General features: G+C 43.0%; 2 protein-coding genes across 2 annotated transcripts; both read right to left on the reverse strand.

Moving 5' to 3' along the window:
• Nucleotides 1–6,547: 6,547 nt before the first annotated feature.
• LOC114641688 (zinc finger protein 501-like) lies at nucleotides 6,548–33,059 on the reverse strand. Its single transcript, XM_028790713.2, has 3 exons — nucleotides 32,958–33,059; nucleotides 15,389–15,932; nucleotides 6,548–11,283 (listed from the first exon to the last, which is right to left on the reverse strand). The coding sequence occupies exons 2-3, from the start codon at nucleotides 15,804–15,806 to the stop codon at nucleotides 10,193–10,195; spliced, it is 1,509 nt and encodes a 502-aa protein (XP_028646546.2). The 5' UTR covers nucleotides 15,807–15,932; nucleotides 32,958–33,059; the 3' UTR covers nucleotides 6,548–10,192.
• A 21,419-nt stretch (nucleotides 33,060–54,478) lies between these two features.
• Nucleotides 54,479–114,199, reverse strand: LOC114641650 (zinc finger protein 420-like). The gene is made up of 5 exons (XM_028790675.2): nucleotides 114,102–114,199; nucleotides 105,835–106,283; nucleotides 87,110–88,416; nucleotides 72,131–72,659; nucleotides 54,479–57,513 (listed from the first exon to the last, which is right to left on the reverse strand). Exons 2-5 carry the CDS (start codon nucleotides 106,184–106,186, stop codon nucleotides 56,720–56,722), a joined length of 2,982 nt encoding a protein of 993 aa, XP_028646508.1. The 5' UTR covers nucleotides 106,187–106,283; nucleotides 114,102–114,199; the 3' UTR covers nucleotides 54,479–56,719.
• Nucleotides 114,200–121,896: the final 7,697 nt, after the last annotated feature.

Genomic DNA, 121,896 nt, shown 5'->3' on the forward strand with positions numbered 1-121,896 from the left:
ACAACCGGCTTGGGTTTTTCTACTTAGAAATCGTTTTTACCATTAAAATAATATGAATTGTAATAATGATTATAACATTTTTCAATATAACAAAAATATAAAGTGATCTAAATATTACAGAAAAAGCTGCCATTAAAGTTTTCATAGATAGATAGATAGATAGATAGATAGATGTGGAAGGCACTATATCACAGATAGATAGATAGATAGATAGATAGATAGATAGATAGATAGATAGATAGATAGATAGATAGATAGATATGAAAGGCACTATATAAGATAGATAGATAGATAGATAGATAGATAGATAGATAGATAGATAGATAGATAGATAGATAGATAGATATGAAAGGCACTATATTAGATAGATAGATAGATAGATAGATAGATAGATAGATAGATAGATAGATAGATAGATAGATAGATAGATAGATAGATAGATAGATAGATCCTTTATTAATCCCAAGGGGAAATTCACAATAAAGTCATACACGGAGCTGCTGGAAAGGCTGCCACTTGCAGCGGCGCCTGAGTCATCTTAGATATTTATGAAGATCATGTCTCTTATTATATGTTTTCAAAACTGTACTTGCTGTATTTTCATATTACTTCATATTATATAAATATATTTGTAACATTTTCTTAGTGATTTCTTTGTCAGTATTCTTTCCCTTATTTGTTTCCATGTTCTTTGGAAGCTTGTTTAGACCAAATTAATGACATTATGGGCTTCCTCCACGCGAGTAGGAGTTCACTTTTTGAATAGGTAATAATAAGCATAAGGTATATGTTACAGTGGGGACATCATGATTTTAGAGAGGCTTAGGTGGGTCCTGGCCAAAAAAAAGGTTGGGAACCATTGGTTTAAACCCCCTCTACCCCTCAAGGTCGAGTTTAGTTCACGTCTGCCCTCAAACCCTTGTGTCGACAAAAGTCATCCAGACTAAAAGAGTTAATTGTTGGTTTTGTTAAAGATTTTACATTATTGTGTGATTTGTTAAAATGTATGAAAAAATGTTTTTTTTTATGATTTTAAATTATATGAAGAAACCTCGTAGCACCCCTCTCCCACCTCTTTTAATTGTTTACTCAGTTTTATTATGATTGTTTTTTTTAACAGTCAATTTAAATATCTTGTCATATTGTTGTATATTTCTTTTGTTTAATTGTTGTATTTTTATGTACATATTGTACTTTTGCATTCCATAAATAGAATTTGGATAGTCATGCTGGTCTCTAATATGGGTGGACATGTGATTAGGTGGCCCTCAGGGCTGTCTGTTTTATTCCTCCTTCTTCGCTGTTAATCCTCTTTAAATAAATTAGCTTGACTTGTCAAATACTACACACTTGCACCACAGATGAAGGATGTTATCTTCATCTCAGAAAGCGCAGAGTGAATCCTCCATCTCCATGTCGATAGTATTTAACGCAGGAGTATCGGATGCCCTCTTCAAACACATAAAGTCCTTCATGACCAAGCAGCTCCCTGTAATGTGGGACTCGAGTCAATGGAATTTTAAGGAGGACTTGGCACTTCTCAGTAGCGCTTCCCAGAGGCCAGAAGTGAAAACATAATGAGCAGGATGGCTGCCATCAGAGATGATGGATTCACTGAGATCACCATCAATGTCCAAGGGTTTTGTTTTGTAATTTTGTTTCCCTTATAAAAAATCATAATGCTGTGCAACGAAGGGCCCAGTTCACGACTGGCAGCTGCGTTTAAACAGGGAGCCCTTCACAGACAACTTTAACACATGCAACGTAGTTGGGCGCACACGGCTAGTTACCAATAATACATTGTTGAAATTGTAACTCAACTCCTGCTTGTCTTTTACTACACCTAATTGCCTGAGGTTATAGATGTAGAAGGGAAGGTGGGAAGGAGTTATATGGGACAATACCTTATAAACAGTGGTACGTCTGGGAGATTTGAGGCATTCTGACAGAGGCTACATATTAATAATACAAAAGGGGAAAGTAGAGCAATATAATACTCTACCAAGACAAAACAAACACGTAGCAGAAAAATGTGACAGACTGAAAATGATCCTCTTTAGGCTTCAAATCATTTGGATGATATCCTTGGAAAGGAACGAGCCTACGATATAAGAACCTTAAATTGCGGACTAACAAGCCATAATGTTAAATAAGAGTTTGTGATTGGCAGTCATTGGTTACTAATGAAACAATTGGGTTGGATGGAAAACCTGCAGCCACTGTGGCCCTCCAGGACCAACATTGCCCACCCCTTGACCTTGATCAGCGTTTCTCAACCTTTTATGTATTTGTGACCCGAGTTTTCATAACAGTTTTAATCACACCCCCACCTTAGGTTTTATTGAAAGGAGCCCACTAATACCAATTTGTTCTTTTTTAATTAATGATATAGCATAGATGCATATTTTATTGTACCTACTTAACATTTATCGACATTTATCTAACTCTATATTTATTGTTCTAGTATCAGAATGTAGTTTAAGTTAATTTGTTTTGGTTTCAATAGAATTGTATTTTTCATATTTTTGATTCTTGTTTTCTATTTTTCACATCTTCACACCCCTCTAGGGAGCCCGCCCACTGACCTAGGTTATGTCCTTTGTGTTTTGTGGGTGGTTCCCCAAGGGGGCGGGGCCACCTGCCAATCACCACCAGCCACAGTCCTTCACCCTACTCCTGGGAGGGCCTCCCATAGTCCCTGGTGGTTCGTTTCAAACACGCGAGGCAGCAGAGGGTTTGCTTTGCGATTTCCCGAATTTTCGGACCTGTGCTGTTTCTCGACGACATCTTTGGGTTCTGTGTTACCAGGGCTGTCTTAACAGGATTATAGGCCCCCTGGCAAAGCAGTGCATTGGGGCCTCTACCTATGCAACCACTCAGCAAACCACAACATACATAGATTAGCAAGTGCCCGGCGTGCCCATGCGTTAAGACGGCCCTGACTGTGTTTAATGATTTTTTCGAGCCTCTGCTCTGTTTTTGACTACGCCTCTGGATTCTGTACTGGTGCTTTGTGCTTTACCTTTGCAGGCAAGTCCTTGATGCTCTTTGGAGCTACAGTGGTGTGAAAAACTATTTGCCCCCTTCCTGATTTCTTATTCTTTTGCATGTTTGTCACACAAAATGTTTCTGATCATCAAACACATTTAACCATTAGTCAAATATAACACAAGTAAACACAAAATGCAGTTTTTAAATGATGGTTTTTATTATTTAGGGAGAAAAAAAATCCAAACCTACATGGCCCTGTGTGAGAAAGTAATTGCCCCCTGAACCTAATAACTGGTTGGGACACCCTTAGCAGCAATAACTGCAATCAAGCGTTTGCGATAACTTGCAATGAGTCTTTTACAGCGCTCTGGAGGAATTTTGGCCCACTCATCTTTGCAAAATTGTTGTAATTCAGCTTTATTTGAGGGTTTTCTAGCATGAACCGCCTTTTTAAGGTCATGCCATAGCATCTCAATTGGATTCAGGTCAGGACTTTGACTAGGCCACTCCAAAGTCTTCATTTTGTTTTTCTTCAGCCATTCAGAGGTGGATTTGCTGGTGGGTTTTGGGTCATTGTCCTGTTGCAGCACCCAAGATCGCTTCAGCTTGAGTTGACGAACAGATGGCCGGACATTCTCCTTCAGGATTTTTTGGTAGACAGTAGAATTCATGGTTCCATCTATCACAGCAAGCCTTCCAGGTCCTGAAGCAGCAAAACAACCCCAGACCATCACACTACCACCACCATATTTTACTGTTGGTATGATGTTCTTTTTCTGAAATGCTGTGTTCCTTTTACGCCAGATGTAACGGGACATTTGCCTTCCAAAAAGTTCAACTTTTGACTCATCAGTCCACAAGGTATTTTCCCAAAAGTCTTGGCAATCATTGAGATGTTTCTTAGCAAAATTGAGACGAGCCCTAATGTTCTTTTTGCTTAACAGTGGTTTGCGTCTTGGAAATCTGCCATGCAGGCCGTTTTTGCCCAGTCTCTTTCTTATGGTGGAGTCGTGAACATTGACCTTAATTGAGGCAAGTGAGGCCTGCAGTTCTTTAGACGTTGTCCTGGGGTCTTTTGTGACCTCTCGGATGAGTCGTCTCTGCGCTCTTGGGGTAATTTTGGTCGGCCGGCCACTCCTGGGAAGGTTCACCACTGTTCCATGTTTTTGCCATTTGTGGATAATGGCTCTCACTGTGGTTCGCTGGAGTCCCAAAGCTTTAGAAATGGCTTTATAACCTTTACCAGACTGATAGATCTCAATTACTTCTGTTCTCATTTGTTCCTGAATTTCTTTGGATCTTGGCATGATGTCTAGCTTTTGAGGTGCTTTTGGTCTACTTCTCTGTGTCAGGCAGCTCCTATTTAAGTGATTTCTTGATTGAAACAGGTGTGGCAGTAATCAGGCCTGGGGGTGGCTATGGAAATTGAACTCAGGTGTGATACACCACAGTTAGGTTATTTTTTAACAAGGGGGCAATTACTTTTTTACACAGGGCCATGTAGGTTTGGATTTTTTTTCTCCCTAAATAATAAACACCACCATTTAAAAACTGCATTTTGTGTTTACTTGTGTTATATTTGACTAATGGTTAAATGTGTTTGATGATCAGAAACATTTTGTGTGACAAACATGCAAAAGAATAAGAAATCAGGAAGGGGGCAAATAGTTTTTCACACCACTGTATGTGTAGTGCAAAGCCTTTTTATAAAATAAAGCCTTTACTTTTAAAGATTTTGCAAGGCTCTTTCTTGTCAGGGTTCAATGGTATCCCACCCAAGCCCCCCAACGCTCCCAGAAAGCTATTCTTTGAAAGTGCTTTGGAGCTTTTTAGGACTCCCCAGTCATGGCAGACTGCTTCAAAGCTCCTCACATGCTATAAAAGGAGGTCTGAAACCACCACCAAGATATCCAATTAACATTATAATAATAATAAAAATTGGAGTCCAGGAGTGTGGAAGCTCTTAGCTGACATTAATATTAAGCCCACGTTATGCTAGTCTTCAGTGTGCCAGAACTTCTAATATTCTAGCCTACTGCAGGCCCAACCTTTTTAAGTTTTCATGATTCTCTCTGGCCCCTTAGTGCGACTATTCTCCAAATACTGAGGAAGGGAAAAATATTCACGTCACATGAGTCACAGCAAAAATCCCCCTGACGTGAACAAGTTGCCCCTCAACTTTGAATCTGTGGTGGCTTCTAATATGTTGTAGTGACACGCCATCGCTCGCCAGCTCCGAGTGCCAATGGATTCTTGCTGTTCATGTTGGTTACTGTAATAACTTGCAAATAGAATGAATACATAGCTTCAGTGCCAGCTGCAGGGGAGCCATGGAAAACGAGAAGCCTGCCAAAGCTGTGTGATTTCCAGCTATGAGTCAACACCGAACGGCTCTTCTAAGGACACCAATTCAGCTATAAGAGTGACATGAAGAGCGAGAGGCCTTTGGTGTGATGCTACGATGTTTCTAATGGGAGCAAATCACATTTTTAGGACAACATGTTTAAACATTATTTTAATGTCCAAAATAGTCACCTATACTAACATGTACATAAGTTTTATTATACATCGAATTAAAAATTTGATATATTGCCCTACCCTAGTTGCTCCACTACCATCTCTACATATAATCTTCATTTGGATCTTGATCTTTGTTTATCCGCAAATGAATTAGAAGAAGCAGCACTAGATGGCAGTAGAGAGACAGCTAAAACATAGGCATTGCATTAAGAATCTCCTCCAGGCTTATACTACTGAAGACTGTAGTACTCCAGTCACACCTCAAAACACAGACATTCAAACTAAACTAATTGTTGTGCTTTAAATTAACTAATCTTTATATATAATCTTCATTTGGATCTTGATCTTTGTTTGTCCGCGAATTATACACATGCGTAGACCACCTTCCAGTTTAGTACGTTGTTGTTACTCATGGATGTCAACAATGTGCCAGAATAACGAAAGGGGTGGTGGACAGTGTTATGCTGGTTAGCTCCTGAGGCCTGGTTAGAGAATGAGATTGCCGAAGATAAAAGGTACGTGCCTACGTAACATATGAATGAAAGAAAGACAGTGGGTAAAATGAATGACAACGTAACAGCACGTTCCGGAAATTATTATTGTTACATTGTAGCCGGCGAGTGCTGCGCGTCTCACAGTTGTACCGTGGCTTGCTCACATGTCAGTGAAGTGAACCCTATTTATGCTTTAAAGAGTCTGGATACCTATGTGTCCCCCTTTTATAACCATTGCTCCGTGTATATTGCCTTACTCTTTGGATTGCCACAAAGCAACCTGCGAGATTGGAGAAAGGTTGAGAAGAGATCGTGAGAGGAAACGACAGCGTCGTGAAAAGGAGACGGACTGTGAACGGAGAGAAGCAGAAATGCTCCTCCACCACCACATAATTACTATTCGGACAGTGATTCCGAGTAGGCCGTTCCTATCGAATCAAATGTCCAAGGGTTTTGTTTTGTAATTTTGTTTCCCTTATAAAAAATCATAATGCTGTGCAACGAAGGGCCCAGTTCATGACTGGCAGCCGCATTTAAACAGGGAGCCCTTCACAGACAACATTAACACACGCAACGTAGTTGGGCACACATGGCTAGTATTTTAAACATATCCTAGTTCAGGGTGTTGTGATTCATCTCACAAATTGCCCAAAGTTGTGTAAGGCCTTCAAAAACATGCAGAACGTGAGACTAGAAATCTCACCAGCCTGCCCAGAGGAATTGCACCAAAATGCAGCCAAGCATCCCAGTAGGGGGTTGACTTCAGTTTACACCAGGAGCTTCTCTTTCAAAATTAAAAAAAAAAGTTCTGTAATGTCCTCAAACACATTCAAACTAGCCAGCAAGTGAAAGAATAACCATAAACCCCTGGCATAAAGAGAGCAAGGCCACAAGGCATCTTTATAAAGGATGGTTTATTAAGAGTAAAGGATAAAATACAACTTATCTTCATCGCTTCCTACTTTTGTGTGTGTGTGTTTGGGAGGAGGGTATCAAAGGTTTTATAGGTTTCAGTGTGATTTTTATGGGTGGGTACCATAAAGAACAAAATACAACAAAACACCCAAAAAAAAAAAAAAAAGGAGTTGCCAAAAGTAATCCTAGCTGTCAAAGTCAGAAAAACACGACATGGAAGAACGTCTATACACCAGGGCAGAAAGTCCTCTCTGTGTATCAGAAATCACAAAAGAATTAAGACTAACAAGCTAACAATGGAAATGAACTGCAGAGGACTTCAATTCCAAGGCTGCCTTCATAGAGCTGGGGGTGGTTCCTTAAAAGTGATGGACAGGTGCCCCCGCCTCTTTGGAATCCACCCACAAAATGCATTGAACATCAGAGAACAGGATAACTAACATACATGGAAACTGAAGAATTACGACGTAGAATAAAAATAAAAAGAAAAACTAAACAAAATAATGAGTGGCACAGTGGCGCAGTGGGTAGCGCTGCTGCCTTGCAGTTAGGAGATCTGGGTTCGTTTCCCGGGTCCTCCCTGCGTGGAGTTTGCATGTTCTCCCGCGGTTTCCTCCCACAGTCCAAAGACATGCAGGTTAGGTGCATTGGCGATCCTAAATTGTCACTAATGTGTGTGCCCTGCGGTGGGCTGGTGTCCTGCCCGGGGTTTGTTTCCTGCCTTGTGCCCTGTGTTGGCTGGGATTGGCTCCAGCAGACCCCTGTGACCCTGTAGTTAGGATATAGCAGGTTAGATAATGAATGGATGGGATAAACAAAATAATTCAATAATGCACAACTAGAACAGCATTACAAAAACAATGGAAAGCAATGAATGATAATGAAAAAGAACAAAGATGATAAAAAAAAGAAGCACTTTAAACAGGAGCCAAGGAGGAAGTGTTTTGGGGTTTTCCTTAAATAGTCTGTTCTGTCCCCTTTCTTTCTGTTCCTTCTTACCTTTTGTGATTCTTCCAGAGTTTCAAGTTTTGTTTTTTTTTTTTTTTTTTGCTACTATGAAGGCCAAGTCCTCATATGTTAATATCCAGAACTAGAATTTCAGATGTTGTACGTTTGTGAGACCCTTCTGTGACCTCGCTCTTTCCATGGAGGCTTTTACTTGTGCATTCATGTCTTCTTCAGTCATTTCCTCTGGGGATAAAGTTCAATCGATCTATCTATCAGTTTCTTACAATTCTATTATATAGTGCCATTCATATTTATTATATAGTGCCTTTCATATCTATTATATAGTGCCTTTCATATCTATTATATAGTGCCTTTCACATGTATCTATCTATCTATCAGTTCCTTACAATTCTATTAAATAGTGTCATTCATATTTATCATAGTGCCTTTCACATCTATCTATCTATCTATCTATCTATCTATCTATCAGTTCCTTACAATTCTATTATATAGTGCCATTCATATTTATCATATAGTGCCTTTCAGATCTACCTATGTTTCTATCCATCTGTCAATTCATCCATCATAGGAGGAGTTCAGCTTTGTTGTCTTCTTTCTCTTAGGTGCCGATACTTTAGAGGTGATGAGTTTAGTTGGCACCGTACTGGATGATCCTCTCCACTGTTGTGAAGTCCATTTTATATTCCTTGTTGTGCTTTATCTCTATTACAGTGTAGACTCTTTTAGGGGTTAATTAAATGAAAAATAAATCACAGACCCATGAAATGAATAATCAGCTCTGGGCTTGGTTTGCTGTGCCCCCCTACCCAAACCCCAACCCAATACCCCACCAATGCTTCAGGCCAGTCTCCGTTTATAAACTTTCACCTTTACTCTTTGCCCATTTATCAGAATCTCAGCTGTAGAGGGCTCTTTGGACTTTACAGACAGGATAAAGAGAAGCAAGGCAGGCTGTTCATCCGAGTCACACATTGTATATGATCTTTGCATGATGTTAATTTGTGAACTTTCAGCCACAAGTATAGAAGAGGCAAACATCGCCTGCTTTAAGTCCAGAACTTCCCATCACAGACAAGCAAACACCACCTGCCATAACCCCACATGGCTGTGAACACCTCACCTTTAGGAGTTTATATGGCTCGGTTTCATGTTATTCTTGGTAACTTCTCTCTTTTGCAGATGCTGGTGTTCACGTCAGGTCCAGGAGCTGCTCCTTCACTTCTTGAATTTCCTTGTCCTCTACTGATGGAGTCACTTCTGCTCTTTCTGGGTCATCCACTTTAGCTGTTTTCCTCTTTTTTTTTCAGTTCCAGTAACTTTGCTGATATTTCTTTTGTTGTTTCCTCACCCTTGACCACAGGGATGGGATCCACTTGTGATTTTTGGAGTTGAGCTTTCACTGTCACCTTCAGTCTGATGTACATCCATTTTTTGCTTTTCCAGAACCTCTTGCTTTTCTGTTAGTGTGTTACTATTTCAGCATCAGATGCTCTTGGGGACTTTCCACCTCTAGATGACAATCATTTATTGGGTATCTCTATTCATATTTGGGTTTTCAGGATGGGGTAAATGCCAACTCTGCTCCCTTTCTGTTCTAATACCTGCTGGATCTCCACTTGTTACACTTATTACTTCCTCTTTTGTAATTCCTTGGAGATGTATTCTACTTTTTTTCCTGACACATTTGCTTTTTTTTAATTAATTAGGATTACAGATCTTACGTTTGCACTTGTTAGGTCACTTGAGATTTCATTTCTGGATTGAAGTTTTCCCCGAGCTCTCCAGGCTTATCCCTTTATTGGAAATTGAGAATCGCTACATGACCTCCTCTTTATCCTCAGTTGACCACTAGCCTGTGGTCAGTCCTCTCAATTTCTTGCACCAAATATGTTTATGTGGTCTTCTCCATTTCCTTTGTGGTGGGACCAGCAACACTCTTCATCAGAACTGGCACTACATTGGAGGTCTTTTTCTCTTTATCAGTAGTTGTTGCACTAACACTACCATCATCACCTATAATAATGCTGAGGAAGGCAGTGGGCACTCAATCCTGGAAAACATGTGGCCAGTAATGAGATATTACTTTTGGTCATTTTATGCCAAGAAAATTGATTCACCATGACGTGATTTGGTAGCAATCCTATAGAATGAAATCCACCATGTGAAAAGGGCTTGAGTAGTTAGGTGGGTGACTTTTTGACTCCCTCCTTCTTCCCCCTCACTTACACCTCAGGGCTTTGTTTCTCTTGAGTGTGAATTGTTTAGTGTCTATGACAAAATGGCAGTCCTACAGTATATCCCATTTAGAACAACAACAAAAGTTTTCCTCCAGTGTGCATTTTCGCATGCTTACGAAAACTGGAATTACTTGCATATCTTTTGCCACATTCAGAGCAGCAGTATGGCTTCTCTCCGGTGTGAATTTGTACGTGCTGGCGAAGACTGTTGCTGGTGAAAAATTGTTTGCCACATTCAGAACAACAGTATGGCTTCTCTCCGGTGTGTATGCGTATGTGGTTCCGAAAACCTCTACTGTCAGAGAATCGTTTGCCACATTCAGAACAGCAATAGGGTTTCTCTCCAGTGTGGATTCTTGTGTGAATGTGAAGACGGCTAGGTAGTAAGAAGCGTTTTCCACATTCTAGACAGCAATGAGGTTTCTCTCCAGTGTGGATTCTTGTGTGGCTGTGTAGATGGCTTACTTGTGAGAACTGTTTGCCACATTCAGGACAGCAATAAGGTTTCTCTCCAGTGTGGGTTCTCGAGTGGTTCTGAAGATGTATTACTTGTGAGAATCGTTTTCCACAATCAGAACAGCCATATGGCTTCTCTCCAGTATGAATTCGCGAGTGCTTCTGAAGAGCACTGCTGTCACAAAATCGCTTGCCACATTCCGGACAGCAATAAGGCTTTTCTCCAGTGTGGATTCTTGTGTGTGTTTGAAGATGGCTTAATTGTGAGAATCGTTTACAACATTCTAGACAGCAATGGGGTTTTTCTCCAGTGTGAAGTATTGTGTGTTCCTGAAGACTACTGCTGTGTGAGAATCGTTTGCCACATTCTGGACAGCAAAAAGGTTTTTCTCCAGTGTGGATTCTTGTGTGCCTCTGCAGATAGCTTATTTGAGAGAATCTTTTACCACATTCTGCACAACAGTGTGGTTTCTCTTCAGTGTGAGTTCTGACATGTTTATCCACGTGTTTATTAGTTTTGATGGCTTCTCTCCTTCTTCTTTTGACATTAGGAAGAGAACTACTTTGCAAAGAGGCTGCTGTTGAATTGTGTGATCCATTTGTAGATATCTTCATCTTCTTGTTCTGTTTGTGTTGTGGTCTGCACTGAAGAGAAGTCTCACAACATGATGTTGGAGATACGCTGCCATTTTCGTGTGAATCTGCAATAAGATAAACAGGTTAGTCACGGTTTTAAAAAATACATTTTTGTAAAAAGAAAGGCGGCACACTGAAGTTTGACATTCTGGTGCGTGAATGGACTTTGCGTGTTCTCCTAATGTCTATTCAGTTTCTTCATTTTCCTTCCTAAATATGCGTCTGCTGTGTTAATCACTGTCTGGTGTGACCGAGTATGGATGTGTGTGCCAGAATGCCCTGCAGTGGACTGGCATCTGTTTTTGGGTTGACATCTGCCTTATTTCATAAGCTGCCCAAGATCCCAGTATGGATAGATGGGATCTGACATGTGAAGCAGATCAAGTGTCTCTCTCATGAGGATTCAGCCAAATTCATGTTTAGGCCCTTAAATGTCCAGTGGTCGCTGTTTCCCCATTTCTTAATATTCTTTTCACTGCTCTTACTAATCCTTATCTTCTTGTCGTTCTAATAATTTCTGTCCACTCATCTTTAATGGGACCCTGCAGTGTATGTGTCATCTTTAATGATGGACCCCAACCCCAGAGCTTTGTCTTATTCTACCATAACTGCTGACATTCACCCCCACCGCAATGACTTGTACAGAACATAGAGGGGCTGGGTGGCCAGCTGCCCTACAGAAAGTGGAATATGGGAAGTCAATAGGGTATTTATTTTGATTTATTTGATGATAAGTAGATCATTTCAGGCCCTTATGGTTATATATAAAAAAAAAAAAAAGATATAGCCATGCATGGGCTGGTATTAGGGTATCACAGTGGTGCTGTGGTTAGCACAACTGCCTCATGGGTGTTAAATCTTGCCCTCATGTGGACTTTGCATGTTCTCATGACATCCACATTGGTTGAACTTATTAGACTGCAGTTCACTCACATCCCCAAAAACTGCCAGAAGCGATTCAACTCCATTGGGCCCCTTGAACAACGCCTTTAATCTGCACTCTGACCCCCCCAAAGATCACGCAAAAAGACAATTTCCCCTCAGGGATTAACAAAGTGTATTGAATCAAAAAAAAAAAAAAATAAGAGCAGATAAGGTGACTAAACTGGCATTTTTGTGTGAATGTGGCGTGCATAGAGGACTGGTGTCTGCTGCTGCCTGGATAGGCTCTGGCCTCCTGCACACGACCATGGATTGGATGAAATTAAGGGTTAAATCACAAAACAGCCTGTGTCCGTTTTAATATTATTTATATTTAGTATGTTTCACTGTTCGAACACTGAATTACTGAACATTCTCCACACATACTGTAGGTGTATATCACATTATAATTAGTGTATGGTTGGGGCAAAATGATGACACGGATTTACAAGTCTAGGAATCAACTTTCAGAGTGAATGCTTACCTGTGTGTGTGTGTGTGCGTGTGTGTGTGTGTGTCACAATGTAAATCTGTGGACACAATCACCAAAAACTAAATTACTGAAAAGAGTAAAATGTAGCACAATTATGAGCACTGGAAAATTCCAAATGTCTATTGGAATAAAAATGCGCTAGTAGATTTTTCCATACATGTGCAGGTATACAAACATTAGGTTTACACATATGCATAAATATACTACATACTACAAATAAGCATTGAACGTGTCAACGTTTTTCTCAGTAAATATATTTCTAATGGGGCTATTGACTTGAAATTTTCAGCAGATGTCGGGAACAACCCAAGTAATCCACACATGCAAAGAAATCAAAAACAAATAATTCCATAAATTAAGTGATGTGTAATAAAGTGGAATGACAACACGGGATAAGTATTGAAAACGCTTACTGAAAAGTTTTTAAACACTTAGTTGGGGATGACAGCTTCAAGATGCCTCCTGCATGGAGGAACTTGTCGCATGCATTGCTCAGGTGGGATTTTGGACCCATTCTTCCACACCAACTGTCTTCAAATCTTGAAGGTTCCAGGGGTCTCTTCTATGAACTCTGATCTTGATTTCTTTCCATTGATTTTTAATGTGATTCAAGTTGGGTGATTGACTGACTGGGTCATTCTAGCAGCTTGACTTTCTTTATTTCTCCGACACCAATTGAGAGTTTCTTTGGCTGTGTGTTTGGGGTCCTCGTCTTGCTGAAATACCCCCCCCCCCCCCCCCCGTTTCATCTTCAGCAGATTCTTCTCAAGAATGTCCCGCTACATTTCTCCATTCGTCCTTCCTTTAGTTCTATGAAGTCTGCCAACTTGTGATGTTCACACACCCACCCCGTTCCAGACTGAAATGTCCACCATCTTGTAATAAAGTGGAATGACACAGGAGATAAGTATTGAACATAAGGAGGTGCAGAAAGGCCGGGAAAGCCAAGAAAGCAGCTGACGTCTGTCAATCCTGATAGCCCCCCAATGGTGCAAATGAATATCCGCTGGTTGAGTCCTAATTGATGGCCTATAAAGAAGCAGAGAGCTCTCTCCAGACCTTCACACCCTAATCGTTGATGCCATTGGTGACAGACAGATCTCTAAACTTGTGAAAGTTCCAGTGACCACTGCTGGGGGCCATAATCCACAAGCGGAAAGAACATCATTTCACCATCAACCGGTCACGACCAGCTGCTCCTCGCAAGATTTCTGTCACAAGAATAATCAGGAGAGTCATCCAAGAGCCAAGGACTACTCACTTGTGGAGGGCTTCAGAAAGACCTGGAAGGAGCAGGTCCAGCTGTGTCAAAGAAAACAAGGAGTCATGCACTCCACTGCCGTGGCCTCTATGCTCAAGAAAAAGCACATTGAAGCTCATGGAAAGTTTACCGCACACCATGTGGACAAGCCAGTGAAATGACTGGGAGAATAGAGTCTGGTCAGAGAAGAGCAAAATGGAACTCTTTGGATGTCATTTGATGAGAAATAAATGACACTGCACATCACCCCAAAAACACCACAGCAACAGTGAAGTCTGGAGGGGGGAACATCACGTTGTGTGGGGGGGCTGGCAGACTTCATAGAATTGAAGGAGGGACGAATGGACAAATGTAGCGGGACATTCTAAATAAGAATCTGCTGAAGATGAAACGAGGGGGGACATTTTAGCAAGATGAGGATCCCAAACACACAGCCAAGGAAACTCTCGATTGGTGTCAGAGAATAAAGAAAATCAAGCTGCTAGAATGGCTGAGTCAGTCAATTGCCCGACTTGAATCACATTGAAAAATCTACAGAAAGAACTGAAGGTCAGAGTTCATAGAAGAGACCCCCCAGAACCTTCAAGATTTGAAGACACTTGGTGTGGAAGAATGGGCCCAAATCCCACCTGAGCAATGGACGCGACTTGTGTCTCCATACAGGGGGCATCTTGAAGCTGTCATCACCAACAAAGGCTTTCCTAGTAAGTGTTACACACATTTCAGTAAGCGTTTTCAATACTTATTCATTTCATTTATGGACTTATTTATTTTGATTTCTTTGGATGTGTGGATTACTTGGGTTCTTACTGACATCTGCTGAAAATTTCATGTTGATAGTCCATTAGAAATATATTTATTGAGAAGAACATTGATGAATTCAATACTTATTTTCCCCCACCTTATATGTGTATCTTGATGCAATCCAAATGTTAACCTTTCAGTTTTCAACAGATTTGTACATTCAGACTGATGTCCTCCTGGACCACCAGCGAGACTGTCTGGGGGTCAGGATGCGAGTCTGTGACATAACACCCTTAAAGTCAATCACACCATCCAAAGACATTTTGGCACAGCATAGAAAATGCTAGAAGCTGGCTAATTTGGAAAGAAAACACTACCACACATCGTTTATGTTTTTGTGCACGTTTCGGACTTAATTGCTGCGATGTTTATCAAAAAATCCGATTCTACCTTTCCATTAAACATGATACAGCCCTAACCTACCAGATTTCATTGCTGTACTAACAACTTGGTATAGTGAAAGTCATGTGTTGGATACTTATTTATTGCAATCGCCGAATTATTATTATTTCTTTTTTCAATTTAGGTCAGATAGTGATAGTCTTCGTGCTCACAGACACGTGATCTCTACTCAGTTTCAACCAAAAGCGTATCCGGCTTTCATTCTTACTTGTTAAAAATACTGACTCAACCACTATTAGAATTTGTATACGTACTCAGTTTCATTATTATATCTAACAATGCAACTTACTTATTCTAATATTCATAGATGATGGCTGCTTATCTGCGTCTGTCCCGTATCCTTCAGTTATTTTCACTTCAACCTCAGATAACTCAGATTTCAGTTCTATAGACTTTTGCCGGGTAGGCAGTTGTTCCATAATAGTGAAACAGGGCTGCAAACTGGAATGACACAATTCACCAACATCTTGCTTGAAAATATTCTCAGTTTCTGGCATTTGCGCACCAAGAGTAACCGGGAAATCCTCTGAATCCTCAACTTTAATGTCACGAGTCTCCTCCTTGGGCTCATCCTCTTTAAAATCTGACACGTGTCCTCTAAAATCCTCCAGCTTCACACACGGACTCTCGGGTGCACCCCACTCATAGTCCTCTTGTTTAATGCGTGTCAGTCTCTCATCCAAGCCATCATCTTTGGTGGAGGCCATGCTCCGTGGAAAACTCTCCCTTCTTGTAAACTGTCTGCTTTTCTCTTCTCAGATTCCCTTCTCACACGGACCACCCTGGCCGGAAGGGCATGGCCATTATGAACTGGTAAGGAGGCTTCTTTTTATCTGTCAAAATAAAAGGGATAGACTCACTTCATAAAGATGTCAAAAATAAGTTGACTACATTTCTGGGTTAATTTAACACTAAAAAAAACCCACCAAGTTTTAATGAGAGACTGACATGCTGTCAACCCTCCATGTTAGGCTAGGAAGTTCTCAGCAGATTTGGAGTGAAAATCTACTTGGTGCAGAGACAAAGTCCAGCTGAGTAAGGCAAAGTCAAGAACAGAGAAAGGGAGCAAATTTAAAAATAGTTTTCTTTTATCATCACTTTGAACTGTTTGACATTGCTAATTTAAGGCAAAGCCGGCCCAAACACCACAGTGAGAGAGAGCTAAGATAAGGCCACCAGTTTAAAGAGACTCTGCCTGTGATGTATTGATACTGCAAACCTCAATTACAGGCAAATCAACAGAAATACACATTCTAGATAGATAGATAGATAGATAGATAGATAGATAGATAGATAGATAGATAGATAGATAGATAGATAGATAGATAGATAGATAGATAGATAGATAGATAGAAAAGGCACTATATGATAGATTGATAGATAGAGTGAGATGTGGCCGGCTAAACATTCCGGCTCTCACCCCCAGGCCGCCAGATGGAGCCCTCATGACAACATGGACGTTCCCAGAATTCCAGCAGGGCATTATGGACTGTGTAGTTTATATGCGCAGCCCTGCTGGATACCCTGGAGACCACAAGGAGTCGCTGTAAGGGGGCTATTGGACTCTTACATGCCCTATAACCCGGAGATGCGTCATGATCTCATGACAGGAAGAAACGACATGCCTCCGGGGTGAAGAAGAAGAGTTTTTATATGACCCGGAAGTGTTCCTAGTCACATGGACAGAGAGGGCGAAATGCTTCCGGGTCAGGGACTATATAAAGGACTCTGGGAAAGCAGTAAATTCGGCTGAGCTGGGAGGAAGGATGGCAAAGTGTCTGGGAGTGTGGAAGATTGATTATTGTATTGAATAGTGTGTTTATTGATTTATGAATATTGTGCACAAAGCACCCTCCACTCCACGTTATTGTTCAGATAAATATAGTATTTGGACTTTTACCTGGTGTCAAGTCAGAGGGTTCAAGAGGACAACAAGGGCTTCAAACTGTCACAATAGATAGATATAAAAGGCACCGACCCCCGCCTGCCTGTTAAACTATTAAATTAGAGGATCCTCATGTTAGTAAACATGGAGTTTCGCCCTGAAAAACGCATCTTCACACTCTGCAGTGTTTGGGCTGATGGTAAAGTTTTGTATTCACAACCTCCAGAACACCAAAGCGGAAGGAGTTCTATTATATTAGGAGCCCAGAATGCATAATGGTTAATGGTGAGTGTCTGTCTATCTTATATAGTGCCTTTCTCTATCTATCTTATCTATCATGGACCACCAGGCTGGCACCACTGCCTCAACCCGACTCAGACAAGTGTGGGATACAATTTCTAGTCACACACGTTTTTTTGTTTTCTTTTTTCTCGTGGGAAACGCCTTCCTCCGTTTCTCACATGGACAACACAGTTCTCAGCACAAGCACAACTCAACACAATACGCTTCTTCTTTTCTTTTTCTCCTCCACTCCTGCCGGCAAGCTTTGTCTTCCTCCTCCTGACTTTGGCCCACCCGAGAAGTGGCTGTTGGTTCTTTTTATAGCCCACCCGGAAGTGCTCCAGGTGCTTGATGAACTATTTCTGGCAGCACTTCCAGGTGTGGTGGAAGAACTGCCCATAAGGATTCAGCAGAGGGTGCTGCAGCACCCCCTGGTGGCACACACAGATCCCTACAGGGCTGCACCAAACTCTCAACTCCCATGAAGGTCTGCAGAAGTCCAAGGCACTCTTTCAACCCAGGGGTTCTGCCACCTAGTGCTCCGTGGGAGGTAATATTCTGGACATGCTTGCTCCCCTGGTCCTTGCAGCATGTCACACACGTTTTTTTATTTTCTTTTTTGTCGTGGGAAACGCCTTCCTCCGTTTCTCACATGGACAACACAGTTCCCAGCACTCACTGAAAACTAGAGAGTGGGGTGAGCAGTGAGGTGTCCTCCCGAGGGATCTGAGAAGCGACTGCGGGTGCGCAAAAGATCGAGGGAGGAGAGCTGACCTCGATGGTCATGGCAGTGACATCCGGCAGACGGGGCCAAGACAGAGGTTAGTTGAAGGAGCTCGTGGTTGTTGGTTCTCCGCCGGCTGAAGGAGCAATGGGTGAGCCGGGGAGAAAGAGACGGAGGTGGGCTGGAGAGTAAAGAGAGACTGTGTTTTAACTGCTGCACAGGGCAACCTTGGATTTTAAAGGATTTATTTATTGATGGTTTTCATCCCCACTAGACACTTGATTTTATGGATTTATTGAACGTTGGACACTGCACTTTTGTTTTGATTATGGTTTTAATAAAAGCCCTTTGTCACTTTTGGAAATATTTCCTGGCTTCATGAGAGATTTGTCCCCATTTGTCAGCTCATCTCGGTGACATTACTGACGGTGTTGGGGTTCAGGGCTCCCAGACGGATGAGGGGAGCATGGAGAGAACCCGCATCGTCACAATCTCTTCCATTATTTTTTCTGTGATTAACATTAAGCTTACTGACCTATAGCTGCTTGGATCTGCCCGGTCACCCTTTATACATAATGGAGACAATATTTGCTTGCCTTTTAAGTCTTTAAGAATTTCCACAATGTGCAGAGCTTTGTGAAAAATATGCATCAATGCCTTATAAATGTACAAACTAAACTCCTTAAGAACTCGAGGATAAATATTATTTTGCCCTGGTGATTTGTTTGATTTCAGCCTATTTAATCTGAGCAGCTCTTCTCTCTCTACAATTTCCAAATCTCTCAGTACCTCCTTAGTAGTCCCTGTTACCGCTGGTTGGTTATCCACTTCCTCACATGTGAAGACCTCGGGAAAAAAATGCCAGTTAAGAGCATCTGCCATCTCACCGACTGTATATTTTAATTCCTGATGCACTTCACCTCCTCCTTGACTGTTCTTTTACTACTAAAATATTGAAAGAATCTCTGAGTAGTCTTTCACCAGTTTCACAATATTTCTCTTCAACTGCCTTTTAGTCTTCCTAATGTCTTTCTTCACCATTGCTCTCATATGCCCCACAGCTCACTAATCATATAAACCATATGCACTTCTTGTTTTTTTAGGTACATTTGCAAATAATGCACAAAGCACCCGTTGTAAAATTCCATGCCTGTATGTCCGCATGAGACAACTGGGTCCTCTGTGGACCAATTTTGTTGAAAGGTGGCACACATATTCTTTAAGGAAATTTGTCAAAGCAGTTCAGTTTTCGTTGACATATATCAAACCGATCACACTGCACCATGTTTTGAAATTTTAAAAGTTTCCCGCTGAAAACTGCTATGGATGGTGACTCCATCAATCTGGAGGAGTACACAGACTCTGTGACTGGCTACATCTCCAAATGCATGAAGGATGTTACTGTTACCAAGGATGTTACCACAAGAGCCAACCAAATAGCCCTGGATGACGAGAGAAGTGCACAAGCTGCTCAAGATCAGAAATGCAGGCTTTGGATCTGGAGACAAGGCCACCCTCAGGGTGACAAGAGCCCACCTGTCTCACGCTATAAGGAGAGCTAAGTGGGCAACAAACAATTCAGCAGCACCAGAGACACACGTCGTATGTGGCAGGGCGTTCAGACAATTACAAACTACAAGCTCAACCCACACAGCAGCGATGGTGATGCCTCCCTTCCGGATGAGCTGATCAACTTCTTCGCACAGTTTGAGGCGCAGAACAAAGAGCCTGTGAGAAAAGCAACACCTCCCTCCACTGACCAGGCACTATGTCTCTCCATAAATGACATGAAGAGGACTCTATCCAGAGTCAATCCACGCAAGGCTGCAGGACCTGACAACATACCTGGTCGTGTGCTCAAAGAATGTGCCAGTCAACTGGCTGGTGTCCTCACAGACATCTTCAACACATCTCTGGGCCAGTCGTCAGTCCCAGCATGCTTCAAGTCGACCACCATCAATACCAGTGCCAAAGAAGTCATCAGCGACATGCTTGAATGACTACCGACCAGTTGCATTCATGCCAATCATCATGAAGTGCTTTCTAAAGGTTAGTCGTGTCACACATAAAGACTCCCTTGACCCTCTTCAGTTTGCGTACCCGCTCAAACAGGGCAACTGAGGATGCCATATGCCCTGCCCTTCAGCTCTCCCTGACACATCTGGATAAAAAAGACACATATGTCAGGATGCTATTCATAGACTTTAGCTCTGCCTTCAACACAGTCATCCCTCCAAAGCTGGTTGGGCCTGAACACCACCCTCTGCGAATGGATCCTGGACTTCTTGAAAGAAAGGCCCCAGTCAGTTCTGATGGGCTGCAGCACTTCCAGCTTTCATCACACTGAGCACTGGAGCACCTCAGGGCTGCGTGTTTAGTCCACTGCTCTTGGACTCACGACTGCACAGCCACGCACAACACCAACCACATTATCAAGTTTGTGGATGATATGACGGTGCTGGGACTGATAAGCAGGGATGATGAAACAGCATACAGAGATGAGGTGGAACGGCTGTCTGCATGGTGTGAAGACAACAACCTATCTCTCAATGTCGACAAGACAAAAGAAATAATTGTGGACTTCAGAAAATCACATCCTGCCCACATCCCACTGAGCATCAATGGTTTAGATGTGGAGACTGTTAGGAGTACCAAGTTCCTCGGTATATACAGTGGTGTGAAAAACTATTTGCCCCCTTCCTGATTTCTTATTCTTTTGCATGTTTGTCACACAAAATGTTTCTGATCATCAAACACATTTAACCATTAGTCAAATATAACACAAGTAAACACAAAATGCAGTTTGTAAATGGTGGTTTTTATTATTTAGGGAGAAAAAAAATCCAAACCTACATGGCCCTGTGTGAAAAAGTAATTGCCCCCTTGTCAAAAAATAACCTAACTGTGGTGTATCACACCTGAGTTCAATTTCCGTAGCCACCCCCAGGCCTGATTACTGCCACACCTGTTTCAATCAAGAAATCACTTAAATAGGAGCTGCCTGACACAGAGAAGTAGACCAAAAGCACCTCAAAAGCTAGACATCATGCCAAGATCCAAAGAAATTCAGGAACAAATGAGAACAGAAGTAATTGAGATCTATCAGTCTGGTAAAGGTTATAAAGCCATTTCTAAAGCTTTGGGACTCCAGCGAACCACAGTGAGAGCCATTATCCACAAATGGCAAAAATATGGAACAGTGGTGAACCTTCCCAGGAGTGGCCGGCCGACCAAAATTACCCCAAGAGCGCAGAGACGACTCATCCGAGAGATCACAAAAGACCCCAGGACAACGTCTAAAGAACTGCAGGCCTCACTTGCCTCAATTAAGGTCAGTGTTCACGACTCCACCATAAGAAAGAGACTGGGCAAAAACGGCCTGCATGGCAGATTTCCAAGACGCAAATCACTGTTAAGCAAAAAGAACATTAGGGCTCGTCTCAATTTTGCTAAGAAACATCTCAATGATTGCCAAGACTTTTGGGAAAATACCTTGTGGACTGATGAGTCAAAAGTTGAACTTTTTGGAAGGCAAATGTCCCGTCACATCTGGCGTAAAAGGAACACAGCATTTCAGAAAAAGAACATCATACCAACAGTAAAATATGGTGGTGGTAGTGTGATGGTCTGGGGTTGTTTTGCTGCTTCAGGACCTGGAAGGCTTGCTGTGATAGATGGAACCATGAATTCTACTGTCTACCAAAAAATCCTGAAGGAGAATGTCCGGCCATCTGTTCGTCAACTCAAGCGGAAGCGATCTTGGGTGCTGCAACAGGACAATGACCCAAAACACACCAGCAAATCCACCTCTGAATGGCTGCAGAAAAACAAAATGAAGACTTTGGAGTGGCCTAGTCAAAGTCCTGACCTGAATCCAATTGAGATGCTATGGCATGACCTTAAAAAGGCGGTTCATGCTAGAAAACCCTCAAATTAAGCTGAATTACAACAATTTTGCAAAGATGAGTGGGCCAAAATTCCTCCAGAGCGCTGTAAAAGACTCATTGCAAGTTATCGCAAACGCTTGATTGCAGTTATTGCTGCTAAGGGTGGCCCAACCAGTTATTAGGTTCAGGGGGCAATTACTTTTTCACACAGGGCCATGTAGGTTTGGATTTTTTTTTCTCCCTAAATAATAAAAACCACCATTTACAAACTGCATTTTGTGTTTACTTGTGTTATATTTGACTAATGGTTAAATGTGTTTGATGATCAGAAACATTTTGTGTGACAAACATGCAAAAGAATAAGAAATCAGGAAGGGGGCAAATAGTTTTTCACACCACTGTACTTAACTGAGGAACTTACATGGACGCATAACACCTCATCACTAATCAAGAAAGCCCAGCAGAGACTACACTTCCTGAGGCGGCTGAAGCGAGCAAGTCTTCCCCCTTCCATCCTCACCATGTTCTACAGAGACACCATTGAGAGTGTTCCGACCAGCTGCATCACTGTCTGATATGGCAACTACGACATATCCGACCGCAAGCACCTGCAAAGGATAGTGAAGACAGCAGAGAACATTATTGGGGTGCCTCTCCCTTCACTACAGGACATATTTTACAAACACAGTGTCCGCAAGGCCTGCAGCATTGAGCAGGACCCTTACACCCCTCACATGGACTTTTCACACTTCTGCCATCCAAGAGAAGATACTGCAGCATCAGCGCCAGATCTGCCAGGCTGCAGGAGATTTTTTACCCCCAAGCTGTCAGACTCTTTAACACCAGGCTGCCCCCTGGGATCTTCCACAAGGCCTCAACCACCTCTAAAAACAGAACTTTTATACATGTGAGCCACTGACCTGTAAAGACGAGTGTGCAGGTAGAGAAGAACTGACAATCTCATACTGACCTTTAAGGATTTTGATGTTCTTGATATCCTTCTGCTGTGAAACATTCTAACCTGTCATTGTTTACATGTCTTCAACAACTATTACCATACACTGATCATTTCTGTATTATCTATATCTATTATTTATTTATTTATTATATTACATATCTATTGACTATATTTATGTATCTACATTGCAAATACAATACATTGCATCAATATTCATATTGCTAACTACACGTCAATATTGCTGCTACTACTTTGTCTTGTCTTTGCTCAATGTCTTTTCTAATTTTAAATTTTCATTTTAATTCTATTTTTAATTTATTATTTGCACTTCATGTTGTTACACTGTGGACCCTGAGCTTCACAATTTCGTCTATCTGTATACTTATATATGGTTGAGATGACAATAAACTTCACTTTGACTTTTTGACTTTGAAAAGCCTTGGCGAATTGGCAAACTCGTCTGTTTTAAAACAGAGAAACATTCTGTCTGACTTCAGCTATGAATTATTTGGTACACTACAGTATATTTGTACACTGTATTAGGACTCCATTGACCAAGCTGCCCTGTGGGACATCCTGAGACTTTACGAGATCCCCTTAAGTTTGCTGGATATCATGGCCGGCCTGTCCACTGGTACTGTGCAGAGTGGAGGCAGACCCTCTGTGTTTTTCCCAATTGATTTTGGAGTTCATCAGCGGTGTGTTTTTGCTCCTATTCTGTTCAATGCTTGCATGGACTGGGTGTTGGGCGAGGTTATGGGGTCCAGCAGCTGTGGGGTATCTGTTGGTGAAAAGAGGTTCACTGATCTTGACTTTGCTGACAATGCTGTGGTCTTCAATGGTGGCTCTGATCGGGGCTCTCGAGAGTCTGAGTGAGGAGTCTGAGGGTCTGGGCTTGTGATAAAAATCAACATCCAGGCCTTTAATGACCTCTTGGACACGGCCATCAGCAGTGTGACTGTCCACGGAGAGAGTGTCAACCTCGTTGAGAGGTTTACTTACCTCGGCAGTGACATTCATGACTCTGGTGACTCTTCCTATGAAGTCAGTAGACAGGTTGGGAGAGAACGGGGGTGTCATGAGGTCGTTGGAAATAGGTGTGCGGCACGCCCGATATCTCTGTAAAAGGACAAAGGTCCAAATCTTTAGAGTCCAGGGGCCTCATGTATAAACGGTGCGTACGCACAAAAATGTTGCGTAAGAACGTTTCCACGTTCAAATTGCGATGTATAAAACCTAAACTTGGCGTAAAGCCACGCACATTTCCACGGTAGCTCATACCCTGGAGTACACATGTTCTACGCTCAGTTTTGCAGACTGGCAGCACCCAGCGTCAAAGCAGTGCTGCTGTTCCTGTGTGGTTACCCTTTACTTTTTAGATCCACATCCCTGATGCGGCTTTATAAATTCACTGAAATTAACCACATATTGTTTATTAGTGTAATGCATCTGATTGTAATTAACCTGTAACAAAATAATGGTCCACAGAATGGTCAAACTATTCTAAATACCATAACTGCTTTAGCGTTGTTAATCTCACTTCACATTCTTCTTCTCCTTTCAGCTGCTCCCGTTAGGTGTTGCCACAGCGGATCATCTTTTTCCATATTACTCTCACTGCACCACTCGGAGTATTTATATCACTGTATCTGAGTGGGGAATCACAGCAGCAGCTGATCCGAAAGAGAATTATCGGCATACAGCATCAAGCACACGCTGCCTCAGCCATGCTGTCTATTTGAACTGCTCTGACATGGCAAACACTTCAGAGCCTTCCCTGTACGGACCTCGCGGTTCAGAAACAGTTTCATCCCAAGAACTCTAAACGCACTCCATCAGTCCATCAAGTGCTCCTTGTAGAACTGTTTGTACTTATAAGTACAATCACCTCACTGTAAACTTGAGATACAGTTATAATATTGCACAACTTTATAAAGTGCATATTTACATATGATGATGATATCATTTTTAAGATGAAATGCAGCAAAATATGTTTATTATATTATACAGTTAAAACTTTAACTTTAACTACACAGTGCTGCAGTGCCAGCAAGGAGCTGGAGCTTCGTTCACAGTTTATTCCTGCCTCGCGTTGTATTCTTGCTGACGCGACACTGGAAGGATAGATGGATAGAATAATTAAACATTACGAAGATATTTCAATGTTCCTTAAAAGTTTTGAAGAATCGGCGTTCTAAGCTTACAGATGGCTTAACGTCTATTACAGAGCTGATTGTGTGGCGATTGGGTATTTGGAGAAAGAAAAGTCAGGACAGGAATTGGAGGTTAGTACGTGTGAAAGAGACAGTACTGCTGCAATAAAGTATCTCATCGAAGGTCGCGCACGGCGCAGCAAGCATCCTGTGTGAGACATGAACAAGCACTGCGCCACCGTGTTCCCATGTTTAATAACATGCTTTAACTCCTATCATCACGAAAATTATATCACGTATACATCTGAGTATTTTAATTATTCAGACAACTGTAATATTTTGAATGTAATGGATTCTGTGTCCTGTCGGAGGAAGAGAAAGCCCGGAAGCACGTAGTGATTCACACACACAGAGCACATAGAAGATCAAATACAAAACAAAGCATTTGACGTGCTACTTTAGTTACGATGGGATTTGAGAAGCTAGTAAATTAAATGATTTTAAGATGAAGTTTATGATGTTCTACTTTAATGACAAAATAAACTACGTGATTAAAGTGGAAATTTCGAGATTAAAGTTGACATTTCGTGCTTTTTTCCCCACTGTGTGCCTATTTTTTTTTTCTCTTTGTGCCCTAATAAGCTTTCATATGACACTCAGACGGTGGGCTACGACTCGCCTTTTCATGCCTTATCTGACAGCTCCTTTTTTATTTCGGGCACTGTGTGACTTTGTGAACTTGAGCTTTCGAGTTTCTCTGACATGCTATGTCACTCGATCAACTTCCTTTTTGTTGTTAATTCCACGGTTTAAACCAACAAATAGTACGTTTTTCTTTGCCTCCACTTGGTATTCGCTGAAATTCTTCTGCTTTCCCCTGTGCTTTTGCCATTGTCTTTTCACAGAAGGCTGAGCTTAAGGGCTATTTATATTGCTTTGCATATTCAAAGAGGTGTAATTCTGGGAGAAGTTGGGGTGGGACAGCAGGCGAGTGTACGTGCGTTACTTTTCACACTGACCAGGATTTATGTAGCGGAAGAACATGGAAGCTGGCGGTCGCACAGATTTATGCATCTGGATTTTTTGTGCGTACGCACAGTTCCGCTTTTGTTCCGCTTTTTGTCCGTACGCCATGTTATATGTGTCCTCACAGGTGGCGCAGTGGTAGTGCTGCTGCTTTGCAGTAAGGAGACTGTGGAAGATTGTGGGTTCGCTTCCCGGTTCCTCCCTGTGTGGATAGCGCTTTGAGTACGGAGAAAAGCGCTATATAAATGTAATGAATTATTATTATTTATTATTATTAGTGTGAGTTCTATGCACAGCGTTATGCATGAAGCCCCTGGTGCTTCCTGCCTTGCTATATGGTTGTGAGACATGGATGCTATCCAGTGACCTGAGATGAAGACTGGACTCCTCCGGTACTGTGTCTTTTCGCGGGATCCTAGGATACCTCTGTTTTGACATTGTGCTGAATGAGAGGTTGCTCATGGACTCCCGAATGAGGCACATTACCTGCATTGTAAGGAAGCGTCAGTTACGGCACTACGGCCATTACCCGAGGGTGATCCGGCTCGCAGGACCCTCACTGTCAAGGACCAGACCAGGGGGACACCCACATAACACCTGGCTGTGGTAGATAGAGGGTCATTTCTGGAGGGTGAGATTGGGCAGCTTGTCTGCCTGGGGGGGTTGCCAATCAGGATCCCGAGCTGTTGTTGTGTGGTGGGTGCAGCAACATGCTGTACCAGTGCATGCTCCCCAACCTGACCCGACCTGTATTAATCCTTGAGGGGAGATTCTCTTTTCACATAAAACTTTGGAGGTCAGAGTGCATTGTCAGCCATTGTACAGAGCCCCCCGGAGTAATTTTCATCGCAAGGGCCCAGTGGAGTAGGATCCCATCTGGCAGTAATCAGATACCAGCACCAATCCTTAGCCTCAGAGCCACCACTGGTTGACTGTTTCAATTTCCCCCTGGCTCCTATCACACCAATTTTGGATTTTTGTTTTTTTTCATCTCTCACAGCCATGACTGACAGCAAACAGATCCCCAGTACAAGTTAATGAAACACCAGCAGACTGCGTTGTGCGGGTGGGAAGTTGCTGTCTGTGGCTTCTTGAGAGCAAGCACAGGAGAACTAGTGCATGAGCACCTCAGTCCTCCTGATGCTTTATGTTGTAGCAGGTAAGCTAAACGATCTTCCAAACTGTACAAGTATAAAATGTAAGCAAGAGGAACAAAACGTTATCTATATACGTAACATTAAAGGACCCTGTGGTGTGTAAGCCTTTATGCACAAAGCTTACTCAACATTAACTTTACACTAAACTAACCTCGCAGCTCCATTATCTGCTGATTATAATGATTAACTCTTTCACCGACACTGTAAGTTACTAAGGTGACCAGACGCCCCGGCGACAGCACGGACAATCCTGGTTTCATCCTATGTGTCCCAATAAATAACTGAAGAATATCAAAATGTCCCGATTTTAACAGACTACCTGTTTTCAAATTGTGCGCACAAAACTCAGAGGGGTAAACCCCTGCTTGATTAGAAACGTGTGTGTGTGTTGAACATGAACAGCATTGCACAGGAGGAACAAAAAAATTCCAGCACTGTGCACAATCAGACGGGTTTACTTGTGAAAGTGTATTGTTTTTTAGGGAGGGGGGCACTGATCCCTCCCGGATGATGATGATGAGATGAAGTAGGCGTTTTGAGGATGGGCTTTATATGTGGGCATACTTGCAACACAAGTGCCCCAGTTCGGGACGTTAAAAATCTGGTCCCCCTAAAAAAGTTACCATCCGAGTGCCACCTTCACCGGATATCCATGATGGCCGCTTCGCTGTAATAAACTTTGACATTACATCTGTTTATCCCTTAACATTTCTCATAACTGAATAGCTTTGTGGGTCCCATTTCATAAATGCTACAGCGGCCAGACACTCAAGCAAAGAAAGATTTTTGTTTGTTTGTTTAATGTAGATTACGTTGATTGGCAATTGCAAATTGTTCAGTGTGTGTGTGTGATAATGGTGTGTTTAAGCGAGTGTGTGACTGACAGCGGTAGCTGGGATGGATCAGAGTCCTCTCCAGGCCTGTCTCCAGCCTTTTGGCCCCACATCTCTGAAATGGACTGAGAAGTAGTGATGGGAAGTTCAGATCATTTTACCGACTCGGACCTTTGAGTCTCGTTCAGCAAAATGAACGAATCCTTTTTCGAGTCATTTCGTTCATTTTAGCAAAATATAATTAAAATGTTACCTGTTACCTCCCTAACACATCTACTGCTTACACAAATGTTGATCACACTACAAACAAGACAAAACTATAATGCTATAAGAAACAGAAAATATTAATTCATTGTTTACCTGGGTCTTTAGTCTATGATTCGCTCACCTCGCCTCTTATCTGACAAGTTTTCGGGTTTGAGTCATTCGTTCATCACGTGACAGCCCAATTAGCTAACCAAGGCAGTCTGAGCCGGAAAAAGAATTGATTAGTTCATCTCTCGAGTCTTCGGGTTTGAGTCGTTCGCCCATAAGCTTAACCTATGCAGTCTAAGCCGGAAAGAGAATTGATTAGTTCATTCCTCGAGTCTTTCGAGTCGTTCGTTCTTTTGTCATGTGACCACTTACCGGCTCACTACCTCAGTCAAATACTAACGTAAAATTCCATTTGTTGTATGTTGGATCATATTTAGAAATTATCATAAAATTATCAAAAATATCTAAAACGCATTTTCTTATAAATAAAAAAGGTCTGTCAATTTCTGTCACTATGATTTTGTTACTGTTTCTTGAGGATCACTCCCACAAGACGACTCGTTCTTCCTGAGTCACATTAAAGATTCGTTCAAAATGAACGAATCGTTCAAGAACGACCCATCACTGCTGAGAAGGTTCTAGAACCTGCCTACTGAACTCAGTCCAGTCCACTGAGGACCACAGAGCCTGTGAATGCACCTGAATGTTACACCATTGCTCACACTTTCTAACTCAACTCCTTATCTAACCAACCCCGAGTTGTCTTTAATTTCTTACGGCTTTTAACTTTTGGGATAAGCTTGCCTTGCACTGCATGAAAAACATTTTCTTTAACCTGACAGACATCTCCTTGACTGTCTCCACACTTAAAAGCTGCAATTGAAAAGGGTGAAGACATTCTCAAGTACTTCACATGTTGGTGGCCTTGTCTCTCCTAGTGACACCAAATACACCGGAATATGCTGAACAATTTGCAAACTCATTGAAAAGAAAGTATTGCTATTTAAAATCATTATTTAAAAAGTGATGGTATTTGAAACAGGGTAAATAAGCAGTTAATAATAATAAAAATAAACAGGTCCCCTTATTTTTGGACTACTTCATTCCTTAGAGTCAAGTGACTAAGAGACCATCTGTACTAACCGTTTAAAAATAATCAAATCCTCATTTTGCATTTGTTATAAAGATATATGTATTTCTCTAATAATAATAACAATAAAACATTTTATTTAGTACCTTGCCCATGCTCAAGGTTTTCTCTTCTTAACTTGCACTAAGCATTTACATCATCTACAGTATTAACAAAATGTTTGCTTTCATCTGCGGTGGGCTGGCACCCTGCCCGGGCATTTGTTCCTGCCTTGTGCCCTGTGCTGGCTGGGATTGGCTCCAGCAGACCCCCGTGCCCCTGTGTTAGGATATAGCGGGTTGGATAATGACTGACTGACTGACTGACTGTTTGCTTTCATTTTTGTCTTTTAAGTAACTAGGGGGCTGCGTCCTCTGCTCGCTTTGCTCGCCCACCCCCGGGTTTGGTTAACCGGATGCACAATTTAAAGAGATTATTATTTTCATGGGAATTGTTACATATGCATTATTTTCACTTTTACTTTAAAACCAATATTGGGAATTAACTTTTCATCAATATCGCAGAGATTTTTGATTCCATGTCTGGACTTACATCGTGACAACGCAACGTATAACTTGCCTGTGAGTGAATATCGTTTCTTTCTCTCTAATAGATAAAATGACTTTCTCGAATGTTTGTCCCTGCTCTTTCTTCTTCGTTTAGTCGTTAACCGTCATCTAGAACAGGGGTGCCCAACTCCGGTCCTGGAGGGCTGCAGTGGCTGCAGGTTTTCATTCTCACCCTTTTCTTAATTAGTGACCTGTTTTTGCTGCTAATTAACTTCTTTGGAATTCATTTTAACTGATTTGGTTTTTAAGAAATGTTTCCCTGAATTTCTTCATCGTTTCTCTGAATTGCTGCATTTCTTTCCTTAAATGGCACCCAAACAGAAGTGAAATGTGAAGTGAATGAGCCAAGTGAGGGCCTCAATCTCCCAACTAATTTCACTCCAACCAGTTGGTTAATTAGGTGCCGATTCTTGTTGTTAATTACACCCATTCTTTAATTCCATGGCTTGTTGCTGCTCTCATTGTGCAAAAGCAGACATTTCCGAAATTGTGGATTTTCTGTTTTCTAAGAGCAGATCGGCATTCCTGAGACCTTCACTTTCCTTATTAACTTCTTTTGAATTCATTTTAATTGACTTGCTCTTGAAGACTCAGACCCCTCAACTGCTTCTTTCACCTTAATTAGCAGCCAAACAATAATGAGACACAAAATGAGCCAAAACGGTACCAGCAAACTGTGACCATCATACAATATCTGAAAATAAAGAAAGGTGAAGGTCTCAGGAATGCTCACTCACCTCACATTTCATTTCTGTTTGGGTGCCATTTAAAGAAAGAAATGTTGCAATTCAGGGAAACATTTCTTAAAAACCAAGTCAGTTAAAATTAATTCCAAAGAAGTTAATTAGCAGCAAAAACAGGTCACTAATTAAGAAAAGGGTTAGAATGAAAACCTGCAGCCACTGCGGCCCTCTGGGACTGGAGTTGGGCTCCCCTGATCTAGAACGTATAAAATGATTGTCCTGAAAAAATTTATAAGAGCTGAGAGCGCAGGAAGTGTGTCTGACAAAGGCATTCACAAGACTGAGAGGTGAGATGACCGCGGTCTTGTTTGAAAATAGTTGTAAGTAGGGCGTGACTTGAAAGAATCTCATGTTAAAAGAGTGATGTTAAACGTCTCCGTCTCACGGGACTTCATACCGAGCCAACGTTTTAGAAATGTTTTAATTCTCACTGGCAACACGAATTAGACGATCTACAAGTCTCCGACTTAAAGATTAAATCCGAACAATCTATTTGATCTCTTTTTTCCCTGCTCCATTATTTCACCAAGTAATAATTTCCGTTTGTTTGCGCTAATGCGATCTTTCCTATCCTTTTGTTGAGACTTTCAAATTTGCGTACTTCCAGTATCTCTAACCTGCTGTGCATGTTTATCACGCCAACATTTTTTAATTCTTCACGACTTTCTACTTTGCCATCTACTCTTTGTCCTTTATTTCCGTCTCGCGAGACGTATAAGTGTCTCTCCGAGAAAATCACGTCTTGTCTACTTCCAAGATTATTATAATAGAGATATTATTTATGTGAGAAATATGCCTGAAAAGAAATAAAAAAAATAAATAAATCAAAACTGTTACTGGTTTTTAATATATGGCCATTGTTATCTGTCCATGTATGGCACTGCTGCCCTTATGGTAATAATCCTCTTCTTGCGTCTCAGTATCTGCCGTTAGCGTATCTGAAGCTGATTTCCCCAGTTTGCACATGAACTTCATTTTAGCACGTTGTTCGAACTGTGATATTGCGCACGTCTATCCATCATCCACCCATTTTCCAACCTGCTGAATCCGAACACAGGGTCACGGGGGTCTGCTGGAGCCAATCCCAGCCAACACAGGGCACAAGGCAGGAACCAATCCTGGGCAGGGAGCCAACCCACTGCAGGACACACACACACACACACCAAGCAAACACTAGGGCCAATTTAGAATCGCCAATCCACCTAACCTGCATGTCTTTGGACTGTGGGAGGAAACCCACGCAGTGCAACATGCAAACTCCACGCAGGGAGGACCCGGGAAGCAAACCCAGGTCCCCCAACTGCGAGGCAGCAGCGCTACCCACTGTGCCACCGTGCCGCCCGCGCACGTCTATCTCAAACAGTAATTCAAACAATGCTACACGCTGAAATCAATCCAGACCTGCTGTAACCGGTCTACAGACGTGCTGCGTTCCCCTCCACAACAATTTGTGCGTAATCACATCGCAATGCCAGGAACTTCTTGACTGCTCCTTGTAAATACATATATATAGATTTTTTTTTTAGCTTAATATACTTTATTAATCCCTGAGTGGAAACTGTTTTGTCCTTATACTTTCCAAAGCACAGCGTAAATATTTGTAGATATTGACTTAATTTCTTTTTTTCTAAAGTGGCTAAACTCTACTTTTACCCGAGTTATTTTTTTTTCGAGCCCACTCTTCTACTTTTACTCGAGTAGTTTCCACTTTTCTTTCCACTTTAGTAAATATTTGTCTACATTTTTTTTAGTTATTAATTCCACTTAAGGACTAAACCCCGCGTCACTGTGTGCCCTGTGATAGACTGGCACCCTGTCTTGTACCGGATCTCTGTCTCTCACGACCCACCCCGCTATTTGGGGGGGAAGTTCTTACTAATTTTTACGAATTCCAACGACGAGACGAGCGAGCGGTTTTTCACGGCAGCCAGTGTAAACGTAACGGGAAAGTAGAAATAAACGGCGCACAAGCGGAGTGGCGTCACCATCCACAATGAAGCCCCTCTGCAGATCGCCGCGACTCTCATTTCTGTTTCTCCATTTTATTTTCAAAGACATTCTCATTCTTACCATTCTGTCTGTCTGTCTCTCTTTCTTTCTTTCTTCCTTCCCATTTTCGTCTCTCCTGATTCATAGCCTACACGCTGTCTTTCTTATTCCGCTCCCATCCCGACATTCCTGCCCACGTACTGCTGCACTTTCTTTTTCCTCTGGTTTCCCAAACCGGTATTCCCGCCCCGATGCTCCCGTTACTCACCGACACTTATCGTCGTCTCCCTTTTTCTTTTTTTTGTCTCTGAAAAATGCAGACCCACACCTCGTATATCAGTCCGAGACGTTCGCTGCAGGAATTAAACAAACAAAATGAAACAAAACGAATCGTCAACGAGCGACTCGACAGAAAGAAGGCGTTCCTATGCCGATCTGCTGGTAAACACTGCCATCTGTTGGACGGAGGGAGTGTTGCAGCTACGCCGCTCATAAGACCCGTGTAGGACTCGCAAAGGACTGCCATTCTGCCCAGTGCTGATTCCAGCCTTGTGCTTAATGCTGCCAGGATGAGCTCAGGTCTCCTTTGATCTTGAATTGGATTAAGCAGGTTTGAGAATGATGATGAAGAACTTAATAGTGAACGTCTGCCTGTGCTACGCCAAATCACAGAGCTAATCTGTATTAGAAAGCGTTTGATGGTGTCAGGTTCAAGAGTTATAAATCTGTAAAAAACCCGGGCTCCTAGAAACTATGGACATCGTCAGAAAAGAATTTGTACTGCAGAATCGGCGGTTTCGTTTTGCGGACGAGCGCACCCCCCTCGTCTATCAACGGCTAAGCGAGTTTGTCTCCCACTCGTTAACTTGAGGCCACCTTTGAGCTTCATTGCTGTAGCCTCTCACTGCCCGGCTGAACAAACAGACAGACACACACACTTCCACGCGTAGACGATACAATAAAACAGAAGGTGTAGGCACGAAAAATAAAGAAAGAAATATACTTTAAAATATAGGATTGACTTCCGGTAATATTTATGTGTTAACAAAATATTAATACATATATGTGCAGTTTTGTTTGAACATATGTCATTGAAATGTATTATTATTATTATCAGGCATTTTTTAGGCACCTATGTCATAAGGAAAGCACCAGAAAAAGGGACCTCGATGGTTTTTGTTTTAGAGTTAATATAGAGCACAGATGCCGTGGATGTAAGAGCTGTGATAAGTAAAATTCCCCTGCATATTTAAAAAAAAAACGTCACGCCATCATTTCATTTTGCACAATTTGTGAAAACGAGACACTTTCTACATGTGAAAAAAGAGCAGTAAACAATAAAAAAATCAATCCAGTCTATGTCTGCTGTGCCCGGCTCCTCTCTCTCTCTCTCTGTCTGTCGTGCAGCTGGCTCTTTGTCACAAGCCTCTTGTTTCCAGTTATCTTTGGCTGTTGTCTCACTTTCTTCTCTTTTTCTGGCAGAGCCATCTTAATGTAAGGGCACAATGGGTGATGGCCTGGGGCCCTTGGAGCATACAGTAGGTGCCCACAATGTTTCTGATGCCTATGTGTGTTTCTGTTCAGCTATCTGCTATCAAAACAGGGGTCCCAGGGCACCACTTTACCTGGGAACCTGTGATGCTGTTAAAATGGCCCTGCTCTCTGGTCCATCAAAAACAGCATCCAAGATGTTCTGATCAAGGCTCTGAGGAGATTGTAATACCAGTCAGTCAGTCATTGTCCAACCTGCAATATCCTAACACAGGGTCACTGGGGGTCTGCCGGAGCCAATCCCAGCCAGCACAGGGCGCAAAGCAGGAACAAACCCCGGGCAGGGCACACACACACCCACACACCAAGCACACACCAGGGACAATTTAGGATTGCCAATGCACCTAACCTGTATGTCTTTGGACTGTGGGAGGAATGTATTGGCATCAGTTGGGAGGCAGCGGGCAACACTTTAAAGGAGGCAGAGGGTGAGAAGCTGGTGTTTGTATAAGAAAGGTGTTGCAATCTTTAGTTTGAACCTAGAATTGTGCTTGGGCATTACTGTGTTTGGCACCAACTTGTTGTTATAACACCTTCAAGATCAGGAAGAAGACTATAATCAGGATTCTAGAATATTCCTTCTTCTCATGTACAGATCAATTTCACCAGCTATGGAAAGGAGAATTGTGTTAGTGGAGCTGTGGTGCCTAATGCACTTTAGAAAAGCCAGCTACAATACCAACAACAACAACATTTATTTATATTGCCCATTTTCCTACAAATAATGTAGCTCAAAGTGCTTTACATGATGAAGAAAGAGGAAAAAAGACAAAGTAAATAAAAATTAGAATAAGAGAACACTAATTAACATAGAAAAAAAAAGTAAGGTCCGATATCCAGGGATGACAGAAAAAATAAAATAAAATAAAAACTCCAGATGGCTGGAGAAAAAAATTAAATCTGCAGGGGTTCAGGCCACGAGACCACCCAGCCCCATCTAGGAATTCTACCTAACATAAATGACCTCAATCAGTCCTCATTGTATTCAGGGTTCACATGGAAGAACTTGATGATGATGGTCATGTGGACTTCTGGCCTTTAATCCATCAATGTAAGGACATCACGGTGCATTGATCAGGTAGTGGTGGCGCAGGTCAGCATCACAGAAAACTGGAAAAAGAACAGAAGAGAAAGTTGGAGTTAGTACGGGTTAAGGAGCCACCTGAATGATAATGATAATTAATTGAATATACAGAGCATCAGGATTAAACTAAAACGACACTCTGAGAAAGCCATGTTACAGTAATGAGTTATTTAAAGTGCTCCAGCGTGTTAGCCTATCGGTCAGCTATTCCAGATTTTAGGTGCCTAATAGCAGAAGGCCGCCCGCCTCACCACTTCTTTAAAGTTTAGCTCTTGGAATTCTAAGCAGACACTCATTTGAAGATCTAAGGTTATGATTTGGAGTGTCAGGTGTCAGACATTCCAAAATATACGATGGAGCGAGATTATTGAAAGCTTTATAAACTATAAGCAGCATTTTATAGTCAATTCTAAATGGCACCGGTAACCAGTGTAGTGACACGAAGACTGGGGTGATGTGCTCGGATTTTCTTTTCCTAGTTAAGATTCTAGCAGCTGCATTCTGCACTCGTTGTAATCGATTGATGTCTTTTTTGGGTGATCCTGAGAGGAGTGTATTACAATAATCTAGTCAACTGAAAACAAAAGCGTGAACTAATTTCTCAGCATCTTGTAATGTTATAAGAGGTGTAACTTTTGCTATATTTCTTAAGTGAAAAAATGCTGTCCTAGTGATCTGATTAATATGTGATTTAAAATTCAGGTCAGAGTCAATAGTTACCCCTAAATTCCTTACCTCCGTTTTGACTTTTAATCTTAATGCATTAAGCTTATTTCTAATAACCTAATTATATCTATTATTGCCAATCACTAAAATTTCTGTTTTCTCTTTATTTAGTTTGAGAAAATTACTACTCATCCATTCAGAAACACAAGTAAGACATTGTGTCAGTGAATCAAGAGAGTCGGGGTCATCAGGCGCTATTGATAAATACAGCTGTGTGTCATCAGCATAGCTGTGGTAGCTCACGTTATGCCTTTAGATTATTTGACCTAACGGAAGCATGTAAATCGAAAAGAGCAGCGGACCCAGGATTGAACACCATATAAGAATGTCATGTGTCTTTGAGTTGTAATTACCACAACTTACAAAGAATTATCTCCCTGCCAGGTAGGACTCAAACCAATTTAAGACCCTGCCAGAGCAGCCCACCCATTGACTAAGGCGATTTCTAAGAATATTGTGATCAATGGTATCAAATGTGGCCCTTGGATCTAAGAGGATGAAAACAGATAAACGGCTTCTGTCTGCATTTACCTGCAAGTCATTGACTACTTTAACGAGTGTAGTTCCTGTACTGTGATTTGTTGTAAAACCCGACTGAAACTTATCAAGAATAGCAGGTTTATTGAGGTGGTCATTAAGCTACATAATGACTGCCTTCTCTAGAATTTTACTTAAGAAAAGCAGGTTAGAAATAGGTCTAAAATTTTCAAAAGCAGAGGAGTCGAGATTATTTTTCTTGAGCAGGGGTTTAACTACAGCAGTCTTAAGACAGTCTGGGAAGACCCCCGTATCTAATGACGAGTTTACTATGTCAAGAATACTATCAATTAGCACGCCTGATACTTCTTTGGAAAAACTTGTTGGTATTGGGTCAAAGACGCAGGTGGAGGGTCTCAGTTGAGAAATTATTTTATGTAAATCAGGTAAATCTATCCTGGTGAAAGAATTTAATTTGTTTAAAATGGAGTACCAAGGTTTAAGTGGTTCAGTATTGGGGAGATGTACTATATTATTTGTAATATCATTAATTTTTTGATTAAAAAATACAGCAAAAGCCTCACAAGTTTCATTGGAAGTATTTTGGAGGCATTCCATTGAGTGACCTGTGTTTAGCAGACGATCAATCGTAGAGAATAAGACTCCGGGATTACTAGCATTGTTATTTATAATTCTATAGAAATAGCAGCGCCTCTCAAGACGGACTGTGTTATTGTATTCTGTTGTTTTAACCTTCAATATCTCATAATGGACAGTCAGTTTAGTCTTCCTCCATTTACGCTCAGCTCTCTGGCATGTTCTCTTAAGATCAGACACTCCTTGGGTCTTCCACTGTATAACAGTACTAGAAGATTTTTTAACTATCTTTTCAGGTGCAACTATGTCAGCAGCAGCTCTCACCTCAATATTAAAATTTTCCACCTTACTACAAATGGACTGATTGCTTTAAATGTTTGTAAATTTTGAAGCTGCAGATGAATCAAAGAAGCGTTTTTTAACAATATGCTTCTTGTGAATATTTTCCATCATTATTTCTATATTAAATAATAAAAGAAAATGGTCTGATAGACCAATATCAATGATCTGCTTCACATCAACTTTTAGTCCTTTGCTAATTACTAAGTCTAACGTATGACCTGCTTTATGTGTAAGCTGACTAATGTGCTGGGTCAAATCAAAGGAGTCCAGGAGGTTCATGAATTCTTTTACTTTCAGGTCACACTGATTATTGATATGAAAGTTAAAGTCACCGACTATTAGGAGTGTGTCATAGTTCGGAATTACAATTGACACCAAGTCTGAGAATTCCTCAAAGAAACACGCATTGTATTTAGGAGGTCTATACACAGATAATAATAGAAACTGAGCAACTCCATGAATAACAATGGCAAGATAATCAAAGGACTTGAATTCGACAAAGCCGACATCTTTACACTTTAATCGGCTCGACTAAATGTTTGCTAAACTGCGCCTTTCTTACCTTGGCGATCCACATGAGCAAAGCTGTAATTTGGAGGCGCAGATTCGATTAAAACAGCCGCACCATCTGAGCTAAGCCACATTTCACTTAGTGCAATAAAATCAATTTTCCTATAACTAATAAGATTGTTGATGGAAAACGTCTTGTTGGTTAATGCTCTAACATTTAATAAAGCCATATTTAATGTTTTGGAAGAGCAGAACTGAATTAGATAGATAGATAGATAAAGGCACTCTGTAAGATAGATAGATAGATAGATAGATAGATAGATAGATAGATAGATAGATAGATAGATAGATAGATAGATAGATAGATAGATAGATAGATAGATAGATAGATAGATAGATACTTTATTAATCCTAAGGGGATTGTATTGAATTGTATGTGCGTTATGGGTATTTGAGATAGAAATTAAGTTAGGAACGAGGAAGTTCTACTCAGATCTGGTGATGGAAAAAAAGGTTGCTGCTAACAATCAGAAATAGTTTTCTTCCACATAATGAGAAAAGAAGAAATGGAAAAGCTGGCAGATAGAGAAAAAATTGAAAGAAGAGAGCCTGGAAAACAGAGACTGGCTGTGGTGATTGGATGAGAATGGCCATTTTGAAGATTATTTGTACCTTACAGAATAGATACTTAGAGGAGGCCATGGTCACCAATGTCTTGTTTGGATATGCTACCTCAAATAGATCGTCCAACGCTGCTTGAACATAATCAGTTGTGATGGGCTGCCACGGCCATTATGCCAGCTGGATGGTAGGACTGGGGGAGAGAGCATTTGCTTGGTCATTACCTAGAGGGTGCCCCTGCTGGTCGGCTGTGACACCATGGATTTCCACAGGGCATGCTGGGAGCTGGAGTCTGGCACAGCCTGCCAGGGGGAGCTGCAGAGCCCTACTTTGGGCTTTCACCACACCTGGAAGTGACTCCAGATCTGATTAATGAGCCATCGGGAACACTCCCAGGCCCCCTTAAAAAAAGCTCCCTCACTCCATTCAAGGACTCAGAGTCGGTGAGGTCTGAGGGACGAAGTTTGATGGTGGAGGCAGAATAACAAAGTAGAGAAGAAGAAGAAGACAGAAAAGGATTTTGTTGTTAGTACATTGTTGTGCTGTTCAGGGGAGCGAGGGAAACACGCTTCTCTTTTGTAAATAAACGGGTGCTATGCTGGAACTCGTGACTCTGTCCGTCTGTGTCAGGCTTGGGACAGCTGGAGCCCCCCTGGTTATGTGACTTCAGTTGAACTAAGTCAGGTAAATTATACTGCTCAAAAAATGAAAGGCCCACTTTTGAATGAGAGTACAGCATCAAGTCAATGAAACTTGTGGGCTGTTGATCTGCTCAGTGAAGTAGCAGAGGGGCTCATTCATCAGTTTCAGCTGCTTTGGTGCACTAGAGGGGCAACAATGAGACGACCCCAAAAACAGGAATGAATGGTTTAACAAGTGGAGGGAGGCCACTGACATTTTCCCCTCCTCATCTGTTTTGCATTTGTCTACAGTCAGTGTCACTACTGGTAGCATGAGGCCATACCTGGACCCTACAGAGTTGGGTGGCACAGATAGTCTAACCTCTCCAGGATGGCAGGCACATCGATACATGCCTCCCATTGCCAGAAGGTTTGCTGTGTCTCCCAGCACAGTCTCAAGGGCATGGAGGACATTCCAGGAGACAGACAGACAGTTAGTCGAGGAGAGCTGGACAGGGCCCCTCGTAGAAGGTCCTTAACCCATCAACAGGACCCACCACTATCTGCTCCTTTGGGCAAAGAGGGACAGGATGAGCACTGCCAGAGCCTACAAAATGACCTCCAGCAGGCAGGCAGAACACTGAGGTGAATGTCTCTGACCAAACAATTAGAAACAGACTTCAAGAGGGTAGTCTGAGGGCCCGACATCCTCTAGTGGGCACCGTGGAGCGAGATTGGCATTTGCCACAAAATACCAGAATTGGCAGGTCCACCACTGGTGGGTGCACTGTGCTTTTCACAGATGAGAGCAGGTTCACCCTGAGCACATGTATTCCACCTGTCTATGGATTAAAGACTTGCTGACAGACCGCACACAAAGGGTTAGGGTGGGCCCTCACATCTCCTCGGCCATCAGCATCAGCACCGGCTCTCCTCAGGGCTGTGTGCTGAGCCCCCTGCTCTTCACGCTGTACACACATGACTGCACCCCCGCCCACCACAGCAACACCATCGTCAAATTTGCAGATGACACCACTGTAGTGGGGCTCATCTCTGGGGAGGATGAGTCCGCCTATAGTGACCAAGTGGAGCGGCTGACAGCGTGGTGCACTGACAATAACCTGCTCCTGACCAAGGAGCTCATTGTGGACTTCAGGAAAAAGAAAACGGACATCAAACCACTCTACATCGGAGGGGACTGTGTGGAGAGGGTGTCAGACTTTCGCTTCCTGGGAGTCCACATCATGTAAGACCTGTCCTGGGGAGGAAACACAGCTGAGCTGGCGAAGAAGGCTCAGCAGACACTTCATTTCCTGAACATCCACCAAAATCTGCTGGTGTCCTTCTATCACTGCTCTATCGAGAGTATCCTGTGCTAACTGCCTCTGCGTGGGGCTTTCCAGCTGTACAACAGCGCAGAGGAAGACACTTCAGCGGATCGTAAAGACTGGCCAGCAGATTATCGGCTGCTCTTTGCTCTCTCTTGATGAACTGCACAGCTCTCGCTGCGTCAGGAATGTGGAAAACATCTTGAAAGACCCCTTGCACCCCACTCATGACATGTTCCAAAGATAGAGGAGCATCAAAACAAAGACTAAGAGACTGAATGACAGTTACTACCCTGCTGCTATTAGAGCACTGAATGCCACCTCATCACCGCCAATGCAGCAGTGCAATAGATGCCATCTTGGGCAATAGGGTTCATGTTCAATAAGGTCTTATGTTGAATGTTTGTGTTCTACCTTATTTCTTCTTATCCTTTTGTAATTATATTTATTTATATTTTGACACTGCAGGGACTGCACCTAATTTCATTGTATTTGTTACAATGACAATAAAGATATTCTGATTCTGATTCTGATGTGACAGACGTGAAAGGGTCTAGAGAAGCCATAGAGAAAGTTATGTTGCCTGTGACATTGACACCACTTTGGTGGTGGGTCAGTGATGGTATATCTGAGGAGGGACACACAGAACTCTACAGGCTAGACAACGGCACCTTGACTGCCATTAGTTATCAGGAGGAAATCCTTGGACCCCTTGTCAGACCCTATGCTGGTGCAGTGGCTCCTGGGGTCCTCATGTGGTTAAAGTATGCCGGCAGTTACTGGAGGATGAAGGAATTGATACCATTGACTGCCTCCCACATCCCCCCAATCACTCGCCTGACTTCAATCCAACCGAACACCTCTGGGTGGGACATCATGTTTCAGTCCATCCGATGCTTCAGACTGTCCAGGAGCTCAGTGATGCCCTGGTCCAGATCTGGGAGGAGATACCCCAGGACACCACCCATCATCTCATTAGGAGCATGCCCTGACGTTGTGGGCCATACAAACTACTGAGTATGATTTGGAGTTGCTGCAATGACATTTCGTCAAATGGACTCACCTGGCCTGTCGCCTCATTTTTTCCCTTTGATTTTTGGGGGGTGTCTTTGAATTCAGCCCTCTCTCTGTATGTTGATCATTTTCATTTCCATCCTTTCGTTCCTAAAACATCAACATATCAGTCCATAGCAGTAGAGAGAGCCAGCAGGATTTTTTCCCATTGAGATCTGATGGGTTTTCAAAGTGTCCCTTTAATTTTTTTGATCAGTGTACATCCATCTTGATAACTTACGTCTATTTGAACTTATTATGATGGTGGCATTATGGGATTGCTTTCAGCTATTTGATCAGATTTTATTAATGTTGCACAATTTCCTTTTGATGTTACCTAACTCAGTTATAACGTTTCATAGAAATGGTGAATGGTTCTGATACTCACAACTTTAAAACATTAGATCGGCAAAGATCCAGACATTACATGATACATAACTCAGCAGTTAAGATGCGACAGCCATGTCATCTTGCGGGGAATGAAGGGCTGCTTCTCTGATGTCGGGTGTGAGAGACCTTTACAGTTCTTTGAACACAAACCAGAATAAATGAGCCTGTGCCACCTTACAAATCCTGAGGCAGTCACTGAAACGCTATGTTTGCCAACTGCCTTTCTATCTATCCATTATACAAAGGTATGGAGATCACCAGGACATTGACCACACCCAGGAGTGCATTCTCTTTTGCAGATCTTCTAAATTTATGCAAATATACTTCATTCAAGTATCTTCTTTTTTTCGTTTTATATATATATGTGGGCGCTATATTGCACCCGACCCGACACAGATTGGACATGGAAGGCACGTATAAAAATAAATCTAGTTTTATTTTCTTCAGCTGGAGGGCATGTCTTCCCCATGTACAAACTACAACACCAAACCACTCCTCTCTCTCTCTCTTCCACCACCACTCCTCCACAAGCTTTGTCTTCCTCCTCCCTGGCCATTGAGTGGTGGTTGCTGGCTCCTTTAATGGCCCACCCAGAAGTGCTCCAGATGCTTGATCACACTGTTTCCAGTTGCACTCCTGGGTGGGGCTGAAGATTTGTCTAGATGGACTCAGGAGCCCATGCAGCACCTCCTGGCGGCCACCCCAGAACCCAACAGGGCTGTGGAGAACTCCTTCTCCCATGGAGCCCTGCGGGAGGCCGAGGCACTGCTCCAACCCAATATATCCATCCATCCATTATCCAACCCACTATATCCTAACAACAAGGTCATGGGGGTTTGCTGGAGCCAATCCCAGCCAACACAGGGCGCAAGGCAGGAAACAAACCCCGGGCAGGGTGCCATCCTGGACAGACAAATGAACAGCCACGGTAGCGTATTACATAAGAAGATAATCTGGTGTTCTAATGAAACAATGAAGCTTGAAAACAAAAATACTGAATGAGATTAAATGTGATAAGATGGTTTAAATGACTTTGAGAATGTTACACAGTATGCGAGTGGGATCTCAGCGACTGTAGTGCATCTAGAGAAGTTTAAGCGAGTCTGAGATAACAAGTGAAAGAAAATAGGTGGCGCCATTTGAATGGATAAAGCAATTGCTGAAAGTGTGTTAAAATGCTAAAGCCTATAGTTGAAATGTATGTCATCATTTAGTCTAACACAGGGTCACGGGGGGTCTGCTGGAGCCAATCCCAGCCAATACAGGGTGCAAGGCAGGAAACAAACCCTGGGCAGGGTGCCAGCCACCGCAGGGCACACACACACCAAGCACAATTTAGAATCGCCAATGCACCTAACCTGCATGTCTTTGGACTGTGGGAGGAAACCCACGCAGACACGGGGAGAACATGCAAACTCCACGCAGGGAGGACCCGGGAAGCGAACCCGAGTCTCCTAACTGCAAGGCAGCATACCCACTGCACCACTGTGCCACCCTATCTACACTGTTGCCAAACTTAATCTGTACACTGTTGTTTAGACACAACTTAAACTTTAACTATTGACGACACACTTAGAAATAAAATTTAATGAAAAATAAAAATTTAGTAAGACGGCTTACATGTTATTAGAGTACATGTCAAATGTCATATCCAAGTGCCAGTACACTAGTAGGCTAGTAGCTTACAAAGTTTGCTGCTTTTAGCAGCCACATCATCAACAACACTGTTAGTGTCACGTTTGGCTAGGATACTTTTCTCCAGCAACATCAACATGAATGCCTCAAGATATTCTTGCATCATTGTGCTTCTCAGGCGGCATTTGATTCTCTTCAACGCAGACAATGATCTTTCACACTGCACTTGCAACCCAGGCAGCGTTAGCAGGAGCTTGTAGGCAAGACCAATGCTCTTGTAAGCATCAGTTAAGGGGTCCAACTGGAGCAGCACTTTGTAGCAGCACAGAGGACAGCCTTTACAAGACTTGCAAGTTGACACCATTGTCCCATCTTGTTGACGGTCACTGTCATTGTCATCCTCCACAGTGTAAGCGTCTGCTACTGATTGTTTAAGTGATGACCACTGCTGTCCAAAGCTTTGCAGTTCTGTTCGTAGTTGTTCAGCAGTGACGCCCTCATCAACTCTGAGCAAATGTCTCTGCAGCTCTTCCATAGCTCCCAATTGAACGTCACCAAAGTGAAGTAGCGACAGATCGGCATTGAAAGCAGATGTTGTTGATGTGTCCAATCGTCACTCAATACTGCTCACAATAGTGTCCGCTATCTGGTAGTACACTTGAATTCGATATTTGTTCAGTGGATCAGCTGATGTTACCTCATCTTTGCATTGTTCACAATCCAGGCGTTATTGCCATATGAAACAATTCTTTTCAACTCGATAATCTAAATGCTCAATTACAATTGAATAAATGATAACCGAGGTTAGAATGAAAATCTCACATGACTGAAATATTCCATAAACTATAAATGTTCCATCCTAATATGAAAAATTCCTATCCTGTGCTTTATAACTTCATTTCATCATACTAATAATTGCAGCTGAAAACCACTAATTATCACTCACGCCAATGACCTGAGAACAATAAAATGCATAATACATAATCTAAACTAATTATTAGTACTGAAGAATTTAAATACTAGATATGAGATCAAATTAATTACACAGTTTGTAACTGACCACAACTTATCAGACCCCTGGAGGTTTCTAAACCCAAACTCAAGAACATATTCTTTCTACACACCAGTACATCATTGCTACTCAAGAATTGACTATTTCTTTATAGATAATAATTTCTTGCCTACGATTAAATCTTGCAAGTACGACGCTATTGTTATTTCTGACCATGCACCTCTGATCTTGGAGCTAAAGTAACTATGCCCCACACACTCACCTCGCAGGTGGCATCTTAACCCGCTCCTATTAGCAGACGAGAACTGTACAGAATTTATATCCAAACAAATCAGTTTCTTCCTAGAGACAAATACATCCTCAGAGGTTTCTGCAGGAATACTTTGGGAAACTCTAAAGGCCTTCTTAAGAGGACAGATTATTTCTTATCTTTCCCACGGGAATAAATTAGAAACCAAGAAAGTATCAGAGCTAAAAAACGAAATTGCTAGAATAGATGAAGAACATGCCAGGTGTCCAAGCGAGGCACTGCGTAGGAAAAGGCAGGCTCTACATTCAGAACTCAACCTCTTGACAAATAAAGAAACTGAACAACTAATTTATAAATCAAGACATCATTACTATGAACATGGAGACAAAGCTAATAAGCTTTTAGCTCAACAAATCCACAAGCAAGAAGTTCGCAATGCAATCCCAGTAATCACCAACACAAACGGAGATGAAATCATTGACCATAAAAATATAATGCACACATTTAGAGACTACTATAAATCCTTATATTCTACTGAGTTCAAAGAAGATAACACACAATCTAATGCATTTCTGGATACATTACAGATGCCACAAAGAAATACTTTTAGTGCTGAGGAAGTGGATAAACCTCTGGCGCTATCAGAATTACTAGATGCTATAAAGTCACTTCCAGGCGGGAAAGTAGCAGGCCCTGATGGCTACCCTGCAGAATTTTATAAGAAATTCTCTGTTCAGCTAGCTCCCCTCCTATTAGCAACATTTACAGAAGCTAGAGACAATAAAATTCTACTTCAAACTTTTTGCCAAGCATTAATCACCGTCTCTCCCAATCAAAATAAGGACTGTATGTGCATCATATAGACCAATTTCACTCCTGAATAATGATGTTAAGATACTCTCAAAAATCATAGCTAGAAGGATGGAGAAAGTGCTGCCTTCTGTAATATCACAGGATCAAACTGGGTTTATCAAAGGCCGACACTTATCTTCCAATCTCCGACGCTTGTTTAATGTTATATACTCACCAGCAAAGTCAAACACCCCAGAAATATTATTATCATTGGATGCAGAAAAAGCATTTGACATGATTGAATGGAAATACCTTTTCACTATATTAGAGAAATTTGGGTTTGGCCCGAACATTTGTGCATGGATCAAACTACTGTATACCAATCCAGAAGCTTCAGTTTGTATTAACAACATTTGTTCAGACTACTTTAAACTAGAACGTGGTACCAGACAAGGATGCCCCTTGTCACCACTGCTATTTCCAATTGCCATTGAACCACTTACGGTCCACTGTCGAAATGCTGATCAGATAAATGGGATTATCAGTGAAGGACTGGAGCAGAAAATTTCTCTATATGCAGATGATATGGTACTGTATTTATCAGACCCACAAAATTCTGTGCCTGCAGTCTTAACAGTACTTACAGAATTTCAAAAGATCTCTGGTCTCAGAATTAATCTGAATAAAAGTATACTCTTTCCAGTGAATTCTCAAGCATATAATATTAGATTGGACACCCTACCTTTTACCATAGCAGATCAGTTTAAATACCTACGGGTAAATATCACAAGTAAACACAAAGCTCTTTATCAACAAAATTTTGCTGTCTGTATGGAAAAAATTAAGCAAGACTTGCATAGATGGTCAACCCTTCATCTCACTCTAGAATTAACATTGTTAAGATGAATATTCTTCCTAAGCTTCTTTTTTTATTTCAAAACATTACAATATACAGTGCATCCGGAAAGTATTCACAGCACATCACTTTTTTCACATTTTGTTATGTTACAGCCTTATTCCAAAATGGATTAAATTCATTTTTTTCCTCAGAACTCTACACACAACACCCCATAATGACAACGTGAAAAAAGTTTACCTGAGATTTTTGCAAATTTATTAAAAATAAAAAAACTGAGAAATCCCATGTCCATAAGTATTCCCAGCCTTTGCTCAATACTTTGTCGATGCCCCTTTGGCAGCAATTCCAGCCTCAAGTCTTGTTGAATACGATGCCACAAGCTTGGCACACCTATCCTTGGCCAGTTTGGCCCATTCCTCTTTGCAGCACCTCTCAAGCTCCATCAGGTTGGATGGGAAGCGTCGGTGCACAGCCATTTTGAGATCTCTCCAGAGATGTTCAATCAGATTCAAGTCTGGGCTCTGGCTGGTCCACTCAAGGACATTCACAGAGTTGTCCTGAAGCCACTCCTTTGATATCTTGGCTGTGTGCTTAGGGTCGTTGTCCTGCTGAAAGATGAACCGTCGCCCCAGTCTGAGGTCAAGAGCGCTCTGGAGCAGGATTTCATCCAGGATGTTTCTGTACATTGCTGCAGTCATCTTTTCCTTTATCCTGACTAGTCTCCCAGTCCCTGCCACTGAAAAACATCCCCACAGCATGATGCTGCCACCACCATGCTTCACTGTAGGGATGGTATTGGCCTGGTGATGAGCGGTGCCTGGTTTCCTCCAAACGTGACGCCTGGCATTCACACCAAAGAGTTCAATCTTTGTCTCATCAGACCAGAGAATTTTCTTTCTCATGGTCTGAGAGTCCTTCAGGTGCCTTTTAGCAAACTCCAGGCGGGCTGCAATGTGCCTTTAACTAAGGAGTGGCTTCCGTCTGGCCACTCTACCATACAGGCCTGATTGGTGGATTGCTGCAGAGATGGTTGTCATTCTGGAAGGTTCTCCTCTCTCCACAGAGGACCTCTGGAGCTCTGACAGAGTGACCATCAGGTTCTTGGTCACCTCCCTGACTAAGGCCCTTCTCTCCCGATCGCTCAGTTTAGATGGCCGGCCAGCTCTAGGAAGAGTCCTGGTGGTTTTGAACTTCTTCCACTTACGGATGATGGAGGCCACTGTGCTCATTGGGACCTTCAAAGCAGCAGAAATTTTTCTGTAACCTTCCCCAGATTTGTGCCTCGAGACAATCCTGTCTTGGAGGTCTACAGACAATTCCTTTGACTTCATGCTTGGTTTGTGCTCTGACATGAACTGTCAACTGTGGGACCTTATATAGACAGGTGTGTGCCTTTCCAAATCAAGTCCAGTCAACTGAATTTACCACAGGTGGACTCCAGTGAAGCTGCAGAAACATCTCAAGGATGATCAGGGGAAACAGGAGGCACCTGAGCTCAATTTTAAGCTTCATGGCAAAGGCTGTGGATACTTATATACATGTGCTTTTTCAATTTAATGAATTTGCAAAAATCTCAAGTAAACTTTTTTCACATTGTCATTATGGGGTGTTGTGTGTAGAATTCTGAGGAAAAAAATGAATTTAATCCATTTTGGAATAAGGCTGTAACATAACAAAATGTGGAAAAAGTAATGCGCTGTGAATACTTTCCGGATGCACTGTACATCAATAAATCGTTCTTTAAGACATTAGATTCAACCATAACCACATTTATTTGGAACTCAAAACATCCACGTGTCCAAAGAACGACCCTACAAAGGCCTAAGGCAGAAGGTGGCATGGCTCTACCCAACTTTCAGTTTTATTACTGGGCAGCAAACATACAAGCTATAAAAACCTGGACACAAATAGATGAACAGACATAGGCTTGGTCCGCAATAGAAGTAAAATCCTGCAGTACTTCTTTATATTCCCTGCTTTGTGTCCCAATAAATGCAAATTATCGCCAACATACTAATAACCCAATTGTTCTTCACTCACTCAGAATATGGAACTAATGTAGGAAACATTTTAAGAAGGGGAATCTTTTATATGTGGCACCTCTGCAAGAGAGCCACCTCTTTCAACCCTCGCAAACATATCCAGTTTTTAATATCTGGAAAAGATTTGGGATTAAATTGCTTAGAGATCTTTATATAGACAACATCTTTGCATCCTATGAACAACTACATTCCAAATTTAACTTTCCAGCTACACATTTCTTTCACTATCTTCAAATTAGGAACTTTGTTAAACAGAACCTGCCCGATTTTCCTCATCTTGCACCCTCCTCCATGCCGGAAAAACTATTGCTTAATTTCAAGGACTTAGACACCATCTCTGCAATATATAAAATTATTTTACAGTCCCTCCATTTCAAAGATCCAAGAAGACAATGGGAAAAAGATCTCTTAATCAATATATCAGAAAAGGAGTGGAAAGTAGCAATGCAGAGAATTCACTCGAGCTCCATATGCACAAAGCATGCAATTATTCAATTCAAAATTATATACCGAGCTCATCTGTCTAGCGTAAAACTGTCCAAAATGTTTCCAGGGCGAGATCCAACCTGCGAATGCACCAATCAAGCCCCTGCCTCACTGGGTCACATGTTTTGGGCCTGCACCAAATTAACATCATTTTGAACCAAAATTTTTAAGTGCCTTTCAGACAGCCTTGGTGTCACAATCCCTCCTAACCCACTAACAGCTGTGTTTGGTGGGCTCACAGAGGGGCTTAAAGTGGAGAAGGACAAACAAACTGTGATTGCATTCACTACACTTTTGTCACGCAGACTTATTTTGCTAAACTGGAAGAATCCTAACTCTCCTCTTTTAAGTCAGTGAGAAACCGATGTTTTATACTATTTGAAATTGGAAAAAATCTAATTCTCAGTTAGAGGATCTGTATAGAAATTTTTAAAAACCTGGCAGGATCTAATCAATAACATTTTAGAATAAGCTCTTAAAGCACCGAGGAAGCAATTCTCTCCGCATTTTTTTATCTTCTCCAATCATCTCTGTTGCCCTATTAAACTCATCAGTTTAGGTATGTTTACAAGCTTTAAGGTTTACCCCATAGGCCATGCTCTCTTTCTCAGGGGTGAGGGTCGATCTGTTTTCAATCCTACTTTTTGTAAAAACTGATCGTATGGAATGATTAAAATTAATAAAATATTAAAAAAAAAAATATATGAGATCAAATAAATTACAATACGGCGGGCACGGTGGTGCAGTGGGTAGTGCTGCTGCCTCGCAGTTGGGAGACCTGGGGACCTGGGTTCGTTTTCCGGGTCTTCCCTGCGTGGAGTTTGCATGTTCTCCCCGTGTCTGCGTGGGTTTCCTCCGGGCGCTCCGGTTTCCTCCCACAGTCCAAAGACATGCAGGTTAGGTGGATTGGTGATTCTAAATTGGCCCTAGTGTGTGCTTGGTGTGTGGGTGTGTTTGTGTGTGTCCTGTGGTGGGTTGGCACCCTGCCCAGGATTGGTTCCTGCCTTGTGCCCTGTGTTGGCTGGGATTGGCTCCAGCAGTCCCCTGTGACCCTGTATTCGGACTCAATGGGTTGGAAAATGGATGGATGGATAAATTGCAATAATGTATATGCTAACCGAAATGTAGTGGTATTGAAACAGAAATCGGCAAAAGGCAGTTTTCACTGCAACGTTGTGTACTGACAACTAAAACAACTTGATGACGTAATATGGTATATTATATAGGTCTATATAAATTGCAGTAGCAGACCGATAAGGTTTAGTAGTTTAGAAAATAAATTTTAATTTTAAACAGTAACCAGTACATAAAATTTATTTCATGAAATGGCCAGCTTATGACCAGACCAGAGTCTGTGGCCCACCGGGCATTGCCCAAATGCCCTAATGGCCAGTCCGCCCCTGAGAAAAAGGGTCAGAGAGTGTGAAAATAGAGAACTGTGACAACAGCATTACGTGCCCAAGGAAGGATCGGCCCCATTTGTAGAGGAGTGCGTGCGATCGTGCTAGAGTCCTCTCCTGGCAATAATGTCCAGTTACAGAACTACAGCACCATACATCAGCACAGGTAGTTGAAGGATGGAAGTTCAGGTTGGGGGTTAGTATGATTAGCGAGTAGACTCAATGGTTATGGGTTAGATAATGTTCCGGGTTTGTTTAAAGGTTAGGGCTTGGTGTGGTTAGCGTGTCAATCAATTTGATTTGTGACGTCCTATAAACGTTCATTACCAACTGCTGGTCTAGACATGCAGTGATGTCACTGCTGGCGTATGGTGCTGTAGCTCTGCAGGTCGCACGCCAGAAGAGCCAGAAGGATGATGGGAGGACAGCCGACATCGACTGATCTGGCTGACACTGCTCAAGGCAGCTAAGACAGAGTTGGGTGGTGAGGACAACAGGTGGCTGGTGTCTCCCCTGGGATATGGGGAGATGGAGATGGAATTGTGTTGGGCTTGTCTGGCAGAACTTTACAGATCTGGTGCCTGTGTTGGTTTAATTCTCGTTTTAATTCTGGATTTTAAACTCCTGGACCGTTGCTGTTTTAATGAAAGCACTGGTGGTGTGGTGGGTGCGACAACAGGCTATCAGCACAAGCTCCCAACTGCACTATTCAAACACTGTTTGCTTTAGTTTGTTTTCAATAAAAGTACTGAGCAGTGTTACACGGTCCTACCCCTTGCTATGTGAGTGTCCTTATCTGCCTGGCTCATCCTTGGTTACGTTATAGACGGTGGTGGTCCTAGAGGCGCCCTAACAGAAGTGGGAGCAGGGAGCTAACCTGCACCGGCACAGTCTGTCTGTATGTCTGAGCGTCACTTGAGAACCGCTCATCCAATTTACATGATGTTTGATTTGAGTCTTCATCAAAGCGTAGACCTTGTGCCTATCCTAGTAAACTGGCGGGGGCTTTTGTGAGAAATCTTGCTGTGTCATATATTATTGTCTGACATTGTGAGACCCAAATCAAGGATGCATATAAATAGATTGCCATCAAATATGACATATAAACTCAAGGCTGACCTTCTTACAAAGCAGTGTGCACATCACCTCACTACTGCCACCTAGGGACTGATTTCGCGGACTTATACAGTTAAATATTATCATTGAGGATACACTTCATCAAATCAAGCCATTCATGCTAATATTGGGGGCAAAGTGAACATGTTTTGCTTTTTTTATTTCACGTATATCTTCTAGAAGGAGAACCAATCTGTCGATGAAGAAAGCATCTGATGTGGGATTCTGAAAGCCAACAACAGAGAAAGAAACCATTTGAAAGTGTCGATGGAAAGTTCCGGCTCCGTAGAATCTGAAATGCTGACAGGTGACAGAATGAGTCAAGTCATTTTTGTTCCAAGAATACCCGCAAATGCCAAAAAATTCTTCTTGTATTTTGTGGAGTGTATCTAAGCACAGGCCTGCAGGCCAATGTCACTCGTGACCAAGCATTATAAAGCTGGCCGTAAGAGAAGCCGTCTGTTCTTAACTCAATTCCTAAAGTTTATAGCTTCTGCCCTTGTGATTTATATTTAGTGGTAGTAAAGCAGATATCAATGGAAAGTTACAGACATTGAAAAAAAGGGAATTGTGGGTATACTTGGAATGAAAATGACTTGACCTGTTCTGTCACCTGTCAATTTTTCAAGCTTTATAATGCTTGATCACAAGTGACATCGGCCTGCAGGTCTGCGTTTATATACGCTCCACGAAACAGAGGAAGAATGTTATGGAATTTGCAGGTATCCTTGGAATGAAAATGACTTGACTCATTCTGCCACCTGTCAATATTTCAGATTCTACAGAGCTGGAACATTCAGTCGACAGTTTCAAATGGTTTCTTTCTCTGTTGTCGGCTTTCAGAATCCCACATCAGATGCTTTCTTCATCGACAGATCTTGGATATAAATTGGTTCTCGTTCTAGAAGGCATACATGAAATAAAAAAAAAGCAAAACATACTCACTTTGTTCCCCCCGAGCTCTGTAGAATCTGAAATATTGACAGGTGACAGAGCAGTTCAAGTCATCTTCATTCCAAGAATACCCACAATTCCCTTTTTTTCAATGTCTGTAACTTTCCATTGATATCTGGATGTTCAAACTGTTCTTTATACAGCCTCCAGTTAATCCAAAATGCGGCTGTGAGAATTATTACAAGAACAAGAAAATACGAACACATAACTCCAGTTCTTAAATCCTTACACTGGCTCCCGGTTAAGTTTAGGGCAGATTTCAAAATCCTTCTTTTAACATATAAAGCATTAAATGCTCGAGGTCTGGCTTACTTGTCTGAACTTATCATGACTTACAAACCAGAGAGCACATTAAGATCCCAAGATGCCGGTCTGCTTATGATTCCAAGGATTAATAAAATAACAGTGGGCGGTCGAGCTTTTAGTTACAGGGCCCCTAAACTGTGGAGTGGTCTGCCTGCTACTATAAGAGATGCCCCTTCGGTCTCAGCTTTTAAATCCCGGCTGAAGACTCACTACTTCAGTTTAGCATATCCTGACTAGAACTGCTGATTAGCTGTACAGACTGCATCTCTGTTGTTAGTCATTAGCACTTAAACATAAGTAACATGACAGTTAGAATTGGATACTAACCCTCACTTATTCTGTTTTCTTCTCGGTACTCAAATGTGGCACTTGGTGCCCACGGCCCACCTGCCAAGTTGTTTTGCCTGCCTAAGGAAAAGTCATCCCAGATGGAGGATCGCAGGAATCGTGGGAAAGAGGGGTCGTTTCATCGGATTGGCTGGCCCAGCACTGTTTCAGCCATGGAATGGCCAAATGGGGGAGGCAGCTTGAAGGATGAGGTCTTCAGGACTCTATACAAATCCAAATCTTATTATGGGATATATCATCTACTGTTAAATTCTGCTCTGTACTTCTAAAATTTATATTTTTTATTTCTTACTATATTGAGAAATTGTTCTGTTCTGTGTACTGCATTGTATTGTATTGACCCCCTTCTTTTGACACCCACTGCACGCCCAGCCTACCTGGAAAGGGGTCTCTCTTTGAACTGCCTTTCCCAAGGTTTCTTCCATTTTTCCCTACAAGGTTTTTTTTGGGAGTTTTTCCTTGTCTTCTTAGAGAGTCAAGGCTGGGGGGCTGTCAAGAGGCAGGGCCTGTTAAAGCCCATTGCGGCACTTCCTGTGTGATTTTGGGCTATACAAAAATAAACTGTATTGTATTGTATTGTATTGTATATCTGCTTTGCTACCACCAGAAATAAATCACAAGGGTAGACGCTATAAACTTCAGGAATTGAGTTAAGAACAGACAGCTTCTCTCATGGCCAGCTTTATAATGCTTGGTCATGAGTGACATCGGCCTGCAGGTCTGTGTTTAGATACGCTCCACGAAACAGAGGAAGAATGTTATGGAATTTGCGGGTATCCTTGGAATGAAAATGACTTGACCCGTTCTGTCACCTGTTAATATTTTAGATTCTATGAAGCTGGAAGTTTCCATTGACACTTTCAAATGGTTTCTTTCTCTGTTCTTGGCTTTCAGAATCCCACATCAGAAAAGTAGTTTTAAAAGAAGGAGTCACTTGGCATGTGATGTTTATCCACCCCAGACGTCATTATGTTTATTATTTTGAATTTCTCCATGAATATAATAATATGCATTATAAAGTGGACTACATATAAATGCAGTTTTTCTTCTTCAGTTTTGAAGTTGTAATCTACTCATCATAGACAGGGAACTAAGCTAGTATATAAATAAAGTTAAAAAATAATAAAAAATAATGTCAGCAGGAGTCCATTGAACAGGGCAAAGATGACAAATCACAGAAACAAGACTTTATTATGAATGTCATAAAACAGAACATACAACATTATAACATCAAACAGAGCCAACCCATGAGAAGATGCCTCAAACTGACAACCCATTAAATAAAGACACTCAACTTATTCAGCACTCCACCCAAGTCCACCTTTACACACTCAGCCTGAGATCTTTAAAATGCCATTGGCCGAACTCAGACACATTCATGTGTGCTCAGCAGATCTGCACATCCCTTGAGTCTCCGCCAGGCCATCACACCATTGACACGTCTTCAGGTCGGCTTCTCCTCTCTTGGCTTAACACCATGAAGTGAAAGGAGCACACAAATGGCATCTGGGATGGCTATGGAAGTTTTAGAGTATTTAGTGAGAGATGACCAGCCTTCTGATCATCAGAATGTCTTATTCTTTATGCATTTATCATATGACATTTGCTTTATCTCGTTTTTCCAAAATTTTCTTGACAACATTACATGGCAGAAATAGTCCTGGACTTTACATTGCTCATCACTGGCTTGTGCTGAACATCCTTGATTGAGCAAACCATCGGACTCTTAAGAGTGAACAAACAAAACAACTGCTTGCTGAAAATAAGGTGGGCTGTAGTCTTCAGGCCCATCAGTGAATCTAAAAGTTCAGGTAGGTAAGGCTGAGGTTGTCCAAAGAATACTGTACTGCTAGATCCATAGGATGAGCTTGAAGAGCCACAAGCAGGTTAGCAGCACTGCATGCAAAGATCACGTCACATTATCTGTCCTACATAAAAATACCTTTTAGATGTGAACGGACAGTAGAAGAAATAAATACTAAGAAGACCTCGGAAAGTCTGATGTGAATATTTAAGCAAGTTGAACTTATTAAACACAACAGCGCCATCTGGTGGCATTCTGAGGTTTGCGCTCCACTGGCCCCTAAAGCAGAGACACCACTAGCTGGCAGACTGAAGCCACTGGAAATTCCATTCTTACTTTCTCCCAAACTTCTCTCTTTATTATTTGAAGGTTTTTATTCCAGAATCAGTTATTTTGCAAGAGTTTCTACTTCTGTGTGTCTGTTCACATTTGGGTGTTTATTTCGAAATTTCTTTTCAAATTTGTCAATATTTTTCACATTTGTTAAGTTTTTAAATTGCTTTCACATCTGTCAAAATTTGTCCTTTTTTTATGGACTTAATTTGGCTGCTGACGCCTTCGCGTTCTCATACACTCCACCCCACGTGGTAATTCTCTTCTCTTTATCCCATTCTCTGCCTGTTCTGTTCTCATGGCTTTTAGCTGTGCCCCCCCTTCTGTACTACTTCTTCTGTTCCTGTTCTTTGATTTTCTCATTTCCAATTAGAGATCTCATTTTTTTTTTAACTGTGAATGTCTGGATTTAGTTTTCTATGAGCCCTCCTGGCACCTTCTTTAGCTCTAAATCCCGCACGTCTTTAATAACAGCAGCATTACTTGACCTGCTCTTTGTTGTCAGCAGACTACTGAACTAGTGTCCAGTTCCATTGACTTTTTGATGAAGTTGCACTTTTGTGGTCTCATCTGTTCCACTGTTCATCTGGACTGTCACCATATTGGAGGTCTTCTGCTCTTCACCTGAAAATGTCATACTACCACCATCATCTACACCAGTGCTGAGGCAGATAGTGGGCACCTTTTAATCCTGAGAGACTTGCAGCCAGTATGAAGAACCTTTTATGGGTCCTTTTCATAAATTATAGTATTTTTTACTTTAATGTGTTATGTTGTCACTCTTATACAACAAAGCCCACTACGTGAAGGTACTCATCAAAACTAACGGTGTTCCCTCCGTTCCTTCTTTCTTTCATCTCCAGATTATTCCCTCAGGGCTTCTCCAGAGCAAATTCCCACATGTCCATTAAAACTCCTGCTGTCTGAAAAACACTTGAGACATTCAAAACAGCCACAAGGCATCTCCCCAAAATTAACTATTTCATGGTTATGAAGTCCACTGCTGTTTGAGAAACATTTACCACATTCATGACAACAATAAAGTGCCCTCCACTGTGGATTCTTAATTGCCCATTGAACTTATTCAATGTGAGAACCATTTACCACATTTAGGCCAGAAATTATTTTTCTTCAGTAAGAATTTCCAAATGATCATGGAGGCTGCTGCTGTGGGAAAATCTTCCACCACATTCACAACTAAAGAACAGTGAGGATTCCTTTGTGTTTCTGAAGACTGCAGTTTTGGGAGAATCGTTCAACACATTCAAGACAGCAATGGGGATTGGCTCAAGGTTAATTTGTCCAAATTGTCTTGGTGTGCTTACTATCAAGGCATGAGTGAACATCACCCTCTAGTCATGACAATTCAGTTGTGCTGATTATTTCTTACTCCCTTACATTTTCAGCCCTGTATGAATTCTAATGTGACGCTGAAGATTGCTACTGCTGGAAAATCGTTTGTCACATTCAGAACAGCAATATACCCTCTCTCCAGTATGAATTTGTAAGTGATGGTGAAGAGCACTATTGTCGATGAATCGTTTTCCACATTCCAAACAGCAATATGGCTTCTCTCCAGTATGAATTCTTGTGTGAGACTGAAGATGGCAACTTCGGCTGAACTGTTTGCCACATTCAGAACAGCAATAAGGCTTTTCTCCAGTATGAATTCTTGTGTGGATTTTGAGAGTGCCATTGTCAATGAATCTTTTCCCACATTCAGCACAGCCATACGGCTTTTCTCCAGTGTGGATTCTTTTATGTCTTTTGAGCCTGTAACTGTCATAGAATCGTTTGCCACATTCAGAGCAGCAATGGGGTTTCTCCCCAGTATGAATTCTTTTGTGCCTCTGAAATGTGCCACTGACATAGAATTGTTTTCCACACTCCAAACAGCAGTATGGCTTTGGTCTTGTTTGAATTGACTTCTGATCTTTATTATAAGTTTGTCCACACTCTCCACCAATGTACAAAGCCCCTTGAACTTTGCTATTCACTTGTTGTTGTTGGTCAGCATTGAGAGTTCCTGTTGCAGGAAGATCACTGTAGTGAAAATGGGATGTGATCAAATTCTTTGATACTCTTATTGATTGCTTCCTCTTCTCCTTGTCCTGTTTGTTTTGCAGTCTGCGCTGAGGAGACGTCTCAGTAAATGAAGATGGGAAGAGGCCACTATTCTCAGGGAGATCTGAAAAGATACAAAGAGTTTTGTTAAATGTTTTAAAGTAAATAAAATCTCATGAGATAGGTGGCACACTGGTTGGGGTGTTTGTCTCATCCCTTAGTTCCATTGCTGCTGGTATTCCAAACAGAACATTAACTTAGCTGACTAAGACTCAGCTGAATAAATCCCATTTTCACATTGAGGTTCAGCCAGTTCCAGGAACGCAAAGCATTTACCATGAAATGAAGACGAGCCGAGGCAATACACGATTATGTGAGCACTTGTGATATTTAAGCAGCCCTGACAATCACTCACAATGACAATGAGCGGAGAGTGCAATAACTGCAGATCAAGCATCTGGGACGTTAAGCGTAAAGCTGATTGGATGTATGGTGTATTATGAGACAGCCTGGAAATATATAGACATTTATTTGCCATAAAATGGAAGAATATGAGGTACTGAATGTGTAACATGTGATGTATGTATAAGTACAGGTGTTTGCATTTATATTATAGGATTTTCTGTCTTATTTATTAATTTTAGGTTTATAATGGTGTTGTATGGTAGCTAGATGGAGTATGAATGGGTAGTTTTAGATACGCATGTTTGTCACAACTTCGATCTGAGTTTACCTCAGAGGCTGTCGAGATAAGCTTGCGATAGATAGATAGATAGATAGATAGATAGATAGATAGATAGATAGATAGATAGATAGATAGATAGATAGATAGATAGATAGATAGATAGATAGATAGATAGATAGATAGATAGATAGATACTTTATTAAACCCAAGGGGAAATTTACATACTCCAGCAGCATATTGATAAAAAACAATATTAAATTAAAGAGTGATAACAATGCAGGATATAACAGACAATAACTTTGTATAATGTTAACGTTTAGCATAGTGTGGAGGAGGAACGATCTCCTCAGTCTGTCAGTGGAGCAGGATGGTGACAGCAGTCTGTCATTGAAGCTGCTCCTCTGTCTGGAGATGATCCTATTCAGTGGATGCAGTGGATTGTCCATAATTAACAGGAGCCTGCTTAGTGCCCATCGCTCTGCCACGGATGTCAAACTGTCCAGCTCTGTGCCTACAATAGAGTCTGCCTTCCTCACCAGTTTGTCCAGGCATGAGGTGTCCTTCTTCTTTATGCTGCCTCCCCAGCACACCACCGCATAGAAGAGGGCACTTGCCACAACCGTCTGGTAGAACATCTGCAGCATCTTATTGCAGATGTTGAAGGATGCCAGCCTTCTAAGGAAGTATAGCCGGCTCTGTCCTCTCTTGCACAGATCATCAGTATTGGCAGTCCAGTCCAGTCTAATTTATCATCCAGCTGCACTCCCAGGTATTTATAGGTCTGCACCCTCTGCACACAGTCACCTCTGATGATCACAGGATCCATGAGGGGTCTGGTCCTCCTAAAATCCACCACCAGCTCCTTGGTTTTGCTGGTGTTCAGGTGTAGGTGGTTTGAGTCGCACCATTTAACAAAGTCCTTGATTAGGTCCCTATACTCCTCCTCCTGCCCACTCCTGATGCAGCCCACGATAGCAGTGTCGTCAGTGAACTTTTGCACATGGCAGGACTCCGAGTTGTATTGGAAGTCTGATGTATATAGGCTGAACAGGACAGTCCCCTGCGGCGCTCCTGTGCTGCTGACCACAATATCAGACCTGCAGATCCCGAGATGCACATACTGAGGTCTGTCTGTAAGATAGTCCATGATCCATGCCACCAGGTATGAATCTACTCCCATCTCTGTCAGCTTGTCCCTAAGGAGCAGAGGTTGGATGGTGTTGAAGGCGCTAGAGAAGTCTAGAAACATAATTCTTAGATCACCACTGCCTCTGTCCAAGTGGGAGAGGGATCAGTGTAGCATATAGATGATGGCATCCTCCACTCCCACCTTCTCCTGGTATGCAAACAGCAGGGAGTCGAGGGCGCGGCAGACCTGTGGCCTCAGGTGGTGAAGCAGCAGCCACTCCATGGTCTTCATCACATGTGACATCAGAGCGACAGGTCAGAAGTCATTCAGCTCATTAGGACGTGATACCTTTGGGACTGGGGTGATGCTAGATGTTTTCCAAAGCCTCGGGACTCTCCTCTGTTCCAGGCTCAGGTTGAAGATGCACTGTAGAGGACTTCCCAGCTCCAATGCGCAGACCTTCAGCAGTCGTGGCGATACTCCATCTGGACCCGCTGCGTTGCTGGCACAAAGTCTCCTAAGCTCTCTGCTTACCTGGGCTGCTGTAATTGTGGGTGGGGGGAGACTCTCTCCTATACTGATATCAGCAGAAGGATGGGTGGAGGGTGCAGTACTCCGAGGTGAGAGTGGGTTATGGTGGTCAAACCTGTTAAAGAAGTTGTTCATCTGGTTTGCTCTCTCCAAGTCTCTCTCGATGGTGGTACCCCGCTTCGAGCTGCAGCCAGTGATGATCTTCATCCCGTCCCACACTTCCTTCATGCTGTTATTCTGCAACTTCTGCTCCAGCTTTCTCCTGTACTGCTCCTTCGCCGCCCTGAGCTGGACTCGGAGTTCCTTCTGCACGCGCTTGAGGTCATGCTGATCACCGCCTTTAAAAGCCCTTTTCTGGTTCAAGTACGTGTCTGTGCGACTCTGATTGGAGTTTATGTCTGAAGTTGGCAGAATTGGCTCATATAGGGAAAAAGTGGATTAGCGTAATATTATTAATGGTTTGAGTAATACTAATGGAGGGGGTGTATTAGATTGGCTGGGCCTATGTTTTCAGGAAAGGACAGGGGTGCGAGTAAGACATCACACGCACTGTTTAAACCTTCTTGGGGTTGTGGACCTTAAAACACTATTTGAGAGGGGGCCCCACCTGATGACCTCTGTGATTTTCCGGTGTGACCAACATTTAGCCAAGTCTTGACGTTTGAAAGACGCACTACGTATAATTTGGTTAACATAAAGTGGGGAGGATCTCCTCACGAGTCACCTGTGTTACGCAATGTACTAAGTGTTTAAATGATTGAAATATGTAAGAGAGACAGTGGCAGACTAGATAAAGAAATAACAGCTGATCTATAAGAACATCAAATGGAAATGTGTCTGCCGTTAAGAAAGTGAGGGTGGCAATTAGTGAGTACATTACAGTGGCAAATTTGTGCAGGGCACAATTAAAAGTTAATTACATTATTTGAATTAAAAAAGCTTTGTTGAATGTTCCACTTTCCCACTAATAAACACTTACCGTATCTCACAAAAGTGAGTACGCCCCTCACATTTTTGTAAATATTTTATTCTGTCTTTTCATGGGACAACACTGAAGATATGACACTTTGCTCCAATGTCCAGTAGTCCGTGTACAGCTTGTGTAAATTTGCTGTCCCTTCAAAATAACTCAACACACAGCCATTAATGTCTAACAACAAAAGTGAGTACACCCCTAAGTGATAAATGTCCAAATTGTGCCCAGTTAGCCATTTTCCCTCCCCGGTGTCATGTGACTCATTGGTGTTACAAGGTCTCAGGTGTGTTACATTTGCTGTTATCGCTCGCACACTCTCTCATACTGGTCACTGGAAGTTCAACATGGCACATCATGGCAAAGAACTCTCTGAGGATCTGAAAACAAGAATTGTGGCTCTACATAAAGATGGCCGAGGCGATAAGAAGATTGGCAACACCCTGAAACTGAGCTGCAGCACGGTGGCCAAGACCATACAGCGACAGGTTTAACAGGACAGGCTCCACTCAGAACAGGCCTCGCCACGGTCGACCAAAGAAGTTGAGTGCCCGTGCTCAGCATCATATCCAGAGGTGGTCTTTTGAAAACAGGCGTATGAGTGCTGCCAGCATTGCTGCAGAGGGGGGTCAGCCTGGCAGTGCTCAGACCATACACCCGCCGCACACGGCATCACATTGGTCTGCATGGCTGTCATCCCAGAAGGAAGCCTCTTCTAAAGATGATGCACAAGAAAGACAAGCAGACTAAGGACATGGATTACTGGAACTGATGAGACCAAGATAAACTTCTTTGGTTCAGATGGTGTCAAGCGTGTGTGAGGAGTACAAAGACAAGTGTGTCTCGACTACAGTCCAGCATGGTGGTGGGAGTGTCCTGGTTTGGGGCTGCATGAGTGCACTGGGGGGCTACAGTTCATTGAGGGCACCATGAATGACAACATGTCCTATGACATACTGAAGCAGAGTATGATCCCCTCCCTGGGCCGCAGGGCAGTATTCCAACATGATAACGACCCCAAACACACCTCCAAGACCACCACTGCCTTGATAAAGAAACCGAGGGGAAAGGTGCTGGACTGGCCAAGCATGTCTGCAGACCTAAACCCTATTGAGCATCTGTGGAGCCTCCTCAAACAGAAGGTGGAGAAGCGCAAGGTCTCTAACATCCACCAGCTTCGTAATGTCATCATGGATGAGTGGAAGAGGATTCCAGTGGCAACCGGAATTCTGCAATTAATGATGAATTCTTCTCGCTGATTGCTATTGCAATGACTGGTTTTAGGATCAGAAAGATCAGAGCGGTAAATAATTACTGAAGCGTGTAATAAAAAAGGTTTTCTCTGTAACAGGAGAAGGGATGAAATAAAGGAGTAAGAGGGGGGGTTGGTCGCTTCAGTGCAAAACCAGCTACAAAGATTGGAATGTCTGGGATGATAGCGAAAGAATGTGCAAAAACTTGCTTCTCATAAAGAGTTTCAGAATGTTATGGGAATACAGTCAAGGCCATGTACTTGTTTTTCACTTCGAGGGGCTTCATTGCAAGCAACGCTTGTTATTGTGTGTCTTCTGATACTAGGCACCATCTCAGTGAGGGCCAAGTAGAAGAAAAACAATACTGCGTCCCGTGGAAGGGTGTGTGCTGAAACTGATCACTTCTGTATACACTGCTTACACGTAAGCCATTTTGGGTAAGGACACTTAATTAGTATATAAGGGAAGGTTCCGCCCTCAGTTTCTTCGGAAGCTCAACCGTGGGGAACGTGCACACCGCCCGGTATTGGACCAGGCTCACGAGTTGATCCTCTGACGAGACTGACACGCGGGCTCCCTCAGTCTACTGGTCTAGGATGATGGCTCTGGGTCTTTTGATATTACTGTAAGTCAATAGTATAATTCACATATCTGTATTACTGTAAGTATAGTATAATTCATATATCTGTATTAATGTAAGTCAATAGTATAATTTATATTTATATATATATATATATATATATTACTGTAAGTCAATAGTACAATTCCTATATCTACATGTACATTGCTATTATATTGTATGTAACTGATATTATATTTGAACAAGTAAACAATTGAAGTATTGGACCTTTCCTCTCTGATTCTTGCCTGCTTATTTTCTGTTTAAACCTTTGAACCATTTTCCCAAACTAAAACAAAGCGTTATACAGTAGTTTAGGTGACTTGGTTCCTCAGGCACAAAGCCTACTGACGCTCACGTCCAAATTATTATAACTGACGATTGCTTTTTTTATTACTTTATCTTTTACTTTTTCCTCTTGCTGATTTAAAAAGAACAATGTGGGTGAAGGGCATAATCATTTCTAGGTGAAATATTACAAATGATGGGATAGCTTTTAATGCTTTAATATTTTGAAGATAACGTGTCAAAGTAGTTTATACAACAGTGGAACTAAGAACGCAGAAACATTGGAAATGCTAAAAAAAAAAAAGTCCTGTCAATGGTACAAAAAAAGGGGGCAATTAATGACCTTATTGAATTGTCATATGATATTAATTCTTGGGAGTTTTCAAGGGGTAGTTCAGTTACCAATATGTTATAAGCATGTAAGATGAATTTCAATGAGAATTCAGCAACACCGAGGGCAGCATGGTGGTGCAGTGGGTAGCGTTGCTGCCTCACAGTAAGGGTTCGCTTCCCGGGTCCTCCCTGTGTGGAGTTTGCATGTTCTCCCCGTGTCTGCGTGGGTTTCCTCCCACAGTCCAAAGACATGCAGGTTAGCTGCATTGGCGATCCTAAATTGTCTCTAGTGTGTGGGTGTGTGTGCCCTGCGGTGGGCTGGCGCCCTACATAGGACTTGTTTCCTACCTTGCCACCTTGGGATTGGCTCCAGCAGACACCCGTGACCCTGTAGTTAGGATATAGTGGGTTGGATAATGGATGGATGGATTCAGGAAGACCAGTGATGGCGGACAGTGTAGTGAATCCACTTGACTTATAGTTTTCCTCCTCTTTCTCTGTATATTTAGCGTTCGTTTGCTCAGAGGTTGAGCAGCGGTTGAGAAGCAGCCCGCTTCTCTTCTTCCGTTGGCATCTTTTCACGTTAAAACTCATTGTCAGTGTTTTTGATGCAATTACTTAGTACATACAGTGGTGTGAAAAACTATTTGCCCCTTTCCTGATTTCTTATTCTTTTGCATGTTTGTCACACAAAATGTTTCTGATCATCAAACACATTTAACCATTAGTCAAATATAACACAATTAAACACAAAATGCAGTTTGTAAATGGTGGTTTTTATTATTTAGGGAGAAAAAAAATCCAAACCTACATGGCCCTGTGTGAAAAAGTAATTGCCCCCTGAACCTAATAACTGGTTGGGCCACCCTTAGCAGCAATAACTGCAATCAAGCGTTTGCGATAACTTGCAATGAGTCTTTTACAGCGCTCTGGAGGAATTTTGGCCCACTCATCTTTGCAAAATTGTTGTAATTCAGCTTTATTTGAGGGTTTTCTAGCATGAATCGCCTTTTTAAGGTCATGCCATAGCATCTCAATTGGATTCAGGTCAGGACTTTGACTAGGCCACTCCAAAGTCTTCATTTTGTTTTTCTTCAGCCATTCAGAGGTGGATTTGCTGGTGTGTTTTGGGTCATTGTCCTGTTGCAGCACCCAAGATCGCTTCAGCTTGAGTTGACGAACAGATGGCCGGACATTTTCCTTCAGGATTTTTTGGTAGACAGTAGAATTCATGGTTCCATCTATCACAGGAAGCCTTCCAGGTCCTGAAGCAGCAAAACAACCCCAGACCATCACACTACCACCACCATATTTTACTGTTTGTATGATGTTCTTTTTCTGAAATGCTGTGTTCCTTTTACGCCAGATGTAACGGGACATTTGCCTTCCAAAAAGTTCAACTTTTGACTCATCAGTCCACAAGGTATTTTCCCAAAAGTCTTGGCAATCATTGAGATGTTTCTTAGCAAAATTGAGACGAGCCCTAATGTTCTTTTTGCTTAACAGTGGTTTGCGTCTTGGAAATCTGCCATGCAGGCCGTTTTTGCCCAGTCTCTTTCTTATGGTGGAGTCGTGAACACTGACCTTAATTGAGGCAAGTGAGGCCTGCAGTTCTTTAGATGTTGTCCTGGGGTCTTTTGTGACCTCTCGGATGAGTCGTCTCTGCGCTCTTGGGGTAATTTTGGTCGGCCGGCCACTCCTGGGAAGGTTCACCACTGTTCCATGTTTTTGCCATTTGTGGATAATGGCTCTCACTGTGGTTCGCTGGAGTCCCAAAGCTTTAGAAATGGCTTTATAACCTTTACCAGACTGATAGATCTCAGTTACTTCTGTTCTCATTTGTTCCTGAATTTCTTTGGATCTTGGCATGATGTCTAGCTTTTGAGGTGCTTTTGGTCTACTTCTCTGTGTCAGGCAGCTCCTATTTAAGTGATTTCTTGATTGAAACAGGTGTGGCAGTAATCAGGCCTGGGGGTGGCTACGGAAATTGAACTCAGGTGTGATACACCACAGTTAGGTTATTTTTTAACAAGGGGGCAATTACTTTTTCACACAGGGCCATGTAGGTTTGGATTTTTTTTCTCCCTAAATCATAAACACCATCATTTAAAAACTGCATTTTGTGTTTACTTGTGTTATATTTGACTAATGGTTAAATGTGTTTGATGATCAGAAACATTTTGTGTGACAAACATGCAAAAGAATAAGAAATCAGGAAGGGGGCAAATAGTTTTTCACACCACTGTAATTTTTCACTTAACCTGGTACTTAAATCATTCTTGAGGCAGATTGAAGACTTAAGATATGAAGAGGTAGGGGAAGTGACGGTGAAGGTGGTAGGGATGAGAATGGTGCCTGTACGCATGTGCCACACTGCTGCTGAGAGTTGATTCTACATTAAAATACAAATAAAATGAGGAATAAACATCAATCACCCCGAAAGCGGACTGTAGACGTCACATAGTATATATGTACCAAATTTCAGGTCAATAGTCCAAATGGTCTGCGAGCTACAGGTGATTTAAAGTCCTGGACAGATAAACGGACAGCCACGGTAGCGTATTATATCCGAAGATTAGATCTGCTAACACAAAATCTTAAACACCTTCCGTTTCTCATTGGTGGTGAATTGCATGAACTCTCAGTCCACGACACATTGCTAAGCTTCATCTTCACGCCAGTATGGGGCAGTCTAAAAGGTGACACTTTAGTGGCCTCATGGACGGTTACAAGGGCAACTGACCAATAGCAACTGGAACCTCCAGGTCATTGGCGATTCTAAATTGTCTCTAGTGTGTGTGTGTGTCCTGCAGTGGGTTGGCGCCCTGCCCGGGGTTTGTTTCCTGCCTTGTGCCCTGTGTCGGCTGGGATTGGCTCCAGCACACCCCCCGTGACCCTGTAGTTAGGATTCAGCAGGTTGGAAAATGGATGGATGGATCTCCAGGTCAGTTTGGTTTCCTCTGCTGCTTCAGGGGTCCAGTGTTCTGGGGTCAAATCTCGCACCCAGATGTTGTCCATATTATGTGATATCATCTACTGTTAAATTCTGCTCCGTACTTCTAAAATTTGTATTTTTATACTGTATTGAGGATTTGTTCTGTTCTGTGTATTGTATTGACCCCCTTCTTTTTGGCACCCACTGCATGCCCAACCTACCTGGAAAGGGGTCTCTCTTTGAACTACCTTTCCTGAGGTTTCTTCCATTTTTTCCCTACAAGGGTTTTTTTTGGGAGTTTTTCCTCATCTTCTTAGAGACTCAAGGCTCTGGGGCTGTCAAGAGGCAGGGTCTGTTAAAGCCCATTGCGGCACTTCTTGTGTGATTTTGGGCTATACAAAAAATAAATTGTATTGTATCGTACTTCACATGATTATGTCTGCTCACATCCTCCTCTGGAGACCCCAGTTGTCCTTTTACATTCTCAGAAAACGGGCAGGTCAGGTGGGCTGGGTACTCTAAGCTGGTCCAATATGGGTGTCTAAGACGGACTGGACTGGCACCCGTGGCTCAGAAGGAAAGGTCAGGTTTTTTTAAATAATCCAGTTGGTCTTGTCAGTCTCCGTGGGTGCGCTCGTGTAACCGCGGGGAGTTGATGAAGTAATTGGGGCGACACGCACCTGCACGTGAGGGTGCGACCATTCTCAATGGCTTAATCGGCTTTCTGTGGTGTGTGATGGATCCGCTGAGCCCATTGAGCCATTTCAGTACGGGCCGGAAAAGGAGATCAGGAGGAAAAGACGAGCGAGAGCAGCATTGGGGAAAAAGAGAGTGGACGAGCCAGCCGGTTGAAAGAGAGAGGTCAGCGCGATCAGGGGGTCTCGTGTTAGAGCGAGTGATCGGCGCTCGTGGGACTGATCGCGCCCTACTGATTATGTAGGGGAGTGGGTTCCATTGAGTGATCTGAGTGATGACTACAAGTGAGAGGAGGAAGATGGGAGGACAAGCAGACGCCAGAGGAGGCAGCCAAGATGGGGGTCAGTAGTGTGAGGACCACGGCGGCTGAAGTCTCTCCCTCTGAGCAAACCTTGGGTGAGCTGGAGAGACTGAGAAACAGCTGTGCCTGCTTGGCTGGTGTCACCCCAAATGTCTGTTGCAGGATTTTAGTCTCGTTTTAGCCTTGTTTTAAACGTTTTTTTACAGATTATTTATTTACGGACATTTTGAAACACTGCACTTTCTTTTGAACACTCTTTGGATTTGTTTTGTTCGAATGCAATAAATGCACTTTACACCTTCCTTTGCTTCATTTGGTGTCTTCATGGTCCAGCTCATACGGTTACATTACCTACAGTGTCGGGTTCAAAAGGCTCCCCAAAAGAGAGATGGGAGTCATGGAGCAATGACCTACACCCTATAGGCCTGCTGTCTGATGTTGTTGCTCCACCTCTATGCGTGACTAAGAACCAGATTAAGAGTGTCTGAGAATATTATGGGATGTTACTGATGCGTTAGTCCAAAGGACACACCAAATCACTGACCTTTCTCAACATATTCAGTAGGTGTATTTTACAGTCATATGAAAAAGTTTGGGAACCCCTCTTAATTCTTTGGATTTTTGTTTCTCATTGGCTGAGCTTACAAAGTAGCAACTTCCTTTTCAAATACAGTTAGGTCCATAAATATTTGGACAGAGACACCTTTTGTCTAATTTTGGTTCTGTACATTACCACAATGAATTTTAAATGAAGCAACTCAGATGCAGTTGAAGTGCAGACTTTCAGCTTTAATTCAGTGGGGTGAACAAAACGATTGCATAAAAATGTGAGGCAACTAAAGCATTTTTTGAACACAATCCCTTCATTTCAGGGGCTCAAAAGTAATTGGACAATTGACTCAAAGGCTGTTTCATGGGCAGGTGTGTTCAAGTCCATCGTTATGTCATATCAATGAAGCAGATAAAAGGCCTGGAGTTGATTTGAGGTGTGGTGCTTACATGTGGAAGATTTTGCTGTGAACAGACAACATGCGGTCAAAGGAGCTCTCCATGCAGGTGAAAGAAGGCATCCTTAAGCTGCAAGAACAGAAAAAACCCATCCAAGAAATTGCTCCAATATTACGAGTGGCAAAATCTACAGTTTGGTACATCCTGAGAAAGAAAGCAAGCACTGGTGAACTCAGCAACGCAAGAAGACCTGGACGTCCATGGAAGACAACAGTGGTGGATGATCACAGAATCATTTCCATGGTGAAGAGAAACCCCTTCACAACAGCCAACCAAGTGAACAACACTCTCCAGGGGGTCGGCGTATCGATATCCAAGTCTACCATAAAGAGAAGACTGCATGTAAATACAGAGGGTGCGCTGCAAGGTGCAAGCCACTCATAAGCCTCAAGAATAGAAAGGCGAGATTGGACTTTGCTAAAGAACATCTAAAAAAGCCAGCACAGTTCTGGAAAAACATTCTTTGGACAGATGAAACCAAGATCAACCTCTACCAGAATGATGTCAAGAAAAAAGTATGGAGAAGGCGTGGAACAGCTCATTATCCAAAGCATAGCACATCATCTGTAAAACACGGTGGAGGAGGCAGTGTGATGGCTTGGGCGTGAATGGCTGCCAGTGGCACTGGGACACTAGTGTTTATTGATGATGAGACACAGGACAGAAGCAGCCGCATGAATTCTGAGGTGTTCAGAGACATCCTGTCTGCTCAAATCCAGCTAAATGCAGTCACATTGATTCATGATACAGATGGACAATGACCCAAAACATACAGCCAAAGCAACCCAGGAGTTTATTAAAGCAAAGAAGTGGAAAATTCTGGAATGGCCAAGTCAGTCACCTGATCTTAACCCAACTGAGCAGGCATTTCACTTGTTGAAGACTAAACTTCAGACAGAAAGGCCAACAAACAAACAACAACTGAAAGGCCTGGCAGAGCATTAAAAAGGAGGAAACCCAACATCTGGTGATGTCCAGGAGTTCAAGACTTCAGGCTGTCATTGCCAGCAAAGGGTTTTCAACCAAGTATTAGAAATGAACATCTGATTTCCAGTTATTTCATTTGTCCAATTACTTTTGAGCCCCTGAAATGAAGGGATTGTGTTCAAAAAATGCTTTAGTTGCCTCACATTTTTATCTAATCGTTTTGTTCACCCCACTGAATTAAAGCTGAAAGTCTGCACTTCAACTGCATCGGAGTTGTTTCATTTCAAATTCATTGTGGTAATGTACAGAACCAAAATGAGAAAAAAGTAGTCTCTGTCCAACTATTTATGGACCTAACTGTATGACATGCCTTATGGACACATTAATATTTCAGCTGTGACATTAAGTTTATTGGATTAACAGAAAATATGCAATATGCATCATAACAAAATTAGACAGGTGCATAAATGTGGGCCCCCCAACAGAGATATGACATCAATACTTAGCTGAGCCTCCTTTTGCTAATCTAACAGCCTCTAGACGCTGTCCTCCTGTAGCCTCTGATGAATGTCTGATTCTGGATGGAGGTATTGTTGACCATTCTTCCTACACAATCTCTCCAGTTCACTTCAATTTGATGGACAGCCTGCTTCAAATCATCCCATAGATTTTCGATGATATTCAAGTCAGGGGACTGTGACGGCCATTCCAGAACATTGTACTTCTCCCTCTGCATGAATGCCTTTGTAGATTTCCGGAATATCCAACCCCTGTGTAACTTCAACTTTGTGACTGATGCTTGAACATTATCCTGAAGAATTTGTTGATATTGGGTTGAATTCATCAGACCCTCGACTTTAACAAGGGCCCCAGTCCCTGAACTAGCCACACAGCTCCACAGCATGATGGGACTTCCACCAAATTTGACAGGAGGTAGCAGGTGTTTTTCGTGGAATGCGGTGTTCTTCTTCCACCATGCAAAGTGCTTTTTGTTCTGACCAAATAACTCCATTTGTGTCTCATCAGTCCAAAGCACTTTGTTCCAAAATGAATCTAGCTTTTCTAAATGAGCATTGGCTTACAACAAGCGACTCTGTTTGTGGCGTGAGTGCAGAAAGGGCTTCTTTCTCATCACCCTGCCATACTGATGTTCTTTGTGAAAATTGCGCTGAATTGTAGAACGATGTACAGATACACCATCTGCAGCAAGATGTTCTTGCAGGTCTTTGGAGGTGATCTGTGGGTTGTCTGTAACCATTCTCACAATCCTGTTCATATGCCGCTCCTGTATTTATCTTGGCCTGCCAGACCTGCTGGGTTTAACAGCAACTGTGCCTGTGGCCTCCCATTTCCTGATTCCATTCCTTACAGTTGAAACTGACAGTTTAAACCTCTGAGATGGCTTTTTGTAGCCTTCCCCTAAACCAGGAGACTCAACAATCTTTGTTTTCAGATCTTTGGAGAGTTGCTTTGAGGATCCCATGCTGTCACTCTTCAGAGGAGAGTCAAAGGGAAGGAAGCACAACTTGTAATTGACCTCCTTAAATACCTTTATATCTCATGATTGGACACACCGGTCTATGAAGGGTTAATGAGCTCATCACACCAGTTTGGTGTTGTAAGTAATCAGCATTGAGCAGTGACAGGCATTCAAATCAGCAGAATGACAAGGGGACCCACATTTGTGCACAGCCAGTTTTTCACATTTGATTTAATTTCATACAACTAAATACTGCGTCACTAAAAATCTTTGTTCAGAAAACACCACAGTACTCAGATGTTCCTAGGAAATGAAAGACAGACCACTGTTATCTTTTGTGTTGAAAGGAGTGTCAATTATTATGCAGGCTGAGAGAGGGTTCCCAAACTTTTTCATATGACTGTATATAACAATTAGCGTTCGGTCAGCACTGTGTTTAATAACTCCACTTTCACAGTAAAGCTCTGTCTGGGTGACGATGTGGACATGACACACAAGTCACTCTATCTGAATGACACTGGGCACAGCTTGAGGAAATGACAGAAGCCATCAGACCAGAATCACTCATCAGTAGATTTAGCAGCAGGAATAGAATGATTGAAGGATTTTTTTGGGCACATATGTCCTCTAATTGGAGCACATTTGCATAAAATACATATTTGTAAAGAAGATTTCACTATTTTATTTCTTTAGATATTAAACGGGTCATATTTCACTGCTAAGTCGCAGCTTTATGTGTGAAAATCATGTGCTGGACACTTGCAGTTTTCTGGAGTTGGCACAAACCTTAACAATTTTATGACCTGTTAGTTCAACTCTTGTTAGTCAATCGGCACCTGAGCAGCTCGTCTCCATTTGCGTATCCCACTTTCCTTCTCACATCCTACAAACACTGTGGTGCCCGGCGGGCGTTCATGCCCGGCCAGGATGCCCAGGAGGAGTGGAGGAGGGCTTGTGCCTCCTCCAGGACACGAGGGGGCATCCCCCCTGGTTGTATTGGGGGCCACGGGTACAGAGCTTGGAAACTCTACCCTGTAGGGGCCCGTGGCCACCGCCAGGGGGTGCCCTGATGCCAGGAGGACCCCAATACCTGGAGGACCCTGGACCACAGCACTTCCGCCACACCAGGAAGTGCTGGGGGGAAGAGGAACAGGGACACCCGGAGTGCTTCCGGGGAGACAGTCGGCACTTCCGCCACACTGGGGTGTGTCAGTGGGAGATTGCCGGGAACACACCTGGGGCACATCCGGGTGCTTATTTAAAGGGGCCGCCTCCCTTCAGAAATGGACTTGAGTCGGGTGGAAGAGAGGACAAGGTTGCTGAAGAAGAGAAGGAGGCGGTCTGAAGAAAGAGTGGCATTATTGATTGGCCTGGACTGTGGGGTATTGGGGGCTTGTGAGTAACTTGTGCATATTTGGACTTTGTGTATGGTAATGGAGACCCAAAATAAATGTGTGTGGGGTAATTTAAAGGTGTCTGCCTGTCTGTGTCCGGGTCATATTCCACAACACCAAAACGAGCTCAGGTAGAACTTGTAAGTATTTGCGGTTTCCCTTTCTCCTATAGCTAATCCCATTACTTACTTTCCACACTCGCAGATGATGTCTTCTCTTCTGCTTCCTTTACGTTTCCTTCAGTGGTTTCCCCATCAAATTCAACAAACTCCGATTTCATTTCCTTGGAATTCTGCTGGGCTTTCAGTTGTCTCGTAAGAGTGAACGGGGGCTGTAAACTGGAATGAGATTCTCCACAAATGTCCTGCTTGAACATATTCTCCGTTTCCTGCTTTTGCAGTTCAGGACTAACGGACAGATCTTCTGAATCCTCGACTTTGACCTGAATAATTTCCCCCTCAAACTCCTCTTCCTTAAAAACGGAAATGCCCCGTTGACAATCCTCTGTCTTCACACACAAATCATCTGGTGTGCTCCACTCATTGTCGTCTTGTTTAACGCGGGCCAGTTTCTCATCCATGCCAAACTCTTTGGCTGTGCCCATGCTCTGTGTGAAACTCTTTCCTCTCCCCCTCAAGTGTCTGCTCTTCTCTTCTAAGGTTCCCTTCTCACATGGACAGCCCCTGGCCTGGAGGCCATTAGACACCTCACTGCATGGCTATGAGAGCTGGGGAGGAGGTTCTTTTAATCTGTCAAAATGAAAATGAATAAAATTACTTTATAAAGTCATCAACAATATCTTGACCACATTTCTGGGTTAACTAAACATCAAAAAACGACCAGCTAAGCATGAGAGATTTGAAATAGTAGGAACAATCCATGTAAGCCTAAGAAGGTCTTAGCAGATTTGATGGGGAAACCAATTTGATATGGAGACAAACTTCGACTCATCAAGACAAAGCCTAGGACAGGAAAAGGGGAAAAAATATTGTTTTTTAATCACTATTAAATGTTTTATACCAGCAACAAAATGTCAAAGCTGACCCAAATGCAACAGTGAAAGATTCAAAAGCTGAATTTCACCTAAACTAAGATCACCGTTTTAAAGAGACTCTGACATGTGCTCGATAATGTAAGGCGGCTCTGCTCACTGCTCCATATTAAAAGGACTCCTCTCCTCACTCCTCTTCTTTACTTTGTATCTCCTGCCTGTTGACCCCGCACTCCACCTTACCTCTCCACTTCTGACTCAACACATGTCTGGCATGCAGATGGCATTAATGCCTCCCCAGGTTTCAATTGCCATCCCAGCCCCAAAATGACTTCTCTGGATCAGGGGCAGCCCTGTTTTTTAATCCGCATGTACCTGGACTGAATGCCCATGGACTTCAACTGATGTTCCAGGTGTATTCAGTTAGAGTACATATGACATTTCTACAGGCTTATCCCTACACACAGTTTATTTTCCTCACACCCTCAGAAGGCCAGGTTCTAACACCGGCCTGGTCATTCATGGTTGAAGTTTTTTTCTTTCAGTCCTCAGGTTTTCCTCCTACATCCCAAACACATGAGTGCCCAGCTCATTGGCAGCACCAAACTGGCCGCCAATGGCCAAGTCTATCCTGTGGGTTTTTCTCCTACATCCCAAACACACATGTGTGTTCATCTCCCTGGCAGCTCTAAACTAACCAATGATGGCCGAGTTTGTCCTGTGGTGGACTGCCGCCCCTTCCTGCTTTGAACTCAATGCGTCTCGTTTCCACTGTAACCCTGAACTGAATAAAGTGTCTGTCATAATGGAGAAACCGCGAGCAATTCATAAACTGACTGCTCTGTTGTTGACACACCAGTGCGTTGACTCCCACCATGTCAACTAACCCCCTGAATGTTATTTCTGCCTTGATCAACACAAACTCCTCACGCGTCTTCTGTTCCCTTGCACCTTTACTTAACTGTCTTGGACGCAGTGCAGTCACCATTAACACTGAGGCACCTGAGCAGATCGCCGCAACTCTCTTTTCTTTTTCTCAACCTCCCTCACAGTTTTCATGACACTCACATTCATTCTCTCTCCTGATTGCACACATTGGTCTATTTATGTATTATTCATCCCCGACATTCCTGGCCCCTCCACTCTTTTCACTCTCGTCTCCCAACTATGTTCCTTCTAGGCTGTGTGACCGCGCACCAGTTCCCTGAAGTCCAAGTTCATACAATATTCACATCCTCTCATCAGTGTAAAAAAAAGGAACATTATCTCCCACCCTGTTCGATTTTCCCGTTGCTCACCAACATTTATCCACGAGTCTGTTTCTCTTTTCCCCTCTTTTCTGTTTCTCTCTGACAAAGGTAGACACGCACTTTATACATCAGCCCAGGCCGTCCACTGTGGCCACGTCAATATTAAACAAGAGAACGCCTGCGCGGGTGAGTGGGCGGGGTTACCTCTCCAACGTCGCAGGCGGATGACGAGCTCTCACGTTTCAGCACGGACCGCCCCGAGTTCGCAGACACCGTTCGGATCGGACGCTTTCAAGACAGATGAACAGGGAAAAGAGCTGAAGTTGAAACAAAGTCCGTCGCGGGTCGGAAGTCTGCGATGACGAAAGACGCGACATGCCACGGGCGCAATGATTTGATTGTGAATGGCATGGGTCGCTCAACTTTGAGATGGTGCGGTGTGGGGAAATTTCTGATTTGGGATCGATGTGTTAGGAAGATATCGGTGACTCCGTGGAATACAGCGCGCCTTTAGATTTATCACCAGCGTGTTAAGTCCGAGTTGTTGCCGATGTCTTTATGTTCGCGCAAATTTACTTACCTTGTCGCTTTTGGATTTCACGCATGCTCCGTGCTGTCTGCCTGCCTGCCTGTCTCGTGCACGCGCAGCAGCTCGCTCTCCCGCACAGCGCCGTCATGAACTCCGCACTCTTGCAGAATCTTGTGATGAATTCAGTACTCTCTGCTGTGTTCTACCTGGTTAGGAAATCTTTAAAATCATCGGAAACTGGGAGTAGTTTGAGAGATGGCGTCATTTAAGAATTTAAGATTGTCCTTTTCTTCATTTGAAGTGTACTATCTTATAATATATATAATATTTTATTAGAGCACCCTCCCCCCAAAAAAAATCCTGTTTTATTATAGTAAAGTTTTATAGTAAAGTGAACTCGCGTTAACATTAATGTCATTTACCATGATGAATCCATCCATCCATTTTCCATCCTATATCCTAACTACAGGGTCACGGAGTCTGCTGGAGCCAATCCCAGCCAACACAGGGCACAAGGCAGGAAACAGACCCCGGGCGCCATCCCACCGCAGGGCACACACACATTAGGGACAATTTAGAATCGCCAATGCACCTAGCCTGCATGTCTTTGTACTGTGGGAGGAAACCCACGCAGACACGGGGAGAACATGCAAACTCCACGCAGGGAGGACGGCAAAGAATTTTTAAGATTAAAATTTAGAATGGATGATAATGTTTGCACATTTTCTAGACTGGAACTGCAGATCGCATATTTTTATCTGGGAATATTCCTTTACGTTTTGGTTTACTATATACAATTGATTGGCTTAAAAATAATATAAAGATTCACAGGTTTACCTTTTAATTATAATAAACGTGGTCTTATGGGTGAAGAAAAAAAAATACTGAAGTTTTGTGTAAAATTATTTTTGTTTTAGGTAAATGATTAACCCATACGTGTATTAAAAAAAAAAAAAACGCCCTTTTTGTGGCTTTCAGGATTGAGTTCAATTTGTTAATATATATTTTTAAAATCTTGTAAATAATTGATATGCCAGCCATCTTAATACACAGCTAAGTACTATGTTAAAATTTTGATATGACCCTTATGTGTTTCGCTGGTTATAATTTTAAATATTTTCTTTTTGCTTTAATTTCGACAATAATATAAGCAAAATATTGGGGGAAAATATTTATTTGCCTGTTAAAATTGTAAATATCAAGTTAAAAACAAACAAAAAAAAAATCTGCTGTTTCAGGCATATTGCATGTTCTGGTCATTTTACCAAAGTGCTCTGTCCTGGAAAACTAACAGTAAACTTTGTTAAAGGCCAATTGGAAAATGACACTTTTCAGAAGCGTGTTTTATCTATGACGAGTTGGGAGCGTCTACTGTGTTTTGCTAGCAATACATTAAATTCTTTAGCGAGATCTTATCAATGGATATCTAGTGAAGTGTAGGTAAGTGTATTGAGATACCAATAATAAGAAGTCTGTACAATTAAACCAAAATCGGAAGTGCACTCATTCATTTTCTCTCTGTCTGCGCTCCTTGAACTTAAACGTTTACTCGGGTACTTTTCCCTGTTTTAATAGAGACCTTTTTATTTTTTTCTTACTACATTTTAACACACAAATTCATTTTTTGTTTTCTTTTATCAGTCATCTCCACTGGTGGCGCTATGTTGCCTATTTAGTGTAATGTTTGGAAGCAATTATAACTAGATGAAAGACAAAGCAACATTTTGAGTTTAAAAAAGAAAACCCAAAAACTCTTACTTGTCATCCCAAGTGACTTTAAGCGTAGTGGATGCTCCTTTTCTCCACTGTGACTAAGCTATGAAATTCCATGTTCCTAGTATATGATATGCATAGTTCATAGTGCCTGATTAGTCCTGTCTGTCAGTCTTCTATTGCACTTTCATATTTACTGTGTTGTGGAAATCGGTTTCCCCCATCTGAAAAGTGAAACATGAACATCGGTTCAGTAGGAATGTAACTGTACTGCAATAATGACATACTTAAAAACTGAGTAATCCATTCAAGCCCACATTTTAGTAAGTGTGTGCAGGGCTGGATTCACCATTGAGCAAAACAAGCACCCGCTTAGGGGAACAAGGGAAGAAAAGCTTCATTTGCCAGATTTACCAAGGACCATATGGTGCAAAACTGCAAGTGGTGCTGCTGAACCAGATTCCATAAAAAGGGGCACCCACATTAAGTGAAATAATCTATATATATAATTCACTAAGCCGCTGACAAGTAAGACACCCATGGCGCACGCAGGACGGAGCCACGCCCACCAACTCTAAGACCATTGGATACGACGACAATTCGCAGAGCCACGCCCACTAACTTGGACACGACGACTCAGTAAACACAGCGTCATTTATGTTCGTCTGTGCTAGAGTCCACATGCACCTCTGAGCCACCGTGATTGTTCATAGAGGCATGTTTCTCGCGGATGTGAATCGCTGTATGCAGTGTGTGAAACAGTTTGCGAGGGGTAATCCATGGGATCCTTAAAACAATCCTTTAAAACTGAGGTTAAAACACAATGAAGGAAGCAATCTTTAAAAACCAATAAGCCCTGTGCCTCTTTTTCATTAGCGTCTCACCTGCTTCAGGCCCTGCAACAGTCGAGACGCTCTCTCTGCAGCTGACCTTCTCTGTGCCTGACTCCACTACTGTCAGTCGCCTGATTAAAAATGGCCTTTTGAAGGGGAGCTATGGACCCGCTATACCACAGGAACACATTGCCTTCGAGCCTGCTCTCACTCACTCTAACGTACCGGCTTTCTCTTTCTCCTCACTCGCTCACACACTACACAGGGGAGAAATGCCCGCAGCACGAGTCTACCCGGAAACCGTTTCAGCCACACTTTCACGCCCCTCGCTACGCTGTGAGCGCGGTGATTATTTATTTAAAAATGGCCTTTTGAAGGAGAGCTGTGGACCCGCTATACCATAGGATCACCTGTGACATTGCCTTCACATTGTTTTCCTTTTATTTATGATCCCGTCGAGCAGATCAGACACCCAGGTAAACAACACTGAATAATCAATAGCTGCAACCACTTTGCCCGCCCCAACTCCTCACCTGAGTCGGTTTCGTCTCTGTTCAGCAGTGTTTCCCAAACTCAGTCCTAGTGAACCCCTGTGGATGCAGGGTTTTGTTCCAACCAGATTCCTAATCATTAATGCCGGTGAAACTCAAGTCGGTTTTTCAAACGCAGCCATGTAGCACATTAGTCTAGCAGGATGTAATAATCCGAGATGAATGCGCGCCCCCGCGCTGAGTGAAAAGACAATGTATATTGAGTCTACAAAACATGATCAGCAAGTCTTTGATAGGCTGCAACAAAATGATGAAAGTACAGTCGCATTTTTTTAACACAAGCTGTGTGTGTGGGTGTTAGTTAGTTAATTAGTTACTCGAAGGATTTCAAGATTTAATATGCACAAGCAGTAACACTGCAAAAGTAGCCCAAACCAGAAAAGGTGGCTGGCAAAAAGTGGCCGACAAATTAAACGCGTGTGTATTGTACTTACTGAAAGCAGCGTTACGGATTTTGCAAATGTTCATTTTTTTTCCCTCTGCTTAAAAAACATTAAAAAAGCGGCGTGATTATGTGGCGTATACTATGCCGCGGGTTGGTATGCAGCGTGTAAAACAGTTTGTTTGTCGCGGATAATTTGCCTTTTACTTTTACACAAAGACAATTTCCTGTTAGATTGGCCTTTGCGATGACAATTATAAGGCACAGGGCCAAACTTTCAAAAAGATATGCCTGTATCTGCCAAAACCAGTTTTCAGTCATGGACAGTTGTATGTTGCTCTCTCCAGAGTTCCATCTTTTCATTCACTTACTGTTGTATCCTCAAACCCACCCCTTTTAGACAACTGTGTCGTTCCGGAAGTGTTCAGCCTTCAATAAATAATTATGTGGCGTATGACTGCAGGAACACGTGCAGGAAGCGAGCGACACACACACACATACAGGCGCGCGTGCACGAGAGAGAGAGCACTGGACACATAAGAATAATAATACTTCATTACATTGATATACCGGTGTTTTCAGTATTCAAAGCGCTATCCACACAGGGAGAAACCGGGAAGTGAACCCAAAATCTTCCACAGTCTCCTTACTGCAAAACAGCAGCACTACCATTGCGCTACAAGGCAGTTAAAGAATACACCGGCCTCGATTTTGTTTTCACTTCTGTTTACAGCGATCGGATCATAGCGTGCATTATTGCAATGTTACTTTTCTTGGTGGCTTATTACATTACGGATGTTTCACATGTTCATTTTTTCCCCTGTGCTTAAAAGACATTAAAAAAGTGTTTCTCAACTGTGACTCCGGAACAACTCAGTACGTAAGCTATATTAAGCGTCAACAACGAAGACTCGCTACACCTTAATGAACAAGTGCTGAAACTTATCCCTACCGACGAAGTAACTTTCACCAGCGTGGCCTCCATCGTCACAGACGATCCCGCTTTCAGTCACGGACAACTGGATGTTGCTCTCTCCAGAGGTCCATCTTTTCATTCACTCACAGTCATATCCTCAAAGCCACCCCATTTGGACAACTGTGTCGTTCAGGAAGTGTTCACCCATCATTACATAATTATGCGGCGTATGCTACGCCGCGGGTTGGCTAGTTATATTATATACAACAATAAAAGTAACATGATAGTCCCTGTCTTGCACCCCAAACCACAAGGCTGATTCACAGTACTTTAGTAAAACCAGCTTTATTCAACTTGAAACCGGAACAGCGCAGTTATTTATTGTAGCGGATCTACCACTGCCCTTTACACAGACACAGCAGGGTCGTGGCCAATTTGTACTGTTACCTGCATTTAGTATGTTCCTTGCATCACCCATCGATGACAGGCACTTCTGTGCTGGTAACCGGAAAGCTCCCAGTTCAAATCCTGTAAATGCCATATATAGAAAGTCAGTATAAGTAGAGACAAACAATAAAAATCAAATTGACTTGAATTGTAAGCCAACTGAATAAAACAATCAGTCCGAGTTGCTCACAATGATTGTCTAAAAAAAATACAATAAAGCCTTGGGCACTCGAGCAAAGCCCTTAACCTGCAATTGTGTTGTCCTGAAGTTAATCTGCAGCCAGCCCTGCAAGCAGGTCCTCCATCTTACAGGGGAAACTCGGGGGCTTGTGGGAGGATTGGCACTCCAGCCACCGTAAAACACCTCATAGAGTTCAAGTGTGCTGCTGAGGTGTCACCAATCCAGGTGTGTGGTGGGGGCAGTGACTAACTCTCTCTCTCTCTCTCTTTCTCTCTCTCTTTCTCTCTCTCTCTTTCTCTCTCTCTCTCTTTCTCTCTCTCTGACTCTCTCTTTCTCTCTCTCTGTCTGTCTCTCTCTCTCTCTCTTTCTCTGTCTCTCTCTCTCTTTCTCTCTCTCTCTGTCTCTCTTTCTCTCTCGGTCTCTCTCTCTCTGTCTCTTTCTCTTTCTTTCTCTCTCTCTCTCTCTTTCTCTTTCTCTCTCTCTGTCTCTCTCTTTCTCTCTCTGTCTCTCTCTTTCTCTCTCTCTTTCTCTTTCTCTCTCTCTCTCTCTTTTTCTCTCTCTTTCTCTCTGTCTCTTTCTCTTTCTGTCTCTCTCTCTCTCTGTCTCTCTTTCTCTCTGACGCTCACTCTCTTTCTCTCTGTCTCTCTTTCTCTCTCTCTCTTTTTCTCTCTTTCTTTCTCTTTCTCTCTCTCTGTCTCTCTTTCTTTCTCTTTCTCTCTCTCTGTGTCTCTCTTTCTCTATATATATATATATATATATATATATATATATATATATATATATAGAGAGAGAGAGAGAGAGAGAGAGAGAGAGAGATAAGAAACTTCTCAAAAAAATTAAAGGAACACTTTGAAAACTCATCAGACCTCAATGGGAAACAAAATACTGCTATGGATTGATCTGGTGATGTGTTAGGAATGAAAGGATGGAAATAAAAATGAAGAACCGACAGAGAGAGGGCTGAGAGACACCCCGAAAATCAAAGGGAAAAAAATGATGTGGCAGGCAGGCAGGTGAGTCCATTTTGATGAAATTTCATTGCATCAACTCCAAATCGTACTCAGTAGTTTGTATGGCCCCAAAGTCAGGACATGCTCCTAATGAGATGACGGATGGTGTCCTGGGGCATCTCCTCCCAGATCTGGACCAGGACATCACTGAGCTCCTGGATGGACCAAAAAATAATGTCCCACCCAGAGGTGCTCTATTGGTTTGAGGTCAGGCGAGTGAGTGGGGGAGCAGTCAATGGGAACAATTCCTTCATCCTGTCACAAACACATGAGGCCGAGTATTGTGGTGCACCAGGAGGAACCCAGGCGTCACTGCACCAGCATAGGGTCTGACAAGGGGTCCAAGGATTTAATCGGATACCTAATGGCAGTCAAGGTGCTGTTTTCTAGCCTGTAGAGGTTTGTGTGTCCCTCCATGGATATTCCTCCCCCCCAGACCACCAAACTGGTCATGATGAATGATGTCACAGGTACCATAACGTTCTCCATGGCTTCTCCAGAACCTTTCATGTCTGTCACATGTGCTCAGGGTGAACCTGCTCTCATCTGTGAAAAGCACAGGGCACCAGTGGACCTGCCAATTCTGGCTCCACGGTGCCCACTAGAAGATGTCTGGCCCTCAGACCACCCTCATGAAGTCTGTTTCTGATTGTTTGGTCAGAGACATTCACATCAGTGGCCTGCCTGCCTGCCTGCTGGAGGTCATTTTGTAGGCTCTGCCAGTGCTCATTCTGTCCCTCTTTGCCCAAAGGAGCAGACAGCGGTTGGTCCTGCTGATGGGTTAAGGACCTTCTACGAGGGGCCCTGTCCAGCTCTCCTCAAGTAACTGCCTGTCTGTCTCCTGGAATCTCCTCCATGCCCTTGAGATTGTGCTGGGAGACACAGCAAACCTTCTGGCATTGGGAGGCACGTATTGATGTGCCTGCCATTGTGGAGACATACATATATATATATATATATATATATATATATATATATATATATATATATATTGCAGAGTTTACTGTCAAATAATGCAAACAGTACGCAACACATGTTTTGCCCTTATTTTGGGCTCATCAGGCGTACACACTCTTCTGCTCCCGTCTCGGGGATCGAACCTCGGACGTCAGAGATGAAGCCCCTCTATGCTACACCATGGCGTGTGGTTCATTTATTTGGCAGCCTGTAGGTCCGGAGTAAGTACATTCATTGCATTCGTAGTCTGAATCCCGACCTGATTGTATGGGTGCAACTGAAGAGGGCCCGTGGTGGATGTTTGCCAACTTACAGACCAACCACATGCGTTACCTGGTAGGTAACCACCCATACAATCAGGTTGTGACTCAGACTACGAATGTCATGAATGTATATATATATATATATATATATATATATATATCCCAAATGCATCTTGGTATCCCTTCTGCTCAAATGTAACCCATCACAGCAGAACAGGTCTCATTTGTTCCATGAGGAGTCCCGCTGCCCCATAAACTTCTCTCCCTCTATCCCACACCAAGATCTAAGCAACATGTTACACCTTAAAATCCTCTCAATCTTACCTGGATTGGTAAAAAGGTACATGCAGAACTTCAGTGAAGACCAACTTGTCGGTTCAGTTCTGCTCCTCATCCTGTCACCTGACTATTTCAATTTGGGTGGCAGAACTGACAGCCTGCCCTTATGGTATTTCATTTGTTCCAACATGGACAGTGACTGCTGGCCCACCCATCCAGGGACATCTCCTACCAGTGCATCCAGAAGGGAATCGTCTCCGTAAAGGACACCTGGGGCCTCATGTATAAACGGTGCGTATGCACAGAAATGTTGCATACGAACCTTTCCACGCTCAAATCGCGATGTATAAAACCTAAACTTGGCGTAAAGCCACGCACATTTCCACGGTACCTCATACCTTGGCATACGCAATTTCTCCGCTCGGTTTTGCAGACTGGCGGCACCCAGCGTCAAAGCAGTGCTACTGTTCCTGTGTGGTCACCCTTTCTTTCTTAGACCCACATTCCTCACGTGGCTTTATAAATACACTGAAATTAAAAGCATATTGTTTATTAGTATAATGCATCTGATTGTAATTAACCTGCAGCAATATAATGGTCCAGGGAATAGCCATAGTATTCCAAATACCATAACTGCTTTAGCGTTGTAACTCTCACTGCATCTTCTTCTTCTTTCAGCTGCTCCCGTTAAGGGTTGCCACAGCAGATCATCTTTTTCCATATTACTCTCACTGCACCACTCGGAGTATTTATATCACTGTATCTGAGTGGGGAATCACAGCAGCAGCTGATTGGAAAGAGAATTATCAGGATACAGCATGAAGCAGATGTTGCCTGAGCCACAGCAAACGCTTTAGTCCCTGTATGGACCTCGCGTTTCAGAAACAGTTTCATCCCAAGAACTCTAAATGCACTCAATCAGTCCATCAAGTGCTCCTTGTAGAACTGTTTACTTATAAGTACAATCACCTCACTGTAAACTTTCACTACTGTTATAATATTACACAACCTGCGCCACTTTATAAAGCGCGTATGATGACAATATCATTTTTAAGATGAAATGCAGCAAAATATGTTGCTTATAGTATACAGATAAAACTAACTTCATTTAAATAATCTGCATTGTTAATAATTAAACATGTGAAGACACGGTGCCGCAGCATATAGCTAGTTCAAGGATAGCTCCTGCATTGCATTGTATTCTTGCTGGTGCTGATGCGACACTGGAAGGATAGACGGATAGAATAATTAAACATGGACTACAAAGATATTTCAATGTTCCTTAAAAGTTTTGAAGAATCGGCGTTCTAAGCTTACAGATGGCTTCACGTCTATTACAGAGCTGATTGTGTGGCGATTGGGTATTTGGAGAAAGAAAAGTAAGGACAGGAATTGGAGGTTAGTACGTTTGAAAGAGACAGTACTTCTGTAATAAATTATTTCATCGAAGGTCACGCATGGCGCAGCAAGCCTCGTGTGTGAGATATGAACAAGCACTGTGCCACCGTGTTCCCATGTTTAATAACATGCTTTCATTCCTATCATCATGAAAAAGATATCACGTATACATCTCAGTATTTTAATTATTCAGAGAGCTGTAATATCACGAATGTAATGGATTATGTGTCCTGTCGGAGAAAGAGAAAGCCCGTTTAAGAAGCAGGTAGTGATTCACACACATAGAGCACATAGAAGATCAAATACAGAACAAAGCATTTAACATGCTACTTGAGAAACTAGTAAATTAAACGATTTTAAGATGAAGTTTATGATGTTCTACTTTAATGACAAAATAAACTACATGATTAAAGTGGAAATTTCGAGATTAAAGTTGACATTTCGTGCTTTTTTCCCCACTGTGTGCCTATTTTTTTGTCTGTACCCTAATAAGCTTTCATATGACACTCAGACGGTGGGCTACGACTTGCCTTTTCACGGCGACTTTGATATGTGATTTCTTTTTTATTTCGGGCACTGTGCGACTTTGTGAACTTGAGCTTTCGAGTTTCTCTGACACTCTGTCACTCAATCAGAGTGACTATTATAGATTATACCACTGTTTAAACCAACAAATAGTACATTTTTCCTTTGCCTCCACTTGGTATTCACTGAAATTCTTATATTATGTAGCGGAAGAATGTGAAAGTTTGCGTACGTACAGATTCCTGCATCTGGATTTTTCTGTGTATACGCACATTCCCGCTTTTGTGCTTACGCCATGTTATAGTGTGAGTTCTACATGTGGCGTTATACATGAGGCTCCTGGGCCTTCAAATAGGACTTGCATTGTACTGGTGTCATTTTAAAAATCTGGATTTGGACTATTAAATTGCTCAACTCCATTTTTATGAAATTTATAAAAATAATACAAGTTATTAAAAATGACATGTCAGATTAGAGAACTCCTGCAGTTACTTAACACCTTCGAGCTGCTGTAATCCTCTCCCTTTCCATTGTCTGCTGTAACGTCTTTCTTTCCTTGAGGATATTAAACTTTACTTTTCCCTTCTTACTTCCTTAACTGTCTGTTTTCCTAACTCTACGCCCCTCTATTACTGTCAGGCTCTGTGCGTCTACCTACACTGTTTGTGCTCCTCTCGATTAATAAACACTTTCACACTTGCTGTCTTATCAGCACTATACCTCCCTGATATTAGCACAATCGACTGTTTTATGAAGTAAACTGTTTCATACATCAACTATTTTTTTACTGAGAAAACTCAATTATTGAATACTACCTGCTGTTGTGATATACGTGTTATTTATGTATTCCCCTCCTGCTAATCCTCTTGTCTAACAGTTTCTAAAATTTGCTGCTAGTCTATCTGTGATTTTTCCCTCCTTCTGTGTAGGAGGTAACATTTTGGACTGGGTACTAATAAAGGAATTAAGTGCATTAAAGACTTGGAAATAGACAATTATTTTGTAAATTTGACTGAGTAGCTGAAAAATATGACAACCCCCCCCCCCCCCCTCCCCCCCAAAAAAAATAAAATAAATAAAAGTCTCCTCTCCTCACAAGTCTACCCTTTTGTTTGGTATGAACTGCCATCCTTCCCTTCTCTCTTATCTGAGTGTTTTCCCCAATTGATACCATATTCCAGAACAATCCAAATTCTAGGGGTCAGATTTCTAGAATATAGAACTCCAATTCATCTCTTCAGCCTTCATCACTTGCTGTAATGAAGAACTTGCAGGACTTTCTGGATGAGGTGTCCAACAATGTTCTCCACAAGGTTCACTCATTTTCTACCTTTACTGGCACTTTATACAAAACTGAATCTGGTGTAAGGTCTTAGCGAGTGTAGCCTGCATATCTCCACACACTGATCTGACCTGTGATCAATGTCAAGCAGGCCCCTGGGACTTTAGAACATATATTCAGATGTGGACCCAGCTGGACACATTCTGATCTTTTATTTAATAAGAATTAGTAAGAATAACTTAGTTGACTTTGCAGTGAATATGTGAATTTAACGAAACACAACAGTGCCACCTAATGGCATTCTAAGGTTTGTGCCACACTGGGCCCTATTGCAGCGACACCACCGACTCACGAGACTGAGGCCACTATGAATTCCATTTTTAATTCCTTTGAAATTTCTTAATTAACTGCGTGTCTTTAATTTGAGAAGCAGATGCTTTTCAGGACTTTCCACTTTTGGGTGTGAATCATTTTTCCAAGTGTGTCTGTTCATATTTGGGTGCTTATTTCTGAATTTATTGTGAAATATTTCTGTTTATTCTTTTTTAACTCAGTTTGTGTTCTGATGCTTTTATGTGGTGAAACACGCTACCCCATAGATGGTCCTCCTCTTCTCTTTATCTCAGGTTTCTTCCTGTTCTGCTCTCACTTCTTCTGGTCATGCCTCCTCTTCTGTATTATTTCTTCTTTTGTGCCTTTTGTGCCTGCTCTTTGATGATATTCTCATTTCTCTTGATTTTTTTGCTTTCTTTCTTTAATTTGTCCCATATTAGGTTTAACTCGATTATCTTAAAGAATTTGAAGTCAGGATTCATTTTCTCTTTCTCTACTTTGTGTATGATTTAGTCAGAAATTCTGATTTCTTTCATGACAGCAGGAGTACTTGACCAAGTCTTTGTCTTCAGTTGACCCCTGGACTGTGTCCAGTCCTCTTAATTTCCTGCTTAAATTGCACTTTTATGGTCTTGAACATTCTACTGGAACACTGTCCATCTGTCACCACACTGATGGTCTTCTTCTCAGACGTCACACTAGACTCTACCACCATCACCTACAATGGTGCCAAGGCAGATGTAGGGCACCTTAATATCCTGAGAGATGTGTGGCCAGTATGAAGGATTTCTTTGGGTCCTTCTCACACTGTAAAATGTGTTTTTACTTTGATGGGCTGTGTTATCAGTCTTATACAACAAAGACCAACAAGTGAAGGGACTCGTCAAGACCTCAGGAGATAAAGAGAGTTATGTTTCAGTGTCCCCTCCATTCCTTCATTCTTCATCCTCCAGCTTACTCCAGTGTGATCTGTCACATGACCATTAACACTCCTGCTGTCTGAGAAACACTTGACACAATCAGAATGTGAATTCTTTTACAGCCTTGGAGTTCACTGTTCAGAATCATTTACTACACTCATTACAACCATAAGGCCGCTGTCCACTGTGGATTCTTCGGTACCCGTGAAAATTGCTTAAACGTGGGAATCCTTTTCCACATTTAGATCAGTTTTTCTTCTTCAGCATGAATTTTTAAATAATTGTGAAGGCTGCCATTAGTGGAACATAATCTGCCATATTCGCTATTGCAGATCAGTGGGACTTCTTATATGATTCTGAAGACTGCCATTTTGGAAGAATCGTTTGCCAACATTCAGAGCAGCATTATGGCTTTTCTCCAGTATGTACTCTCGTGTGCCTGTGAAGAGTACTACTATCAATGAATCTTTTTCCACATTCAGCACAGCCATAGGGCTTTTCTCCAGTGTGGATTCTTATATGTCTGTGGAAACTACTACTATCAGAAAATCGCTTCCCACATTCAGAGCAACGATGTGGTTTTTCTCCAGTATGAATTCTTATGTGTGCCTGAAGTCTGCCACTTTGGAGGAACCTTTTGCCACATTCAGAACAGCAATGTGGCTTCTCTCCAGTATGAATCTGTGTGTGCTGCCAAAGACTATTACTACTGGTAAATCGTTTACCACATTCAGGACAAGAATATGGCTTTTCCCCTGTGTGGATTCTTGTATGTCTTTTAAGACTGCTGTTATGGAGAAATCTTTTTCCACATTCAGAACAGCAATATGGCCTCTCTCCAGTATGACTTCTTGCATGCTGCTGCAGATTGCTATTGACAGCAAATTGTTTGCCACATTGAGAACAGCAATACGGCTTCTCTCCTGTATGAATTCTTTTGTGACTCTGAAGAGAGCTAAAGACAGTGAATTGTTTGCCGCATTCAGAACAGCAATGTGGCTTCTCTCCAGTGTGAACTCTTTTGTGGCTATGAAGATGGCTACTGTCAATAAATCTTTTACCGCATTCAGAACAGCAATATGGCTTTTCTCCAGTGTGAATTCTTGTATGGCTCTGAAGATGGCCACTATCAATAAATCTTTTCCCACAATCAGCACAGCCATAGGGCTTTTCTCCCGTGTGGATTCTTGTATGTGTTTGTAGACTGCAGTTATGGGAAAATCTTTTGCCACATTCTGAGCAGCAAAAAGGTTTCTCTCCAGTATGACTTCTTATGTGAGCCTGAAGCCTGCTCTTATGGAGGAATCTTTTGCCACATTCAGAACAGCAATGAGGTTTTTCCCCAGTATGATTTCTTATGTGTGCTTGAAGCCTGCAGTTATGGAGGAATCTTTTGCCACATTCAGTACAGGAGTATGGCTTTGGTCTTGCATGAACTGACTTGTGATCTTCAGAGTCAGATTTGATTTTAAAACTTTGTCTGTGATCTTGGCCAGCATACAAAAACTCTTTGTCTGTGTTATACCCTCGTTGTTGTTCAGTGTTGATGGCTTTTCTTGCAGGAAGAGAACTGCACTGCAAAGAGATTGCTGTCAAATTTCCGGATCCTCTTGTTGGTTTCTTCAACTTCTCCTTGCCCTGTTTGTGTTGCAGTCTGCAATGAAAAGACGTCTCAGCAGATGAAGATGCAGCGAGGCTGACATTCTCCATTGAATCTGCAATGATACAAAGAATTTAGTAAACTTTTTAAAAAAATAAAACCTTAACGAGACAGGTGGCACACTTTTTTTTTTTCCTCACCTCTTAGTGTATTCCATGAAAATTAAGTTATTCATTTTAAGATTAGAATTCATAAGTTATGCGCCTTTTTCAATAGTAGAGGAAAAGGTGAACTAAGCCAACGGTTCTCAAACTGTGGGGCGCGAAGTAACAAAAAAGGGGGAGCGAATGTTGCCATATGAGGCGTAATGTCGCTATTTGTAGGATAACTTTAAACTTGTAGCAGTGTATCAGCAGCAAAAAATATAGGGATAAATTTTATTAGGGTTTCAAAAAAACGTTAGGGGGGCGCGATTAAAACTGTTATGAAAACTCGGGTCATAAATACTTAAAGGTTGAGAAACGCTGAACTAAGCTATCATAATTGTTTTATGCTGTTTGTTATTGTCTTCCATTTATATGTCTATATACATGTATATCTACAGTACGTACAATTGCTTATACTCATCTTCTTTTATTCTTATAAATAACTTGCATTTTCTGGATTATTACAGAAAACATGTTTGGGTTCTTTATTAAAAACTGGTCTATCATCACATCTGGACCACAACATAGAAAGTGAAAGTTATTTAAAGTAGACTTTCATCAACTTACAAACTTCATAAATTGTATAGATCTCTACATATTTCTGGTGTCCGAGCTGGAAGGTGAAATTGTAACAGTGTGGTATAGCGGGTCCGTGACTCTACATGAAAGGCAATTTAAAAAAATAAAAACAAAAAACCAGGGGGCTCTCGATTTGCTCGCCCACCCCCGGGTTTGTTTATTCGGATGCACAATGTAAAGAGATTGTTATATTCATGGGAATTGTTACGTACTCTTTCAATTCTGTGTTGCATCGCTTCTCAGTGATCATAAATATACAGCTGGCCGAATTGTGGTTTCTTCGAAATTAAACTTGTCGTAGCTTTAATTGTTGCGGGACCACAGATTCTCCTGGCATGTGATCCATTTTTGTGTAAATCTACATTTTGTGCATTGAATGAACCAATCATGAAAAGTTTTTTGTAGACTCAGATATTTTGCCTGTAGTGTTTGTGGATTTCACTTTTACCAAATAACAAATCTTTTAAGACTCGCAGATACACCTCTTCATTGGGAAGAAACACTACTTTTCCATGATGGCAACAGGAATTAGATGATCTACAAGTCTCCAACTTAAACTTTAAATATCTACTTACAATATGTACATACTTCTGACATATCACTTATATCCATATATTCAATCTCTTTTCGCTGTTCCATTATTTCACCGAGTAATAATTTCTGTTTGTTTGTGCTAATCAGATGTTTACTTTTTTTTTTTTTATACTTACGAATTTTCTTACTTCATATTCTTTAACTTACTCTGCATGTGTATCACGGCAACATTTTTGAATGTCTTTTATGAAGTCTTTTATTTCTGACCCCGATTTGACCTACGAGATTTTCAGTTCCACTTGGTCCGGGCTGATTATTACTTTCCTTATTTTCTGAACAAGACCCCGAGATACAGTCGATCTATGTTCCTACCCTCACCTATGGTCATGAACTATGGGTAGTGACCGAAAGATCGAGATCGCGAATACAAGCGGCTGAAATGAGTTTCATCCGCAGGGTGTCTGGGCTTTCCCTTAAAGATAAGGTGAGAAGCTCAGTCATCCAGGAGGGGCTCAGAGTAGAGCCGCTGCTCCTCCGCATCGAGAGGAGTCAGATGAGGTGGCTCGGGCATCTGATCAGGATGCCTCCTGGACACCTCCCTGGTGAGGTGTCCCGGGCACGTCCAACCGGGAGGAGGCCCCGGGGAAGACCCAGGACATGCTGGAGGGACTATGTCTCTCGACTGGCTTGGGAACGCCTTGGGATTCTACCGGAAGAGCTAGAAGAAGTGGCCGGGGAGAGGGAAGTCTGGACATCTCTGCTCAAGCTGCTGCCCCTGCGACCCGACCTCGGATAAGCGGGAGACAATGGATGGATGGATGGATTATTTTCTGAATTTGCACATTGATTATTATTGTTCTTTCGTGCATTCTTTTTAACCTTCTTTTCTCTCGAACGCTTGTGGGTCTCTTTCTGACGCGCTGCTGTTTCTTCTTAGATAGATAGATAGATAGATAGATAGATAGATAGATAGATAGATAGATAGATAGATAGATAGATAGATAGATAGATAGATAGATAGATAGATAGATAGATAGATAGATAGATAGATAGATAGATACTTTATTAATCCCAAGGGGAAGTGCCATCTAGAACATATAACATTTCTAAGAGCTGCGAGGTTAGATGTCCATGAACTTGTTTTAAATTGGTTGTTCTCGCAGGACATCAAAGTGTCTTTCCAAGAAGGTCACACCTCGACCCAACATTTTTTAATATAATAGAGAGATAATCACCGCACTCGTGGCTTAAGGAAGAGGTGTGGTAGTGTGGCCAGAGCGGTTCCCCGGCACGATACGGGCATGGGTGGTGTTTCCGCACTGAAGTGCTCAGGGGCATGATTGCCCGTGTCTGTAATTGATGCCCGGGAGCTGCTAATCGCCACACCTGTGCCAGAAGGTTGCCAGTTCGAATCCCTGTTACTACTCTGCTGGGCCCTTGAGGAAGACCCTTAACCTGTAATTGCTCCAGGGCTGCTGTACAATGGCTGACCCTACCCTCTGACCCCAAGGGGTATGTGAAAACTAACAAATTCCTAATACAAGAAATTGTAGAAGGTGAAACAAAGAACAAAAAAAATGATAAATAGGAGAAGTGCGAGTGTGGAGGGGGAAAGAAAGGAGAAAGAGAAGGACGGAGGTTTAGGGAGATGAAGGAAGGTGAAGGAGAGTCGGGTGAGTGAGCGAGAGAGAGCAGGCAGCTGGCAGGAGAGCCCCTTTGCAGGAGTGATTGGCCGACACTCGGTCAGGACAGTAAGGAAGCGGTCAGTCCAGCTGAGCCATCTCCAGGAGCTGGAGTGACCAAGAAGGTGGTTAGCTCGCCACGGGAGTCAGTGAGGCTTGGGAGTGTGAGCCCCAACGTCACTGGGGAACCTGAGACTCGGTCCGGCGCTATTGTATGTAGCCTGGGGACAGAAGGTGACCGGACTGGTAAAAGGCAGTGGCACCTGCTGATCAGGTGACTCCCCTGTTGCAGGGCCCATATGGGAGAAGCAGAGCTGAACTGAGAAGGCGCCAGGTTTTTATAAAAGGACAGTTTCTTGCCATGGCTTCAACCTCATTTTAATGGCTTTGATTGTTTGGATATTTTTTTTTAACCTCATAGTGTGTTTTGTCATTAAATGTCATCTTAAAAGCGACCCAGTTGTTAATCGTTACCTGCAGAACACGTTACTCTCCTGCAGGCGAGGGGACGCTGGCGCACGCATGTTGTTGCCGCTCCTCCATGTTAACAACACCATCCATCCATCCATTGTCTCCCGCTTATCCGAGGTCGGGTCGCGGGGGCAGCAGCTTGAGCAGAGATGCCCAGACTTCCCTCTCCCCGGCCACTTCTTCTAGCTCTTCCGGGAGAATCCCAAGGCGTTCCCAGGCCAGTCGAGAGACATAGTCCCTCCAGTGTGTCCTGGGTCTTCCCCAGGGCCTCCTCCCGGTTAGACGTGCCCGGAACACCTCACCAGGGAGGCGTCCAGGAGGCATCCTGATCAGATGCCCGAGCCACCTCATCTGACTCCTCTCGATGCGGAGGAGCAGCGGCTCTACTCTGAGCCCCTCCCGGATGACTGAGCTTCTCACCTTATCTTTAAGGGAGAGCCCAGACACCCTGCGGAGGAAACTCATTTCAGCCGCTTGTATTCGCGATCTCGTTCTTTCGGTCACTACCCATAGCTCATGACCATAGGTGAGGGTAGGAACGTAGATCGACTGGTAAATTGAGAGCTTCGCCTTGCGGCTCAGCTCCTTTTTCACCACGACAGACCGATGTAGCGCCTGCATTACTGCGGATGCCGCACCGATCCGCCTGTCGATCTCACGCTCCATTCTTCCCTCACTCGTGAACAAGACCCCGAGATACTTGAACTCCTCCACTTGGGGGGATCTCGCTACCAACCCTGAGAGGGCACTCCACCCTTTTCCGGCTGAGGACCATGGTCTCGGATTTGGAGGTGCTGATTCTCATCCCGGCCGCTTCACACTCGGCTGCGAACCGATCCAGAGAGAGCTGAAGATCACGGCCTGATGAAGCAAACAGGACAACATCATCTGCAAAAAGCAGTGACCCAATCCTGAGCCCACCAAACCGGACCCTCTCAACGCCCTGGCTGCGCCTAGAAATTCTGTCCATAAAAGTTATGAACAGAATCGGTGACAAAGGGCAGCCCTGGCGGAGTCCAACTCTCACTGGAAACGGGTTCGACTTACTGCCGGCAATGCGGACCAAGCTCTGGCACCGATCGTACAGGGACTGAACAGCCCTTATCAGGGGGGCCGGTACCCCATACTCTCGGGGTACCCCCCACAGGATTCCCTGAGGGACACGGTCGAATGCCTTTTCCAAGTCCACAAAACACATGTAGACTGGTTGGGCAAACTCCCATGCACCCTCCAGGACCCTGCTAAGGATGTAGAGCTGGTCCACTGTTCCGCGACCAGGAAGAAAACCACACTGTTCCTCCTGAATCCGAGGCTCGACTATCCGACGGACCCTCCTCTCCAGGACCCCTGAATAGACTTTTCCAGGGAGGCTGAGGAGTGTGATCCCTCTGTAGTTGGAACACACCCTCCGATCCCCCTTCTTAAAGAGGGGGACCACCACCCCGGTCTGCCAATCCAGAGGCACTGTCCCTGATGTCCATGCGATGTTGCAGAGGCGTGTCAGCCAAGACAGTCCTACAACATCCAGAGCCTTGAGGAACTCCGGGTGTATCTCATCCACCCCCGGGGCCCTACCACCAAGGAGTTTTTTGACCACCTCGGTGACCTCAGTGCCAGAGATGGGGGAGCCCACCTCTGAGTCCCCAGGCTCTGCTTCCTCATTGGAAGGCATGTTAATGGGATTGAGGAGGTCTTCGAAGTACTCCCCCCACCGACCCACAACGTCCCGAGTCGAGGTCAGCAGCGCACCATCCCCACCATATACAGTGTTGACACTGCACTGCTTCCCCTTCCTGAGACGCCGGATGGTGGACCAGAATCTCCTCGAAGCCGTCCGAAAGTCGTTCTCCATGGCCTCCCCAAACTCCTCCCACGCCCGAGTTTTTGCCTCAGCAACCACCAAAGCCGCATTCCGCTTGGCCTGCCGGTACCTATCAGCTGCCTCCGGGGTCCCACAGGACAAAAGGGTCCTGTAGGACTCCTTCTTCAGCTTGACGGCATCCTTCACCGCCGGTGTCCACCAACGGGTTCGGGGATTGCCGCCACGACAGGCACCGACCACCTTACGGCCACATCTCCGGTCAGCCGCCTCAACAATAGAGGCACGGAACATGGCCCATTCGGACTCAATGTCCCCCACCTCCCTCGGGATGTGGTCGAAGTTCTGCCGGAGGTGGGAGTTGAAGCTACTTCTGACAGGGGGCTCTGCCAGACGTGCCCAGCAGACCCTCACAACACGTTTGGGCCTACCACGCCTGACCGGCATCCTCCCCCACCATCGAAGCCAACTCACCACCAGGTGGTGATCAGTTGACAGCTCCGCCCCTCTCTTAAGCCGAGTGTCCAAGACATGTGGCCGCAAGTCCGACGACATGAGCACAAAGTCGATCATCGAACTGAGGCCTAGGGTGTCCTGGTGCCAAGTGCACATATGAACACCCCTATGCTTGAACATGGTGTTTGTAATGGACAATCCGTGACGGGCACAGAAGTCCAATAACAAAACACCACTCGGGTTCAGATCAGGGGGGCCATTCCTCCCAATCACGCCCTTCCAGGTCTCACTGTCATTGCCCACGTGAGCATTGAAGTCTCCCAGCAGAACGAGGGAGTCCCCAGATGGTATGCCCTCTAGCACCCCCTCCAGGGACTCCAAAAAGGGTGGGTACTCTGAACTGCTGTTCGGTGCATACGCACAAACAACAGTTAGGACCCGTCTCCCCACCCGAAGGCGAAGGGAGGCTACCCTCTCGTCCACCGGGGTAAACCCCAATGTACAGGCTCCAAGTTGGGGGGCAATAAGTATACCCACACCTGCTCGGCGCCTCTCACCGGGGGCAACTCCAGAGTGGTACATAGTCCAGCCCCTCTCAAGGAGATTGGTTCCAGAGTCCAAGCTGTGCGTTGAGGTGAGCCCGACTATATCCAGCCGGAACCTCTCAACTTCGCGCACTAGCTCAGGCTCCTTCCCCTTCAGAGAGGTGACATTCCACGTCCCAAGAGCCAGCTTCTGTAGCCGAGGATCGGACCGCCAAGGTCCCCGCCTTCGGCCACCACCCAACTCAAACTGCACCCGACCTCCCTGGCCCCTCCCATAGGTGGTGAGCCCATGGGAAGGGGGACCCACGTTGCCTCTTTGGGCTGTGCCCGGCCGAGCCCCATGGGTGCAGGCCCGGCCACCAGGCGCTCGCCATTGAGCCCCACCTCCAGGCCTGGCTCCAGAGTGGGGCCCCGGTGACCCGCGTCCGGGCAAGGGAAAACGCCGTCCAAAATGGTTTTTCTTCATAGGAGGTTTGTTTAACTGCTCTTTGTCTCATCCCTCACCTAGGACCAGTTTGCCTTGGGTGGCCCTACCAGGGGCATAAAGCCCCGGACAACAGAGCTCCTAGGATCATTGGGACACGCAAACCCCTCCACCACGATAAGGTGACGGTTAAAGGAGGGGATGTTAACAACACTTTTCGCAAAATTCGCCTTAATTCTACACTTTCTTACGCTTGTTTTATTTCGTTTATTGTACGTATAGTTCATGGATACAGCTGACTCAAATTGTATGGATTTGGCTTAATATTTACAGATTTTATGGACTCTACTTTGACTAGGAACAGCTGAGTCTGTGGATCACGGGACGAGAACCTACAAACATTTCTTTGTACCTGGCAATCTAGGACCTCAGGATGATCTGTCTCCCTGATTATATTCGCTATGCTGATCTGCTCCCGTTTCATCTTACAGTACTCTACAACTGGGAACTGATCTGATGTTCATACTAACCTGGCTTTTGGCTCCGGGGCGATCACGCCTGAAATTACCAAGCATTACTGTTTGTGGCTGTGTATTGGAACATCCAAATCCTGCTTCCTCCTCCTGCTGCTTGCTATCGCCGTTTACCTACGCTACCACACCCGCCTGTCCTACGTTCCGCTGTGCTGTGCTGCTTCTCCACTGCTATTCAGATAAGTATTGCCCAGTATCATGCTAAAATACTCTCATGACAAACTCCTTATTAAACAGTTTGTCCAGAGCAAATGGTCTGAATGGAACATCCTAAAGGACGCCGGTATTTTGCAGAGCCTGAAATATGTACCTCGCGGGTCAGGTCACCGCCACCGCCAGGCTGCGACCTGTGGCCCAGCCAGAGCCCAGACTTGAATCCGATTGAACATCTCTGGAGAGATCTTAAAATGGCTGTGCACCGACGCTTCCCATCCAACCTGATGGAGCTTGAGAGGTGCTGCAAAGAGGAATGGGCCAAACTGGCCAAGGATAGGTGTGCCAAGCTTGTGGCATCATATTCAACAAGACTTGAGGCTGGAATTGCTGCCAAAGGGGCATCGACAAAGTATTGAGCAAAGGCTGTGAATACTTATGGACATGGGATTTCTCAGTTTTTTTATTTTTAATAAATTTGCAAAAACCTCAAGTAAACTTTTTTCACGTTGTCATTATGGGGTGTTGTGTGCAGAATTCTGAGGAAAAAAATGAATTTAATCCATTTTGGAATAAGGCTGTAACATAACAAAATGTGGAGAAAGTGATGCGCTGTGAATACTTTCTGGATGCACTGTATGCCTGCTGTGTTAGTCACCATCTTGTGTGACCGAGTGTGTGTGTCTGTGTACCCCGCACTGGACTGACATCCACTCTCATCCTGAGTTCACGAGCTCCTGGAGACCCCCCAGGAGAAGCAGTGGGTGGAGCTGATAATGGGAGGATTTCACAAGGAGTCGGCCAAACTCAAGTTCAAGCCCCTCCATGTTCAGAGGTCACCGTTGCCCCCCTCTCACTTTCTTATTTTCACAGCTCTTACAAAGCCTCATTTTTCTTGTTGTGCCTCTCGTTTCTGTCCTCCTCATCTCGAACAGGACCCTGATGGACTCGGGCTCCGAGTTTTCTCTTATTACACCATAACAGCAGGAACAGTTTATTCCTTGTATGGCCCAAACCCACACAAGAATTGCCTCCATGGGTTTTAAAAGGCCCCGTTTTCGACAGCCCCCAACCCATCCAGAGGCCCTCCCCCACCCAACTACCCCCAGGGGCCTTAAGTCTCTAAGAGGAAAAGAGAAACTCCAACAAAAAAACAGGATAATGGAAATAATCTTGAGAAGGACAATTCGGATAGAGACCCCCTTCCAGGTAGCTCGGCCATAACAGTTATCATTCACCTCTGCCATAATGGAGTAATAAGAAATATGCTGATTGGGCAGCGGTCAATCCTTTCTGGGTTTATTTGATACAATTTTGATGCATGGGCGGCACAGTGGCGCAGTGGGTAGCGCTGCTGCCTTGCAGTTAGGAGACCTGGGTTCGCTTCCCGGGTCCTCCCTGAGTGGAGTTTGCATGTTCTCCCCGTGTCTGCGTGGGTTTCCTCCCACAGTCCAAAGACATGCAGGTTAGGTGCATTGGCGATCCTAAATTGTCCCCAGTGTGTGTGCTTGGTGTGTGTGTGCCCTGCAATGGGCTGGCACCCTGCCCGGGATTTGTTCCTGCCTTGTGCCCTGTGTTGGCTCCAGCTGACCCCCGTGACCCTGTGTTAGGATATAGTGGGTTGGATATGTCAAATCTGTCTCAAATACAAGAGTGAAGAGATCCAAAGGTTAGGTTTAACCTAAACTTTGGACACCATTTTAAAGAGACTCGGCCTGTGATGTAGTGATTTTTCAAACTTCAATTACAATAAAACCAAAATAAATTCACGTTTAGCACAAACGCACATTTGACTGCCATTAAAAATACTCTCAAGCTATCCCACAGCAATAGTGGGCCTGCCAGAATGATCCCTGTCTCTAAACAGAGCCCACTTCTCCACATTCCAAAGCACTCCTCTTCTCACTCCTCTTGCTTTCTTACTCCTGCCTGTTGACGCCATTCTCCAGCTTACCTCTCCACTCCTAAGTCAATGGCTTCATGTGTCCCCAGATATCATTTGGCTTGAAAACAATTTATCGGGATCAGGTACAATTCTGCTTTTGCTCCACAGACACCTAGATTGAATGCCCACTGGCTGCACCTGATGGCTCCTCACAAAGAAATATTCATCTAAAGCCCATCGGACACTTCCACAGGTCTTTCCCTGCTCACATTTAATTTTCCTCACGTCTTCAGAAGGCTCATTTCTAACTGGTTGCTAGCCATCTCCGTTTTTTATTTCGGTCCTCCAGTTTCCCCTCCAACATCCCAAAACATAACGTGTGTCCAGTTCACCGGTATAAAGTAATGATGGAGGTCTAAAGACGGTCTTCAGAAGACCTCAAGCGATTTGAAGCATCGATGGCATGTGAAGAACAAATTTGAAATCGTTGGGGAAGTGAACTGGACGTAACAACTGACCGTCAGCACTGAAGGACCTTGGCAGACTGCTCGTTGCACTTTCCTCGTCCACAAGCTGTCTTTGTTTCTTTCCGTCTCCTGCCATCCCCGCCGTCCTGCTCCACTTTCTTTCCTCTCGACCCTCACCCTGCTGAATGCTCCCGTCACTCATCGACACTCCTCCTCTTTCTCACTGCTCTCTTTCTCTTCTTCTGTTCGCTTTTGTGCCTCAAGTACAGACCCACAGCTCGTATGACAGCCCGGACCGTGTGCTGGAGAAATCAAACAAAGCGGAACAAAACGAGTCATCAACGAGCGACTCCACGGCAAGAAGTTGTCCCTATGCGCATCTTCAGGTAAACACTGCCATCTACTGGACAGATGGAGGGTCATTTATATACCTGCCGGTTTTCTCTGCTCAGAAGATCAATTTCTATCGAATGCTGTTTTACGCTTTAATATATAGGACCTGCTAAGAAATGGCATGCCGCCCAACTCTGATTCCAGCCTTGTGCGAGATGCTGCCAGGTTGGACTCCAGCTCCCTGTTAACCTTCAACTGGATTACGATGATGAAAATGGAAAATGTAATAACAGACCTCAAAAATGAATTTAATAATAAACTGCATCACAATTAGGAGACCTGGGTTTGCTTCCTGGGTCCTCCTTGCGTGGAGTTTGCATGTTCTCTCTGTGTCTGCATGGGTTTCCTCCCACAGTCCAAAGACATGCAGGTTAGGTGCATTGGCGATTCTAAATTGTCCCTGGTGTGTGCCTGGTGTGTGTGGGTGTGCCCTGCGGTGGGCTGGCACCCTGCCCGGGATTTGTTCATGCCTTGCGCCCTGTGCTGGCTGGGATTGGCCCAGTGTTACGATATAGCGGGTTGGAAAATAAATGACTGACTGACTGACTGCGCTATGGGATGAGCTCTAGCAAACCACAACACTAAATTGGAATAAGTTGGATGTGATGACATCAGGTTGAATGTGTATGTACAGTGCATCCAGAAAGTACTCACAGCGCATCACTTTTTCCAACAACAACAACAACAACATTTATTTATATAGCACATTTTCATACAATTTTTTCCACATTTTGCTATGTTACAGCCTTATTCCAAAATGGATTAAATTCATTTTTTTCCTCAGAATTCTACACACAACACCCCATAATGACAACGTGAAAAAAGTTTACTTGAGGTTTTTGCAAATTTATTAACAATACAAAAACTGAGAAATCCCATGTCCATAAGTATTCACAGCCTTTGCTCAATACTTTGTCGATGCCCCTTTGGCAGCAATTCCAGCCTCAAGTCTTGTTGAATATGATGCCACAAGCTTGGCACACCTATCCTTGGCCAGTTTGGCCCATTCCTCTTTGCAGCACCTCTCAAGCTCCATCAGGTTGGATGGGAAGTGTCGGTGCACAGCCATTTTAAGATCTCTCCAGAGATGTTCAATCAGATTCAAGTCTGGGCTCTGGCTGGGCCACTCAAGGACATTCACAGAGTTGTCCTGAAGCCACTCCTTTGATATCTTGGCTGTGTGCTTAGGGTCGTTGTCCTGCTGAAAGATGAACCGTTGCCCCAGTCTGAGGTCAAGAGCGCTCTGGAGCAGGTTTTCATCCAGGATGTCTCTGTACATTGCTGCAGTCATCTTTCCCTTTATCCTGACTAGTCTCCCAGTCCCTGCCACTGAAAAACATCCCAGCATGATGCTGTCACCACCATGCTTCACTGTAGGGATGGTATTGGCCTGGTGATGAGCGGTGCCTGGTTTCCTCCAAACGTGGCGCGTGGCATTCACACCAAAGAGTTCAATCTTTGTCTCATCAGACCAGAGAATTTTCTTTCTCATGGTCTGAGAGTCCTTCAGGTGCCTTTTGTCAAACTCCAGGTGGGCTGCCATGTGCCTTTTACTAAGGAGTGGCTTCCGTCTGGCCACTCTACCATAAAGGCCTGATTGGTGGATTGCTGCAGAGATGGTTGTCCTTCTGGAAGGTTCTCCTGTCTCCACAGAGGACCTCTGGAGCTCTGACAGAGTGACCATCGAGTTCTTGGGCACCTCCCTGACTAAGGGCCTTCTCCCCTGATCGCTCAGTTTAGATGGCCGGCCAGCTCTAGGAAGAGTCCTGGTGGTTTCGAACTTCTTACACTTACGGATGATGGAGGCCACTGTGCTCATTGGGACATTCATAGCAGCAGAAATTTTTCTGTAACCTTCCCCAGATTTGTGCCTCGAGACAATCCTGTCTCGGAGGTCTACAGACAATTCCTTTGACTTCATGCTTGGTTTGTGCTCTGAAATGAACTGTCAACTGTGGGACCTTCTATAGACAGGTGTGTGCCTTTCCAAATCATGTCCAGTCAACTGAAAATTTACCACAGGTGGACTCCAATGAAGCTGCAGAAACATCTCAAGGATGATCAGGGGAAACAGGAGGCAACTGAGCTCAATTTTGAGCTTCATGGCAAAGGCTGTGAATACTTACAGTGGTGTGAAAAACTATTTGCCCCCTTCCTGATTTCTTATTCTTTTGCATGTTTGTCACACAAAATGTTTCTGATCATCAAACACATTTAACCATTAGTCAAATATAACACAAGTAAACACAAAATGCAGTTTTTAAATGATGGTTTTTATTATTTAGGGAGAAAAAAAATCCAAACCTACATAGCCCTGTTTGAAAAAGTAATTGCCCCCTTGTTAAAAAATAACCTAACTGTGGTGTATCACACCTGAGTTCAATTTCCGTAGCCACCCCCAGGCCTGATTACTGCCACACCTGTTTCAATCAAGAAATCACTTAAATAGGAGCTGCCTGACACAGAGAAGTAGACCAAAAGCACCTCAAAAGCTAGACATCATGCCAAGATCCAAAGAAATTCAGGAACAAATGAGAACAGAAGTAATTGAGATCTATCAGTCTGGTAAAGGTTATAAAGCCATTTCTAAAGCTTTGGGACTCCAGCGAACCACAGTGAGAGCCATTATCCACAAATGGCAAAAACATGGAACAGTGGTGAACCTTCCCAGGAGTGGCCGGCCGACCAAAATTACCCCAAGAGCGCAGAGACGACTCATCCGAGAGGTCACAAAAGACCCCAGGACAACGTCTAAAGAACTGCAGGCCTCACTTGCCTCAATTAAGGTCAGTGTTCACGACTCCACCATAAGAAAGAGACTGGGCAAAAACGGCCTGCATGGCAGATTTCCAAGACGCAAACCACTGTTAAGCAAAAAGAACATTAGGGCTCGTCTCAATTTTGCTAAGAAACATCTCAATGATTGCCAAGACTTTTGGGAAAATACCTTGTGGACTGATGAGTCAAAAGTTGAACTTTTTGGAAGGCAAATGTCCCGTTACATCTGGCGTAAAAGGAACACAGCATTTCAGAAAAAGAACATCATACCAACAGTAAAATATGGTGGTGGTAGTGTGATGGTCTGGGGTTGTTTTGCTGCTTCAGGACCTGGAAGGCTTGCTGTGATAGATGGAACCATGAATTCTACTGTCTACCAAAAAATCCTGAAGGAGAATGTCCAGCCATATGTTCGTCAACTCAAGCTGAAGCGATCTTGGGTGCTGCAACAGGACAATGACCCAAAACACACCAGCAAATCCACCTCTGAATGGCTGAAGAAAAACAAAATGAAGACTTTGGAGTGGCCTAGTCAAAGTCCTGACCTGAATCCAATTGAGATGCTATGGCATGACCTTAAAAAGGCGGTTCATGCTAGAAAACCCTCAAATAAAGCTGAATTACAACAATTTTGCAAAGATGAGTGGGCCAAAATTCCTCCAGAGCGCTGTAAAAGACTCATTGCAAGTTATCGCAAACGCTTGATTGCAGTTATTGCTGCTAAGGGTGGCCCAACCAGTTATTAGGTTCAGGGGGCAATTACTTTTTCACACAGGGCCATGTAGGTTTGGATTTTTTTTTCTCCCTAAATAATAAAAACCACCATTTACAAACTGCATTTTGTGTTTACTTGTGTTATATTTGACTAATGGTTAAATGTGTTTGATGATCAGAAACATTTTGTGTGACAAACATGCAACAGAATAAGAAATCAGGAAGGGGGCAAATAGTTTTTCACACCACTGTATGTACATGTGCTTTCTCAATGTTTTTTATTTTTAATAAATTTTCAAAAACCTCAAGTAAACTTTTTTCACGTTGTCATTATGGGGTGTTGTGTGTAGAATTCTGAGGAAAAAATGAATTTAATCCATTTTGGAATAAGGCTGTAACATAACAAAATGTGGAAAAAGTGATGTGCTGTGAATACTTTCCGGATGCACTGTAAATTGTTTTTTCATTAAAAGAATTCTGTTAAGAAAGTTGTGGTTTGGGTGGCACGGTGGGTAGCGCTGCTGTCTCACAGTTAGGAGGCCCAGGTTCGCTTCCTGGATCCTCCCTGCGTGGAGTTTGCATGTTCTCCCCGTGTCTGCGTGGGTTTCCTCCCACAGTCCAAAGACATGCAGGTTAGGTGCATTGGCGATTCTAAATTGTCCCTGGTGTGTGTGTGTGCCCTGTGATGGGCTGGCGCCCTGCCCGGGGTTTGTTTCCTGCCTTGCACCCTGTGTTAGCTGGGATTGGCTCCAGCAGACCCCCGTGACTCTGTAACTAGGATATAGCGGGTTGGATAATGGATGGAATTTTGATGCCTTAAAAATGTAATTTAAATTCAACAGTAAGGTCCAGTGGTGCTCAGATGTTGTCCATTCTGTTCCCTGTATGTCTGCTCAAATCACTCCACTTCTTCTACCACATTGTCACAAAACCTGCAGGTCATTTCAACTGGGGACTCTAAACTGCTCCAGTAGGCGGGGTGAAGGGGTCTGAGGTGGACTGGACTGGCATCTCCTACGTTCCTGCTCCTAACCCTTGTGAGACTCTAAATTGAATTAACAGTGTTAGGGAATATTTCGGAATTTGACCCATCTGTTTGAGTCCAAAGTCACCCACTGAATCATTGGACGTTCCTCACATGATCTGTAGGTGTGTATCATATAATACTCAGCGTAAGGTCCAGCATTGTGTTCAACAATCCCACTGTCAGAGTAAACGTTTGCCTGCGTGAGGATGTTGGCCTGTGGACATGATCAGCGCACACAAATCGCTCCACCTGAAGGACCCTGGGTACAGCAACTAGAAAACGTGAAAAGCCTTCCGAAGGAAATCCCTGCAGTAGATTAAGCTGTGCACTTGGAACGATTTCCTATTTTTTGCTTTGCACCCTCCCCGCCACCATAACCTATCAGCCATGGGGGAGGAGATTTAGGAGGAGGAGGAGGTTGGGAGCATGTGCTGAGAGCATGTTGCCACACCCACCACACGACGAACCGCCTGCTTTAGATTTGTCAAAAATTTTGATGTCTGGTTCTCAATGGATCGTGACGTTGTAGGGTCCCCAGATACCGAAAATATCGATATGTCGATGACGAGTGTGCATGTGTCTGTGTGGGCCACAGTTTCTTGAGGACGGTCCTAGAGCTAAAATGGCTGGATGGAAAAATCCCAATCTCGAAACTTGAGCCTGTTATGAGATGGCGATGTGCTGATTCGTTTATGAGCCAAATCGTGCAAGAGAAAGAGGCCCTCTGGAGGAACCCTCCAATACCCTCAAATTCTCAATTCTTCTCATCAATTGCTTTCGTAATGACCTATTTTATGATCAGAAAGGTAAATAAGTATGGAAATTTTAGGGAATAGTTTGGGTCTCTTGGTTCATTGAGTGCAAAGCCTACTGACCCGCATGTCTGACTTTTTTTTTGCTCATTTTGTGCCCATTTCTCAGCTATTCTGCACCCAGTTGATAGAAAACGCATTTTTAAGAAGAAATGATTCCTTCATTTCAACATACAGTGGTGTGAAAAACTATTTGCCCCCTTCCTGATTTCTTATTCTTTTGCATGTTTGTCACACAAAATGTTTCTGATCATCAAACACATTTAACCATTAGTCAAATATAACACAAGTAAACACAAAATGCAGTTTGTAAATGGTGGTTTTTATTATTTAGGGAGAAAAAAAAATCCAAACCTACATGGCCCTGTGTGAAAAAGTAATTGCCCCCTGAACCTAATAACTGGTTGGGCCACCCTTAGCAGCAATAACTGCAATCAAGCATTTGCAATAACTTGCAATGAGTCTTTTACAGCGCTCTGGAGGAATTTTGGCCCACTCATCTTTGCAAAATTGTTGTAATTCAGCTTTATTTGAGGGTTTTCTAGCATGAACCGCCTTTTTAAGGTCATGCCATAGCATCTCAATTGGATTCAGGTCAGGACTTTGACTAGGCCACTCCAAAGTCTTCATTTTATTTTTCTTCAGCCATTCAGAGGTGGATTTGCTGGTGTGTTTTGGGTCATTGTCCTGTTGCAGCACCCAAGATCGCTTCAGCTTGAGTTGACGAACAGATGGCCGGACATTCTCCTTCAGGATTTTTTGGTAGACAGTAGAATTCATGGTTCCATCTATCACAGCAAGCCTTCCAGGTCCTGAAGCAGCAAAACAACCCCAGACCATCACACTACCACCACCATATTTTACTGTTGGTATGATGTTCTTTTTCTGAAATGCTGTGTTCCTTTTACGCCAGATGTAACGGGACATTTGCCTTCCAAAAAGTTTAACTTTTGTCTCATCAGTCCACAAGGTATTTTCCCAAAAGTCTTGGCAATCATTGAGACGTTTCTTAGCAAAATTGAGACGAGCCCTAATGTTCTTTTTGCTTAACAGTGGTTTGCGTCTTGGACATCTGCCATGCAGGCCGTTTTTGCCCAGTCTCTTTCTTATGGTGGAGTCATGAACACTGACCTTAATTGAGGCAAGTGAGGCCTGCAGTTCTTTAGACGTTGTCCTGGGGTCTTTTGTGACCTCTCAGATGAGTCGTCTCTGCGCTCTTGGGGTAATTTTGGTTGGCCGGCCACTCCTGGGAAGGTTCACCACTGTTCCATGTTTTTGCCATTTGTGGATAATGGCTCTCACTGTGGTTCGCTGGAGTCCCAAAGCTTTAGAAATGGCTTTATAACCTTTACCAGACTGATAGATCTCAATTACTGCTGTTCTCATTTGTTCCTGAATTTCTTTGGATCTTGGCATGATGTCTAGCTTTTGAGGTGCTTTTGGTCTACTTCTCTGTGTCAGGCAGCTCCTATTTAAGTGATTTCTTGATTGAAACAGGTGTGGCAGTAATCAGGCCTGGGGGTGGCTACGGAAATTGAACTCAGGTGTGATACACCACAGTTAGGTTATTTTTTAACAAGGGGGCAATTACTTTTTCACACAGGGCCATGTAGGTTTGGATTTTTTTTCTCCCTAAATAATAAAAACCATCATTTAAAAACTGCATTTTGTGTTTACTTGTGTTATATTTGACTAATGGTTAAATGTGTTTGATGATCAGAAACATTTTGTGTGACAAACATGCAAAAGAATAAGAAATCAGGAAGGGGGCAAATAGTTTTTCACACCACTGTACATATTATTGGTTAAAGTTTAACTTCTAAAAATCACACCTTTATGTGGGAAAATCATGAACTGCGTACTCTCAGGTTTGTAGGGTTCACCCCAACCCTTACGTTTTATTATTTGTGACGTCAGCTACTTTTAGTCGGTAGACCCCCGGCGCGAGTATATCTCACTCTCATTTCCACTTACTAGCAGCACCAAAACAAGCAGAGGCAGAACTTGTCAATGTAATCGTTTCCACCGTCTTTTATGTTGAGTCAAATGACTTACTTATCCCTGCACTCCGAGATGACTTCTGCTCTTCTCCTTCTCTCCCATTTCCTTTGCTGAAATTTTCTTCAAACTCCGGTGACTCTGATTTCAGTTCCATAGAATTCTGCTGGGTGGCCGTATTGGTGAACTTGGGCTGTGAACTGGAATGAGAATCTCCGTAAAGCCTCCCCATGTCATGGTTTTGCTGTTCAAGGTTGACCGAGAAAAAGTCTGAATCCTCAGCTGTAACCCTAACAATCTCCACCTCACACTCCTCTTCTTTAACAACTGAAATTCTTCCTTCGCAATCCTCCGACTTTATACACAAATCCTCTGGGGCGTCCGTGCAAACATCATTGACCGAGGCCATCCCCCCCCATGTAAAACTTGCCCCATGAAGTGCCTGCTCTCCTCTTCCAAGATTCACTTCTCAAATGGGAACTGGGAAAGGAGGCTTCTCATTTTATCTGTGGGAATACAAGAGTGAAAAGAATGACTTCATAACGCTGTCAAATGACCACATTTCAGGGTTATCTGAGCTCTAAGAAACTTAACGACGATGATCTGAAAAGCTGTGAGCCCTCCATGTTGACCTAAGAAGATCTCAGCAGATTTGAAGTGCAAACCTACTTGGTCTTCAAGACCAAGACAAGAACAGTTAGTCAGTCAGTCAGTGATTTTCCAACCCACTATATCCTAACACAGGGGTCTGCTGGAGCCAATCCCAGCCAACATAGTGCGCAAGGCAGGAACAAATCCCGGGCAGGGTGCCAGCCCACAGCAGGGCACACACACTAGGGCCAATTTAGAATTGCCAATCCACCTAACCTGCATGTCTTTGGACTGTGGGAGGAAACCCACGCAGACATGGGGAGAACATGCAAACTCCACGCAGGGAGGACCCGGGAAGCGAACTTCAGGTCTCCTAACTGCAAGGCAGCAGCGCTACCACTGTGCCACCATGCTGCCTAGCACGGGCAGTTTATTATTAAATTCATTTTTGAAGTCTGTCATTACATTTTCATCATCGTAATCCAGTTCAAGGTTAACAGGGAGCTGGAGTCCAACCTGGCAGCATCGCGCACAAGACAAGAACAGGAAACTGTTTATTTTTACTGGCAATTAAAGCTAACCCAAATGTAACAGTGAAAGATTGAAAGTTGAATCTGACCACCACTTTAGAAAGACACATCTGATGACAGATTGATATTCCACACCTCAATTAGAGGGAAATCAACAGAAATACACGTTCAGCACAAACACAGAGAGTCAAGTTTGACTGCCATTACAAATATCAGCAACTAAAAAAGCAGTTTTATTCACTTGCTTTTTAGAGTATGAGTTTACGTCTTTGTATTTATATTGTTTATACTGCGTTCTTCTTATGCATGCATTTTAGAGTACCTAATTTTATAGAAGGTATTTAGTGTGTGTGTGTGTGTTGGTATATTTATGTTCATGTATGTATAATTTTTCTTCTTTTTAAGGCCCAGTCCACATGGACATCTGAACAGACCTTTTTCTGCCGTCTGTAGCGTCAGGTGAGCACAGATTGAATGCCAATTGTTTCTCTGCTCGTTGCAGCGAGTCAGACTGTCCACACAGGCTTTCGCCACTTGTGTTCGCTCAGATTTGGTTTCAGATGGCATAAAAGGAAAACGTCACATGCAGGTTTTTCAGTTTCTGCCAAAATCCCAACAAGCGCGATGAAAGTATCGATATTGCGTTTATATGTCTTTCATTTAACGTTCTGAAGAACCAGAAATGTCCCATGATTACTTGTGTGTGTGTTTGTGTGTAATATATTATATAAACACACACAATTAACAAAATAATAATGTGTATGTGTTGGTATATGGGTTTTCTCCGGGCGCTCCGGTTTCCTCTCACAGTCCAAAGACATGCAGGTTAGGTGGATTGGCGATTCTAAATTGGCCCTAGTGTGTGCTTGGTGTGGGGGTGTGTGTTTGTGTGTGTCCTGCGGTGGGTTGGCACCCTGCCTGGGATTGGTTCCTGCCTTGTGCCCTGTGTTGGCTGGGATTGGCTCCAGCAGACCCCCGTGACCCTGTGTTCGGATTCAGCGGGTTGGAAAATGGATGGATGGATGGATGTTGGTAAATGAATATTTGAATATGTGAATATATGGTATATATTTGAAACAGTTTATAGGTCTGTGCTAACATCATAACTTCAGCTACTAATGGATTATAAATACCGGTGGGTGAGTGCAGAAGTGAGAGTTCTTTGTAGATTTTCTTACTTCAAGGTGACAAATAGCCACTCTTTAACACTAACTCACTTATCGGTTGACCACTGTGTAATATGGTGTTGTAGCAGCTGCAGCAGGCAGTAAAAATTTAAACTGACATCCGAAAGGATTTGAATCACTTACAGTCATATGAAAAAGTTTGGGAACCCCTCTTAATTCTTTGGATTTTTGTTTCTCATTGGCTGAGCTTCCTTTTAATATATGACATGCCTTATGGACACAGCACTATTTCAGCAGTGACATTAAGTTTATTGGATTAACAGAAAATATGCAATATGCATCATTACAAAATTAGACAGGTGCATAAATGTGGGCACCCCAACAGAGATATGACATCAATACTTAGCTGAGCCTCTTTTTGCCTCTAGACGCTGTCCTCCTATAGCCTCTGATGAGTGTCTGGATTCTGGATGGAGGTATTGTTGACCATTCTTCATACAAAATCTCTCCAGTTCAGTTCAATTTGATGGACAGCCTGCTTCAAATCATCCCATACATTTTCGATGATCTTCAAGTCAGGGGACTGTGACGGCCATTCCAGAACATTGTACTTCTCCCTCTGCATGAATGCCTTTGTAGATTTCCAACTGTGTTTTGGGTCATTGTCTTGTTGGAATATCCAACCCCTGTGTAACTTCAACTTTGTGACTGATGCTTGAACATTATCCTGAAGAATTTGTTGATATTGGGTTGAATTCATCCGACCCTCGACTTTAACAAGGGCCCCAGTCCCTGAACTGGCCACACAGCCCCACAGCATGATGGGACCTCCACCAAATTTGACAGGAGGTAGCAGGAGTTTGTCTTGGAATGTGGTGTTCTTCTTCCACAATGAAAAGCGCTTTTTGTTCTGACCAAATAACTCCATTTTTATCTCATCAGTCCAAAGCTCTTTGTTCCAAAATGAATCTAGCTTGTCTAAATGAGCATTGGCATACAACAAGCGACTGTTTGTGGCATGAGTACAGAAAGGGCTTCTTTCTCATCACCCTGCCATACAGATGTTCTTTGTGCAAATTGCACTAAATTGTAGAACGATGTACAGATACACCATCTGCAGTGAGATGTCCTTGCAGGTCTTTGGAGGTGATCTGTGGGTTGTCTGTAACCATTCTCACAATCCTGTTCATATGCCGCTCCTGTATTTTTCTTGGCCTGCCAGACCTGCTGGGTTTAACAGCAACTGTGCCTGTGGCCTTCCATTTCCTGATTCCATTCCTTACAGTTGAAACTGACAGTTTAAACCTCTGAGATGGCTTTTTGTAGCCTTCCCTTAAACCAGGAGACTCAACAATCTTTGTTTTCAGATCTTTGGAGAGTTGCTTTGAGGATCCCATGCTGTCTGTCACTCTTCAGAGGAGAGTCAAAGGGAAAGAAGCACAACTTGTAATTGACCATCTTAAATACCTTTATACCTCATGATTGGACACACCTGTCTATGAAGGCGTAACAAGCTCATCCAACCAATTTGGTGTTACAAGTAATCAGCATTGAGCAGTGACAGGCATTCAAATCAGCACAATGACAAGGGGACCCACATTTGTGCACAGCCAGTTTTTCACATTTGATTTAATTTCATACAACTAAATACTGCGTCACTAAAAATCTTTGTTCGGAAAACACCGCAGTACCTAGGAAATGAAAGACAGACCACTGTTATCTTTAATGTTGAAAGGAGTGTCAATTATTATGCAGGCTGAGAGGGGTTCCCAAACTTTTTCATATGACTGTATATTATATATGTATATATATATATATATATATATATGTATATATATATATATATATATATATATATGTGTATATACAGGTGCTGGTCATAAAATTAGAATATCATGACAAAGTTGATTTATTTCAGTAATTCCATTCAAAAAGTGAAACTTGTATATTAGATTCATTCATTACACACAGACTGATGTATTTCAAATGTTTATTTCTTTTAATGTTGATGATTATAACTGACAACTAATGAAAGTCCCAAATTCAGTATCTCCGAAAATTAGAATATCAATTAAGACCAATGCAAAAAAAGGATTTTTAGAAATGTTGGCCAACTGAAAGGTATGAACATGTAAAGTATGAGCATGTACAGCACTCAATATTTAGCTGGGGCTCCTTTGTCCTGGATTACTGCAGCAATGCGGCGTGGCATGGAGTCGATCAGTCTGTGGCACTGCTCAGGTGTTATGAGAGCCCATATTGTTCTGATAGTGGCCTTCAGCTCTTCTGAATTGTTGGGTCTGGCGTATTGCATCTTCCTCTTCACAATACCCCATAGATTTTCTATGGGGTTAAGGTCAGGCGAGTTTGCTGGCCAGTCAAGAACAGGGATACCATGGTCCTTAAACCAGGTACTGGTAGCTTTGGCACTGTGTGCAGGTGCCAGGTCCTGTTGGAAAATGAAATCTGCATCTCTATAAAGTTCGTCAGCAGAAGGAAGCATGAAGTGCTCTAAAACTTCCTGGTAGACGGCTGCATTGGCCTTGGACCTCAGAAAACACAATGGACCAACACCAGCAGATGACATGGCACCCCAAACCATCACTGACTGTGGAAACTTTACACTGGACCTCACGCAACGTGGATTCTGTGCCTCTCCTCTCTTCCTCCAGACTCTGGGGCCTTGATTTCCCAAGGAAATGCAAAATTTACTTTCATCAGAAAGCAGTAGTCCAGTCCTTTTTGTCTTTAGCCCAGGCGAGACGCTTCTGACACTGTTTCTTGTTCAAGAGTGGCTTGACACAAGGAATGTGACAGCTGAAACCCATGTCTTGCATACGTCTGTGCCTGGTGGTTCTTGAAGCACTGACTCCAGCTGCAGTCCACTCTTTGTGAATCTCCCCCACATTTTTGAATGAGTTTTGTTTCACAATCCTCTCCAGGGTGCGGTTATCCCTATTGCTTGTCCACTTTTTTCTACCACATCTTGTCCTTCCCTTCGCCTCTCTATTAATGTGTTTGGACACAGAGCTCTGTGAACAGCCAGCCTCTTTAGCAATGACCTTTTGTGTCTTGCCCTCCTCCTTGTGCAAGGTGTCAATGGTCGTCTTTTGGACAACTGTCAAGTCAGCAGTCTTCCCCATGATTGTGTAGCCTACAGAACTCGACTGAGAGACCATTTAAAGGCTTTTGCAGGTGTTTGGAGTTAATTAGCTGATTAGAGTGTGGCACCAGGGGTCTTCAATATTGAACCTTTTCACAATATTCTAATTTTCCGAGATACTGAATTTGGGACTTTCATTAGTTGTCAGTTATAATCATCAACATTAAAAGAAATAAACATTTGAAATACATCAGTCTGTGTGCTATGAATGAATCTAATATACAAGTTTCACTTTTTGAATGGAATTACTGAAATAAATCAACTTTGTCACGATATTCTAATTTTATGACCAGCACCTGTATTACACACACACACTAGGCAGTCAGAGGGTGAACCCAGTTGTGTTTTCTCTGCCTATGTCACCGTATCAGGAGGATTTTTAACACATGGTGGTCAATGTTCAGGTGTAATAAAACTAACTGATTGACATTTCATAAATCCAATGAAGGATGAACATCTCACAGGCTAAAAATACTCAGGGACTGCCTGATAACTAGAAAGGTAAACACACAAAACTACTATCTGGGCTGCAGGTTGGCATTTATCGGAGGCAAATGTAACGTCATATTGAAGTAGTCAATTAAATGCCACCAGAAAACGCAACTCAAGGTTGCTTCATTTAAACGAGATCTCAACGGCCGTGTGAACAGGGCCTATTACCGTTAGCTCATACTCTTTGTGAACCACTTTGGTCAACTTTTACTTGTTTTAAATGCGATGCATAAATAAATCAAACAATAAAACCAAACTAACCTACAACCTCAGTGGTCCTGTCCAAACAACCCTCATCTATTAGGTGAGGCCACTCTAACACCCGACAGAAGAACGTAAGACATTTCAGTTGGTAAGACCATTCAGTCCATCAAGCCCATGTGTTTAGCTAACAGCTAAGATTCTTCTTAAAGGCTCTCAAGATTTCTGCCTTAACTCCTTGGCTCGGGAGTTTGTTCCAGAATCCCACAACTCTTTGCGTAGAGAAGTTATTCTTGGCTTGCATTTCCACTGATGCCCCCAAGTCTGTGATTCACCCACCGCTTTATAATCAAAAGCACTCCACCTGTCACTCCTCTTCTTTCCTCTGTGTCTCTCTTATTCCTGGCTGTTGAGCCCACAGTCTGGCTTGCCTCTCCACTCCTAACTCAGTACCTTTCTGACATGGAGATGGCTTTAATGACTTTGCAGCCCCCCACACCCCCACCCTACATCAAACCCCCCAGGGTGTCATTTCAGCTCATCCACAAAATGACTTCTCTGGATCAGAAGTAACCACGTTTTTTGCTCCACCGACACCAGGACTGAATGCACACTGGTTGTATCCAATGTCCCCACACTCAGAAGTATCTCCTTAAACTCCATAAGATGTGCCCACAGGTTTATCCCAGTTGCACTTTAACTTTCCTCACATCTTCAAAAATGTAGGTTTGTAATGGTGGCCCAGTCACTCGTAGTCTCCGATTATTAATTTGCTCCTCCATTTCCCCACCTCTATATTCCAAACACGTGTGTGTGTCCAGTTTGGTGGCAGCTCTAAACTGACTGGTGATGGCCGAGCGTGTCAGGTAATGGACTGGCATCCCTTCCAGAGTTGGTTCCTCTCTTGCACCACATGCTGCCACTGTAACCCTAAACTGAAATAAGTGACTGGTATAATGGAGTGATGGCTAACAGTTCAGAATCTGATTGATTTATGCCTGCAGGACTGTGGCTGTCCTTGCGGTGTTAATATCCACCATCGTAAATGGCTTCCTTTGTGGCCTTTTATTTTTTTCCTGCCTTGTTCAAGATGAATTCCTCCACCTTCACTAAAGGCTGGTTGATGTTTTTATGTGAGCTGAAAACTCTTTCTGAAGTTCAGTCAAACATACTGGAAAAAAATGTCCTTGTGTACTACAAAAAACTGCATATCCATATAATACAATATTGATGCTATTTGAGGATGACAAGTTGGCACCAAGGCGGCATGGTGGCGCAGTGTGTAGCGTTGCTGCCTCGCAGTTAGGAGACCCGGGTCCTCCCTGCATGGAGTTTGCATGTTCTCCCCGTGTCTGCGTGGGTTTCCTCCCATAGGCCAAAGACTTGCAGGTTAGGTGCATTGGCGAGTCTAAATTGTCCCTAGTGTGTGCTTGGTGTGTGGGTGTGGGTGTGTGTGAGTGTGCGCCCTGCAGTGGGTTGGCGCCCTGCCCGGGGTTTGTTTTCTGCCTTGGGCCCTGTGTTGGCTGGGATTGGCTCCAGCAGACCCCCGTGACCCTGTAGTTAGGATATAGCGGGTTGGATAATGGATGGATGGAAGTTGGCACCAAAGTTGGATCAAATCCTGGCATTTACTATATGGAGGTAGAATTACTCTGAAATGTTTAATGGATTCCACGCCCTTGTCTTGAATAACACTGTCAGCCTCCTTATAATATCTCTTTGCACTCAAGTAATCCCAGGTTAGGCTGAATGTGCCCTGTGATGGACTGGCACAGGTTAGGCTGAATGTACCCTATGATGGACTGGCACTCGGTCTGTGTTGGTTCTTGTCCTATATGTGATGCTGCCCAGATATTCTATGGTCCCCCACGACCCTTCCACTGACCACATAATATTTCACACGACGCTGCTTGAAAGGCTGACTGTCAATCACGGGACAAGCAGCCTGCAGTCTCGGGTAACGCGGGAGCGAAAGCGGGCGGCGAGCACCGTCAGATCTGATGCGAGCACGACGGGCTGCGCGGAGTGGAATTCGGCGGCAGACCTGCATGACAGCGGAGACCACCGCAAACATACATTTGACTCTTCTCTCCACATTCACCGCCCCCGCGATGCCATTGCCTTTCCGTCCCCCCGGCATGCATGCCTGCCCGCGTCCCGCTCCACTTTCCTTTCTTCTCGTCTTCCCACCCAGCCTTCTCTGATTCTCCCGCTGCTCACCTTGCACTCCTCGCCTCTCCTTCTTTTCTGCCCTCCTCTTAGCTCTGGTGCAGACACGAGTCTCGTATGGCAGCCGAAGCTGTTTGACGACGGAAAGAAACAAGGAGAAACAAAACAAATCCGCGACGAGCGGCTCTGTTTAAGTAGATGGTTAAAGTGAGGTTAATTGGTAAACACTGCCATCTACTGGACGGAGTGAGGATTATTTATACATGTTTCCGTTTTCTATCTTCCTAAGACCCGTGTCTTTTAAATACTGCAAAACAATTGAATAATTAGGATCCTCGAAGGATGTCCAACGGTTGTCCCAGAAAGACTAGGTCCAGGTTTTCTGTAATCTTAAAATGGACTAAGTACTTCTGAAAATTATGATGGTGGTCTGCTTAACTCAGTAACTTCTACCTGCGCTACAAGATGAGCTCTGGCCCATTACAACCCTTATGGATTAGATGTGTTTGATGATGGTTGAAGGAACAGGTTCAACATGAAGATCTCAGTTGTCCAGATTAAGCGTTTATTTGTTCCGTACAACCAGACTGGCAATGAAATGAAAAGTGTGGTCATTCATCCAGTTAGTATATTGTCACGCAAGGGTGCCTAAGGGTCATCTTTTAGGCTCAGACAATAGCATGCAGGCAATAGCGGTAACAATAACGTCTCCTTTCTCCTCCGTAGCTCCGCGAAGCCGCTCACTCTGGTCACCTAAGCCACGCCCATCGCCAGTCAATCCACGCCTCTTTCGGTCGGGACGAAATAAATATAAAGGCTCCCAGAACAAGGCGTATCAGTCTGAGGAACGCAGTCCCACATTACATAACCCAACGACCCAGGTCTACTCGAGAAAGATGATTTATTTGAGAAGCCCCAAATGCTTGAAAGGAAACGGTTACGCCTCATGTCTGGGGTCTGTTACACCACCACACCCTCTTTTTTTTTCTTTGTACTTTGACAGTACAACGTGGTGGCCCGGACGGCACGTTCTCCTCTCCTTCATTTGTGCCTCACTATTGTGCAGCTTTCATTTTATACAGTAGGTCAGTTAAGCCAGTCGAGCTTTACTTTCAGGCATTTATCACTTTATGCATAGCATTAGGATTTTTAATTTTTTCAAAATATTTTCGTGTGTTCCATATGTAATCTTTGAATACGTCAGTCAGAACTAGATAGAATAGGCACTATATGATAGATAGATAGATAGATAGATAGATAGATAGATAGATAGATAGATAGATAGATAGATAGAGGCACTATATAAGATAGATAGATAGATAGATAGATAGATAGATAGATAGATAGATAGATAGATAGATAGATAGATAGATAGATAGATAGATAGATGCACTATATAAGATAGATAGATAGATAGATAGATGCACTATATAAGATAGATAGATAGATAGATAGATAGATAGATAGATAGATAGATAGATAGATAGAGAAAGGCACTATATAAGATAGATAGATAGATAGATAGATAGATAGATAGATAGATAGATAGATAGATAGATAGATAGATAGATAGATAGATAGATAGATAGATAGATAGAAAAGGTGCTATATGATAGATAAATAGATCACCGACTAGTGAGAGTGCAGCCTAAGAACTGAATGGGGTCAGAAGTGGACTGTAGAGACTCAGGTAATCCAAAACTGAAACTGGCTTGAGACAATGTGGCTCTCAGTTTGTGAAAAAGTGACATCTGAGCAGATTACTGAGAATGATGGCTATGATGTCAACAAGAAAACCACAGAAAGCAGTTCCATTGTCAAGTGCTGCTCAATTGACTGACCTTATAAACTAATCATTTATTTTTAATCCTCTGTCAAATAGAGAACAGCAATGTGATATTTTGAGTGGCGACTCTTTGTAAGGGTGGCACAGTGGCGCAGTGGGTAGCGCTGCTGCCTCGCAGTTGCGAGATCTGGGGACCTGGGTTCGATTCCCGGGTCCTCCCTGCGTGGAGTTTGCATGTTCTCCCCGTGTCTGCGTGGGTTTCCTCCGGGTGCTCCGGTTTCCTCCCACAGTCCAAAGACATGCAGGTTAGGTGGATTGGCGATTCTAAATTGGCCCTAGTGTGTGTTTGGTGTGTGGGTGTGTTTGTATGTGTCCTGCGGTGGGTTGGCACCCTGCCCGGGATTGGTTCCTGCCTTGTGCCCTGTGTTGGCTGGGATTGGCTCCAGCAGACCCCCGTGACCCTGTGTTCGGATTCAGCGGGTTGGAAAATGGATGGATGGATGGACTCTTTGTAATAATTAGCTATTTAGTCATATTAATGAGTTCAAATAATTTGTATGAAACATATGATACATGGAAGTGAAAACAGAATTAGAAGTAAGGAAATATCCATCCATCCATCCATTATCTAACCCGCTGAATCCGAACATAGGTGTGGGAGGAAACCAGAGCGCCCGGAGGAGACTCACGCAGACACGGGGAGAACATGCAAACTCCACACAGGGAGGACCCGGGAAGCGAACCCGGGTCTCCTAACTGCGAGGCAGCAGGGCTACCCATTGCGCCACTGTGCCGCCCTAAGGAAATATGACTTATGGAAAGAAATGCATATTTGGATTATGTGTTATGGGTTGTTGGACGACTTCTGTCATTTTTAAATGTGCTCTATACATAAATTGACCAGGCACTTGCTATTAGACAGCTCCTTTCAAAAGAATTGTCACACCATCTCAGAAGGGATAGTCCAGGAAGTGACAGAAATGACAAAGTTTTCTCTTGAAAGTGCTGGTTCTTTACTGTAATGTATGGTTCCTTGTAGAACTATTGCTTGACCAAGTGCCATTTCATTCTGGAAAGGGTTCTTTCTATGCATGTACAGTTGGTTCTTTGTCCTGAGAAAAAGTTTCTAATATGTAGAAAAAGAAAAAACCTAAAATCTTTAATGTGTGGAAGGCTGCCTAGCAGGCCAAAATTTCTGATAAAAGGCCATGAGAATTAAAAGACAAGCAGATCATCTTGAAGTTACAGAGGATGGCCAGAGTCTGTGTTGTCACTGCTGAATTATTATTATTATTTATTATTATTATTAATAGTGGCAGTTGTCCATTTGAGTTCATGCCATAACACAAAATGATAATGGGGTCCACTCCCTGGGCTAAGCGTTAGCATGAGGTAGACGTCTATGTAATGGACAGCACCTTTCTTAGAACAGGCCATGTTCCACATAGTGTGATCTTCTGTACTTCTTGTATTTTGATGTTACCTGAGATCTGTTGGGTTTATTTCTCCAATCCTTTCTTTATAAGTCTGAGGGCTGCTATCCCTACTGGTATTGTTGTTGCTTTAATTCCCCACATTCGATCAATCTCGATTTCAAGGTCTTTATATTTGGACAGTTTTTCTGTTACTTTTGCTGAGGTGTTTCTTTCAGTCGGGATGGACATATCAATGAGTAGGCAGCTTTTTTCTTTTTTGTTCTTAATGACAACTGGTCACAATCATCATTATTATATTATACAGTCATCATCATCTTATTATATTATTTTTATATTTTTCATTTTATTTTTGTGCAGTAATAAATAAGCTAAACTCTTTGAATATTAATTTGGTCTAAATTCTTTTTCTTTCACTGAAGGTCTAAGCAGGGTCAGGGATGTTGAACACCGCGGATTTGTAAAACAATGGCCTGCAACTGGCAAACAAACCGGTTAAAGTCTTCAACACCAGAGATCTGGAACTGCAGGGTGGGCCTTAAGAGCCCTGAGGTCACCATGGTCTCCACGGGGCCATTATAATAGCATCATAGCCCCCCCCCCCAAGCAAAGTAGTGCACTGGGGCCCCTGTTTTGATAACAAAACAGAAACATACACGGACATCAGGAACAACATGGGCCTCTATGCTGCTGGGGTCCCTGGTCAGTGCCCATTGTGCCCAATACGTTAAGACGGGCCTCACAAATCAGTCCAGTCACATAAGAATTCACATTACAATACACTACAACAAAGTACGGAAGCGTGTTAGGGCAACGGAGAAGAGAAAAAAAAAATACGGACTCAGTGAAGAAAGAAAAAGTTTGTAAATAAAAGTCAACATGCCGGCTTTATTCGCGACCCCACAACAGCAGGTTAATAAAATGGAGTGATAGGTGGCAGCATATTCAGTAAATACTTAAAAAAAAAAAGCAGAAAATGAATCCCTAGCAACTCGATGAAAGTGTTTGAAAATGACAGCTGTGGTCAAGTAAGGTAATGCAAGCCTCACAGATAGACGTCCCCGTTTAAACTTAGGGCCACTATGCCGTCAGTACAAAATTGGAGGACCGTCAGGCTAGATAAAATGAACAAGTCTCTGTCTCTGTCTCTGTCTCTGTCTCTGTCTCTGTCTCTGTCTCTGTCTCCCTCCTTACCTCGATTTATGTTTAAGTCTTCGCAACTGAAAGCCTCCTTCTCACAGCTGCAGGCTTTATAGGCGGGGAACTGAAAGGGGCGTGGCCAGCCGCCGTCCCTGGGACTGTCTTCTCGGTACTGCGGAGCGAAGAAAAGACAAGAATGTTAGCGCGAGCTCCGCCTCTCGACCCGGAGTGGTAGTCGCTGCACGCAAGACACAGTTTGGCGCTTTAAGATCAGCTATTAATTAAGAAATACTCATAAGACGGCAAAACACGGTTAAATATTTTCCCTGTAGTGAGAAGTCAAGCAAAATGATTGGCTAACTAAAAAAATTACAATATGCAAGCATTCGAGGCAACTCGGACCCCTTCTTCAGATTTGGGCACAAAGGAAACTTGACTCCAGGGATGTGCATCGTAAAATGTCTTTTGTATGTAATGTAAAATTTTGGAAATAAATCCCTAAAGTGCCATTTTTTTGTGTGTTTAATTTTGTTGATATTGGGGTAAACAAAGTTTTTTTATTCATGCATGGGAAAGGCGCTATATAAATAAAATGTATTATTATTATTTATTGTAAATACTTTCTTTTAAAAATGTGGAGCGTTGTAAGTGCTTCTTTTCAGCCATTTGCAGCTCCTTTATTGCAATAAATGAGTAATACCAGTTTGTTTCTTTTTGCGGTGTGTAATTTAGGCGCAATAATACCAAAAGCCTCTTAGTGCTTAAAGGGGCTAAAAGATCTGCTGCTAACGACCATAGGAGCCCTTTGGAGGTCTTGTGGAGTCCTTGCCTCGATGGTTCGGAGCTGTTTTGTTGGCACGAGGGGGTTCCGCACAATGTTAGGCAGGTGTTTTAGATGTGGTGGCACAATATGATTTAACACTTTGCTCATTGAAGGAAAATTGTGGTTTGTGTTTCCTCCTCCGTGTGGAGAATTTGATTTTAATGTTGAAATATCGTTTAATGCTTTTCTTTGGTGGCTGTAATGACAGATTCATATGTTCACAGATCTTATGGTGACTTTAATAATGTTACTATTTGGCTGACATTTTATCACCACCGGTGTGCTGATGTCCTAACACATTGTCAAACGCTGTGTCTCCCCGTCACCTGTCACCTTTAAACATATGTGCCACTGCGCCAGTCTTCTATGGCTCCTTCCAAGTGCCAGCAGCTCTGCCTCCGTGAGGACCCAACTCCCTTCACAACAGTTTTGTTTTATTTGTAGCCCCATCAGTTTTCTGCGGGAAAGTATGGGGTGTCTCTGTGGCGTCCTGTTGAGTATAAATTATCTGAGCCCTGTAAGTCTTTACTCTCTGAAATAAAGAACGGAGAAATGGCACGTACCTACGTCTTTTTGGGTGCACAAGAACGGGTGTATGCAGAGGGCCGCACTAATTAGCTTGGCCTAGTGCGCAAAATAAACGAGCACCGGCACTGGGTGAGTTGTATCGGCTTCCGCCTGCCGGTTTCTTTAAGATTCGCTCACTTGTGTCGCAAGTTTAAAACCGCCAAGAAGGGAAAGTACGGCAGAGTTTAAAATACTTCGCTTTTTTGATGCTTTGTTGAAGCGTGCCAGCTGAGGTTTGCAAAATTGTTTCGTTTTAATGACATGTATTTTTGTTTCGATATAGATATACGCCTGATTAACGGAGTGCAGTTGCGTGCATCTGTTTTGATGGTGTAAAGTTATGTTGTCACTCAAGGGTTAGATTAAAGGAGTAAATGTCCATTACGTTCGAATGAAAAAGAATTCGACTTGCAATGTTCATTACCCTGTTAATGTGTAACGTGTTAGAATGTAGTGTTTATAAAGTTATGCATTCAAGATCTGGGAGGAAGCCAGATTGCTGTTGTTTTGATTTGGCCCTGCCATGTGCTTGTGTAGCGGCTTTAGAATGGCTGCTGGTGATTTGGAAGAAGACAGACACAGCAATAGCCAAATTCTGCCGTTTATTCTACAAAAGCGTCATCCACTTTTTTCTACAAGACAAGCAGTAAAGGGCACAGTCAGCACATGTAACGTCAGGCGCTCTCTGTCTCCTCCAAAAGCGTCCTCCAGCTTTTTTTTTTTTTTAATTAACCATATATACACAAATACGATAAATACAAATTTAACAATTGAATATAAACAGCAACAATGAAGGACAATAATTAACGTTGCAACATACCTACAAGACAAGCAGTAAAGGGCACAGTCAGCACATGTAACGTCAGGCGCTCTCTGTCTCCTGTAGCAAGCCAAACAAAATACCAATGAGGTTGGATCTCCGCTAAACCAAACACTTTTAAAATCCACTTCTGCCGACCAAAAGTGACAACAGACCCTCAAAACACATCAACAACCACGTGGTGTGATGTTTCCACTCAGTTTCAGACAGAAAAACACTCATTTAAAACTTGTCAGCTTATACAAGAGACGGAGAGCATTGAGAAGCACCTTACCTGCAAAAGCGTCCTCCAGCTTTTGCCAGGAGCCTGCTGTACGTCACATGTGCGTCCTATGGGTGTTACATTAATTAAAGCCCCCCCTGCTACAACAGACAAATAAGAACTATATACAACAGATACAATGATTACATTCACATTAAACAAAATTCACAATATATAAAACAGAAGAATTTCAGTATAAAAAAATATAGTTTTGAGAATGTTCACAATACAACAAACTAACTCAGCCACATACTCCCCCCTGAACTTCTCAAAACACTAAGGGTCAGGTAATGGCAGAGTTCTGAATAACAGTAACATAACATAACATGTCATTATTTTCTCACAGTACATCACAGTACTCTTATGTGCGACAAAACCGTCTCCCAACCAAAAGGGAAAGTGTCAAAAGGAAGCTGGCCAGACTTCCAATGTTCACTTGCGTAAGAAGGTGCCTTATACACAATCTCATCCTAATGAATAAATGACTGTTACTCCAACATTGAACTTAATTAACAGAATTATACATTTTATACACATTGCTAATTAACTTTGAACTATTCCAATAGGATAACTGACGGTTGTTCACAAAAATAAAGTTTTGGCTAACCCACTAACACCACCACTAGCTTGTTTGTTTCTCTGCGTCATGTTCTGAATCAATCTGTTAACTGGTTTTACTATCCTTCCTACTCTTGTTCTGATGTGCCCTACTGTGTTACTTGGTGCTCTATCGTGTATCAAAGTGATCTCAGACATTGATCCTCTGGCTACTTGGTCCTCAGGATGACTGTGGTTCAGTTCTGGCACTTCTGCACCATGCATACTATCCGTTTCACTGTTGTTGGCCCTATTTGTCTCAACCCCAACACTGTGACTCACAGCACATGGTCCAGCATGACTACTTACATCATTACTGTCTGCTTGGGAGTTGTCAGCCTCTGGCACAGCATTGTCAGGGGATACTTCAGGAGGTTCAGATGATGCACATTCTCTTTCTGGAGGAACCCCTGAAGGG

Source organism: Erpetoichthys calabaricus, chromosome 5 (assembly GCF_900747795.2).
Source record: "Erpetoichthys calabaricus chromosome 5, fErpCal1.3, whole genome shotgun sequence".
In the NCBI taxonomy this organism is placed as follows: Eukaryota; Metazoa; Chordata; class Cladistia; order Polypteriformes; family Polypteridae; genus Erpetoichthys; species Erpetoichthys calabaricus.

Coding starts and splice junctions, on each gene's coding strand:
- LOC114641688 (XM_028790713.2), bottom strand. CDS start 15,806: ATGGCCTCCACCAAAGATGATGGCTTGGATGAGAGACTGACACGCATT. Junction 11,284..15,388: donor ATCTATGAATATTAGAATAA/GTAAGTTGCATT, acceptor ATCTTATTGCAG/ATTCACACGAAAATGGCAGC.
- LOC114641650 (XM_028790675.2), bottom strand. CDS start 106,186: ATGGCCTCGGTCAATGATGTTTGCACGGACGCCCCAGAGGATTTGTGT. Junction 88,417..105,834: donor ATCTCGGAGTGCAGGGATAA/GTAAGTCATTTG, acceptor GTATCATTGCAG/ATTCAATGGAGAATGTCAGC. Junction 57,514..72,130: donor ATCATCTGCGAGTGTGGAAA/GTAAGTAATGGG, acceptor GTATCTTTTCAG/ATCTCCCTGAGAATAGTGGC.